The sequence below is a fragment of the Gigantopelta aegis genome, chromosome 12 (genome assembly GCF_016097555.1).
Source record: "Gigantopelta aegis isolate Gae_Host chromosome 12, Gae_host_genome, whole genome shotgun sequence".
NCBI classification, from domain to species: Eukaryota; Metazoa; Mollusca; class Gastropoda; order Neomphalida; family Peltospiridae; genus Gigantopelta; species Gigantopelta aegis.
Window position 1 is genome coordinate 20,287,555 of NC_054710.1, and position 144,179 is coordinate 20,431,733.

General features: G+C 38.7%; 3 protein-coding genes across 4 annotated transcripts in view; 1 reads left to right on the forward strand and 2 right to left on the reverse strand.

Annotated features, from left to right (window-relative positions):
• Positions 1–2,002: 2,002 nt before the first annotated feature.
• LOC121386383 (selenoprotein S-like) lies at positions 2,003–88,865 on the forward strand. Of its 2 annotated transcripts, none has more exons than XM_041517262.1 (6): positions 2,003–2,157; positions 3,020–3,154; positions 5,677–5,789; positions 9,128–9,211; positions 83,695–83,755; positions 88,477–88,865. In XM_041517262.1, exons 1-6 carry the CDS (start codon positions 2,079–2,081, stop codon positions 88,545–88,547), a joined length of 543 nt encoding a protein of 180 aa, XP_041373196.1. In that variant the 5' UTR covers positions 2,003–2,078; the 3' UTR covers positions 88,548–88,865. The 2 variants fall into 2 exon arrangements, with proteins under 2 accessions (XP_041373196.1, XP_041373195.1); XM_041517261.1 differs by lacking the exon at positions 88,477–88,865 and adding an exon at positions 88,311–88,423.
• On the reverse strand, positions 27,607–65,985 carry LOC121386384. Its single transcript, XM_041517263.1, has 2 exons — positions 65,820–65,985; positions 27,607–28,031 (listed from the first exon to the last, which is right to left on the reverse strand). The coding sequence occupies exon 2, from the start codon at positions 28,025–28,027 to the stop codon at positions 27,692–27,694; it is 336 nt and encodes a 111-aa protein (XP_041373197.1). The 5' UTR covers positions 28,028–28,031; positions 65,820–65,985; the 3' UTR covers positions 27,607–27,691.
• Positions 88,866–109,712: 20,847 nt separating the features above from the next.
• The window catches only part of LOC121386219, a 54,755-nt gene continuing 20,288 nt past the window's right edge, over positions 109,713–144,179 (reverse strand). The window contains exons 2-7 of the mRNA XM_041517051.1: positions 141,841–141,964; positions 139,142–139,250; positions 134,950–135,154; positions 134,114–134,202; positions 132,922–133,182; positions 109,713–113,656 (exon numbers count right to left, since the gene is read on the reverse strand). Coding sequence (XP_041372985.1) covers positions 111,311–113,656; positions 132,922–133,182; positions 134,114–134,202; positions 134,950–135,154; positions 139,142–139,250; positions 141,841–141,964 — 3,134 coding nt within the window. The 3' untranslated portion in view covers positions 109,713–111,310. The remainder of the gene's footprint in view (positions 113,657–132,921; positions 133,183–134,113; positions 134,203–134,949; positions 135,155–139,141; positions 139,251–141,840; positions 141,965–144,179) is intronic.

Here is a 144,179-nt window from a genome sequence, read left to right on the forward strand (position 1 = left end):
ACATACAGACATATAATATATATATATATATATATATATATGTATGTATGTATGTATGTATGTATGTATGTATGTATGTATGTATGTATGTATGTATGTATATTATATTATAAACCATCGCTACTGCTACTGGATCAAGAAAAGTGGGTCTCCTTGCGCGCGTGCGCGCGCGCGCGCACACACACACACACACACACACACACACACACACACACACACCCTGCATGCTACGCCAGTCAGGATCTGTCAGCTGGTACTAAACAGTTTTAATTGTTGCTATTATAGTGTTTCCGAATAACAGACGTTTTAATGAATATAATATCAATAGCTGTATAGTAAATGTTTCTGGTCGCCCTTGTGTTTGTATCAGCGAAATTTCCTAGTATGTATGTATATATATATATATATATATATATATATATATATATATACACGGGTATATACGGGTTCGAATATGAACCAAGTGGACCTTTTCTATTTAGTTTTTGCACCACCAGAAACTCCATATGTATAAACCTGTATGTTTTAGTTCTGAAAGCGGACCATTTGCTTCAGCCTACGCCCCTGCACACCTGCACACACACACACACACACACACACACACACACACACACACACACACACACACACAGTCACACATAGGAGTAAAGAAAATGGACCGCTTAAGACAGGTGGCTTCTGATTATAGGTAGCCACATATACAGTCTACAAAACGTTTGTTGTCGTTTCTTTCTTTCTTGTTATTTGCACTGCTAATTAATGGTTGTGTTCTTCACAGCTGAATATAAATCAACTTTCAAAATAGTATTTGAATCTACAAATGTCAAGCTTAGCCTACCCAGAGGAAATTACTTGCATTCCAGAGTCCTACTTTCTTATTTGTCACACAGAGATGTCGGGACTAAATGGGTACCAATATTCCTGGAGGTGTTAACATCGGTTATTTGCTGCACCTTGTCGCTATTGTTGAAATATCCCTTTTATATTATAGTAAACATTTACTGTGGCCACTTAATACAGGTATATATTAGCGATTTGGGATCTGATTAGGTGGCTACTGGCCGCGTTAGACAGGTGACCGCTTATTACAGGTGCATTTATATTAAACATTATTTTGGAGGGAAAAAGTGACCGATTAACGCAGATGACAGCGGATTACAGGTGGCCGCTAGGACAGGTTTGACTATATATATATATATATATATATATACATATATATATTCCTATAACTTATCCACGATATCCATGTCATAAACCCATGTGATAATTTACTTTATTAACCCGGTTAATAATGGTATGCACATTTGCAAGGTATCTAGGTTATGTGTTGCGGTAAATGAGTCATTTGCTTACAAGCCAACAAGACCCGTGTACCTGAGCGTAACGTTTTCAAAGATTTGTTTAAAATGTGTGACGTCAAACTAATCTGCGCTAATCGTGATGACGTCATATAACCGATGGCGGCGACATTAGTACTGTGATTTACTAAAAAAAAGTAATTAGAATGTTATTTTCGAAGTGTTATAGGATAAATAGAATTCGCTACTCGTGTTTTTTAATATGTAAAATATCAACCTCTTCTAGTTAATCGGTATTTGTCTCGGCAGAGCCTCGACAAATACAGATTAACATAGACTCGGTTGATATTTTCCATATTAAAAAATACTCGTGACGAATCCTCTCTCTATATATACATACATACATATATATATATATATATATATATATATATCTATATATATATATATATATATATATATATATATATATATATATATATATATATATATATATATATATATATTAAAAACAACTCGTAAGATAAATGGTATCTAACGGCCACTCATGTATTATTCTCTATTTAATATATGAACAAACCAAATAACAAGATTCGCAATATGATGTATATCCAAAAAAAACCAACCCCCAAAAACCCAACTCGGAATTATCTCCCTTGATTACTTTTTGTGTTGAAGAAACAACAAATGTTGTTTAACTTCCGCTGACGTGCACAAATTTGTTTTGGTTAGACACGTCAGATCTAAATTGGTTTTGAAAGCTCTCCAACAGCAACTAAGATGGGTGAACCCGACACAGGCAAGCCAGCAGAACCGACGAACCTAAGCCCAACACTGCTGACAACGGCATTTAATTTAGGTCTACTGTTTTGTTTTATTCTTTTAAACGAAACTGTTCCGTTGATTGAATTTGATTCTGAAGCGGTCGTGACTTCCTTATTTTAGGCCAAGAAAATGAAAGTTATAGATTTGCGTCCGAACAATTTTAAAACACATGAGGCTTTTTTTCATTATTCATTATTTTTATTGATCTGTTATTTCCATTGTAGATTCAAGTCCAAATGAGGTCTTTGACATGTTTGAAGGTGGAATATAAACTATTGAAAATTGTAAATTTCATTTTAATTGAGCTCTAACTAGCTAGCTAGGGCCTATATGATTCAGTGTCTCCTTTGGATTGGTGGATCAAGGCAACTTCATCTTCGACACCTTGGAGGTATTCTCCACACTGTATACAGCAGGGCTCATATCCACAAGCACACTACAGCTTCTCTATGTGGTCGAGGCCGTCATGATCCTTCACGATCATTAAGTGCCTTTTTTTGTGCAAATAATGAAAATATTTGTAAATAATGAACATTTTCAGCGGTACCTTTCACGGCATGCGGGCGGTGGACGCAAATCTATAACTTTCATTCTCATGGCCTTAATTTTAAGTTAAAATTAGTTAAATAACCATCAGTTCCTTCACTGGTTCGAAACGGAATGTAATTCAATGGTAGACGGCTCGCCTGATGTGTTATGGGTCGAAGGGTTGATCACCATAACTGGAAGTCCCCCCCCCCCTCTTTCTCTCTCTCTCTCTCTCTCTCTCTCTCTCTCTCTCTCTCTCTCTCTCTCTCTCTCTACAGACAAGGGACAATATTATTTTTATTATTTGTAATATTTGTGCCATAAAAGTGCATACCATAATATTCTATAACCTTTAATTATGTTTTCAGGCATTGGACTAGTTCAGTCATATGGTTGGTTTATTGTCGGTGCCTTTGTTTTGGTGTTGTATCTCCGTAACAAGTTCGGCTCTTCATTTGAAAAGTGGCAAGAAAGCCGAGAACAGCAAAACCACAAAAAATATGGTATGTTTTGGAGGTGAATCAGTATTCTCACTGGCTGACAATTAAAGTGATCAGTGTTTCTGCCAGACACACTTTTTCGGTTCTGTGCAGAGGAAACCCGCTACATTTTTCCTAATCCAGCAGACAGGAAAGCACATACCACAGCATTTTGACCAGTTGTGGTGCACTGGTTTGAACTAGTAAAAAACAAGTGTTTCATTCCGTCAACACTCAAACTGCTTCTGATTTGGTAATCAATCATTTTTGTTTCATTCCATAACAATGGTTTTTAAATCAAGTTTATTAAAGCCGTAGACCCTAGTTTCAACCCGTGAACATGGACAGTATGTTTGGTTAATCAAACACATTCAGATAAAGTTACAATAGAGTGAAATGAGGGTCTGTTCAGGCTTCTGAAAATTACGAGAATGATTGTTTTGTTTGTGTGTTGGTTGCACAAATTTAATTTTTGTGTAACCTATTTTTGTTCATGCAGAATTTGAAGCACCATTTACTTAGATATATCGGGTTACGCAACAAGGAAATGGGTTGCCAGGATAGCATGCTTCAACCATAATTGGATATGAGCTCAAAACTAACAGGCACCGAAATAAGTTGAAAATAGTCGTCAGGTTACCTGGAGGTTACCACATGTTAGAAAAGACAACAATTTCAACAACGGTAGTTTTGTTTCCGAACGTAAACCAGGCAATGCATTCCGGACTTCCGCGTTTCATTATCTTGTAAGGCAAGCAATTACAGTCATTCCGCGTTTAAGCAGCATCCACTAGATGAATTTACTTCCGCGTTTCGTTTTCTTGTACGAAATTGCATCCGATGTTTGTGCACACTTCTGCAATTGCAAAGCAATTTTGACAATCCGCATTTAAGAAGTGCCCACTAGATAAATTTACTTCCGGATTTTGTTTCTCGTACAAATATTCGCATACACCAATACAATTCCAGAACATCTGCTTTGATGACTTAAGTGATGCTGAAACTGATGACATTTCGGACTCAGACAGTGACATCTGAATTGGGTACTGTATACTAGTAATCAGTCAAGCTCAGATTTCTTACCTAGCAGTCATAATCATTATGTAATGAACTAAGTAACACTGAGTGAGAAATAACAACACATATTGTCATCAGTTTAGTTTCTTCAGTAACTCCATTATTAAATATGAGTAACCATGATAGCCCTACCTATAAAGTAGTGATCAATGAATAACAAATTTACTAGTTGTACTAATCATCCTGTACACATGTAAGGGATTGAACAGTAGTGCGAACGTGATCAACTGCACTCAAAATTTCACATTTCAAAACGATTATCTTTCATTGTTGTATGATAAAATAAGAAGAAAAAAACCCAGAAGACTTATTTTCATCAATTTATTTATTCAGTTGTTCAGTTATTAAATATGAGTCACTTACTTGTAAAGAATTACATGTAATACATTAAGAACAGTGATAAGATAAAGAATGAATCATAAATACATGTATACTACAATAATCATCTGGCACACATGTTAGGGCATTAAAAGCGGTAGTAACTGGAATTCAGTTCATATATAGTTGTGGTAACATATAGGTTACCAGGCTATATCTTGTGGTAACCTGTAAATGGGTTACCACTAATACCAGACACAATGCTTATTTCGATGCCTGAAATACAGCTGAGCTTTTTGCTTTGAGTCTAGAAAAGAGTGAATGAATGAATGGATGTTTAACGACCCCCCAGTACAAAAATACGCATCAGTTATTGGGTGTCATAAAAGGTAAGTGGGAAGAATGATGTTAACCAGTTCATATGTTAGGGTCTGATGGACTATAAGCGAGCAAATGCTGCTCTTAAAATTGACAGCCTGATATTAAGAAATAAACTAATTTATTACATAACAATGCTAATTTATATGTGTGCCACACATTTCTTGACTATATTATGCAGTCATATAAAGTTTTATTGTTATTTGTATTTATTTGTCCACACATTTTGGCATATCTTTCTGGTTCAACTCTTACTGACTTTTGTTTTCTTCATGAAGAGGGACGGGATGTAGCCCAGAAGCAAAGCGCCCACTTGGTGCATGGTCGGTCTAGGATTGATCCCCGTCAGTGGGCCCATTGGGCTATTTCTCATTCCAGCCAGTGTACCACGATTGGTATATCAAAGACTGTGGTATGTGCTATCCTGTCTGTGGAATGGTGCATGTAAACGATCCCTTGCTACTAATGGAACAAATTAAGCAGGTTTCCTCTCTAAGACTATACATCCAATAGCCAAATGATTAACAAATCAGTAATGTTGCTATAGTCCATTCCACCAGGAATACTTTTTTTATACTATGGAATTTACTACAAGGTATTGATTTCTGAGCTGATTGTTTTTTAAATTGAACACAAAAATAGTACTTTTTTGATAATTCCAAAACACTTTATTTACTTTTCTTCTTACATCAAACCAGCCTGAAATTATTTACCAAAAGCTTTTTTGTAAGAGGATGGGATGGATCTTCTCTGACTCTGTGTTTGTGTTTCAGACGTTGACCCTGACATAGCCCAGCAGCGTCTGGAGGCGATGGAGCGAGCGAGACAGCGCATGCAGGAGCAGCTGAACGCACAGGCCGAGACGTACGCAGAGAAACAGAAGCGGGTAAGCAGGCCACCCCTACAATTGGCCGTGGAAATTGCCATGCACTTTTTAATTCTACACCACACCTTTTTGCCTTGGACTATATTAAGTTGTTTTTCAATGGCATGTTTTTTTGCCGTGGACAATTGCAAGAGTTAGGTAAGCACGCTTTGAATTTGGGGATTTTGTTTAGGAACCCGTTGGAATTGTAAAATGATGTTATATAGGTATTTTGGGATTCTGTCAGTGCTTGAAATTCATTGACGATCGGCAGTTGTGCCCACAAAAAGTTTATCATTATAGGGCATTTTCTCTGTTTATGTATCTGCACTGAACTGCCATTGTAAGGTGATTTTAATTTTGATGGCTGTGTATATTTCTGGAAAAAAATCAGATACTGTATAGATCAGGGATGTGATTTTTCCGCTTTTTATCTGATTTCAGCTTTTCTTGCATAAAATAATTTTCACAAAATAGACTGAATTTAATCAGAAATGCTAAAAAATTACCGGTACCTTTATTTAGATATTGTATAGATATTTCAGCTTTTAAAAGAAATGTTCAGCTTTTATTTTAAAACACATGTAGGTATCACATCACTGATAGATATTTTAGATAGAATTAGTTACATGTGAAGGCTGCATGATGAACATCGCAGTAGCACATGTAGGTATCACATCACTGATAGATATTTTAGATGGAATTAGTTACCTGTGAAGGCTGCATGGTGAACATCGCAGTAGACACATGTAGGTATCACATCACTGATAGATATTTTAGATGGAATTAGTTACCTGTGAAGGCTGCATGGTGAACATCGCAGTAGACACATGTAGGTATCACATCACTGATAGATATTTTAGATAGAATTAGTTACATGTGAAGGCTGCATGATGAACATCGCAGTAGCACATGTAGGTATCACATCACTGATAGATATTTTAGATAGAATTAGTTACATGTGAAGGCTGCATGATGAACATCGCAGTAGCACATGTAGGTATCACATCACTGATAGATATTTTAGATGGAATTAGTTACCTGTGAAGGCTGCATGGTGAACATCGCAGTAGACACATGTAGGTATCACATCACTGATAGATATTTTAGATGGAATTAGTTACCTGTGAAGGCTGCATGGTGAACATCGCAGTAGACACATGTAGGTATCACATCACTGATAGATATTTTAGATAGAATTAGTTACATGTGAAGGCTGCATGATGAACATCGCAGTAGCACATGTAGGTATCACATCACTGATAGATATTTTAGATAGAATTAGTTACATGTGAAGGCTGCATGATGAACATCGCAGTAGACACATGTAGGTATCACATCACTGATAGATATTTTAGATAGAATTAGTTACATGTGAAGGCTGCATGATGAACATCGCAGTAGATACATGTACATTGTGTAGATAGTCCTAACAATACCGGTCTCGGTGGTGTAGTGGTTATGCCATTGGACCTCTGGCTGGTAGGTACTGGGTTCGTATCCCACCTGAGGCAATGGGGGATTTTTCATGCCAGTACCGGCTCCAACCCAGAGTGAGTGCACCGCTGAGGTCAATGGGTAAGTGTAGAGCCACATACACCCGAGTTTCACCCACTTCACGGGTACGATTATGGGTGTGTCTTCCGAGTGTATGACCCCACATGGGGGATCAGTACCTGGCATGCACTGCAGGTTCTGTGTACCCTGGGCTTGGGTGATACCGAGATAGCTCAACTGACAACAAGCGTGGAGCACGGACCTGTCAAGTAGTCCCGTACCGAAATGGAAATACTGCGGCTTCACCATTCATCTCATCATCATCCATGTTTGTAATGTCCAAAAATACAAAACATGTCTTTGTCTCTGTGTTAAATGTTAGTGGCGTTTTATAAAAAAAAGAGAGAAAAAAAAGATAGTCCTAATAATTCCAATCCAAAGCTTTCCAGGCTTAAATATTTTTAATAAAATCTTTTAAAATTTGCCATTGTAGAATTCTTGTGACTTTTTACTGTTCCAATGAATAAAAGAAATACTGAATAGATATTTTAGATGGAATTAGTTAAATATGAAGACTGATGAACATGACAATAACAAGGTTTGCACATGCTTGAAAAGGTCTTAAATTTGAAGGGTTGCCCTAAAAAGTCCCTATTTTGATGATCTAGTCCTAAAAAGCCCTATATTTTACGGGCACATTCACAAAAGACCCTAAATTGGGCCGTATAATCCCTAAAATCGATAGATATTTTCTTCTTTCGAAAACATTAAATAAATTGCCAAAAATACATCAATATCTACCGGTACTTTTATTTGTTGATCTCTGTGCTCGCTCGAATGTTGGTGTGTAAACGGTGCCAAAATTATACCAATGATTCATTTGTAAAACATCGTCAATGTTTGGTAGTGTTCGTATCTTTCAGGGAGTGCTTGATTGGTCATTCTAAAATGAAACACGTTTCTAAAATTCTAATCAAGTCTTAATCTCAGTGCAAACTAAATAAAACGGAATATTCTAAAATTATCTGAATTGAATCATGGATTCTACATATTTATTTTAATGAAAATGTGTAGGATAGTTCTCTATCAATTCCGACGGCCCGCTCGAACACTCCCATTATTTTGTCGAGTTTGAAGGTCATTGAAAATGGCAGACAGCAAAGTTTTAGTCCCTAAATTTTACTTACATTGACCCTAAAAAGCCCCTAAATTTAGGCTTGAAATTTTTGTATGAACCATGAATAGATACATCCATGCATGTGTTCCTAATAATTCCAAATCTAAAGCTTTTCAGGCTTAAATATTTTTAATAAAAACTTTAAAAATGTGCCATTGTTGAGTTCTTATGGTTTTTTACTGTTCCAGTATTGAATGTTTTCTTTCTTTGTCCTGATAATACCTGCATGTATGTTTGATCCCCAATAGACAAAGTATTTTTTTGTTCTGGCTTGTGGTTAAACATTCATTCATTTGTGGGGTGGGACGTAGTCTGGTGGTAAAGCGTTCGCTTGATTTGCAGTCGGTATAGGATCGATCCCTGTCAGTGGACCCATTGGGCTATTTCTCGTTCCAGCCAGGGTACCACAACTGGTGTAACAAAGGCTGTGGTATGTACTATACTGTCTGTGGGATGGTGCATATAAAAGATCCTTTGCTGCTAATCGAAAAGAGTAGCCCATGAAGTGGCGACAGCAGGTTTCCTCTCTCAATATCTGTGTCGTCCTCAACCATACATATCTACATGTATGTCTGATGCCATATAACTGTAAATAAAATGTGTTGTGTGTGTCGTTAAATAAAACATTTCCTTCCTTCCTTCCTTCATTTGTTCACTCTCGTGATAAACATTTTTTGTTGTCCAGAGAGAAGAAGAAAAGAGACAAGAGAAAATAGAGAACTACAACCGGCATCTCGAGGGCAAAAGCTACACGTCGAAATACAAACCAGTGAGTCATCATTAATACACTGTCAAACTCCTCTAAACCTCACACCCTCGGGACCCAGTCAAAATACCTATTTTAAGAGGTATCCAGTTTAGAGAGGTTCTCTTCTGCACAGATATTTAAAAAGGGATTATAAAAACCATCTTGTTTTGAGGGAATTCCAGTTTACAGAGGGCCCAGTTTTGAGAGGTTTCTCTGTAGATACTAGCGAAGACAGAACAAACAATCTTGCTTTGTTTCCTGTTACATGCTGAAAACAAAATCATTTTTAATACGCCCGTCTTATGATGGTATTATGGTATGGCGTTGTCTGTACGTCCGTCTGTTACTGTTTTCTTGTCCGGACCATATCTTGCATACATGATGATCAAACCTCACAACAACTTGGGATGGCGGTGTGTCGCGTACTATTACTAGGTCAATGTGACCTACCTTTCAAGGCCTACTGCACATCACAGTAAATCTTTGTCCGAACCATATCTTGCATACAGATGCATACAGGACCATCAAACCTCACATGTAGGAACAACTTGGGATGGCGATGTGTGTCGCGTTCTGTTACTACGTCACTGTGACCTACTTTTTATGGTCTACTGCACATAACAGCAAATCTTTGTCCGGACCTTATCTTGCATACAGATGCATACAGGACCATCAAACCTCACATGTAGGAACAACTTGGGATGGCGGTCTGTCGCGTTCTATTGCTAGGTCACTGTGACCTACTTTTTACAGTCTACTGCACATAATAGTAAATCCTTGTCCGGATTATCTTGCATACAGATGCATACAGTGTGTCACATACAATTACTAGATCACTGTGTTGTTAACATTACATACATAAACTGTTTCTCTGCCAATATAGATGTGTCACCAGATTACCCATGCTAAACAAAATTTCCCTTTCTAATAAAGAACAATAACATCATTAATCAAACAGCACGTACCTTCTTCAATGGATACAGTATCATCAGTAGTTGGTCCAAAACACACTGTTCATCCATCCCATTGCAAAAAATTCACATAATTAGAATTGAGTCATACCCATAAAATATTCATTAATATCTATGGTCTTCCATCAATTCCTGACTGGTTTATCATGTACCTCACTGGTACTCTTGTTTAATAGGCTAAATAGATCACCATGGCATGAAAATTATTATTTTGTATTGTTTACCGTACTTCAAAATTTAAAAAGAAAGAGAAAGATTATGGTCGGCAGGTTAAACTTGGGGTCAGTTCGGTAACCGGAAATAAACAGTGTTTAACAGTAAGTGCACTCTAGCTGTGACACGATATATAAACAGGGCAGGGCTAGATGACACTTGGGCTGTTGTAGATAACACACTCACAGATTTGGTGATCAGATATGGTGATCATTAGTTATGTTGATGTCATATTTGGGGCAAGTACTCTTTCCTGGCTATATATGTCACCTGTATTAATTGTTGGCCTAATAACTGGTTTAGCAAAGGCCATGGTTTGTGCTATCCTGCCTGTGGGAAGCGCAAATAAAAGATCCCTTGCTACCTGTTGTAAAAAAGTAGCCTATGTGGCGACAGCGGTTTTCCTCTTAAAAACAGTGTCATAATGTCCATATGTTTGACGTCCAATAGCCGATGATAAGATAAAAAATCAATGTGCTCTAGTGGCGTCGTTAAATAAAACAAACTTTTTTTTTTAGTTGTTGGCCCAAGACATAGTGCATTTTATTTCAAACATAGTACAGATGTAGAAAACCAGTGCATTTTATTTCAAACAGTACAGATGTAGATAACCAGTGCCCTTTGTTTCAAACATTTCACATGTTGTAAAGAGAAAATGCACAACAGAAAATTATGTGACATGTACCAAATACCACAACAGCTTGAGTCTACATCATAATGGGTGTAGAAAATCACCAAAGGGTTAATTAAAAGATTTAATATATATATATATATATATATACCGTATATCGCTGTGTATTAGCCTACTCTGTGGATAAGCTGACCCCTTTGTTTGCCCCTCAATATCTAATACAATAACGTTGGGATGATGTATAAGCTGACCAACTTTTACATAGTTGAAACGGGCAAAAATATAGAAATATCCGATCAAGATAATGTCAGTGAATGGCAGGAATTTATTTTCATGAACCAATCAAAGTACATGAACACTAGCTATTCTGTTCTTTTTATAAGTGGTGTATCTCTAATAAAACATAGTTTCTAATAATTTATTAGGAAATGCAGAATCAACAATGATGGTGAGTAATAATCATCAGTTCTCAGGGCCGTAGCTAGGATTTTTTGTTCAGGGGAGGGGGGGGGGGGGGCAACTGAGTAGTTAATAGTCTAAAACTCCATAAACGGTTAAGAAGAGAATTTTCTTTAAGTTTCTATAATGCTTTCTGGATTTTTTATTGGGGGGTGGACTGACCAATTATCTGCAATTGAGGACAAAATATCAGCAGTCATAAAAAGACTTAATGATCACGTGATACTTGGTGCCAAATACTGGTACTACGTGTCAGTGGTTTTGCCGATCACGTGATACTTGGTGCCAAATACTGGTACTACTTGTCACTGGTTTTGCCGATCACGTGATACTTGGTGCCAAATATTGGTACTACTTGTCACTGGTTTTGCCGATCACGTCATACTTTGTGCCAAATACTGGTACTACTTGTCACTGGTTTTGCCGATCACGTGATACTTGGTGCCAAATACTGGTACTACTTGTCAGTGGTTTTGCCGATCACGTGATACTTGGTGCCAAATACTGGTACTACTTGTCAGTGGTTTTGCCGATCACGTGATACTTGGTGCCAAATACTAGTACTACTTGTCAGTGGTTTTGCCGGAAATTGTCAACACAATAAAAACTAAATAAATTTGATTAAATTTTTTTCAAATAAAATATAACTTTTATTGTCTGTATCAAACAATCAAATGGACACTGGTATGGGATGTAACAGAGGCTTTTAAAAACACTAGTTAATTAACGCAACATAAGGTTTTGAAGCCTAGAATGACCAACACATTTTCATTTCTCACTCCAGCCAGTGCACCACGACTGGTATATCAAAGGCCGTAGTATATGCTATCCTGTCTGTGGGATGGTGCATATAAAAGATCCCTTGTTGCTAATCGAAAAGAGTAGCCCATGAAGTGGCGACAGTGGGTTTCCTTCCTCAATATCTGTGTGGTCCTTAACCATATGTCCGACGCTATATAACCGTAAATAAAATATGTTGAGTGCATCTTTAAATAAAACATTTCCTTCCTTCGTTAGTATCGTATTTCCATATACGCTGATCTTTTGTTGTATGTTCTTATGTCTTGTTGACTCCGTGTATTGGCCGACCCCTCTTGTCATGATGCTACTAGTATTTAGAGGCTTAACAAGTCGGTAATGCACAGCGATATACGATAGATTGCAGGACTCACACTGGAAATAATTTTGGTTTAGGCTAATTTAAAGAACATTTTATTAGCCAAATAGTAAATATTGTAGCCACATAGGTGAGCCATGATATTGTTATCTATACATTGTCATTGTATATAGTGATTGATACGGCTTGGAATTGATAATCAACTTCACAGGCAGATTTTGCTTCACATCATATTTTTGACAACATTTTAAATATATTTAGAATTCTTGATTTTGAAAAATTATAATGTAAATATTTTCTTTTTATCTATGTTAGTCTCAAGTGTTTGACATTGTTATTAAGAAAGTTCAACTACAATTTAATTATGAGACTATTTCAATAACTGTTTATCAATTTCTAGGATTTGCTTCCATCTTGAAATCGGAGAAGCAATTACATACATGTATGATTGCTTCCCAGTCCCGACATGAATTTCAAACCTTGAAGTTGATATACAGTGTTTTTGTGTTCTGTTTTATGGTTGACACAGTCCGACATGAATTTCAAACCTTGAAGTTGATATACAGTGTTTTTGTGTTCTGTTTTATGGTTGACACAGTCCGACATGAATTTCAAACCTTGAAGTTGATATACAGTGTTTTTGTGTTCTGTTTTGTGGTTGACACAGTCCGACATGAATTGATGTCGCAGGTTTAATAACATGGATACATTATTTAGTAATACTATTCTTAATCTTCACCAGTAAACGTGAGTGATCACTCCCACTCCATACTTGGCTGGAATGTTTTAGGAAAGCGGCATATCGATTGCTAAGCAACAAATGTTGTTAAAGGGACAGACTCTAGTTTTTAAACACTAAGGCATATTTTTCACAATTAGAGTCGTTTATGATCACTAAAACCAAACATTACTTAATATATTTCATTGTTTAGATTATCATTTCCATACAACCGAAGTGTTTCTGGTCATCCTGGTGTTTCTAATACCACAAAATGCATTTTTCATATTTTTAAAAATGCATATGTGTCTGAGAAGTAATGGTTATGGAGTCTCGTTTCAGACTATTTTTAAGAGTATTTCACCATCACCGACTCTTGTTTCACTCTGTTGTATCCACATTTGTTACAGGTTTGTAATTTAACCAAACTTAGTGTCCATTTTAACAGGTTGAAACTAGGGTCTAGCTAGGTGAATAATATAGGTTTAAGTTAGTTTAAAAACTGATGTCTGTCCCTTTAATGAATTCAATTTAAAACATCTGTGATTGCTTGCCTGGCATCAATTAAAGATGGTGATCTTCAGCTCGCCTTGATTTTGCTCATGTTGAAGACTGGATATGATGTAATGTTGATGGAGGGGATGAATTTTTGTTTCAGATTTGGGCAATTTCTGTTTTATACTGTTTTACTGACGTTTCCAGTTATTTAGCTGTGAGGTTACGCCTAGAACACATTATATCACCCTTTCACATTATATGATTGCCACTGACACAGAATTTTTTTTTTTAATACACACTGTACAATGTGACTCAAGTCGATAATGGGCGTCTTAGCTCAGAACAGGGGAAATAATAAAGCAGGTGGCGCGTCACTCGTTGGGGGTCCAACAAACTCTGACAATAGCTGTATTTTTTCATTGCTTTGTCATTCTTTGTTATACCACGATCATAACGGACCAAAACCGTATTGGCTCTGTACAGGACGTTCCTATACAGCACGATTCTGCACAGGACGGTCTATAGTATACGCTGCAGTGAATGGTTACCAGTCGTTACCAGTTGACATTTGTTTATACGTGTACTGAGATATGGGGGGGGGGGGGGGGGGGGGGGGGGTCAGTAATAATAAAGAATATATATGTATATTGTGGATAATAGTATTAAAAAAAATATATATAGTGATGACGACTCTGTACAGGACGTTCCTACACAGGGCGGTCTAGTATTTTATATACTTAGATATGGTGGAAAACACATTAACAGTAAAGGGAATAAATATATATTTTGTATATAAAGAAAATATATGTATATTTTGGATAATACTCGAAAAAAAAAGATTATATATTTAACGTGTGCATGTGCGAGTATTAAAAAATATATATAGTGATGATGGCTCTGTGCAGGACGTTCCTACACAGCACAGTTCTGAACATGACGGTCTATAGTATACACTGCAGTGAATGGTTACCAGTTGACGTTTGTCTACACGTGTACTGAGATATGTGGGGGGAAGTCAGTAATAATAAAGAAAATATATGTATATTGTGGATAATAATCAATAAAATATATATGAAAAGCCGGGATTGTTTTTATATATCGTCAACGTCCCTAACTGCGTTATGCTTCAAATTCCGTTCACTTTGTTTTCTCGTGCATGGTTCGCGCAATCAACATCTGATTTGTTGTCATCGGCATGTCGTTCATTTATAAGGTTTTTCTTCACAGTTCGGGAACATTTTTATAAACAATAAAGTTGAGAAAAGTAAGTATCTAAATACAAAACTTTACAAACCCCTAAAACCATTAATTTTACTAAGTCGTTTTTGTTTATTCCTTAAAATTACCGATATGGTGTCCACATGACTCGTAGAAATTGACTTAAAATGGAGAAAGATGAATTAACATTCGGTGCGTGTCACATGACCTCACACGTGCCAGATCAACAAGGCCAAAGAATTTAATTGTTATGATTTTTAGGACCCCTGTTGTTAGAATTTGTTTTCAATATTCGATCTGCAAAAGGTATGCATTTTTGTGCCTCTATTGTAGTGAATAGTATTCATAATCCATTCATAACAGTAGTAAATAATTTTGAGTATATAAATGTTGTTAATTTAGAATTAATTCATTAAAAAAATTATATTTTACAAACTATGCGCAGGTATGGACGTAATGCCTATCAGTATTGACATCAAGTGTGAGCGATGTGTGTTGATAAAACGGGGACCGGACCAGAACGCTTGATAAATTGAATTTTTCCTTTAAATAAATTGAATAAATTAAGTGTTCGGCAACTGTGCATAATTAAGAAACATATATTTTTTCATGTAGTTGTCTTAAAAATGGAAAATAATTAACTGCACATGTGATTTACGATACTTTTTGCAAACGCATGCGCTTGAACGCAGTTAGAAACGTCGCACTTTTTCCTGTTTACTGTAGGGTGTTTCACTTTTGTTTACTAGAATGGATTTGTTTTACATCCAAATTGTTGATTTTTTTTATGTTAAATGATTAAAATCTATTTTGTTTCACATATCGTAGCTGAAAAATGTAGAATAATATTTCCGTAAATATCGTATTCGTGTTTTTGTTGTTAGGTGAACGCAGTTTGGGACGTCGATGGTATAACGTGTGGGTGTGTAGTATTAAAAAAAAAAAATATATATATATAGTGATGACGGCTCTATACAGGACGTTCCTACACAGGGCGGTCTAGTATTTTATATACTTAGATATGGTGGACAAGACATTAACAGTAAAGGTAATAAATATATATTTTGTATAATACTCAATGCGTTCGTGTTGACACTGTATAAAAACGTGTGCATGGGTACACTTTGCCGCATAAAAACTCAACTTTGCCACCCAAATTTTTTTTATGTACTTTTCCCAGTTAGATAGACATTAAGAAAAATGCAACAAAACACATTCTGATATTTAAAATATTACTTTACTGTTAAAACAAACTGATACGTAATTTCAAGTCACTCAGTTGGTTTCGCTTATAACCTGAAGCCAGTCAGAGACAAACCAGGTTTCTGGGACCCTGTCGATCATCGCGCCATCTGGAATAGAGTTATCTCCACCTGTTTCAGCTAAGACGCTCATTGAGTTGTATCATGTTATCTACCGCTAGGCTCTAGTCTGACCACTTCTTGTCTGTATCCTATTAATAAAAGATTGCAATGCTGTGATTAAACGTTGATGTCATTGCTGTTTCAATTTAATTTGTGTGAAACAGGAAATGAACACAAAATTGCAATGGAGATAAGAAACAACTTTTCGTTTCAAGTACATGTAATAGATGTTGAATGATGACTCAGCTCTGTAGTTTATTTGCTTTCTTTGCTAATCTAAATATACTGTGAAAAAGACTCCCAACTTATACTGAGATATTTGTTAGAGCTACCAGTTTGTTGATTGATATCAGGTGTCATCAGGGTGGGTGGGTGTGGGAGTGTCAGACCTCTCCATTAAGGGGAACTATCACTCTCACTCCCCAGAGCAGTCCTTTACATTGCGACCATTTTGTAGACAGCCCAGATAGAGCTGAGGTGTGTGCCCAGGACATTGTGCATGATGAACCTTAATTGGATATAAGCACAGAAATAAGTTGAAAGAAAAGGCAGATTTTGCTGCCAAGTCTGAATGCTTTGAATTTGCCCCATGCCAGTGTTGGTGTTCCATACAGTGATTTTAAATATCATATTTACGATATATCTTTTTGATTTGGCAAGATAATTGGAATGATGCGTTATTGAACAAGCTTCTTTCTGTGAAGGCTGTCCATCTTGTTTATCCTGACTATTCTTCCAGACCATAGACATCACTAGAAGTGTGAATGTGTTCACTGAAATAAATAGATGTTTACATTCCGTGTCACACGGCAATTAATGATCTAGTGTTTCATTAAAATCATGCCGTCATTCAGATTAAATCATGCCCATTTCTCACTCAGCATGCCTCAACTGGTTTCCATTCCACCATTGTGTTAATGATCCGTGCACCAGTCTATCTTTTCTTAGTGTTCATCATGCATGAATCCAACATCCATAATTGTAATGTATTTGCTGGCTGTTAAAACAAAACATATGTACACAGTTGTAGTTTGTTTGCGTCCAAAGCAATGTTTCTGCCAGAGGGTACAGAGGTTAAAATTATGTACCCTAAAATCTTCGAAATTAATGAATATATATTTAAATATTTTGAGATGGATGATAGTAAGAGAACTGATGTTTAAAATTCAGTGTTCTCGCTGCTCCATTTAAGCAGGGCTGGCCGCCCCGCAATTTTTTGCCACCCTCCTTTCACGTTTTGCACCCCTCTTTATTTTCCTGCACCCTACTATATTTTACAGCACCTATCTCTGCTATTTCCAAATGCACACTTTTTTCAACAAAAAAATGACCCGATCAGTTTGCACACTGGACATCAAAGGCAACTAGTGGTGTTAATGTGTGTACGAAAAACCAACTGACGAAAAACTCCCAGTTGCTTACAACAGTTACCATAACATAATTTAACAGCTTCTATTTTGTCCCATACCTGTATCCATTTGTATGTTTGATACACACAATAAAAGTCATATTTTATTTGAGCAATGAAAATATTTTATTTTTTATGGATTCGTCAATCTTTGACTGAAAAAACCCCAAACTTATTTGGCACCAAATTTGTCACGTGATCAGAACGGTCATTCTGTCTTTCCACAAACTATCATCTGATATTTTGTTTCCAAATTGCAAATTTAATTGGTTGTGCCTGCTGATTTTTACTTTCTGTCATTTCTATCATTCTGTTTATTCAGCAATTCTTTGTGAAATATTATAAACTTTTCATTTTATAAAAACAACGGAAGTGATAGTGCTTATCATTATAATCATTTATCTTGGGTGCCAAATAATATATACACCGCCTTGACAAAAATGAAACTTCTTTTTATCAGCTGGCGATGTCAAAGCAATTGATTTATTTGACGAAGATGGAAATAAAATGAACAGAATTTGTTTTTATCCTACATTAGAGGATCACTTTACAATTTTTTTTATTGTTTCTCATATATCTTGAAATCTTTATTAAAATAATATTATTAAAACTTTGATCGGTCCAGCAAACCGGAACTGCCTGTGAATGTCAGACTGACAACATCTCTGGTTCAACTAACTAAAAGATGAGTCGGCTTGTATTTATTATCAACTTTTTTGTACCAAGTACTGAGAGGCAAAATGATGAGTATGTCTTTCCACAAAGTTGACCAACACTCTTTCTTTTTTTCTTCTTTTTTTTCGAGGTTTTTTTGTTTTGTTTTCAGGTTTTTTTTTAAGGGTGTGGTGCCTCGTGGCCACCTTCCTTTAATTTTCACCCAGCGAGAACACTGAAATTTGTCAAAGCACATGAAATGCAATTTCCAATTTCAAAATATTCGAACCCTTTCAAGCCCTGCTATTGCCCAGACAGTCGGGCAATGCCGTGGAGATTGCTGCAGAGTTTTTAATTCACCACGGCACATTTTTGCCTTGGGTTTATTTTTAACGGCATTGTTTTTTTTTTCCGTAGACATTTTGCAGGGGGCAATTAACACGTAATAGGGGCACACATGGTCACTTTTGTGTTTAATACGTATCTTCAAATTATTTTCTGGCAGGAAGCCTGGAAAGGGAACCAATGAATTGATCTAAAAAAAAACCCATACCAACTTAAATAACATGCTTTGAAAAAACTTTAGTTGACTGGAAATAAAAAGATTTATCATGCAACCATGCTTCCTATTGACTTTCGTTTTTGAAAAACCCAGGAGTGCTAAAAATCGCACTCCTCAAAATGCTAACAAGGGTGGTGGAAATCACACCCCTCAAAATACAGAGGAGGGAAAAATCGCACCCCTCAAAATAATCAGAATTGGAGGCAAGAGACCGAGAGGAATTGCACCCATGAACATGATTAAGTTTGAGGAGTAATTATTTCTGAATTAAATATCTTAAGAGTTAATGTTTTGTGTTTTCAAAATAAATATCCTAATTTAACTAATATGATGGTTGTTCTCAAAGATGAAGGAATGGGCCATTGCAGTCTTACACAAGAAAAAGAAACACCGTGAACACAACATTTATTGATTTCTTATGTATTATATGCATATCATGTTGCATTAAAATTCTGAATCATGATAATCTGTTGACTATTCATGAATAAAGAATTGAAACTGATTTGTTTGTGTTTATTCTGTTTTATTTAAAACAAGTGCAACAATTTTAGTCTTCATCGCAGAATGATATGATTTCTCCATGGACACAACCTGTGAACTGAATGTGAATTGACATTGTAACAAATATGGTATTGGTATTAAGAATTCTAACTGTAAAATGTCTAATAAAAATCTTACAAAAAGTAATGTCAGTAGGCCTCTTTGTAAATCATTTAAACTAAAAAGAAATTAAAAGTGTAACAACCACATAGCATAGGGTTATCACATTTATCATGATATCATGATATAATATACGTTATGTACCTGCAAATTCTCTGTTTAAAAAAAAAAATAATGTCATAACAGAGAAAATGTCAACATCTATTGTTTTCTACCCAATATATCTTACTGCAATATTTATAAATATATATATTTTAAAAAGCAGGATTAACTTTCATTATCGGTGTACTGTAGTTAACACGTCATTTATTATACTACTAACTCGAATCATAGCAACTCATAACATTTTTAAAAAAACCCCAACAAAACAACTCTAATATAAAAATTATTTTAAAATATACACGCTTTACACTCGGTAAATTCGAATTACTGAGTTAAAATTAAATCGGTGTATGTTTGTTTCAGGTGCCCGTCAACTGATCACATGTACTAGAAATCTGGCTCTACCAAGGTCAATGTCCTTGGCTTTAAATCACGTGGCAGTATCGTGAAACAGAAAGTAGAAATGTGCGAATACATCGGATTGCTATTAACAAAAACAAAACCTGCTTTACTAAATTAGTTTTTTGTTGGTGTATGCATTTACTGTGATATCAACATGTATAAACATTGTACATATCATAGAATTATTGGACAACGCACCTATTATTTTTTTCTGTACGTGCTCAAAACGACAACAGTGTAAAATAAATTTCACGAACATTACCTGCATTGTATGAAATTAAACAAAACAAAACCGACGAGATCTTAATAATAAGTGAACTCCTAGTTGATTGGCTCTTTGTAAAGATAACCAACCAATCGTGTTTCAATTTATAAAAAGTATTCTAGGAAGTTCATTGTGAACAGAATGGAATTGGTTGTGGATTGGATTCAATAAACAATTAAAATGGCAGAGTTAAAAAAAAAATACAAGCATGATTTGTTCAATTTAGGGGTGCGTTATTTCGCGCCCGTCAGATTGAGTTGACGGGGGTTCATGGATGTGATAGCGCTCGCACCCATCAAAAACGAAAGTCTGATAACCCCTAGCTACCTGATAATTCGAAGTGTTATCATATCACTAGGAAATGAGTTGTGCACATGACAGATTTTTTGCTAAATTTTCAGTTAGGTGGTTTTCTAATTTTTCAAACATCCATTTACAACAATAAATTGTTGAACTGCATAAATAATTGTAACATTTACACTTCCTGTAACATCAAATTACCTCTTACTTTTCAATTCTCCATTCGCAACTAGTCAGCATTTTGAATTAAACATTTTGAAGCAAAAAAGCAAGTCGTTTCCTACAAAGAATGTTGACATTAGAACAGCATCTGACGTCACAGTCACTACGGTATATAGCAGTCAGTGATGTAGATCTTCTTCAGATCACACATATAAACTTGAGTTTATTTTCAAAGAAAAAGGTACAAAAATTGTAATGTTGTGACACAACAGACTTCGAAATATAATCAAAGTATTTTATTTAAAATTTGGATACACATAACTTTTAGGCCATCTATGTCATTCCCAAGATGCTTTCGGGCATCTGCTATTGTCTGACATCCGGTAGTAGTTTCTACACAATAAAACTAATAATTTCTATATTGCTTTTGACTGAAACATATTACAAAAATATAACTTGAAAGGGGTTGCATGATAATAAAAAAAATAAAGTTACTACGTTTTGTTATCATGGTTATTTGGCTCGGTTCAATAACGGTGCAACAGGTTCGCTGAAGGTCGCCTGTTACCCCGTTATCTAAACCTCACCAAATAACCACAATATCAAAGCGTAGAAACGTGATATTATATATTTCTTGCATATATGTAGAATAAATCTTATTTGTTGATACGTGTATGAAAACATCTTACTGAACAGCATCTACGTTTAGTCTGTGTATTGCATTGTTGATTACTTCACCAGTACAGTTCAGCTTCGTGCAGCCGCATACCTTGGCTTATCTAGCATTTTGTCTTTACTTATCTGTTTAGTCTGTGTATTGCATTGTTGATTACTTCACCAGTACAGTTCAGCTTCGTGCAGCCGCATACCTTGGCTCATCTAGCATTTTGTCTTTACTAACCTGTTTAGTCTGTGTATTGCATTGTTGATTACTTCACCAGTACAGTTCAGCTTCGTGCAGCCGCATACCTTGGCTCATCTAGCATTTTGTCTTTACTTATCTGTTTAGTCTGTGTATTGCATTGTTGATTACTTCACCAGTACAGTTCAGCTTCGTGCAGCCGTATACCTTGGCTCATCTAGCATTTTGTCTTTACTTATCTGTTTAGTCTGTGTATTGCATTGTTGATTACTTCACCAGTACAGTTCAGCTTCGTGCAGCCGCATATACCTTGGCTCATCTAGCATTTTGTCTTTACCTATCTGTTTAGGGGCGGGACGTAGCCCAGTGGTAAAGTGCTCGCTTGATGCGTGGTCGGTTTAGGATCGATCCCTTTTGGTGGCCCCATTGAGCTATTTCTCGTTCCAACCAGTGCTCCACAACTGGTGTAACAAAGGTCATGGTATGTACTATCCTGTCTGTGGGATGGTGCATATAAAAGATCCCTTGCTGCTAATTGAAAAGAGTAGCCCATGAAGTGGCGAGAGTAAGTTTCCTTTCTATATATCTGTGTGGTCCTTAACCATATGTCTGACGCCATATAACCATAAATAAAATATGTTGAGTGCGTCATTAAATAAAACATTTCCTTCTTTCACCTATCTGTTAGAAATTTAAAAAAAAAAAATAGTTTGTTTTGTTTAACAACACCACTAGAGCACATTGATTTATTAATTATCAGCTATTGGATGTCAAACATTTGGTAATTGTGACTCGTCATCAAAGGAAACCTGCTACCACATTTTTCCTAATGCAGTAAGGGATCTTATATGCACTTACCCACAGAGAGGAAAGCACATACCACAGCCTTTGATAGTTGTGGTGCACTGGTTGGAACGAGAGAAAAACCAATCCGTTGAATGGATCCACCGAGGTGGTTTGATCCTGGGTCACAAGCATCTCAAGCGATCACTCAACAGACTGAGCTAAATCCTGCCCCTGTTAAAAATTAGTTTTATAATCTCTATAATTTAACGTTAATTAAAGACACCCTTTTATTTATGTAAGGAAGTGTTAGTACAAATGTTATATGAGTTGGTAATGGTTTAAAACTATTAATACATGTATGGTTTAATAAAAGTTTTAACATTCATTATAGAATTATATGCCAATTCATTGGTTTCCTTTTGACGCAGACAGTCTATATACAATAAAAGTGTCATGTACACAGTGTAAGCTGTAGCCCGACGCAGACAGACTATACAATAATAGTGTCATGTACACAGTGTAAGCTGTAACCCAATGCAGACAGACTATACAATAATAGTGTCAAGTAAACAGTGTAAGCTGTAACCCGACACAGACAGACTATACAATAATAGTGTCACGTACACAGTGTAAGCTGTAGCCGGACGCAGACAGACTATACAATAATAGTGTCACGTACACAGTGTAAGCTGTAACCCGACGCAGACAGACTATACAATAATAGTGTCACGTACACAGTGTAAGCTGTAGCCCGACGCAGACAGACTATACAATAATAGTGTCACGTACACAGTGTAAGCTGTAGCCCGACGCAGACAGACTATACAATAATAGTGTCACGTACACAGTGTAAGCTGTAACCCAATGCAGACAGACTATACAATAATAGTGTCAAGTAAACAGTGTAAGCTGTAACCCGACACAGACAGACTATACAATAATAGTGTCACGTACACAGTGTAAGCTGTAGCCCGACGCAGACAGACTATACAATAATAGTGTCACGTACACAGTGTAAGCTGTAGCCCGACGCAGACAGACTATACAATAATAGTGTCATGTACACAGTGTAAGCTGTAGCCCGACGCAGACAGTCTATATACAATAATAGTGTCTCGTACACAGTGTAAACTGTAACCCGACGCAGACAAATACTGTCCTTGATTCAGTTAGCATTGCTTTTTTTAAGTTTCTCTTTTCTTTTTTCTCGTTTTTTCTTGTGTGGTTGTGTATGTAGTTCAGGTGGTAGACTGCTCACCTGAGATGTGATGAGTCATATGATTGATCGCCCTTGATTAACTTGTTTTCCCATTCCAACCAGTGCATCATAGCTAGTATATCAGATGCTGTGGTATGTACTGTCTTGTCTATGGAAAAGAGCATATGAAAGATGTCTTACATTGCTACTTTTTTGGCAGGTGCATGTAGCCCTGTAGTCGGGTTTCTCTTCCTTGCACTCATTGTAGACTGGCTGTCAAATAACCATATGTTATAGACACCAAATAGCTGAAGTTTAAAATGTGCTGAGGTGTTTTTCTCTTCCTTTTTTACTCTCTGTCTTTCACCTTCTTTCTGTTTCTCTTTGTTTTCTGGCTCGGTGTGCATCTGTCCATGTATGTCTCTTTGTTTTCTGACTCGGTGTGCATCTGTCCATGTGTGTCTCTTTGTTTTCTGACTCGGTGTGCATCTGTCCATGTGTGTCTCTTTGTTTTCTTGATAGGGGTGGATGTAGCCCAATGGTAAAGTGCTCACTTGATGCATGATCGGTTTGGGATCAATCCCTGTCGGTGGGCCCATTGGGCTATTTTTCGCTTCATCCAGTGCACCACGATTGGTGTATCAAAGGCTGTGGTATGTGCTATCCTGTCTGTGGGATTGTGCATATAAAAGATCCCTTGCTGCTAATCAAAAAGAGTAGTCCATGAATTGGCAACAGCAGGTTTCCTCTCTCAGTATCTGTGTGATCCTTAACCATATGTCCGACACCATATAACCATAAATAAAATGTGTTGAGTGCACTGTTAAATAAAACATTTCCTTCCTTCCTTTCTTTCTTTCTTTCTTTCTTGATGTCTCTATTTCTGTCTCTCTGTCCTCTCTCTCTTCGTCTCTCTTCTTCTCTCTGTCCTCTCTCTCTTCTTCTCTGTCCTCTCTCTCTTCTTCTATCTTCTTCTCTCTGTCCTCTCTCTCTTCTTCTCTCTGTCCTCTCTCTCTTCGTCTCTCTTCTTCTCTCTGTCATCTCTCTCTTCTTCTCTCTGTCCTCTCTCTCTTCTTCTCTCTTCTCTCTGTCCTCTCTCTCTTCTTCTCTCTGTCCTCTCTCTCTTCGTCTCTCTTCTTCTCTCTGTCCTCTCTCTCTTCTTCTCTCTGTCCTCTCTCTTCTTCTCTCTGTCCTCTCTCTCTTCGTCTCTCTTCCTCTCTCTTCGTCTCTCTTCTTCTCTCTCTCTTCGTCTCTCTTCTTCTCTCTGTGCCTGCAGGGTTTCTAGACTTGTTACAGAATCCACCAGCCATGGGATCGGTGATTTAAAACATTTACTGTAGCCACAATTAAAAATTCACTAGCCCTACTTTACTTTAAATTAATAACATTTTAATAATTAATAGTAATGATCGGATATGTCATCTAAACAGGCAAATAGATCTTAAAAATACTAACATTGGGTGATTGGGGGGGGGGGGGGGGGGGAGAGAGAGAGGTTATTTATACTTACAAAATAGACTTACATGTAACTGCAGCATTTGACTTTTTATTCACTAGCCCAACATTGAATATCACTAGCCATGGAAATGGGGCTACCATAATCTAGAAGCTCTGCTCTGTTTCTGTCTGTCTGTCTGTCTCTCTTTCCTTCTCACTCTCTTCGCCCCCCCAACCAAGTGTTGAAATACATGTAACCATAAGTTAGACATCAGATACACATGTAATACAGTCAGTGTTGTTAAGCTACATGTATTTCTCATTCTAACCAGTGCACCATGACTGGTATATCAAAAGCTGTGGTATGTGCTATCCTGTCTGTGGGTTGGTGCATATAAAAGATCCCTTGCTACTAATGGTAAAATTAGCAGGTTTTCACTCAAGACTATATGTCAAAATTATCAACTGTTTGACTTCGAGTAGCCGATGCTTAATAAATGAATGTGTTCTGGTGGTGTCGTTAAACAAAAGAAACTTTACATCAGATACATGTACCTGCAGTTTAAAATGTCTTGAAGTGCTAGTCAGCAGACATTCCTTTCCTTTCTTGTTGACCAAGTGTTAAAATGACCATATGTTTAGCTATACCCACAAACAGCTGCAGGGATTTTTTTTTTTACAAAATCTTGATTAGCGATATTTCTCATCAACTGTAAATTGATAACAAACTACAGTTTAATGTTTTAAAATTGTGTAGCGATCTCTGAAACTTGCAAAATGAATCGCGATGCAATACTGTTCCCTGGAGCTGCTGTTTAAAATTTGCTGTTAATTGTGCCATTCATTTCCCGAGTACCAAGACACAACAGTTTTCAGATTACTAATTTTTATTATTTATTCAGTTTGATGACGCAGATATCTCAGCATATGCCGTACATTACTGCAGAATTAGATTTATTTTCTAGGAATAATCCCAGATAACAGATTTACAGTTATAACCCGAAGAGCATACTTGATGATTATAAATGGTTTTTTAATCAATTGTTACCTTTAAAGTAGACAAGAAACAAAGAGATTAAATTTTATCACAGAAGATTGTTTTAACATCTCAGTAGCTGTAACAGGATTTAAAAGTTAATTAAAAAGAAAAATTACAATATTTTTTTCCATAATGAAAGACGCTAATACAAAATCCTTTGAACTTAATTAATAAAAGCTCTTTGAGAGTAATGATCTCCTAAAATTGTTCACCCATTTCACATGACCTACTTTGAGTAATATGATTTCAGGTGATGACATGTATGCACTCCAGTACACAGAACATTTGGAGAGATTGTGGTGATTAGAGCAGATATTGATGTAATAAGTGCTTTTGTTGTTTTTCTTACTTGTACAGAAAATAGTATTAAACTAAAGGACCTTGGTGCTATATTCAGCCAACATTCTTACCATTATGTCGTTTAACAGACATTATCATCATTATAAATTAATTTCATAGTAACTTTTTGGGGATGTGATTATATATATATAATTCAGTGCTTGAGCATTAGCCTAATGGCCATTGAAGAATTAATAACTCAGGGGTATGGTAGATGGTATTTCTAGCTCAGTCGGTAATTGGATCATTTAGGGTCAAATGCCTTTCGTACAAATCTCTGACTGCATTTTTTTTTCTTGTCCCCACCAATGATCCATAACTGGTATATCTGAGGTTATGGTATGTGCTGTCCTGTCTAGGGATGTGCATAAATTATAATATAGAATATCCATTGTTGCTAATAGGAAAATGTAATGAGTTTCCTCTAAGACTAGATGTACATGTCAAAATTACCAACTGTTTGACATTCAGTAGCCGGTGATTAATTAATTTAGTGTGTTTTAGTGGTGTCGTTTTTATTTTTAATGTAAATGCACGTAATAATATTATTTAACTTACCTTTGACATCTCTCTCTCTCTCTCTCTCTCTCTCTCTCTCTCTCTCTCTCTCTCTCTCTCTCTCTCTCTCTCTCTCTCTCTCTCTCTCTCACTGTCTTTGTGTCTGTGTGTGTGTGTGTGTCTCTCTCTGCTCTCTGTATCTGTCTCTGCTCTCTCTTTCTCCCCTATTTCTTTCTCTCTCTGTCTCTCTCTCCCCTATTTCTTTCTCTTTCTGTCTCTGTCTCTCCCTCTCTTTGTCTCTCTCCCCTATTTCTCTGTCTCTATCTCTCCCCTATTTCTTTCTGTCTGTCTGTCTGTCTGTCTGTCTGTCTCTCTCTCTCTCTCTCTCTCTCTCTCTCTCTCTCTCTCTCTCTCTCTCTCTCTCTCTCTCTCTCTCTCTCTCTCTCTCTCTCTCTCTCTGTGCCTCTGCCTCTGCCTCTGCCTCATGAGTGTTAAAATAACAACTATATGTTAGACACCAAATTGCATAACATATAAATGAGAGAACATGACGGACGGTCACAGTAATTTATTGGTTCTCCGAGTCATATATCTAAAACACCCTCACTCTATGTCCAGTCTCTTTCCGCATTTCACAATCACTTTCCGTATCTCAGCAAGTTGCCGAGTCCTTCCCCGCCGTCCATATCGTCCGACATCTCCGCCGACGGGATTTCCACGTAGCCGTGGGATGGAACCCACACCCAGTTTCTGCCGTCCCGCTTTTCATACATGGCAGATTTTATAAAGGGCCCAAACTCCTTGCTGAGGGACGGTCCAAGAAACTGGTGGTTGTTAGATCTTCTGTGCAGGAGATGGTGAAGGGGAGACAATTTGTCCGTGGCAGCCTGTCTGCGTTCCCGCCCTGCCGTCGCGCATACGGCGACAATGACGCATGTCACAAGAAGCAGAATGGAGGTCGGTATGGAGGGCATCGTTCTGGAAGAAAAACAAACAAAATTAATTTAAAGTTAAAAAGTTAAAGTTTGTTTTGTTTAAATGACACCACCATGAAAGGGACGGGATGTAGCTATGTGGTAAACTCGCCTGGCTGCACAGTTCATCTGGGATTGATCTCCATTATAGTGGCCCATTGTGCTATTTCTCATTCCAGCCAGAGCACCAACACTGGTATATTAAAGGTCAGGGTATGTGTTATCCTGTCTGTAGGATGTTGCATATAAAAGTTCCCTGGCTACCAATGGATGAGTCTAATGTGTTTCCTCAAAGACAAGATGTGAAAATTATGAAATGTCTGGCATTCAATAGCCGACAATTAATATATGAAATGAATGTGCTCTAGTGGTGCCATTAAACAAAACAAACTTTTTTTTAACTCTCACTGACCACTAACAAATCACTAACATGTGACAATATGGTTTTTGTGAGATCTGTGGGCTGGAATTGACTGATTTATAGCTCACAATCAGGATCGATTAGTTTTCTTGCCCACTCAGACACAACAGAATATTTGTAAACTGAGCTTTGTCCCAAGTGTCTTGACCCATTCATAAACACTTCACCTACAAACTCATTAATCATACGCACTGAAATATAGTCCCTATTCTGCTGCAACATACATTTAAATGTAACAACTTTGGCATATATATAAACATGTTCATTTGTTAAAATATTACCGTATTAAAATGAAAAATAAAAACCCCAACAAAACACTGAAACAACATGAAATGGCAATTTGTCAAAAAAGTAATTCAACAAACATTAGTTATGATGTCGGTCATTGTAAAACATGAGTTATGACATCAGTTTTCCATACTCAGCAATTTTGGAAATCATCTAGTGTCGATGGGCCAATATTGGCCTATTTCTCATTCCAGCCAGCGCACCAGGACTAGTGTATCAAACGCCATGGTATGTGTCGCCTGGATATAATTTTCCCACATTCTCAGGTATATAGGACAGAGCTATCCCATGAATGAAAGCTGTGTAAGAAATTTCAATCTCACATGGGATATATCACAAACTTGCGTTTAACATGACATCGTTGGTAATAATTTTTTATTATATGATGTCATATTAATGCGAGGTGGTGATGTGAGATCATTGTTTTAAATGACTATTGTGTTATTAAAACCTTCATTATAAAAGCTATCTTGTCAATTTGTAGTGTTAAATTTTATTTAACACATGAAATAAACACAGCAAATACGATAGTGTAGTTCATTTATCATAAAGTGGTCAAATAAAAAGGTTACTCAGCCATCTTTGTCTGTTCATGTAAAATAATAGTCTATTTAATGAATGAATGAGAGGAAAAGACTCGAGGTTTTACTGTTTCTATCCCACCTGACCACATGATGGAGTCTTTTATTCTCAGCTCCTGCAGAAGCTCTTTACATGTACATGTAATTCTGTCCTGTGATTGGTGATAAATGTGAGTGTGTTGGTTGTAAAAAAACAGAAGAAGTTTTATCAGGGCAAAAAGTGTATGCAATTGTAATTCATCTAGTACCACTGTGTCAAGTAGCCTTGTGTTTGCAACATGTATGGAGTACCAGTAAAAAGAAGTACAGCCTACTAAACGTTTGTGCGAAACTAGGGGTGTTGTAAAAACATTTAGGCCATGAAAGGTACCATTTTCTTCAGTTAATATACTTTGAGGTAGGGGTTGTAGTACTGATATTTATGGGTCATAGTTTGGTTGATATGTTGCATATAGTGTTTTTAAACAAATGTTAACATGGTCGCCTATGGGATTTGGTATAGTACAACCTACATGTACATGTAGATCAAAAGATAGGTGGTTCCTGCTTGTACTACTACATGTACCTGTGTATTTCATTTTATTACTAACATTTATTTGCACGGACTATAGTTTTCATTGATTGTCATTAAGAATGTTTTCTCTGATATAAATGTTTGGTTGAGAAACCATCTGTCCAGGTGACTAATGTAGAAGTTCTTGTGCACAGTCTTTCTTCTTCTTCACTAAGTTGCATCCATTATTCACAATATTCTTGATAGTTGTTTTGAGTTCTCCATAATTCATTGGAGGAACATTAGTGAAGAAAAAGAAGAGTTTCCTTCTGTGTGTAAATTGGCCTAAATTGCAGGCTGTGGTTTGCTGTTTTATACCCGCCTCAGTGGTTTAGTAATTAAGCCATCAGACAAAAGACTGGTAGTTACTGGGTTCACAGCTTGGTACCGGCTCTCACCCAGAGTGACTTTAACAACTCGGTGGGTAGGTGTAAGGCTACTACACTGACTTCTCGCTCAGTAGCCACTAACAACTCAGTGTGTAGGTGTAAGACCACTACACTGACTTCTCGCTCAGTAGCCACTAACAACTCAGTAGGTAGGTGTAGGACCACTACACTGACTTCTCGCTCAGTAGCCACTAACAACTCAGTAGGTAGGTGTAGGACCACTACACTGACTTCCCGCTCAGTAGCCACTAACTCAGTGGGTATGTGTAAGACCACTACACTGACTTCTCGCTCAGTAGCCACTAACAACTCAGTGGGTAGGTGTAGGACCACTACACTGACTTCTCGCTCAGTAGCCACTAACAACTCAGTGGGTAGGTGTAAGACCTACAACTCAGTGTGTAGGTGTAAGACCACTACACTGACTTCTCGCTCAGTAGCCACTAACAACTCAGTGGGTAGGTGTAAGACCACTAGACTGACTTCTCGCTCAGTAGCCACTAACAACTCAGTGGGTAGGTGTAGGACCACTACACTGACTTCTCGCTCAGTAGCCACTAACAACTCAGTGGGTAGGTGTAAGACCACTAGACTGACTTCTCGCTCAGTAGCCACTAACAACTCAGTGGGTAGGTGTAGGACCACTACACTGACTTCTCGCTCAGTAGCCACTAACAACTCAGTGGGTAGGTGTAGGACCACTACACTGACTTCTCGCTCAGTAGCCACTAACAACTCAGTGGGTAGGTGTAAGACTACTAGACTGACTTCCCGCTCAGTAGCCACTAACAACTCAGTGGGTAGGTGTAAGACCACTAGACTGACTTCTCGCTCAGTAGCCACTAACAACTCAGTGGGTAGGTGTAGGACCACTACACTGACTTCTCGCTCAGTAGCCACTAACAACTCAGTGGGTAGGTGTAAGACCTACAACTCAGTGGGTAGGTGTAAGACCACTAGACTGACTTCTCGCTCAGTAGCCACTAACAACTCAGTGGGTAGGTGTAGGACCACTACACTGACTTCTCGCTCAGTAGCCACTAACAACTCAGTGGGTAGGTGTAGGACCACTACACTGACTTCTCGCTCAGTAGCCACTAACAACTCAGTGGGTAGGTGTAAGACCACTAGACTGACTTCCCGCTCAATAACCACTAACAACTCAGTGGGTAGGTGTAAGACCACTAGACTGACTTCTCGCTCAGTAGCCACTAACAACTCAGTGGGTAGGTGTAGGACCACTACACTGACTTCTCGCTCAGTAGCCACTAACAACTCAGTGGGTAGGTGTAGGACCACTACACTGACTTCTCGCTCAGTAGCCACTAACAACTCAGTGGGTAGGTGTAGGACCACTACACTGACTTCTCGCTCAGTAGCCACTAACAACTCAGTGGGTAGGTGTAAGACCACTACACTGACTTCTCGCTCAATAGCCACTAACAACTCAGTGGGTATGTGTAAGACCACTACACTGACTTCTCGCTCAATAGCCACTAACAACTCAGTGGGTATGTGTAAGACCACTACACTGACTTCCCGCTCAATAGCCACTAACAACTCAGTGGGTATGTGTAAGACCACTACACTGACTTCTCGCTCAATAGCCACTAACAACTCAGTGGGTATGTGTAAGACCACTACACTGACTTCTCGCTCAGTAGCCACTAACAACTCAGTGTGTAGGTGTAAGACCACTAGACTGACTTCCCGCTCAATAGCCACTAACAACTCAGTGGGTAGGTGTAAGACCACTAGACTGACTTCCCGCTCAATAGCCACTAACAACTCAGTGGGTAGGTGTAGGACCACTAGACTGACTTCCCGCTCAATAGCCACTAACAACTCAGTGGGTATGTGTAAGACCACTACACTGACTTCTCGCTCAATAGCCACTAACAACTCAGTGGGTAGGTGTAAGACCACTAGACTGACTTCCCGCTCAATAGCCACTAACAACTCAGTGGGTAGGTGTAAGACCACTAGACTGACTTCCCGCTCAATAGCCACTAACAACTCAGTGGGTAGGTGTAAGACCACTAGACTGACTTCCCGCTCAATAGCCACTAACAACTCAGTGGGTAGGTGTAAGACCACTAGACTGACTTCCCGCTCAATAGCCACTAACAACTCAGTGGGTAGGTGTAAGACCACTAGACTGACTTCCCGCTCAATAGCCACTAACAACTCAGTGTGTAGGTGTAAGACCACTAGACTGACTTCCCGCTCAATAGCCACTAACAACTCAGTGGGTAGGTGTAAGACCACTAGACTGACTTCCCGCTCAATAGCCACTAACAACTCAGTGGGTAGGTGTAAGACCACTAGACTGACTTCCCGCTCAATAGCCACTAACAACTCAGTGTGTAGGTGTAAGACCACTAGACTGACTTCCCGCTCAATAGCCACTAACAACTCAGTGGGTAGGTGTAAGACCACTAGACTGACTTCCCGCTCAATAGCCACTAACAACTCAGTGGGTAGGTGTAAGACCACTAGACTGACTTCCCGCTCAATAGCCACTAACAACTCAGTGGGTAGGTGTAAGACCACTAGACTGACTTCCCGCTCAATAGCCACTAACAACTCAGTGGGTAGGTGTAGGACCACTAGACTGACTTCCCGCTCAATAGCCACTAACAACTCAGTGGGTAGGTGTAAGACCACTAGACTGACTTCCCGCTCAATAGCCACTAACAACTCAGTGGGTAGGTGTAAGACCACTAGACTGACTTCCAGCTCAATAGCCACTAACAACTAAGCATTAACCTTCTGTCCTGGACCAACAGTACGTTATAGCTGAGGTATGTGTGCCCAGGACAGTGTGCTTGAACCTTAATTAGATAGAAGCATGAAAATAATTGTGAATGAATGAATGCAGGTTTGTTGCTGATGTCGGTTCAGACAAAACGTTTGTATCAAAAACAGACCGTAATGAACCAAAACTGAATATGATAATAAAATACAGTATGTTTTGTTGGATACTCAACTGACAAACTTAATTAATTGGGACTCTTTACTATCTGATAGGTTCTATTTTCCATAGGATTTAAAATTTCTAGCTACCGGGTAAATGTATTTGTGTGAAAAGTATGAAAATTAACTTTCAGCGAAAATAAAATATCTTACAATATAGTACGTGAATGCTTACAGAAATGTGCTTTTAAATGTTCAATGTTCTTTTTTTTTCTTTTTTTAATGTCAAAACATGGATATTGTGCAATGCATGTAGCCACAGATCACGGAAATAATCTCAACTAAGTTAAATCCAGGACTTGAATTTGAGGCTTTCATCCCTGGAGCTATATAACCAGGTTCCAAGCAAATGATATTTGAGGCTTGTTGTAAGCTGTTTGAAACTTGTCTCGATTTACATGCATTAGAAACTGTAAAGTAGGATCTATAATTCACCCAAAGCTGTTAGTAGCAGTATTTATTCATTGAAAACAACTTTAAACTTTGTCTGAGAAAAAATTATCTAATATCAAAGTGGTAAAGCACTGGCCTAATAACCCTGACACTACCATATTTGTTTTTTGGGGATAATAAACTTTCTTAAAAAAAAGAAGAAAAAAGATCCCTTGCTAATTAATAGAGTAGTCCAGGGTTAATTACATGTCCAACATCTTACACCTGTAATTACGATGTGTTGAGTGCATCGTTAAATAAACCACTTCTTTATCTGTGTTTCTACTAGCTTTTACGTGTATTTAGGTGTATGTACTGAATTACATGCCGTTTTCACTGTTCATTGAATAAATTAATAGATACATGTATGAAGGTTATCGCACTGCCTGCATGATTCAGTAGAAGTATTTAGTTGTCTCTCTTTACTTGTAACAGATGTAGAGCAGGATGTAGCCCAGTGGTAAAGCGCTCGCTTGATGCACGGTTGGTCTAGGATCGATCCCTGTCGATGGTCCCACTGGTCTATTTCACGGTTCAGCCTGTGCATCACGAATGGTATATCAAAGGCCATGGTATGTGCTATCCTGTCTGTGGGATGGTACATTATAATAGATACCTTGCTACTAATGTAAAAATATAGCAGGTTTCCTCTCTAAAACTACATGTATATGTTGAAATTACATAACTTTAACTTTAATAAGAGATGTAAACGTTATGGTACACTGCAGGTACTTGTTGCTAGTACAGTAGTAGAGGTGTTTGGGTACTTTAACTTTAATAAGAGATGTAAACGTTATGGTACACTGCAGGTACTTGTTGCTAGTACAGTAGTAGATGTGTTTGGGTACTTTAACTTTAATAAGAGGTGGTAGAGGTGTTTGGGTACTTTAACTTTAATAAGAGATGTAAACGTTATGGTACACTGCAGGTACTTGTTGCTAGTACAGTAGTAGAAGTGTTTGGGTACTTTAACTTTAATAAGAGATGTAAACATTATGGTACACTGCAGGTACTTGTTGCTAGTACAGTAGTAGAGGTGTTTGGGTACCGAGTCGCATTTAGCTCTCCTTAAATTCACTTAATAATAGATGTATCCTAATGGGCATTAGTCCGTTTGTGATGTAAAATTGTCGTGGGTTAATGTCCAGAAGATGGGAGTGTCCATGTCTTGTGGTAAATCTCCAATTTAAAACTAATTATTTGCACTTGGTGTGTAAAACATTATTAAATTTTAAACAGTTCTAAATGCTGTTTTTTTGTGGGGGTTTTCATGCATAATTTAGCATTTCATTAAGTAAGGTGACCCCTTGTGGTGAATGTGTGGGGAGAATAATCAATAAATGACATATGCTCAGTTTATTCGTAGTTTTAATTTCCTGTATGGCTGATGAAGTACGTATATACAGTGTATAATACTATGTGGAACACTGTTGAATGTTGTACAAATTAAAGGTGCACTATTTTAATTTAAGGATGGGATGCATACTTGCCAACTATTACGATTTTGGCAGAAATAATTTAATTTTTTTTTATTCCCATTCTGCCCTATGAATTGTAAAGATCGTATTCCGCTTTTCTTTTTTTTTAAATTAAAAAAAAATCGTTCAGTGTGTCCTTAAATCGGTCCTTTTAAGTGTGATCCGCTGGTAGTATGTGGGTATTACACCGGTCCCATTACATTACACTGGTCTTATTAGTGAATGACACGCATATCCATTGGTCCAATTGCACGTTGTCCAATTGTCACGGGTTCAGTCATCCAAGCCGGCAAAAAAATGGCTGACGAATCCGATTCTCCTAAACATTATTGCAAGAAATATGCAAAAGCTGATCAGAAATTAAAATCGGAATATGCTAAAACTTATCTGAACATGACAGAGAAGTCGAAGTTTGGTGATTTGTATACGTTCGGCTGCATTTGCCAGTCAGATGTCAGTGTAAGACAAGTCGGTCTCCATGCGTTCGGCTGCGTTTGCCAGTCAGATGTCAGTGTAAGACACGGCGGTCTCCATACGTTCGGCTGCGTTTGCCAGTCAAATGTCAGTGTAAGACGCGGCGGTCTCCATACGTTCGGCTGCGTTTGCCAGTCAGATGTCAGTGTAAGACGCGGCGGTCTCCATACGTTCGGCTGCGTTTGCCAGTCAGATGTCAGTGTAAGACGCGGCGGTCTCCATACGTTCGGCTGCGTTTGCCAGTCAGATGTCAGTGTAAGACGCGGCGGTCTCCATACGTTCGGCTGCGTTTGCCAGTCAGATGTCAGTGTAAGACACGGCGGTCTCCATGACACAAAAAACATATTGGATAAAAAAAACCTGATGCTACACACACTCCATTTTATGACAAGTGTCATTCCCATGAACTTCTACAGAAGTGCAAGTCTGCAACTTATAATGCAGTGTGACAGCAGTTACATACATGGCATGAGTAATAAACTAATTTGGTGCATTTAAATCACTAAAAATATATATGTATACATGTACATGTATATCTGTGAAAATATGTTTATGTATGTATACATTATGTATGAGTGTATGGATATAGATATGTATGTACATGAGTATGTTATAAACACTGTAAGTCAAGGATTGAAGGCTCCCCATCCTTGACATTGTCACATTGATCTGGGGCAATTTAAAAAAAAAAAAAAAAAATAATAATAATTGGAAAAAACAAACAATGTGTGTGACAACAACTGTCACGATTCCTCAGGTATTTGCAACTTGATCGGTCCTGTGTGCTCGACTGTTTAACAATTCACGTGACAGACGTTTAAAAACAAACATCGAACTGATTAACAGTTTTTTGTCTAGTTGTTAGTGTTTTATCGTCTGCACGTCTGCATGTGTCAGCTGGTTGGAAATGTGATGAATGATGATCATAATATGTGTACCAAAAAGCAATCGGAAGAATAAAAAATGAGAACAAAACCGCCAAAAAATAAATTAAAAGAAAAAAGAAATAAAAAAGAAATAACATTTATGGAGTCACGTGTTGGTAAATTTCTAATAGTATTTCACCATTTAACGTCACAAATTCTTGTTTCACTCTGTTGTAACTTTATTCAAATGTGTTATACAGACCTCTGTAAATAGAAAATTTGCATAAACTATTTATGGGTTACTCAAAAACAAATTCTTATAACCCATTTCGTTTTTTAGGTAATCCATCACGAACAAGTAAGTGATGTCATAAATTCAGGGCGCAAACGCAAAATGGGTTACGCAAACTATACATGTACTTACATGAGCGATGTGTGAACCAAACTATACATGTACTTACATGAGCGATGTGTGAACCAAACTATACATGTACTTACATGAGCGATGTGTGAACCAAACTATACATGTACTTACATGAGCGATGTGTGAACCAAACTATACATGTACTTACATGAGCGATGTGTGAACCAAACTATACATCTACTTACATGAGCGATGTGTGAACCAAACTGTACATGTACTTACATGAGCGATGTGTGAACCAAACTGTACATGTACTTACATGAGCGATGTGTGAACCAAACTACATGTACTTACATGAGCGATGTGTGACTATACATGTACTTACATGAGCGATGTGTGAACCAAACTATACATGTACTTACATGAGCGATGTGTGAACCAAACTATACATGTACTTACATGAGCGATGTGTGAACCAAACTATACATGTACTTACATGAGCGATGTGTGAACCAAACTATACATGTACTTACATGAGCGATGTGTGAACCAAACTATACATGTACTTACATGAGCGATGTGTGAACAAAACTATACATGTACTTACATGAGCGATGTGTGAACCAAACTATACATGTACTTACATGAGCGATGTGTGAACCAAACTATACATGTACTTACATGAGCGATGTGTGAACAAAACTATCGGTCTCGCAATTTTCAGAGACCTGTTTTAGATTAACTAAACTTAGTGTCCATTTTTACGGTTTGAAACTAGGTTCTGCGACTTTAAATGATACCACTTGAGCACATTGATCTGGTTATCACTAGCTATTGGATGTAATTCTGAAATATAGTCTAATTACTCTTAGAGAGGAAACCCCACTGTTTTCCCAAAATACAACCCACTTTCTTGTTCATATGCCCACGAACACAAATAAGTTGTACTTAACGGGTTTACAACTGCCAATTAACTGATTTCCGTGCACTCTCCAGGGAACAGATTGTCTTCAACAGTTTTAATCACCAACAGTTAGGCATCACTGGAAAACTGATTAGCTACTATAGAGACTATATGTCGGGCATTCAAATAAACTGATTAGCTACTATAGAGACTATGTCGGGCATTCAAATAAACTGATTAGCTACTATAGAGACTATGTCGGGCATTCAAATAAACTGATTAGCTACAATAGAGACTATGTCGGGCATTCAAATAAACAAAGTGTCTGGTAATTAAACTTTAGACTACTGCATTAATTTTCGACAAAAACCACGTTTAGTGGGTACAAGTTTATAATTTTTACTCACATATATTCACTTAAATGTTTTATAAATACATAAAACAAAATTCATATTTGAATCAGTAAGTATTACTTTCTTGTGGTTTTTTTCTAGTTTTTATATTTTAGATCGGTTGATGTTGATTAAAATTAGGCAAAAAATTGAAAAAGTCATGTTTACTTATGGGCATTTATGACCAGCTGTCCAGTATTTATGTCTATTATTCCCAATAACAGTGGTTTTCTGACCAGAATTTAAAAAACCGCATGCACTACGATTCATATTGCAATGATGATTTTCGTTGTTGGTAAAATGATCAAATTTATTATCAAATTAGCTGTCAAAATCAGCTGTCGATCCCTGATCATAACTCTTTGTAAAACCATTGTAAGCTGTGACATCATTATGGCGTTTTTCTTTAGTGATGACAGCCTACGATGGTTTTATGATTTCATAGCACTTGTAAAACCATCGTAAGCTGTGACGTCATTATGGCATGTTCTGTAGTGACGTCATAGCCTATGATGGTTTTACTATTTCATAGCACTTGTAAAACCATCATAGGCTATGATGTCATTGTGGCATTTTTTTCTTTAGTGACGACAGCCTACGATGGTTTTACGATTTCATAGCGCTAAGACACACGTAGCTTCTAAAATCCCTAGCTTGGTATAACCTAACTTACATTGTATAGGTTACAATCTATTTATGTGTACCTAACTTACATTGTATAGGTTACAACCTATTTATGTGTACCTAACTTACATTGTATAGGTTACAACCTATTTATGTGTACCTAACTTACATTGTACGACATATAAATGACATATATATATAGTCTTAGAAAAAACCTGCTACATTTTTCCATTAGTAGCAAGGGATCTTTTATATGCACCATCCCACAGATAGGATAGCACATACCATGGCCTTTGATATACCAGTTCGGGCATCGAAATAATCAATATATCTGGGGTAAGTTCAGTCTTTGACATATTCGCTAAACTGGTTTTTACACTGCACAGTAAACTGAATGACCACTTTGGCAACCAGTCAAAATAGTTTGCAAACATTAGTGAAAAACAGCTGGCTGAACTCGAGGTTGGCAACTCTTGTACCTGTAGGCAATTGATCAAAATTTAGGTGGTGTTATTTTAGTTTAATAAAATTTTGTGGAGAACGAAATACCATTTTCAAATTTCATGTGGTAACCTCCTTGTAACCTGAATGTCATGTCATGTCATGTCATGTCATAGGGTTTAACATGCACATTCAGAACAAGCTGTTGTAGTGCATGCCTGTCATGACCACAGGACAGGAAAAGGATTGGGGTGGGTGGGAGAGGGAACTGTTCGCGCTAGCAAGAACAAGCTGTTGTAGTGCATGCCTGTCATGACCGCAGGACAGGAAAAGGGTTGGGGTGGGTGGGAGAGGGGACTGTTCGTGCTGGCAAGAACAAGCTGTTGTAGTGCATGCCTATCATGACCGCAGGACAAGAAAAGGGTTGGGGTGGGTGGGAGAGGGGACTGTTCGTGCTGGTGCTGGCACAGTTTTCATGAAGGAATTTTTGTGCATTTTTAAACAGTTCGCCGAAAGGTAGAAAGGGGAGCTACATGTAATTTTTGAACAGTTCGCCGAAAGGTAGAAAGGGCAGCTACATGTCATTTTTAAACAGTTCGCCGAAAGGTAGAAAGGGCAGATACATTGTACATGTCATTTTTGAACAGTACGCCTAAAGGTAGAAAGGGGAGCTACATGTCATTTTTGAACAGATCGCTGAAAGGTAGAAAGGGGAGCTACATGTCATTTTTGAACAGTTCGCCGAAAGGTAGAAAGGGGAGCTACATGTCATTTTTAAACAGTTCGCCGAAAGGTAGAAAGGGGAGCTACATGTCATTTTTGAACAGTACGCCTAAAGGTAGAAAGGGCAGCTACATGTCATTTTTGAACAGTTCGCCGAAAGGTAGAAAGGGCAGATACATTGTACATGTCATTTTTGAACAGTTCGCCGAAAGGTAGAAAGGGGAGCTACATGTCATTTTTGAACAGTTCGCCGAAAGGTAGAAAGGGCAGCTACATGTCATTTTTAAACAGTTCGCCGAAAGGTAGAAAGGGCAGCTACATGTTATTTTTGAACAGTTCGCCGAAAGGTAGAAAGGGGAGCTACATGTTATTTTTAAACAGTTCGCCTAAAGGTAGAAAGGGCAGCTACATGTTATTTTTGAACAGTTCGCCGAAAGGTAGAAAGGGCAGCTACATGTTATTTTTGAACTTAGTATGCTGAGAGTAGCTCGTTATTGGAACCTAACCTGTTGATGGCCGTCATTGGGTGTCTCCCTAGGTTGCCCCGAATTGAGCTTAAAAGGGCTTTATCATTGGTGATCGTGTCAGTTCTGTCCTTAAAAGGACATGGCCGGTTGGCATGGCAACCCATGGGAGACTAATCTGAATGACCATTATAAACTTATTTTGATGCCTGCAGTTGCGTAGCTTGAAGCTCAGTCAGTTTGGGATCAATTCCCGTCAGTGGGCCCATTGGGCTATTTTTTGCTCCAGCCAGTACAACTTGACTGGTACATCAAAGGCCATGGTATGTGCTATCCTGTCTATGGGATGATGTATATAAAAGATCCCTTGCTGCTAATCGAAAAGAATAGCCCATGAAGTGGTGACAGTGGGTTTCCTCCCTCAATATCAGTGTGGTCCTTAACCATATGTCCAATTCCATATAACTGTAAATAAAATGTGTTGAGTGTGTCATTAAATAAAACATTACCTTCCTTCCTTGCGGAGTGCTGGCTGAACGAGAAATTGCCCTGTGGTCTGACCAAAAAACTGCTGTAGTCGCCAGCATGTGATGTGTCCAATTGGTGTGATGAATGTAACGCACGAGGCATGTATTGTGTAACAATGGTCTTGTTCATAACACTCAAACACACACACAAATGTCAATAAATAATTTAACTTAATGTTTGTCGAAACCAAACTGAGGTGAACAGTTATTTCAGTACAGAACTTTTATGATTTATTTATTATTTCTTTCAGAATATCTCTTTGATGTCTTTCCTAAACCAGAGTATATAAGATCAACATTATTAATGAAAACAGTTTTTATTATTTATTATTCACTTTAAAAATATCACTTTGATGTCTTACCTAAACTAAAAGTAAGATCAACATTATTAATAAAAACATTTTTTATTATTTATTTTTAAAATATCCCTTTGATGTCTTTCCTGAACTAAGTAAGATCAACATTATTAGTAAGAACGTTTTTTTTTACTATTTATTATTTATTTAACAGTTATCTTTTATTTGGAGTTACAGTTGTATGAACAGAATCAAACATGTGTAAATAGTTTGTTGATCATTCTCTGTAAAGAATCTAATTTAATTTCACAGTCTGTGTGTATACAGTCCTCATTAACTGACATATATTTTTCTAATTAATATGGCTGAAACTCACATAACACAGTGGTCCTGAATACATAATGAGGAATTGGTGCTTATTAAAATAAAGGCATGAAAACATATGTATTGGTATAACAACATGTCAGTACACTTCTGTCTTGTCCTGATGAAATGAAAAGGTGAGACAGTATAAAAGTCAAAAAGTTGATTTACTAATCATCGGCTATTAGATATCAAACATTTTGTAATTAGGATTTTCATAACTTTCAGGGCTATGGCTCTGGGTCAGCAGAACATTTCACCACATTATCTAACAAACTTCAAAAACTGCAGGAATCTGATTATTTTCTAACAAAATATCAATTATTTCATGAAATTATTTTGCCAGTTTTTTAAATTTGCAATTGGCGAATTTGGGGAGTGCCAGAGCTTGCACTGATTATTGTCTAAAGAGGAAACCCGCTATATTTTTCCATTAGTAGCAAGGGATAATTTATATGTACCATCCCACAGGATAGCACATACCACGGCCTGTGATATACTAGTCGTGGTACACTGGCTGGAACGAGAAATAGCTCAATGGGCCACTGTCGGGGATCGATCCTAGACAGTATTGCTTTTTCAACGGTGACAGTGATGGCATCAACTTGTCCAAGTTTTTGCTGTTATGTTCATTTCTGACTGCCTCCATAAGCCTTAGACCAGTGAAACTTGATCTTTTGTTGCATCTATGAATGTTTATCTCATTACATGTTTAACAAATTAAACATTATTTTTAAAAATGTTGGGGTTTTTGTTAGTTTTTTTGTATTTTTTTTTTAAACAAGTAGATTAATCCTAAATTTTAAATCACAAATCATTTTGTTAATTATGTAATCCGTTTATGATACATAAACGTGTAGGTGAGACATTTAGTGCTATTTGGAAGCCTTGTTAGACCACAGTTACTATATACAGGTACATGTATGTGTATTCATGTAGCAGATCGACCCCCGTTGGTGAACCCATTGGGCTATTTCTCCTTCCAGCCAGTGCTCCACAGTTACTATATACAGGTACATGTATGTGTATTCATGTAGCAGATCGACCCCCGTTGGTGAACCCATTGGGCTATTTCTCCTTCCAGCCAGTGCTCCACAGTTACTATATACAGGTACATGTATGTGTATTCATGTAGCAGATCGACCCCAGTTGGTGAACCCATTGGGCTATTTCTCCTTCCAGCCAGTGCTCCACAGTTGCTATATACAGGTACATGTATGTGTATTCATGTAGCAGATCGACCCCAGTTGGTGAACCCATTGGGCTATTTCTCCTTCCAGCCAGTGCTCCACAGTTACTATATACAGGTACATGTATGTGTATTCATGTAGCAGATCGACCCCAGTTGGTGAACCCATTGGGCTATTTCTCCTTCCAGCCAGTGCTCCACAGTTACTATATACAGGTACATGTATGTGTATTCATGTAGCAGATCGACCCCCGTTGGTGAACCCATTGGGCTATTTCTCCTTCCAGCCAGTGCTCCACAGTTGCTATATACAGGTACATGTATGTGTATTCATGTAGCAGATCGACCCCAGTTGGTGAACCCATTGGGCTATTTCTCCTTCCAGCCAGTGCTCCACAGTTACTATATACAGGTACATGTATGTGTATTCATGTAGCAGATCGACCCCAGTTGGTGAACCCATTAGGCTATTTCTCCTTCCAGCCAGTGCTCCACAGTTACTATATACAGGTACATGTATGTGTATTCATGTAGCAGATCGACCCCAGTTGGTGAACCCATTGGGCTATTTCTCCTTCCAGCCAGTGCTCCACAGTTACTATATACAGGTACATGTATGTGTATTCATGTAGCAGATCGACCCCCGTTGGTGAACCCATTGGGCTATTTCTCCTTCCAGCCAGTGCTCCACAGTTACTATATACAGGTACATGTATGTGTATTCATGTAGCAGATCGACCCCCGTCGGTGAACCCATTGGGCTATTTCTCCTTCCAGCCAGTGCTCCACAGTTACTATATACAGGTACATGGATGTGTATTCATGTAGCAGATCGACCCCCGTCGGTGAACCCATTGGGCTATTTCTCCTTCCAGCCAGTGCTCCACAGTTACTATATACAGGTACATGTATGTGTATTCATGTAGCAGATCGACCCCCGTTGGTGAACCCATTGGGCTATTTCTCCTTCCAGCCAGTGCTCCACAGTTGCTATATACAGGTACATGTATGTGTATTCATGTAGCAGATCGACCCCCGTTGGTGAACCCATTGGGCTATTTCTCCTTCCAGCCAGTGCTCCACAGTTACTATATACAGGTACATGTATGTGTATTCATGTAGCAGATCGACCCCTGTCGGTGAACCCATTGGGCTATTTCTCCTTCCAGCCAGTGCTCCACAGTTACTATATACAGGTACATGTATGTGTATTCATGTAGCAGATCGACCCCCGTTGGTGAACCCATTGGGCTATTTCTCCTTCCAGCCAGTGCTCCACAGTTACTATATACAGGTACATGGATGTGTATTCATGTAGCAGATCGACCCCCGTTGGTGAACCCATTGGGCTATTTCTCCTTCCAGCCAGTGCTCCACAGTTACTATATACAGGTACATGTATGTGTATTCATGTAGCAGATCGACCCCCGTCGGTGAACCCATTGGGCTATTTCTCCTTCCAGCCAGTGCTCCACAGCTGCTGTAACAAAGGCCGTGGTATTTACTATCCTATCTGTGGGATGGTGCATATAAAAAAATCCTTTGCTGCAAATTGAAAAGATTAGCCCATAAAGTGGGGACAGTGGGTTTTCTCTCAGTATCTGTTTGGTCCAAAACCATATGTCTGACACCATATAACTGTAAATAAAATGTGTTGAGTGTGTTGTGAAATAAAATATTTCTGTACCCTGGGCTCAGGTGAAGATATTGACAGTATTTTAACAATGAGTAAATTATACACTAGATTTTCACTGTATTGATATGATTGTAAACTTGATTATTGATTTAAACATTGTAAACATACATTAGTGGGTTTTATTTCTCTCCATTATTACTGCCGGCAAGTGTAATAATTTACAAATCATATACCCTAGCTGTAGAGATATTTTCACCGTTGAAGAGTTTCAAAATATTAACATTGATTTAAATGTTGTAAAGATGCATTTGTGAAGGTTTTTTCTGTACAATATACTGGTATATTGATGGAACGTATATAACAATCCACTTACCGAGTGATTATCAGCTCAATATAGAAACTCTTGAGTTGACCGTGAGCAAATGAATGTCTAGATACATTGTGTAATGAGTAACCATTAGATGTGGAACGAGTTGTTCGAGCAGTTCTTTGTCGAGAGAATGAGAACATGTGAAGACACAATCTATAGTGTGGATGATAATTATGACAATGGATTGTGTATTTAAAAAGAACAAATTAAATTCTCCAATTATTGGAGTCCAATATGAACATTTTAAAATGGCAGGGTTGAGTATTTTTTCGTTACTAAAGGGACTGTTGTGAGTGTGTTGTAAGATGTTGCATACTTAACAGAGACGTTTAATGACTAAATTCAGGCATGTGTGCAGGAATGCTAGCGGGGATCAGTCTAGACTGGCCAGTGACGTTTGTGAGGTGGTCAAGTCATGATTCACCCTGGAAAATACATCTTTGATGCACCCTCCAAACAATACTATTAGAAATATATATATAATACTTTTTTTTAGAGAAAAAACACCTTTTTGTATCTTATATTTGCTATATGAAAGACTGGTCATGTCAAAGAAAGAAAGAAATGTTTTATTTAACGACACACTCAACACATTTTATTTACAGTTATATGGCATCAGACATATGGTTAAGGACCACACAGATTTTGAGAGGAAACCCACTGTCGCCACTTTATGGGCTACTCTTTCCGATTAGCAGCAAGGGATCTTTTATTTGTGCTTCCCACAGGCAGGATAGCACAAACCATGGCCTTTGTTGAACCAGTTATGGATCACTGGTCGGTGCAAGTGGTTTACACCTACCCATTGAGTCTTGCAGAGCACTCATTCAAGGTTTGGAGTCGGTATCTGGATTAAAAATCCCATGACTTGACTGGGATCCGAACCCAGTACCTACCAGCCTGTTGACCGATGGCCTGACCACGACGCCACCGAGGCTGGTGTCAAACAAAGATGGCAAATGACTGGATAGAACATGTTTTTAGCATTGAAATGATAATAAAACAAGTAATTATTTTTAAAATACATCAAACTTATAATGCATTAAGAACAAAAAAGTACACAATATTGCATGATTGGATGTTTTATTTGTACTGTGCACAAATTATTGTTACATAAGCTGTGAAAGGCTTTAAGGGTCTGATCAAAATTTATTAGTCACGGTCGGGAGTGTTTTCGATCATGATTTTATGAACCAATCTGTTGCCTCCGTGTATAAGCCGACTCTCTTCTTTTGGAAAGTATTTCTAGACTTCAAAAGTCAGCTAATACACGGCAATATATACTACATGTATATTGAAAAAAAGGAAGAGAAAAGTTGTTTGAGCAGGGAGGGGTTTCAACCCCTAAACACTTTCTCTGCACACACACATGGAATTACATATTAAATACTTTGTTCTGTGTAAAATATCCAAGGCTATATATTAAATGTGTTTCTGGTTGTCCTAGTCTTTGTACTAGGTGTAGATCAAACATCATTTTATTTCCTAATGTTTTTTGGTTTTCGTATGTACGAAATGGTTACAAGACCAAATTGAGTTTGGGTTATGCTATGGTCACACTCTCAAGAATGGCCATCCCAGATTACTACGGATTCAATCCGGGATTATCCCTAGTAATCCATGTTGGATCCTTGATCATATATAGGTGTGGTTCCAATCCGTACTGGTTTTTTTAACGTGCTCAAAAAACTACTACGGATGGAAATCCGTTCTTATCCTTACTAATCCGTACTAATCCTTACTTATACGTACCTATCCCTACTAAACCGTTCTGACCCTTACTAATACGTAATAACCCTGCATAGAGTGCCATGCCACAGCCTCGGTGACACTATCAAGGATGAGGACGCTGGGTTAGCCACTGATACGATCTGGTATACTGAACTATACCAATCCTTAATGATCCGTAGGGACCCATAGCGACACATAGCACTCTCCGTTGTCAACTAACCCCCTATCCTTAATAATCCTTGCTTTATCCTTGCTTTCATTCGTCGTGGATCTGGCCAGACGATCCTTGACAGTGTGACCGAGGTTTTACTTATGAACATTAGAAACACAGTGCTTATATGGTTTGAAAATCGATGGTGAGCAATACATTGCATTCGTGAAATTATGTAGGAGAGCAATTGTTCTCAGTATCCAAATGGGGAAAACAATCAGCGAAGAGTTGTTTGATGTATCTATCTAAAAAGTACATGTAAGTTCACAGTAAGTTTAAGTAAATAAATTTTTTCGCTGACACGGAAATCATTTTGTGCAAGCACACACGAGCAGGAGCAATTGCTCGCGTCAAACCATAAGGACTGGAAACAAAAAAATAGCTCAAACGATCTCTTTATTGTTAAGCATTGCCTAAAGTACATGTACATGTGTTTAGCACAAAATTGATATTCATGCAGTTATGAATGTCAGGTTTTTTTAAAAAGTCATATGATATTGTTTTGATCAATCCTTTACAACAAAAGCGTGTATACAAATGGGAATGATGAAATGATTAATCCAAAGTGGAAATAAACAAGGCAGAATAGAATCTCAAATTTGCTCTGTAATTAACCTTTCGTGTTGAAAGAGTTTAAAGTTATGGTATTATTATAAAACTAGTTGTAGTTGGGGGTATTTTAAATATCTCATGTGTTTAGCATTGGGTTTTTGTTCAATTTACATTTTACAAATTCAGTCGGCCTGTAATTCTTTGTAAAATTTAATTTTCCTTGTTACTAAATGTATGTTTAATCCTCTTTGTTTTTTTCTTCTTCTTTTTTTTCTTCGTCCATAAGCCATATTACAAAGTAAAAGTTGGTATTATAAGTCTAAAAATAGATCTGTAATCGGGTAAAGTCAGCCTTAATTCTACCGGAAAATAATTTGAGAGTATATAATAAAAACCAACCAGACGATAAGTACAGGTCTATACTACATGCACATGTACCTGTGTAGGTGGTTATGGGTTTGAATGTTCGGAAATTGTACACCGCCTTTCATGTCTTTTCACAGTACTACAGCTTTAACACTCACCTGAGGTGCAATCGATCTAGGATCGATTCCCATCAGTGGGCCCATTGGGCTATTTCTCGTTCCAGCCAGAGCTCCACAACTGGTGTAACAAAGGCTGTGGTATGTACTATCCTATCTGTGGGATTGATGTATATAAAAGATCCCTTGCTGATAATTGGAAAGAGTAGTACGTGACAGCGGGTTTCCTCTCTCAATATCTGTGTGGTCCTTAACCATATGTCCGACACCATATAACCATAAGCAGTGTTTTTGCCATAAAGAATTTTTGGGTATGGCGCTACATGTATATGGACGTAAATGCAACCACAGTCAACAGGGTGTATGGGGGCTTCCCCCAGAAAGAAAATGGGTTGAGTTTAGGGTTAAAAAAATCATACAGTAATGATAAGAGAAATTAATTTTGTCAAAATGTTAACTTTAAAAAAAAAACAATCTGCAAAACATTTTGGGTATGGCGCCATACCTGTTTTACCCTCTGGCTGAAACCCTGCATGAATAAAATGTGTTGAGTGCAACATTAAATAAAACATTTCCTTCCTTCCTAATTCATGTGCTTTGACAAATTTTAAACAGCAATTTTCTACCTATAACTGATCTGTCTAAAATTATATAGACAATAACTTAGTGGGTTATTGTATTTATTACTCATAGTGTAAATAGTTTTAGAAACTTAAAACTTTAAACTTGTTACATGACACAAACTATATAATATACAAGACATGCAATGACGTCAAAAGCTATCTTTATAGGTACACAAATCAAATGTAAGCAAGAGAGGTCACATTCGTAATGAACTGATGTTTCAAGTGGAAAGTGAATGAACTACAAAGAAATTAGTTTAGAGCATGTTTAATTGTTATCAAGAACAAATTGCTTAAACGATATCAACAAAAACTGAACACTGGTGGAGCTAAATGTTTTGTAAAATATCATCAAGAGACGACAGTCAAGGAAACCGATGACGTCACCAAACTAATGTCATGACATCAGCGGGGCAAGATAGCTTCTATCTTTCCCTAGGGAAAGATAGAAAATATATTCATCTGCATCTCACTGTCCATATGGGTAATAAAAAAATATATCCAGTCATTTTTAAGATTTTAGGGTACATAATTTCACCCTCCATATAACCCACTAGCAGAAACTCTGAAAGGGTCTCACCATGATTGATTTTACGTAGTTGAACACACCTGTGTATAATAAAGTATGATTAAATACCATGTTTAATTTTCAAGCTTAGTATATAGTGCTTGTTGTACATAATTAAGTCTTGGGACTGGTTCCTCTCAGTAAACTCATGCTTTTCCCATCCCAACCAGTAACCCATGACTTATCAATAAAGAATTGAATTGAATACATGTATATCAAACTTTAAAGGGATTACATGACTGGTATGTATATATATATATATATATATATATATATATAATATACATGTGTGTGTGTGTACTTGTACATTAAAGGTATATGACTGGTATATATATATATATACATGTACATTAAAGGTATTACATGACTGGTATATATATATATATATATATGTACATGTACATTAAAGGTATTACATGACTGGTATATATATATATATGTACATGTACATTAAAGGGATTACATGACTGGTATATATATATGTACATGTACATTAAAGGGATTACATGACTGGTATATATATATATATGTATACATGTACATTAAAGGGATTACATGACTGGTATATATATATATGTACATGCACATTAAAGGGATTACATGACTGGTAGATATATATATATATATATGTACATGTACATTAAAGGGATTACATGACTGGTATATATATATGTACATGTACATTAAAGGGATTACATGACTTATTAAACATCAAAGGGATTATTCTTTGAGGACAAACCAGAATCCTGTCAACCGGCCAAGTTTCATGGTTCCAAATTCTCTACATTTTATAAATTTGACCCTTTAAACACCGGATCCTGTCAAAATTAGATAAATATTAGGTCCCCGACATGATCCGGTTGAGACAGCTAGGTTTTACAGTATATGCATACACTGACATTTTAAACAAGATATATTTGAGGTGTAATTTAAGTTGTTAAAAATGCTCCGTTAGTTGAAAACATTTGTTACAATGGCAGTGAACTCAGCACAGACCCTCCAATGACTGTCTCTTTTGTCCGAGTTGTTGCAGTGGGTCCCTACCCCCATCCGTCTCCATCTCCGTCTCTCTCTCTCTCTCTCTCTCTCTCTCTCTCTCTCTCTCTCTCTCTCTCTCTCTCTCTCTCTCTCTCTCTCTCTCTCTCTCTCTCTCTCTCTCAGGGGGTAAAATAATGGGATAAAATAATATAAAATACTACCGATGTTATAAAATATTAATAAATGATTAATACTGGTATAAGCCTGAAGGTGAGTTCTTTTAATTCCTTGGGCTAAGAGCAGGAAGGAGCCATCTGCAATTAAAAAGTATTGAAGATGGCACCATTTTTGTTCTGAAATGATGGAATTGTCCTTTAGGTACGAGCAGAAATTAGAATGATCTGTTCTGACATGGGCCTGAAGCTAAGAGTGTCAATCCTTACATTTAGGTTTTTAATCGTTGACAACATGCATTGGAAAAAGTATTGGTTGTTTTGTTGTTTAATTAACAACACCATAGTCATTGAAATAAGTCAAGATTAACTGTCATTCGGGTTACCACATTAAGAAAGTTCAGAACAGTCATTGAGGTTAGCAGGAGGTTATCACATTAAGAAAGTCGAGAACGGTTGTTCGGGTTACCAGGAGGTTACCACATTAAGAAAGTTGAGAACAGTCATTGAGGTTAGCAGGAGATTAACACATTAAGAAAGTCGAGAATGGTTATTGAGGTTACCAGGAGGTTAGCACATGTTAAGAAAGTCGAGAACAGTCATTGAGGTTAGCAGGAGGTTACCATGTGTTAAGAAAGTCGATAACAGTCATTTAGCTTACCAGGAGGTTACCATGTGTTAAGAAAGTCAAGAATGGTAATTGAGATTACCAAGTGGTTACCATGTGTTAAGAAAGTCGAGAACGGTCATTGAGGTTAGCAGGAGGTTACCACATGTTAACAAAGTCTAGAATGGTCGTTCAGGTTACCAAGTTACCACGTGTTAAGAAAGTCTAGAATGGTCATTGAGGTTAGCAGGAGGTTACCACATGTTAAGAAAGTCTAGAACGGTCATTCAGGTTACTAGGAGGTTACCATGTATTAAGAAAGTTGAGAACGGTCATTGAGGTTAGCAGGAGGTTATCACATGTTAAGAAAGTTGAGAACAGTCATTGAGGTTAGCAGGAGGTTACCACGTGTTAAGAAAGTCGAGAATGGTAATTGAGATTACTAGGAGGTTACCAATGTGTTAAGAAAGTCTAGAATGGTCATTGAGGTTACCAGGAGGTTACTACGTGTTAAGAAAGTCGAGAATGGTCATTGAGGTTACCAGGAGGTTACCAATGTGTTAAGAAAGTCTAGAATGGTCATTGAGGTTACCAGGAGGTTACTACGTGTTAAGAAAGTCGAGAATGGTACTTGTTTCTATAAAATGTTTTGAAGATAAACACCACCGCCTAAATTTGGATCAATTGTATGCTGTTTAAATATTAATTCCACAAACAAGAATCAGTAATAGTGAATGAATAACAAAGTATCGGCGTGTTCCAACCAGTGCACATCTGGTTCACGGCTGTGGTATGTGCTGTCCTGTCTGTGGGTCTAGTACATATAAAAGATCCCATGTTGCTAACTGAAAAATGTATCGGGTTTCCTCTGATGACGAGGTGTCGGAATAACCAAATGTTTGATATCCAGTAGTCGATGATTAATTAATCAATGTGCTCTAGTGGTATCATTAAACAAAACAAACATATTCTTCTGCCATTGACCCATCATTTGGTAATTCTGACAAATATAATCTGACAGGAATTAATCCCATATTTTTCCCAGTATGAAAAGGTCGTGCTTGAGTTCGTAAATTCATAATTAACATTCTCTGAGTAATTGGTTTTCTTAACAAAAGAGGCAGGTAGTAAATTGCTACCTGTACACATCGTCACTGTCTGACAGGTTGTCATGACATTTCGACCCCTGATCAAGGCTCTTTAATGAACAAAAGTCACAAATGTGATTAGTAAAGGTCTTATATGGTTATGAAGTCTGCAATATCACAAGACAATTTTCCGATGTCCATTAATCTCCAGGAAAAGTGAGTATTCACTTTCATCAAACCAATCATTCCCGTTTGAAAATAGCAGGCTAGTGAACAAATAATCTCCTCATAAGCTCCAGGTGAGTGATTACTTACACCAATCCTTCGCGTTTGAAAATATGAGGCAAGTGATGAATCACTCTCCTTATAAACTCCAGGTGAGTAATTACTTACACCAATCCTTCGCGTTTGAAAATATGAGGCAAGTGATGAATCACTCTCCTTATAAACTCCAGGTGAGTAATTACTTACACCAATCCTTCGCGTTTGAAAATATGAGGCAAGTGATGAATCACTCTCCTTATAAACTCCAGGTGAGTAATTACTTACACCAATCCTTCGCGTTTGAAAATATGAGGCAAGTGATGAATCACTCTCCTTATAAACTCCAGGTGAGTGATTACTTACACCAATCCTTCGCGTTTGAAAATATGAGGCAAGTGATGAATCACTCTCCTTATAAACTCCAGGTGAGTGATTACTTACACCAATCCTTCGCGTTTGAAAATATGAGGCGAGTGATGAATCACTCTTCTTATAAACTTCAGGTGAGTGATTACTTACACCAATCATTCTCGCTTAACAATACCAGACAAGTGAAAAATCACTCTCCTCATAAACTCCATGCAGGTGAGTGATCACTTAAACCAATCATTCTCACTTGAAAATACGAGATGAGTGATGAATAACTCTCCTTAGATAAAATAACGAGATGAGTGATGAATAACTCTCCTTAGATAAAATACGAGATGAGTGATGAATAACTCTCCTTAGATAAAATACGAGATGAGTGATGAATAACTCTCCTTAGATAAAATCTGGAGTAAAGTGCTCATATTGACAAAAAGAAGATTTGAATAGTACACATTGAACAATTTTTTTTTTTTTAAAGAATGTTTTATTTAACGACGCACTCAACACATTTTATTTACGGTTATATGGCATCAGACATATGGTTAAGGACCACACATACCACTGCCTTTGATATACCAGTCATGGTGCACTGACTGGAATGAGAAATAGCCCAATAGGCCCACCGACTGGGATCGATCCCAAACCGACCATACATCAGGTGGGCACTTTACCGCTGAGCTACGCCCCGCCCCATTGAACAATCACTGAATGAGTATAATGATGTTCAAACACTGGGGCTGGCCGGCTGGGGTTAAAGCAGCTGCTTTTCCAATAACCAGCAGGTGCGCTGTTAACATTTTCAGATTGACAATAGAAATGAGATAGAGAATAGCTAGTCAATGACGTCAGATATCTGGTTTATCCTGTGAAGGTTAAAATGGGAAATTTCTCATTCAGCTGAACACGATAAAGTCGATATCCTACGTCATTAACTAGTTATTATCTTTATCCTGAAGACCATAAAAATTAAGGGGAAAAACTATTATTTCTGTTACTTTGTATGATGACCTAGAGGTCAAATGACCGATTTTGTAAGTACGTTATTCGTGTAACGTCATATGAGTAGTAATGCTAGTATTAGCAGGATATGACTTTGCTTTATCCGTCATCCTATTCTGTCAATAGATGGTGGTTGCAGGATAAATAAAATTAAGATGCACTTGGGTGCTCAAGAACAATTGTGCACCTCACACATGAATGACTACGTAAATACCACAGACAGACAGACAGAGATAGGGAGGGAGGGAGGGGAGGGTTGGTCGAGTGCACAGACCTGACTTCTTTTAGTACATTTTAACAGACATTGCTGCATTAATACTGAGAGAGACAAGACAGACAGGAAGAGAGGGAGGGAGAGATGGGAAGGGGGGGGGGGATAGTTATTGATATAATTAAATAACATATAAATTAGCTTACGTAATGTACAGCTGTTGTAACTTGGGAATCCGTTATTAATGCTTGCGGTTATCATTATTAACGCTTGTGGTTGTATTTATTATTATTATTATTATTGTACCTAGTTCATTCAGTACTATACATGTGTACTGGAATTAGCACCAGGTAATTTCTCTCATTAAAATTACATAACCCAGATCATATAAAATTATTAACGGTATCATTTTCCATCCATGATATGTGATAGTTGAAACGTATGATTTAGATGTACTACATGAACTCCCAGGTCATTTTACAACAAGATTATTTCAACAGAAAGTAATATGTGTTGATTAGTGATAACAGAAGAAGTTTTGATTCTTTCCGTGATATCTACATCATTCAGTAAATGCATCCATGCATCCATCCATCCTTTTGTCCATCCACCCATCCATCCATTCGTTTGTTCCATCCATCTGTTCCATATCGCTAGATCTGTTCCATCCATCCATCCATTTGTTCCATCCATCATCCATTCATCCATCCATCCATCCATCTATCCATCAGTCCATTCATCCATCCATCTACTCGTCCATTTGTTCCATCCATACATCCATTCATCCTTCCATCTATCTATCCATCCATCCATCCATCTATTCATCCTTCCATCATCCATTCATCCATCAGTTCCATACCTCATTCACCCATCCATCCATCTGAATCCATCCATCCATTCATCTTCCATCCATCCATCCATCCATTCATCCATCTGTTCCATACTTTATTCATCCATCTATCCATCCATCAATCTGTCCATCCATATCTGTTACATCCATCCATTAGCCAATGATTAATAAATCAATGTGCTCTAGTGGTGTCGTTAGATAAAATAACATACAGTAGATACATGTTGGACTCAGTCTGATATGTAATTTACACTCGGTATACCGATCATCATGGTCTGTAGTTCATTTGCTTGAAAAAGGAACTAATGAATTGGCATGTAATTCTGTAAAAGTTAAGATTGTTTTGTTTAATGACACTACTAGAGCATATTGATTAATTAATCACCGGCTATTAGATGTCAAACATTTGATAATTCTGACATGTATAGTAATCAGAGGAAACCCACTACATGTTTCTAGGATCACTTTCCCACAGACAGGAAAGCAAATACCACAGCCTTTGACCAGTTGTGGTGCACTGGTTGGTTTGAGAAAAACTCAATCCGTTTAATCATCCACCGAGGTGGTTCGATCCTATGACACAAGCACTTCAGGCGAGCACTCAATCGACTGTCGAGCTAAATCTCACCCCTGTAAATCTATGATGAATAATGGAAAAACTTATATGAAAACATATTAACTTTTAAATCCATACCAACTCCCATAATATTTTTTTACATGTCAGTAAAACACTGGGTTTTTTTTTTTGGGGGGGGGGTTGGGGGAGGTTAATGTTGTGTTGTTTAAATCACCAAATTACCATCAGATTGTTATAGATTAAATTAATCTTTTAATATAGGGGTGAAGACAAAATGCTGGAACAGCCAAGGTGTGCAAACACAGATACTAAATGTAGAATTGTGTGTACTTGACCTGGTTGTGCCATCAGTCGACTTCATACCTGTATCAAAAAGATATATATTTAACCTATGGAATTTAATGGCAATTTTCTTGTTCCAGCCAGTGCATCACGACTTGTATATCAAAGGCCATGGTATGTGCTATCCTGTCTATGGGATGGTGCATATAACAGATCCCTTGCTGCTAATTGAAAAGAATAGCCTATGAAGTGGCAACAGTGGGTTTCCTCTCTCAATATATGTGTGGTCCTTAACCATATGTCTGACGCCATATAACCATAATTAAGATGTGTTGAGTGCGTCATTAAATAAAAACATTTCCTTCCTTAATTCGTTATGTAGTTACATGTTATACATGCCAATTCATTGGTTCCCTTTTGATGCAAACAGACTATAACATGTATTTTAAAAATTCATTACAAATAACATTGTTCACCACAGTGCTCGAAATAGCAGTCTGTGCAATGTGAAAAGCTGTCCGTTTTTAGACCTAACAGGTAATATAGAAATTCCCCTGTTAAAACCACCAACGAAAATGGCAGATCATTTCACAAAAGACAGATGTTTATATGCTTATCTCATCTGCTATTTAGTTGACCATTCTGTTTGGGCCTCGAGGCTCAAACTCGATCCGGACCGAGTACCTGACACATACACTAGATGATAGTGAGATTAAAGAATGAAGTAAAATAGCATTATACATCTTAATTCCAGCTCTGAACCTGGCTGCCAAACCATGCCATTGTATTGCATTCGACACATTCCACTTTTGTTTCCCTTACATGTCTCCTAGCCCTATAGTGTAACTGGAGACAAGCATATGACAAAATGACATTAATTTTATTATTATTAAATGAGAGTGCTCTTCTTTGCACGGGTACTCGAGTCCTGTGAACGGACTTAAGTCTTGCTAGACTCGGCCCTTGCATTAGTACTCATGGAGACCAGAGCTGTAATGATACAGGAGGTCGCGATATGATATGTATCTCGATACTTGGGTCGTAATACAATATGTATCGCGATACTTAACTTTTCATATCAATCATCGATAATTAAACTGTTTAGTTCAAGATTATGAAACATGATAACCTGAATCAAAATTTAAAACATGACACAAGCTGTATTACAGGATTTATATTGTCACCTGACAATAAAATGAAATTAAAATGTTTCAAAATACAAATGGGGAGTCTTGAGAAAAAATAAACATAACATACTTGTTCAATGCAGTTCAATAGAATTTCAGGTTTTTCTTGAGAAAAATCAACTTGTTATTATGTTTAGGTTTAAGTGCAGACCTCTGGGCAGTTACAACATCCCCTGCTGTACAGATTTTTTTTTTTAGATAGTACAGAGGTAGAAGGGAACACACATATATTTTGGCAACTGTATGAATATATCGTTATATCGTGATACAGCTGTCCTTAATCGGTGTATCGTATTGTGGTCCTCGTATCACGATATGATACTGTATCACCGTATCATTACAGCTCTAGTGGAGACCCTAGAATCTGTTGTGTTTTAATTCCATAATGCTTTCAAATCATTCTCAGAATACCTAATTCTCCATACACCATCTCACACTCTCCCTTCATCCTACCTCCACACACCATCTCACACTCTCCCTTCATCCCACCTCCACACACCATCTCACACCCCCTTCATCCCACCTCCACACACCATCTCACACTCTCCCTTCATTCCACCTCCACACACCATCTCACACTCTCCCTTCATCCCACCTCCACACACCATCTCACACTCTCCCTTCATCCCACCTCCACACACCATCTCACACTCTCCCTTCATCCCATCTCCACATGCCATCTCAAACTCTCCCTTCATCTCATCTTGTCTTATCTCCAGTAATCATATGTCAGACACCACATAACTGTAAATAAAATGTGTTGAGTGCATCGTTAAATAAAACATTTCATTCCTTCCTTCTTTCTAGCAGGTGATAGTTTTTCTTAGCTGGTCATGTTTTTGTATTTTTTAACCTGCTATGTTAAACAAATAATGGCAGGCAATATTTTATTTCCTATTTCAAGCCGGCCTGTACTAAGATACATTTTACAAACACAATACAAATGGATTGGCCCTTAGCAGAATTGGTGCTGTCACTTGTGATAGCAAAGCCAGAGAAGTTCTGTATGCAAATATTAATCCATTTTCATCTTCCATAATCCATCTTTTTTGTCCTTCATTTCATATTCCGAAGGTCACAGTGTCACGGCAAATAATTTAAAAGCTACTTATTAGTAGAATATCGATTCAGTGAAAATTAGTGCATTAGCTGTTTTATTTTCCCTGAGTTTTGAGTGTTTTAGTAAATACTGGTTTATACACATACTGCATGTACTTTGTTTAGAAATAATGATAAAGCAATTGTTGCAGTGTTGGTTGGTAATGATTGACAGTTATTTGTAGTTTGATATTTGATGAGTTTTTAAAACCTTTTAGTAAATACTGGTTTATACACATACTGCATGTACTTTGTTTAGAAATAATGATGAAACAATTGTTACAGCGTTGGTTGGAAATGATTGACAGCTATTGACAGTTTGATATGTCGCTAGCCATGAGTGTTTTGGTAAATATTCATTAACAAACTATGTGTGCTTATCTTGGAAATTCCGATTCAGCAATTGTTCCCGTATTCCTCATGAAGATTTTTGCATTAAGTGAAGTACATTGTAGGTAAGTAGCATTTACTGACCTCTGGTGACATTTGAAGATAATAACTTGCTGATCTGTCCTAAAGAAATTCACTCACGTTTACATATTAAAATGTTTCTATAGTAGCCAGGGTTTGTAGCGGTCTTTAAATTCACTCACACTCACGTTTACATATTAAAATGTTTCTATAGTAGCCAGGGTTTGTAGCAGTCTTTAAATTCACTCACACTCACGTTTATAGTAGCATATTAAAATGTTTCTATAAAATGTTTCTATAGTAGCCAGGGTTTGTAGCGGTCTTTAAATTCACTCACACTCACGTTTACATATTAAAATGTTTCTATAGTAGCCAGGGTTTGTAGCGGTCTTTAAATTCACTCACACTCACGTTTACATATTAAAATGTTTCTATAGTAGCCAGGGTTTGTAGCGGTCTTTAAATTCACTCACACTCACGTTTACATATTAAAATGTTTCTATAGTAGCCAGGGTTTGTAGCGGTCTTTAAATTCACTCACACTCACGTTTACATATTAAAATGTTTCTATAGTAGCCAGGGTTTGTAGCGGTCTTTAAATTCCTTGAAAGTCTTTGAATTTGAAAAAAATATTTTTAAGTCTTTCAAAGTCTTTGAATTGTAATTTAAAGTCTTTAAACGTCTTTAAATTTTCACAAATTATAGACAAAGCAATAATGATATCTTTTACAGCTGCATGCACTTGATATTTTCCAGTTACAAGGTTTAATCTGTCATGATGCATGTAAAAAAGCCCAATTGTTTTGCCATATGGACAGCAATGTAAACGAACTAATTTGGTATTTTTATTACATATATTTTTTTATCATGCCTGATGACGATGAAATTCAGATAAGTAGTATTAACGGTGCAGTTACTGTTTTAAGATTTACTTTTAATCTGTTTTCAGTTCACAAAGTATATTTTATTTTTAACAATCAGGAAAAAATACATCTTGAAAAAAAAAATCAATATAACCCATGGCAAAAAAAATGCCGCAGAGAATGAAGAACTCTGCACCAATCTCCATGGCATTGCTAATTGACACGGGCAATTGCAGGGTTTGGGTTAGTGTGAATTAGAAACATAAGTTATAGTTAGCATTACATATGTGTATTCATGTATTCAGTTCAGCTAGTGACAAATACGAATGCAATTACGATATAGATTGCTGTTCAGTGCACCGAATATTTGAGTATATTGTTACACCCCTAGATAGCACATACCACAGACTTTGATATACCAATCGTGGTGCACAGGCTGAAATGACAAATAGCCCAATGGGCCCACCACAAGCACTTTACCACATTGATTAATTAATCTTCGGCTATTGGATGTCAAACATTTGGTCATTTTGGACACAATCTTAGAGGAAACCCACTACTTTCCATTAGCAGTAAAGAATCTTTAATATGCACCATCCCACAGACAGGATAGCACATACCACACCCTTTGATATACCAGTTGTGGTGCTCTGGCTGAGCGAGAAATAGCCCAATGGACCCACTGATGGGATCGATCCCAGACTGACCACTGGCCTACATCCCGCACCCTTGATGTTATTAAAAAGGTTATTTTCTATCGGTGTTTGTCTGTGTGATGGTAATATGTCATTTATTAGATTACCCTCAAGCCACTTCCAAAGCCAAGTTTCATTTCATTGTTATGATTGCAGTTTAAAAAGTTGTTTTGCAGATAGTCAAAATGAGTAGGTGCAGATTCTGCAGGTCTTTTAACAGCTAACAATGCAATATAGGGTTCCACCTTAGTGGCAGCCCGGGGTGTTTTGGTTACTGATTTGTTGCTCGGGCTACCAGACGTCTAATCCCGGTAGTTCGTCGGGCTACTAGATTTATTGGCGCATCCAGTTACTCCACAATTAACAAGACGCTTAAACACATAAAACTCCCACCTAATCGCCTGATGTCCATTCGATCTAGGATCGATTCCCATCGGTGGGCCCATTGGGCTATTTCTCGTTCCAGCCAGTGCTCCACAACTGGTGTAACAAAGGCTGTGCATATAAAAGATCCCTTGCTGCTAATCGAAAAGAGTAGGCCATGAAGCGGCCACAGCGGTTTTCTCTCAGTATCCATGTAGTCCTTAACCATATGTCAGACCCCATATATAACCCTAAATAAAATGTGTTGAGTGTGTTGTTGAATAAAACACTTCCTTTCTTTCCCAGCATAAAACAACATCTTTAAATATAAAAAAAATATTTAGCTTTTTTCTCTGTAAAGGTTTTAATTTATTAAAATTATTGGGCGACCAATTTTTACTGAATGCTACCAGATTTTATAACTTGTAAATGTCAAGGCCTACAATATATTCTGAGAGCACAAAATCGATTTATAGATCTTTTCTAGCATCTAGAACAGACCCCAACACCCAACATATGTTACTACTACTACTACTACTACTATATTATTACTGCTACTACTTCAACAATGTGTATTATTACTACTACTACTACTACTACTACAACTATTACTATTACTACTACATTATTACTGCTACTACTCCAACAATGTGTATTATTACTACTACTACTACTACTACAACTATTACTACTATTGGTATTACTACTAAGTACTACTATTACAACTACTACTATGTTACTACCTCTGTTATTATTACTGCTACTGCTACTCTCCCTTATATATTTTTTTGACTTAAATTTCAAAATTGCCCCGGTAATTAATCTGTCCCAGGTCAAGTGACTGGCTATCGAGACAGGACCGGGGATAGACATGCTCGAAACCTTAGTGGTATATGAGCATGTTAAAATGATCCGCTCCGCTACTGCTACTGCTATTACCACCTCTACGACTGATATTAAAACAGAACCTTAGTGGTATATGATCATGTTAAAATTATCCGCTCCGCTACTGCTACTGCTATTACCACCTCTACGACTGATATTAAAAGAGAACCTTAGTGGTATATGAGCATGTTAAAATGATCCGCTCCGCTACTGCTACTGCTATTACCACCTCTACGACTGATATTAAAATAGAACTTTAGTGGTATATGAGCATGTTAAAATGATCCGCTCCGCTACTGCTACTGCTATTACCACCTCTACGACTGATATTAAAATAGAACTTTAGTGGTATATGAGCATGTTAAAATGATCCGCTCCGCTACTGCTACTGCTATTACCACCTCTACGACTGATATTAAAATAGAACCTTAGTGGTATATGAGCATGTTAAAATGATCCGCTCCGCTACTGCTACTGCTATTACCACCTCTACGACTGATATTAAAATAGAACCTTAGTGGTATATGAGCATGTTAAAATGATCCGCTCCGCTACTGCTACTGCTATTACCACCTCTACGACTGATATTAAAATAGAACCTTAGTGGTATATGAGCATGTTAAAATGATCCGCTCCGCTACTGCTACTGCTATTACCACCTCTACGACTGATATTAAAAGAGAACCTTAGTGGTATATGAGCATGTTAAAATGATCCGCTCCGCTACTCCTACTGCTATTACCACCTCTACGACTGATATTAAAATAGAACTTTAGTGGTATATGAGCATGTTAAAATGATCCGCTCCGCTACTGCTACTGCTATTACCACCTCTACGACTGATATTAAAATAGAACTTTAGTGGTATATGATCATGTTAAAATGATCCGCTCCGCTACTGCTACTGCTATTACCACCTCTACGACTGATATTAAAATAGAACTTTAGTGGTATATGAGCATGTTAAAATGATCCGCTCCACTACTGCTACTGCTATTACCACCTCTACGACTGATATTAAAATAGAACTTTAGTGGTATATGAGCATGTTAAAATGATCCGCTCCGCTACTGCTACTGCTATTACCACCTCTACGACTGATATTAAAATAGAACTTTAGTGGTATATGATCATGTTAAAATGATCCGCTCCGCCACTCCTACTGCTATTACCACCTCTACGACTGATATTAAAATAGAACTTTAGTGGTATATGAGCATGTTAAAATGATCCGCTCCGCTACTGCTACTGCTATTACCACCTCTACGACTGATATTAAAATAGAACTTTAGTGGTATATGATCATGTTAAAATGATCCGCTCCGCTACTGCTACTGCTATTACCACCTCTACGACTGATATTAAAATAGAACTTTAGTGGTATATGAGCATGTTAAAATGATCCGCTCCGCTACTGCTACTGCTATTACCACCTCTACGACTGATATTAAAATAGAACTTTAGTGGTATATGATCATGTTAAAATGATCCGCTCCGCCACTCCTACTGCTATTACCACCTCTACGACTGATATTAAAATAGAACTTTAGTGGTATATGATCATGTTAAAATGATCCGCTCCGCTACTGCTACTGCTATTACCACCTCTACGACTGATATTAAAATAGAACTTTAGTGGTATATGAGCATGTTAAAATGATCCGCTCCGCTACTGCTACTGCTATTACCACCTCTACGACTGATATTAAAATAGAACTTTAGTGGTATATGAGCATGTTAAAATGATCCGCTCCGCTACTGCTACTGCTATTACCACCTCTACGACTGATATTAAAATAGAACTTTAGTGGTATATGAGCATGTTAAAATGATCCGCTCCGCTACTGCTACTGCTATTACCACCTCTACGACTGATATTAAAATAGAACTTTAGTGGTATATGAGCATGTTAAAATGATCCGCTCCGCTACTGCTACTGCTATTACCACCTCTACGACTGATATTAAAATAGAACCTTAGTGGTATATGAGCATGTTAAAATGATCCGCTCCGCTACTGCTACTGCTATTACCACCTCTACGACTGATATTAAAATAGAACTTTAGTGGTATATGAGCATGTTAAAATGATCCGCTCCGCTACTGCTACTGCTATTACCACCTCTACGACTGATATTAAAATAGAACTTTAGTGGTATATGAGCATGTTAAAATGATCCGCTCCGCTACTGCTACTGCTATTACCACCTCTACGACTGATATTAAAATAGAACTTTAGTGGTATATGAGCATGTTAAAATGATCCGCTCCGCTACTGCTACTGCTATTACCACCTCTACGACTGATATTAAAATAGAACTTTAGTGGTATATGATCATGTTAAAATGATCCGCTCCGCTACTGCTACTGCTATTACCACCTCTACGACTGATATTAAAATAGAACTTTAGTGGTATATGAGCATGTTAAAATGATCCGCTCCGCTACTGCTACTGCTATTACCACCTCTACGACTGATATTAAAATAGAACTTTAGTGGTATATGAGCATGTTAAAATGATCCGCTCCGCTACTGCTACTGCTATTACCACCTCTACGACTGATATTAAAATAGAACTTTAGTGGTATATGAGCATGTTAAAATGATCCGCTCCGCTACTGCTACTGCTATTACCACCTCTACGACTGATATTAAAATAGAACTTTAGTGGTATATGATCATGTTAAAATGATCCGCTCCGCTACTGCTACTGCTATTACCACCTCTACGACTGATATTAAAATAGAACTTTAGTGGTATATGAGCATGTTAAAATGATCCGCTCCGCTACTGCTACTGCTATTACCACCTCTACGACTGATATTAAAATAGAACTTTAGTGGTATATGATTATGTTAAAATGATCCGCTCCGCCACTGCTACTGCTATTACCACCTCTACGACTGATATTAAAATAGAACTTTAGTGGTATATGATCATGTTAAAATGATCCGCTCCGCCACTCCTACTGCTATTACCACCTCTACGACTGATATTAAAATAGAACTTTAGTGGTATATGATCATGTTAAAATGATCCGCTCCGCTACTGCTACTGCTATTACCACCTCTACGACTGATATTAAAATAGAACTTTAGTGGTATATGATCATGTTAAAATGATCCGCTCCGCCACTCCTACTGCTATTACCACCTCTACGACTGATATTAAAATAGAACTTTAGTGGTATATGATCATGTTAAAATGATCCGCTCCGCTACTGCTACTGCTATGACCACCTCTACGACTGATATTAAAATAGAACTTTAGTGGTATATGAGCATGTTAAAATGATCCGCTCCGCTACTGCTACTGCTATTACCACCTCTACGACTGATATTAAAATAGAACTTTAGTGGTATATGATCATGTTAAAATGATCCGCTCCGCCACTCCTACTGCTATTACCACCTCTACGACTGATATTAAAATAGAACTTTAGTGGTATATGAGCATGTTAAAATGATCCGCTCCGCTACTGCTACTGCTATTACCACCTCTACGACTGATATTAAAATAGAACTTTAGTGGTATATGAGCATGTTAAAATGATCCGCTCCGCTACTGCTACTGCTATTACCACCTCTACGACTGATATTAAAATAGAACTTTAGTGGTATATGAGCATGTTAAAATGATCCGCTCCGCTACTGCTACTGCTATGACCACCTCTACGACTGATATTAAAATAGAACTTTAGTGGTATATGAGCATGTTAAAATGATCCGCTCCGCTACTGCTACTGCTATGACCACCTCTACGACTGATATTAAAATAGAACTTTAGTGGTATATGAGCATGTTAAAATGATCCGCTCCGCTACTGCTACTGCTATTACCACCTCTACGACTGATATTAAAATAGAACTTTAGTGGTATATGAGCATGTTAAAATGATCCGCTCCGCTACTGCTACTGCTATTACCACCTCTACGACTGATATTAAAATAGAACTTTAGTGGTATATGAGCATGTTAAAATGATCCGCTCCGCTACTGCTACTGCTATTACCACCTCTACGACTGATATTAAAAGAGAACCTTAGTGGTATATGAGCATGTTAAAATGATCCGCTCCGCTACTGCTACTGCTATTACCACCTCTACGACTGATATTAAAATAGAACTTTAGTGGTATATGAGCATGTTAAAATGATCCGCTCCGCTACTGCTACTGCTATTACCACCTCTACGACTGATATTAAAATAGAACTTTAATGGTATATGATCATGTTAAAATGATCCGCTCCGCCACTCCTACTGCTATGACCACCTCTACGACTGATATAGAACTTTACTACGATCACTGCAGCTTTTACATACATGGATGGGTGGGACATAGCCTGGTGGTAAAATGTGCAGTTAGTCTAGGATCGATTCTCATCAATGGGCCTATTGGGCTATTTCCTTATTCCAGCCATGCAGTGCATCACGACTGGTATATCAAAGTTCACTGGTATGTGCTATCCTGTCTGTGGTATGGTGCATATAAAAGATCCCTTGCTACTAATGAAAAATGTAGCAGGTTTCATCTTTAAGACTGTATATCAGAATTACCAAATGTTTGACATCCAACAGCCGATGATTAATAAATCAATGTGCTCTAGAGGTTGTGTTAAACAAAACAAATTTCTTTGTGTTTTTTTACAACTTTTACCACTTATATTGCTGTCAAACTAAAACTACAACTTTTACCACTTATATTGCTGTCAAACTAAAACTACAAGTGCTGCAACAACTAACCCTGCTACATACGGAAACATTTCGTAAAACAAATAACACAAGGAAAAGAAAGAAGAATGAAAAAACTTACATAAAAAATATGTGTAGTCCTACAGCTAAAATGTACATTAAAAAGTGTATATTTAAAATTAAAAACATTAATTAAAAATACTCCTACAGGTACTGTTGCAGTCACAATTAATGTACATTAAAAAGTATATATATAATTTTTTAAAATTCAAAAATAGTCCTACCTTTGTGTGCAAACGGAAATGTTTTGTTTTTTCCAGAAAGTCTTCTTTTCACTTAGTTTTTTTTTGTGTTCACTGTTTCTGTGTCTTTGTGTTGCGACGTTCACACGATGTTGCTAGGTCGTGTTTTGCAGCAGTTGTGTTAAAGCCCCACCTCACACACTGACTGAATGGGAAAATCTTATACCATCATCCTTGTTCTTGATTGGTCGAAACCCTCCACCCACCTTGCCCCCCACATCTGTGAGAGTGGAGCCAATCAGAGGATTGAATGACACAATCTGTTGTCGCATTGCTCCGCCCTCCAAGAATGTTGTAGATTAATGTGCCGATATTGACGACAGATTGGTGTCGTCAGTTGTTAAACCTTCAAGTTTCACTACTCCTCACTGTCTCTTGTTAATCAATTTCCTTTGATTATACAGAAAGCATTTTTATTCCTGTCTTCCCATGTTTAGAATAAAGGTGAATACGAGTTTACTTAAAATAATATTAAGATGTTACAGGGTCATTTGCAAATGTTAATATATATTTATTAAATCAGCTAAATAAAGCTTTCGGTTTCCATATTTATCAGAGTGACAGATATTTCAAACAGACCACAGTGTGTACAATGTCATGGTCTTGTTATACTCATAACCTTTACATAATTGTCAACTATATTACCAATATTATGTTGCTGTCAGAAGAAAAAAGGGGAGGGTGATCAGTTGCTCCCTTAACTTAGATTATGGGCAGCCATTTAAAATATAAGTATTTTTACCATAATGAGCATTGATATTTAATCCTTTTGTAGTACCTTTGTGTTGTTTAATTCACGTGCTAAAGGAGCTAAAATTGAAATAGTTTCAGGGGAGTAATAGGGAGCCATAGTGATACATGTACATGTAGCTCCGCTTAGAAAGTTAAAAATTAGTCACTTTTGTTTAACGACACCACTAGAGCATATTGATTTTATTAATCATAAGCTATTGGATGTCAAACATTTGGTATTTTGACATATACAGTGAAACTCCTCTAAACCGGACACCCTCGTGACCAAGTAAAATGTCCGGATTTAAGAGGTATCCGATTTACAGACGTTAAGTTCTGTACTGATTTTTTAAAAAGGACTGAAAAATGTCTGGTTTTTAGGGTATTTTGGTTTATAGAGGGTCCAGTATTGAGAGGTTTCACTGTAGTATTAGAGAGGAAACCCGCTACATTTTTTCATTAGTAGCAAGGGATCTTTTAATTATATGGACCATCCCACAGAAAGGATAGCACATATACCACAGCCTTTGAAATATTGGTGGTGATGCACTGGCTGGAACAAGAAACAGCTCTATGGGTCCACCAACGGGGATCAATCCTAGACCGACCAGGCATCGATAGACGATCATGTTACTGCTAAGCTACATCCTGCCCCTCCCCCTGGGCTACATCCTGCCCCACCCCCTTATAAGGCAAAGTATTTTGGGATTCCATCTCATAATCTTAGACTTCTAACCAAAAATCTTATATATTATCTTTCACCTTCTTGTGGGTAAGTTCATTGTGAGGGACATTCACACTGGACGACTAAAATACTAAATAGTGAAAAAAGTAAATAGAAATCAGTTAAGTTAATAATGGCTTCATTTAACAATTAGTTTTATATTAGGCCTCTTAAAAATGTATTTGTCTTGACAGAAATTGTGTCCAGTTCTACGACTTCAAAACATCAGGTGTGTACTCTTGTGGATCCCTGTTTTCATGCTATTATTGGCACATGTGTTCGTTTGTCTATATTTTTTAGATCTACATGTACATGTATTGGGTTTTTTAATCCTCATTTAAAAAACCCCACCTAATTGTTGTCCGAATTAGCAATTGCCTGTTTTTGTCTCACATGTACCTGCCATGTAACGTACAATATACACATGTACAATTAATGCTTAAACATCTGTGTTTTAGAAAAACAGGCTATCAATATATGGCTATCAGAAGTACCAGTGCTAAATGCCTATAGGGCCTGAGTAGGACCAGGGTGGGACCAGGGTGGGACCAGGGTGGTGTATTTGTATGATTGCAAAAAACCTAATAGGAATACATGTATACTTGGGTCCTAATTCACTAAACACTCTCAACTTTGTGATCTCGCAGTGCAGTACTAAAAGACTTGCAAAGAGGATGCTTTGTTGTCTAACAGAGCCTAAGAGACGTTTGTGAATTAGGCCCCCCCAAACAAAAATTGCAAGCTTAATAAATAGCTGGTAACAAACCTTGCGGCAAGGTAGTAACTACCGCGTTTCGAGCTAGTATTTGGAACCTTTTTACAACCTTGCGACGAGCTTCTTGCAAGCTTGCGACGAGCTTCTTGCAAGCTTGCGACGAGCTTCTTGCAACCTTGCGACGAGCTTCCTGCAAGCTTATTCAGTTTAAGCTAGTATTTGGAACCTTTTTACAACCTTGCCGCAAGCTTGCGACGAGCTTCCCGCAAGCTTGCAACGAGCTTGCTGCAACGTTGCGACGAGCTTCCCGCAAGCTTATTCAGTTTAAGCTAGTATTTGGAACCTTTTTACAACCTTGCCGCAAGCTTGCGACGAGCTTCCTGCAAGCTTGCGATGAGCTTCCCGCAAGCTTGTTCAGTTTAAGCTAGTATTTGGAACCTTTTTACAACCTTGCTGCAAGCTTGCTACGAGCTTCCTGCATGCTTGCGACGAGCTTCCCGCAAGCTTGCGACGAGCTACCCGCACGCTTGCCACGAGCTTCCTGCAAGCTTGCGACGATCTACCTACAAGCTTGCATCAGTGGCAGCCATCTTGCATCTTGTATAATTCTTTAAAAAAACAACAATGGTTTTAAAGTGAAAAACATGAACAGTTAAAACAAAAAATAAGGTGCTACATGTTGTCAGATACTTAGGCTACAAAATTAGTTTACCTGTCTGATAGACATGTTCCATTTATGTGGGATAGTCTTGACTAAACTAATATGCTAAAAAGCTCCTGGTCCTATATTCTTCTTCTTCTTCTTCTTGTTTTAGGTTATATTCCTCCACTATCTGGAGATCCACACTGTGGTGTAAAGTCATTTGTTTGTTTCTTCTTGTTTTCTTTTTTCTCCTGTTCCACCAAGCAGGATTCAACCAAACTTGGTCCAAATGATCCTCTTATAGATCTGACCAAGTGTTGTTATTTTTCAGGCCAATAAAAATTCCAAGATGGCCGCCCTGGCCTCTGAATAACTGAGACATTTTTAACTTTTACTCAAGTTCCACCATTCAAATTTAAACCATATGTATTCCTAATGATCCTCTCATGGCCCTAACCAAGTTTGTTATTTTTCGGTCAGATTTAAAATCAAGATAGCTGCCCTGCATGGCCTCTGATTGACAGAGACATTTTTTTGCTTCTTTTCAAGGTCCACCAGGCAGGTTTCAATCAAACTTAGTCCAAATGATTCTCTCATGACTTACTAAGTGTTGTTATTTTTGTGGCTGATTCAAAATCCAAGATGGCCACCCTGGCCTCTGATTGGCTCAGACATTTTCAACATCTTCTCAGATTCCACCAGGTTAATTTCAACCAAACATGGCCCATGTCATCCTCTCATGGCCATGCATATGTTATTATTTTTGGGGCCAATTGAAAATCCAATTATTACAAGATGATTCTGTTTGTTTTAACCATATTGTTTTATCATTCGTATGTATTAATATTAATTTTGTTTTAATTATTATTGTAAATACTATCTAAATCTGTAACATGTATGTTTGGTTGTTTAGCCACTGTTCCCACTGAATTTGATAAATCATATGAGAAGTTATGAATTAAAAAAACAACAACATGAAAATGATTTGGACTTAGCTTTTTCTCCACAAGTGTAGACATGCTTTCACAGTTGAAGATACACATGCAGCAAGCTTACAAAAATTAAAACATGCTTGCAGGAAGCTTACAAAAATTAAAACATGCTTGCAGGAAGCTTACAAAAATTAAAACATGCTTGCAGCAAGCTTACAAAAATTAAAACATGCTTGCAGCAAGCTTACAAAAATTAAAACATGCTTGCAGGAAGCTTACAAAAATTAAAACATGCTTGCAGCAAGCTTACAAAAATTAAAACATGCTTGCAGGAAGCTTACAAAAATTAAAACATGCTTGCAGGAAGCTTACACAGTTGAGATATGCATGCAGCAAGCTTCAAAATGAAAACATGCTTGCGGGAAGCTTGCACAGTTGAAGATATGCTTGCAGCAAGCTAGCAAAAATGAAAACATGCTTGCGGGAAGCTTGCACAGTTGGAGATATGCATGCAGCAAGCTTGCGCATACTTTCACAAATGAAAACATGCATGCGGCAAGCTTGCAGAAATACTGACTACTGCCTGTTTCCTAAAACGTTGACTGCCTATCTTTGTCAGTAGCTTGCATTAACTATATATATAACATCCTTACCTCCACCCTCAGTTTAATATATTGTAGACTCCTTTGGGGACAGTCTGAATTTTTCAAAATCACTTTGTACAGTCTTGATGTATATCTTACAAAAGTTTTGATCAGACAATACCTTCTCAGTGTTTATTACAAATTCTTTGATTGCGAATGTTTAGAATGTTGTTAACCGTGTAATGTATGTTAACAGAAATCTCACATTGAATTCCCTGGTTTCCACTCCTACATGAAGATTTTATTTAGTAGACTAGACAGACAGACTGCTTATAGTAAAGGTCATAACTTCCATTACAGAACATATACATGTACACATGCATGTCATCATCAATACAATAAAGATCTTTATTATATAACATTTAGTGAAATTTCTTAAAATATCAGTGAAATAAAAGTGTTATCAGTCACTGTAAGAAAGCCGGAACTATTTTGCTGCTGGCATTTTAAAAATAAAGGTAAATTGCCAAAGTTATACAATAAATAAAATTGTTCGTGTTTTTTGTCAAATATGATTTATATCTCATCTCGTGAAGTTTACAGTCATATCACACTCATTGCGCAAGCATGACTCATGAGATATGATTTCAAACTTCACTCAATGAGATATAAATCATATTTGACAAAAAACATGAAATAGCCTCTATGTATCTCTTTACCTATAATCCGTACCATCCTGCTACAACAACATGTTTTGTAAATATTTTTAGTTTGGTTTGACGTAATAAAAAAAGTAAGTGTTTTGGAAATAACAAAAAAAAACCCAACTATTATTGGGTGCAATTTATAGAAAACAGTCTGCTCAGAAATAAATAACTAGTAGTAAATTCCATAGTATGAAAAAGGATGTTTCCCATGAGGTGGACTATAAATTATTCCACACTGAGACAGGTTCAGGTAAATGTCCTTTCAGGGTATTTAAACACAAGTTTATTAATTCTGTTTGAACATATTGACAACAATGTTTAGTGTGACAGACGAATATGACAGATATACAAAAATGGCGTATATGTGTCACATACAAATGTACACACTTTGTACATTGCTAATAAAGTCATGTAAGAAAGGCCATCCAAAAGTGATAAAAGTTAAATATTTCTAAGCACTTTTCTCTGTAGTACCAAATAGTCATGAATATTGGCAAGTAACATACACAAGACTAATTTGCTGTGGGTGCCATTCTAACAATTATGTCAGTTGAAATGACATCCGACCTCTATGAATGTAACATTCGTCATGGTGCAATTGTTAAGCAGGGTTTTTTCTGATGACGACGTGTCATATATAATTACCAAATGTTTGACATCCAATAGCCGACGATTAATTAATCAATGTGTGTCGTTAAACAAAAGAAACGTTTTTTTAAATAGACTGGATTTGATAAAAAAAAATCAGACCTTGACATTAAAACAAAATTGATGTGAGTGATTAATTGCTCCCCTAAGTGAAAGTATAGGGAGCCAGTTAAGACATTAGCATGTTGAGATTTTGACGCACCAAGTGTCATTTGGCAAGATTAGAACCTATACTGCACTGATTCATAAGTAATTTACAGCCTGCAACATTAACCACTCATGTTCTGGGCGTTCTAGGAAGATGGAAGCCAAAGTAACCATACATGTACCTGTAGTTAACAATGTGTGTATATAGTCAAACATTTGGTTTCAAACTAATGTAACAGTTTGGTATTAATATCCAGCAATTTTTAAAATTGCAATGGGGTTATTGATGCACCCGTGGACTAATAGTCAGAAACGTCGACCCAGTAAATATATAATATTTAAAAACACCAAATGTAAATTGGTAGGAATGAATGAATGTTTAACGACGCCCTAGCATTAAAAATACATCGGCTAATTCAGGCTTTCTGTCACAGGGTAAAATGGGTATGGCGCCATACCCAAATGTATTTCCAGATTTTATGTTTTTAAGTTAACCTTTTGACAAAATTAATAACTCTTATCATTACTGTATGATTTTCTTAACCCTAACCCTTACCCTAAAATTAACCCATTTTCTTTCTGTCGATTGTGGTTGCATGCATTCAGTACACACATTGTAAATACTGTAGATTCTGCAATTAATGCATCCTTAAACTAATGCGACTAACGGTGGGCAGACTAACTAAAATGTGACATGAAATTAATGCGAGTGGCCTCCCTTTGAAATATTAACAACACACGTCTGTGTACTCTTCCCTTAAATCAGCTGTTTTCAATGAGATCAACTCACCAATAGATCAGCGTACACATCAATTAATCTGCTTAGTCCTGGATGTTTTTGGTGAGATCAATTCAAAGCATAGTTTTGCAGCAATCATGTACATAATATGTATAGTTACCTACATCTGGCTAAACATTACTTAGCATGCATGTACCATTACAACTGAATCTTCCTTATCTGTGAATGGCAGTTTGAAAGTCATAATAAAAGAACAATTCACCCAAGTGGTACATGCCAACAAATTTGCAGCGAACTTGAACAGTAAAAATAAAGAAACAGTCAACCTCAGGATTAGTGTGTTAAAACTCATTCAGGTGTGATGGATTGTGTCGGCTTTTGACAGGGTGGCCAAAGACCCTGTGATCATCACATGTGGCTGGCATACGGCTGGACTATAGGAAAAATAGTCTGTCTCCTCTGCAATGATTATAACTAAATAAAATGTGTTGAGTACGTCGTTAAATCAAACATTTCCTTCCTTCCTTCCTCTACGATGAATTGTTTTCCAGTTATGTTTTATAAATATGTTACAATTTTAATCTTTGTTTTTGTTTTAATAATGTGGGATACATAGACAAAACCTAGAAATAACTGCATCATATTATTAATGCGAATAACACAAACTCGTATTTTTCGCATTAATATTAGGATCGCATTAATTTCAAGATCTACAGTATTCAATTCCATAGTGTCATACCCAAAAATTTCTTTCTGACACAAACACTGGCTATATTGGGTGTTAAACTATGGTAACAATTGATAGAAAAGAAAGAAAGGAATTTTTTATTTAACAACGCACTCAACACATTTTATTTAGTTATATGGTGTCAGACATATGGTAAAGGACCACACAGATATTGAGAGAGGAAACTCGCTGTTGCCACTTCATGGGATACTTTTTTCGATTAGCAGCAAGGGATCTTTTATATACACCATCCCACAACAGACAGGGTAGTACATACCACAGCCTTTGATATACCAGTCATGGTACACTAGTGGCTGGAACGAGAAATATATAGCCCAATGGGCTCACCAACAGAGATTGACCCCACACCGATTGTGCATCAAGCGAGTGTTGTCCCACTGGGCTACATCCCGCCCCCAGTTGGTAGGATACCTTATAATAAATTCACATTCTCTACTGAGCTAAAACTGCCTCTCTTTGATCTAGTCCTAGGGGAGTTATGAGAAGCAAGAGTAATCCTCTCCTTAAATGGTGAGGTTTGTGAAACTAGGAAATAGATTACCTTTAGTTTTTAATACGGCATACAGTTTTCACTTTTTCAAAGATCACTTCAACTGAATAAGGATCACATACCTCAGTGAAGAAATTAATATGGCAGGCAACCTTTTCGTAACATTTCTCAGCATGTTGAAGACTGGAAGTCTTACATGGTTAACCAGAGCACTTATTTAGATTCACTTTTATATATTATTTATCTTTATTTCTTTCTACAGCAGACTTGAAGTTTTGTGAATAATTAATCTTTTCTAATTGGGTACCTCGATCATGCCTTCGGTGAAGAAATTCACTGCCTGGGCAACCTTTTCGTGAAATTGCCTGGTACAAGACTGAAAGGTCGCCACGGTTAACAAGTTCGTTGAATTACATTCACATTTATTTATTATTTATCTTTATTTGTGTTTCACAGCACACAACTATTCCACACTTGAAGTTTGTGAATAATGAATTGTTTCTAATTAAGTCTTATATCCCACCTTAAATTATTGTGTGTGTCTCTGTGCTGAGTTTTTAGTGTTTGTTTCTAGCAAACAAGTTTAGAAACATCATCATTAATATGTATGCACATGCAATGTCGTAATGGAACATGGCTCTGTGGTTACATTGTACGGTTTCATATTAATGTATACACATGCAACATGTCGTAATGGAACATGGCTCTGTGGTTACATTGTACGGTTTCATATTAATGTATACACATGCAACATGTCGTAATGGAACATGGCTCTGTGGTTACATTGCACAGCTTCATGCAACATGTAATGGAACATGGCTCTGTGGTTACATTGCACGGCTTCATGCAACATGTAATGGAACATGGCTCTGTGGTTACATTGCACGGCTTCATGCAACATGTAATGGAACATGGCTCTGTGGTTACATTGCATGGCTTCATGCAACATGTCGTAATGGAACATGGCTCTGTGGTTACATTGCACTGCTTCATGCAACATGTAATGGAACATGGCTCTGTGGTTACATTGCACGGCTTCATGCAACATGTCTTAATGGAACATGGCTCTGTGGTTACATTGCACAGCTTCATGCAACATGTCGTAATGGAACATGGCTCTGTGGTTACATTGCACAGCTTCATGCAACATGTTGTAATGGAACACCTGACAAATTAACCTATAAGTCACCAACCCCCAGATTGAATTTCCTATCAAGAGCCAAGTGCTGAGTTCAGTGAGACCAAGCAGAAAAAACGTCCGCCAGACTGGTTTAATTATGCGCTTCATGTTAAAAAGAATTACCACTTCGGAAACCAGTCAAAATAGTAAGCAAACATTAGCAAGAAAACGGCTGGCTGAACTTAGGGCTGGTGTATAGCTAGAGATGCTGACAGGTTAGCGTTGAGTTTAGCACCTATTAACAGTTTACAGTAATCTAGAACTGTGTACACACCGAGTATAATCTTCAGGATTGATACTGTAAGTCATTGTGACTATAAGTGAAGTACGACATAAGCATAACGTTATTGGTTTGGCTGTAAAGATACTTGATTCAGCTTCAGGATTGATACTGTAAGTCATTGTGACTATAAGTGAAGTACGACATAAGCATAACGTTATTGGTTTGGCTGTAAAGATACTTGATTCAGCTTCAGGATTGATACTGTAAGTCATTGTGACTATAAGTGAAGTATGACATAAGCATAACGTTATTGGTTTGGCTTTAAAGGTACTTGATTCAGCTTCAGGATTGATACTGTAAGTCATTGTGACTATAAGTGAAGTACGACATAAGCATAACGTTATTGGTTTGGCTTTAAAGGTACTTGATTCAGCTTCAGGATTGATACTGTAAGTCATTGTGACTATAAGTGAAGTATGACATAAGCATAACGTTATTGGTTTGGCTGTAAAGATACTTGATTCACTGATCAATGAACCTCTTTTAGGGTGAAGTGCTCGCTTGATGCGCGGTCGGTCTGGGATCGATCCCCATCGGTGGGCACATTGGGCTATTTCTCATTCCAGCCAGTGCACCATGACTGGTATATCAAAGGCTGTGATATGTGTTATCCTGTCTGTGAGATGGTGCATATAAAAGATCCCTGGCTGCATTAGGCAAAATGTAGCTGAGTTTGGAGGAAGGAGTTGATGCTAGTGTATGGTACTAAATGATGTCAGAAGTGGGGGAAGGGAACTTAAATTATGATGGAGGTGGGGGAAGTGAACGTATCTATAATAAACGATAATGAGTGTGGGGGGAGTGAACTGATGAGGCTGTGGGAGGGATATCTATAGCTCTGGTAAAGCTTTAGGGGAGAAAAGAAGGTTATAGATCACACACACATATATATATATATTAATGAATTGATGGATAATGTAATATGACATTAATGACTGGTATTCATGGAAACATGGCCAGTTATCATCAGTAATCAAGTTGAATTTATAATCGAAAAGTTCAACCCCCCCATATCAAGGTCAGTATCTGGTGTGTCCACCATTGGCCCGTGAGCATGCGTGAAGACGACGGGGAAAGGATTGGCACAAACATCTCAAATAAACCACAGGAATGTTCCTCTACTCCACCTGCAACACCTGTGCAAGCTCAGCGACGTTACGTGGTGGTGGCTGGCAGTGATGTACACGACGTCCTAACTTATCCCACATGTGTTCATTTGGGTTCAAATCCGGTGAAACGGCGTGCCAGTTCATAACGGTGATACCGGCTTGTTGCAGGAATGCCTGGGTAATTCTTGCAGTATGTGGATGGGCATTGTCTTATTGAAACAGAAGGGGACCTCTTGGTCTTCGGTGACGGCGCAAAAGTGGCTGGAGAACTGGTCTTAGAATAAGGGCATCGTGGACAATGATGAGATCACTCCTGAAATCACAGTTGATTGCCTCCCATACCATCAGACAACCGCCGCCAAACCGATCACGTTCCCTCACACATCCATCAGCGTACCGTTCATGGAGTCTCCTGTACACACATGCTCTTCCATCAGCAAAGGAGACAGAGAAACGGGACTCATCTGAGAAAACAATGCTCCGGTAAAAGGCTGGTGGATGATTATCATTCTGGAGAGCAAACTGTAATCTCGCATCACAATGTCGCAGTGTCATGATGTTACCGTTGTACGGGCGTCTGCATCTGAGTCCAGCTGGTCTGAGTCAACGGATGACCGTCATCGGATGGATAAGCCTTCCATGACGTCATATCATGTTGCTTGCTGTCATCGTCACAGTTCTGAACCGGTCACGGAGGTGGTGTCGTCGAATCTGCCGATCTTGGCATGGGGTCGTAACAGGACGTTGACCAGGTCGAGGTCGATCATAGACACTCCTGGTCTGTTGATGACGTTCATCAAGTCGTCCAATAGTTGATGGATGGACTCTGAAGGTCCTAGCAACTTGGCTTTGCGAAGTTCCCCCTTGAACCATGCCCAACGCTTGCTCCCTTTGTTCTTCTCTGAGTCATGGCATTCTTAATGTGACGAGGAATATGACACTGAATCGTGACTTTTATGTGTCCACATACTGGCATTTCACGTGCATTGCATGCAGCATGATTAAGCATGTAGTGAATGCATATCACACCATTTTGTGTGTTTCTGCTATTGTATGTGTAACGAGAACAAAACCAGGATTAAAACCCAGACAAAAGTACCAATCAATGGCTTCCTCTCATAAATTGTTATTTTAAGTCCAATAAATATATTTTTCATTAATCACAACAAAATATTGAAAAATATCTGTTTTGCGTTTTCATTGTGTGTCAGTATATATTTGTCTTCAGCTAGAAGACACTGTATGTATTACAATACTTTATTGCAAGGCAACCAGTTTGCATTTCTCCTAAAACTTTCCACAGTAGTGATCACTCACCTTTCTTGGTAAACACTGGAATAAAGTTTGTTTTGTTTAACAACACCACTAGAGCACATTGATTTTATTAATCATTGGCTATTGGATGTCAAACATTTGGTCATTTTGACACAGTCATAGTGAGGAAACCCACTACAGTTTTCAACTAGTAGCAAGGAATGTTTTATGTGCACCATCCCACAGACAGGATAGCACATACCACGGCCTTTGATATACCAGTCATGGTGCACTGGCTGGAAAAGACTGGAATGGGTTCACAACTTCACACACACACACACACACACACACACACACGAGTGCGCACACACACACACACCCACCAATGCATGCGTGCACACGCACGTGCGCGCGCGCACACACCCACCCACCCACGCACGTACGTACACGCACGCACACACACACGCATGCACACGTACGCACGCACATACATGCACACACACTCGTACACATACATGCACACACACGCATACACATACGCACGCACATACATGCACACACACACGCGCGCACGCACACACACATACTCGTACACACACACACACACACACATACATACTCACACACACACAACACACACATACATACTCACACACTCGCACACACACACACACACATGCACTCACACATGCACTCACACACAAGCATGCACACACACACACACACATACATACACACACACACACACACATGCACTCATACACACACACACTCCCACACACACATACACACACTCGGACACACCCACACACACATATACCACAAAAGCTTGGTTTCAACAAGTACGCATGTTGCACTGATGAAATTCCAATTTGTATCCCATGCATGTGCACGAGTGTGAACATTATAGTGACAGTGAGAACAAAATCATTGAGGGTAATGAAAAAAATAAGCATATCATTTTCATCTGAACAATATGTCACAGTTAATTGCTTTTCTTCTCATGCAAAGGAGAATACATATAAAAAAAGATATTTTGACGTCAGTAATGTAGCTTAATATTTGGTTAATATCACCATTTCCTCTAAAAACAGATACTAAACGGTGGCTGTAATGTGGGAGCTGGTTGACTGTCGGTCATTTTATCTTGTTACTGAGTGATTTGACAAACTGGTAATAACCATATACGTTTCGCTTCATTATCAACCGCGTCACACGAACCGCCGTGCCGAAAGCTCTTCCATTAAAACACATCGTAAAGTGATCCATTTGAACTGCGCATCCAACTTGTGTATCTCCCTGCCTCTGCCATGCGAAGAGTTCCTTAAGGGTACACAATTATGATCAAAGGCAATATCATTTCCATCTAATAACCGAAATGAATGGCTTTTCTCCTAATAGCCGATGAGCAGTCGTTAATGCGACGTTGATGCATTAGATTGCGAACTGAAGATGTATGCATATGTGTAGGTTACGCGCTCTCGGTTATAGATAGCTAAACACATTTACTAATCATGCTTTGATTACACACTTTAATTAAATAAAAAGTATATACATGTAGGGGTTTTTGTTTTTTGGGTTTGTTTTTTTTTCTAAAAATTATTTCATTAGATATTTTAATTAAATATTTTTTTCCACGAAAGGGAGAGAATTGTTGCACCAAATTTTGCTGTTTTTATTTTGAAGAATCACCTATTGTATACACATTTTACACATATGTGGCTCAGTTTTCACATCTCTCATTTTTATTAAACAATTGCAATATGCTTATGATATGATGGTAGGGTGGGGGGGTGTATAACTGCCTGCCCAGGGCTAGCACAAATCCTCAAATTCGGGTAATAAACGACAGAGATATTGGGGAAAAATTAGCTTGCCTGAAACCTTTTCACCATGGATGTATTTCCATCATAATTCTACCTACAATATTAGTTGTATTTTTAATTCATGTAAAAATGCACAGTGATTCATTTGCCACTGTTATCGTACTGGTATATTTAGCTGTTTGGCAGTAATGATGAATTAAATGTAAATAAATGTTATCCAGATTCGGATATTTTCGTTTAATTTGGGTAAAAACAAGTCTGCCCCCACCCTACCAAAATGGGAGCCTGTACGTCTATGTTCAGTTGCTATAATGGTTATTAATTTGCTGTGGCTTTTGTTAAACACTGATGTCAAGAACTGTCTTGCATGGAACATTTTGTTCAATATTACATCACTATTCACTACTCAATTTCAGAGATCGCTACACAATTTTAAAACAAACAGTATTTGGGGGCAGAATCTAATCATCATGCATCTAGCTCAGTTGGTAGATCTCTACACAATTTTAAAACATTAAACAGTATTTGGGGGAAGAATCGAATCATCATGCATCTAGCTCAGTTGGTAGATCTCTACACAATTTTAAAACATTAAACAGTATTTGGGGGAAGAATCGAATCATCATGCATCTAGCTCAGTTGGTAGATCTCTACACAATTTTAAAACATTAAAGAGTATTTGGGGGCAGAATCTAATCGTCATGCATCTAGCTCAGTTGGTAGATCACTACACAATTTTAAAACATTAAAGAGTATTTGGGGGCAGAATCTAATCATTATGCATCTAGCTCAGTTGGTAGATCTCTACACAATTTTAAAACATTAAACAGTTAAAACCTATTTACGGCCCCTGTGTTTATATCTAACTTACGCATCATAGATCAGTCAGTTTAAAGTTAACCAGTACATAACAGATCAATCAGTTTCAGTCATACGGTTTTTTTTCATTGGATGGTATGGCTATCACGACCGGGTCATCATCTAGAAGCAGCCAGTCATATGTCTTTAAATTGTTATTACACGTATATGTGTTATTGGTGTGTGTTATCATAAATAGCTAATGGTGTTAATTCTCTCCAATAGGAGGATAAGAAAATCATATGAAGACATATCTAAGAAACGTGACAGACACTGAGTGATTAGGGGAGTGATTAATTGCTCCCCTAACTTGATTATGGGGTCCCATGTAGATACAATGGAAATTCACATGCTAGGGGGAGTTAAAGATTGCTCTCCCGGAACTAGTCTCAGGGGAGTGAAGAGTGATAGCTCCCCTTAAATGGGGAGGTCTGATGTGGGAGATTGTTTTTATGGCAATTTGGAAAAACTTTACCTATAAAACATGCTATTGTTTTCATATATATTTGTGATAATCATATGAAGACTGTGCACCCTTAAGAAACATTACATATTATGTGAAATATATTACATGTGTGTGTGATTGTTTTTAGGGTCATTGGTGAACTAATCATATCAAGACTTTCCGCCTTTAAAAAACATTACCTATAAAACAAGCTATTGTTTTCATATACAGATTGTATATATTTGTGATAATCATATCAGGTTTGTGCACTCTTAAGAAACATTACATATTATATAAAATATGTCACATGTGTGCTGATTGTTTTCATGGGCATTGGTAAAATAATCATATTAACACTTTGTGCCTTTAAAAAAACATTACCTGTAAAACAAGCTACTGTTTTCATATACATGTATATTTGTGATAATCATATCAGGTTTATAAATCTTTAAAAAAAAAAACATTACCTATAAAACATACAACTGTTTTCATATATATTTGTGATAATCATATCAGGTTATCCGGTATCTTCCCAATCGATCTCATTGCGTTATCGTTAGATCAGTCATGACAATTGATCCCGCAAGCTGAAACCATTTACTAACAGATAATATCTACCTACCACTGGTCAATTACGATCATTAATCCACCTGACTGCACCTGCGAACCACCAAGACTCGGTCAACTATAGACATATTTGTTATAATATACAGGGGTGGGACGGACACGTATGTGTTATAATATACAGGGGGCAGGATGGACACGTATGTGTTATAATATACAGGGGGCGGGACGGACACGTATGTGTTATAATATACAGGGGGCGGGATGGACACGTATGTGTTATAATATGCAGGGGGCAGGACGGACACGTATGTGTTATAATATACTGGGGGTGGGACGGACACGTATGTGTTATAATATACATGGGTGTGACGTACACGTACATTTGTATGTGTTATAATATACTGGGGGCGGAACGGACACGTATGTGTTATAATATACAGGGGGCGGGACGGACATGTATGTGTTATAATATACTGGGGCGGAACGGACACGTATGTGTTATAATATACAGGGGGCGGGACGGACATGTATATGTTATAATATACAGGGGGTGGGACGGACACGTATGTGTTATAATATACTGGGGGTGGGACGGACACGTATGTGTTATAATATACAGGGCGCGGGACGGACACGTATGTGTTATAATATACAGGGGGTGGGACGGACACGTATGTGTTATAATATACTGGGGCGAGACGGACACGTATGTGTTATAATATACAGGGGTGGGACGGACACGTATGTGTTATAATATACAAGGGGCGGGACGGACACGTATGTGTTATAATATACAGGGGACGGGACGGACACGTATGTGTTATAATACACAGGGGGCGGGACGGACACGTATGTGTTATAATATACAGGGGGTGGGACGGACACGTATGTGTTATAATATACAGGGGGCGGGATGGACACGTATGTGTTATAATATACAGGGGTGGGACGGACACGTATGTGTTATAATATACAGGGGGCGGGACGGACACGAATGTGTTATAATATACAGGGCGCGGGACGGACACGTATGTGTTATAATATACAGGGGGCGGGACGGACACGTATGTGTTATAATATACATGGGGCGGGACGGACACGTATGTGTTATAATATACTGGGGGCGAGACGGACACGTATGTGTTATAATATACAGGGGTGTGATGGACACGTATTGGGCTTTGCAGGGATTGCCTCTCTATGACTATAATATTGACATCCAATAGCCAATAAATCAACGTGCTTTAGTGATGTTAAACAAAACAAACTTTAACTTTACTACTAATGGAAAAATGTGGCAGCTTTCCTTTTTAAGACTATATGTCAAAATGACCAGATGTTTGACATCACATAGGGGATGATGAATAAATGTGGCGGGTTTCCTTTTTAAGACTATATGTCAAAATGACCAGATGTTTGACATCACATAGTGGATGATGAATAAATCAATGTGCTCTAGTGGTGGTGTTAAAATAAACACTAAACTTTTTCCTCCTTATGTATGGTAAGGTTTAAAGTTTTGTTTTGTTTAACGACACCACTAGATCACATTGATTTATTAATCATCACCTATTGGATGTCAAACATTGGGCAATTTTGAATTATAGTCACATACATATAGAGACGAAACCTACTTTTTTCGATTAGTAGCAAGGGATCTTTTATATGCACCATCCCAGACAGGATAACACATGCCATGACCCTTGCTATACCAGCTGTGGTGCACTGGCTGGAACGAGAAAAAGCCCAATGGACAATCAGTCTAGGATCATTTCCCATCAGTGGCTCATTGGTTAGTTGTTCCAGCCAGTGCACTGTGACTGGTATATCAAAGGCTGTGGTATGTGTTATCTTGCCTGTGGGATGGTGCATATAACAGATTCCTTGCTGCTAATTGAAAAGTGTCGCACATGGTGTGGTGGAAGCAGGTTTCCTCTCTCATTATATATGGTCCTTAACCAAATGTCTGAGAGCATATTAACGTAAATAAAAAATATGTTTAGTGCATTGTTAAATAAATAAACAAAATTCTTTCCTTCATTTATTCTTTCATCAAGGGGAATTATTTACATATATTTATATAAGTACATGTGTATTTATTAATTTTTTACCGGCCTCGGTGGTGTCGTGGTTAGGCCATCGGTCTACAGGCTGGTAGGTACTGGGTTTGGATCTCAGTCGACGCATGGGATTTTTAATCCAGACACCGACTCCAAACCCTGAGTGAGTGCTCCGCAAGGCTCAATGGATAAGTGTAAACCACTTGCACTGACCAGTGATCTATAACTGGTTAACAAAGGCCATGGTTTGTGCTGTCCTGCCTGTGGGAAGCCCAATAAAAAATCCCTTGTTGCCTGTCATAAAAGGGTAGCCTATGTGGCGACAGCGGATTTCCTCTAAAAAACAGTGTCAGAATGACCATATGTTTGATGTCCAATAGCCCATGATAAGATAAAAAATGTGCTCTAGTGGCGTCGTTAAATAAAACAAACTTTACTTTATTCATTTTTATTTTTACTTTTTCAGAAAGAGGAAGGAGCCTCAACTCCATTGAAGCCTAAACCGAAGAAACCTCTACGGCAAAGTGGTAAGATTTCACTACTTCACTGAATGTCTTTGAAAGGGGGGGGGGGGGGGGGGGGGGGACATAGCCCAGTGGGAAAGTTCTCAATTGATGTGTGGTTGGACTAGGATCAATTCCCATCAGTGGATCCATTGGGCTATTTCTCATTCCAGTGTAACAAGGAAAGAAGGCAGGAACTGTTTTATTTAACGACACACTCAAGATATTTTATTTACGGTTATATGGCGTTGGACATATGGTTAAGGACCACGCAGATATTGAGAGAGGAAACCGTCTGTCGCCACTGCATGGGCTACTCTTTTTGATTAGCAGCAAGGGATCTTTTATATGCACCATCCCACAGACAGGATAGCACATTCTAAAGCCTTTGATATACGAGCCATGGTGCACTGGCTGGAACGAGAAATAGCCCAGTGGGCCCACCGACGGCAATCGATCCCAAACCGACCGCACATCAAGTGAGCGCTTTACCACTGGGCTATGTCTCGCCCCTCCAGTGTAACAAAGGTTGTGTTACGTACTATCATGTCAAAGTAGCCCATTGTGTGGCTATAGCCAGTTTCCTTGTGTGATCCTTAATCATACATTTGTATGTGAACCTTAATTAAAATGTGTTGAATGCATCATTAAGTAAAACATTCCTTCCTTCCTTGTTAGGGGCGGGACATAGTTCAGTGGTACAGCGCTCATCTGCTCGATTGGTGGGCCCATTGAGCTGTTTCTCGTTCCAACCAGTGCTCTACAACTGGTGTAATAAAGGCCATGGTATGTACTATCCTGTCTGTGGGATGGTGCATATAAAAGATCCCTTGCTGCTAATCGAAAAGAGTAGCCCATGAAGTGGCGACAGCAGGTTTCCTCACTCAACATCTGTGTGGTCTTTAACCATATGTTAGACGCCATATAACCATAAATAAAATGTGTTGAGTGCATCATTAAATAAAACATTTCCTTCCTTCCTTGTTTTTTTGTTTGTGTTTTTTATCCAAAGTGCTGCCCCTTTTCCCTTCTCTCCTTTGAATTTCGTCTCATTTCTTCCCTATCTGGCAGCTCCTCTGTCTTTCCACATCCCAGTCCTTGTCTCTCCAGTTTGGCCAGGGTCGGTGGTAGAGCAGTCACCTGAGGGGTGATGGGTCGCAGGATTGATCACTTTCAGTGGACCGGTACATCAAAGGCTCTGGTATGTACTGTCATGTCTGGGAAAGTGCATCTAAAATATCCCTTGCCAGGCAATGAATTTAAAGATGTTTATAAAAGGATTCTACCAAATTCTTGGATTGGCAAAAGCTCAAGCTCCTGTGTGCTACTTTGTTACGAGTAATACAAGTCGCCAATCTAATTAAAATTAGCTCCACTATTACATGTGGATCTAACACCAGCCAGTTGGGAGCTCATGTCCATCAATCAAAACCTTACTTGCAGAATCCTGCCAGTGATTTAAAAATAATTTGAAAACATTCCGAATTATCCTGATGGTATACGACATATTTCGTGTGAATTACGAATGCCTTAAAACATGTTTTATTTTATAAAATAAATAATTTGTAATGTAAAACTGAAGACTGATTTAGTTGGGTTTTTTTATAAATAAATAAATAATTTTTAATGTAAAATTGAAGACTGATAACCCACCCCGTACATATTGGTATGGTTCGCTGTACTGCGGCCACTAAAATAGACTCGCCCGATATTTTTAGAATTTGTATGCTCCCAAATAACGTTATAAAAGGCGAAGTGTGATTGGTCAATATTTAAATTATTATTTACAGACGAAATGTTACCTGGACATTGGGGACTAGGCAGTGTTGTTAGTTTTAAATCACTGGCAGGATTCTGCAAGTAAGGTTTTGATTGGTGAACATGAGCTCCAACTGGCTGGTGTTAGATCCACATGTAATAGTGGAGCTAATTTTAATTAGATTGTACAAGTCGCCAAAATAACACTAAATACATGTAGCCTTAGTTTTAAAATGTGCTGATGTGTTGATAAATATTCCTTTTGTACAGTCTGCTAGTCATAAAGGGTAGCTTAACATAACCATATATATAGTTTAGTTATAGTGTTAGTTTAAAATGTGCTAAAGTATCATGAAACATTCCTTTCCAAATAGTTATAGTTTAAAATGTGCAGCTTGGTTACGTAATACCCCCACGCGACGGTGGTAGTCCTGCGTCCCAATACACACCCAGACGAGGTGTGGAGGCCATGTGGAGAGTGGTTACGTAATACCTCCGCGCGACCATGGTATTTCTAGCGAACTGGCGACTGTCGGTCTGGCCATCTAAGAAAATATACCGTCCCTGGGAGTTGTGGAAATATCACATGATAGGTGAGGTACCGCGTTGTGCCCCCAGGCGATATTCTTGTCTCCGGACTAGTCTGAGATTTTTTGAATAAATAGATAGGATTTTAGATATATCGGGTAGAAACATTGGAAGTATCCAGGGGAACGGACGTGGTCCAACTGAACGAAATATATTAGTTCAGACCGGACTTGGTAAATATATATTTCTGCTCTGTTGTGTAACCTTGATATGATTGATGTGACTTTAAATAATTATAATACTGTATTATACCAATATTATTTAGACAGTGTCTCCGGTAATCTGACGAAGTAAATTGTAGGCTTCACTGTTCTAAAATATTAAAGCTTAGCCAGTCATCCTAGAGGACCTAGGTAAACTGTAGGTTATTGTCTTTATTGTGATAGGTACCAGTATTAATTCTGTATTATAAGGTTACTGAATGAGTATTTAAAGGTTAATTAAAAATTAACCAGTTAGGAATAGAGTTGTAATTCCTTTATTAATTAAGTTCCCCTGGCAGCGTTTCTCAATAATCGCACGTGTGTGTGTTGTATCACGGTGAAGTGATCAGAATATTGTGTAAACTAGACACCTAGTGATTAACTAATTAAGTGATTAGCTCTGGGTTGTTATTATATTGTTGTTGTTAATTAACTACTGCGACAAGTACATTTGTCAGTGTTAGAGTTAATACAGATTCCAAAGTGTATTGTGTTTTGTTGTGTTTTCTAGTGAACTAAACGTGCTACATATATATATTTATATCAGATCTATCTCTGATTACTCCTAGAGCCGGGCCACTCGGGTAGTAGCCTGCCCGATACAGAGAGATCTAATAGATATACAGTTAGGAGAGATATTTGGATAATCGTGTTGAAAAACTAACATTCCTTTCCTTTCCAAATACATGTATCTGTAGTTTAAAACGTGCTGAGGTGTTGAAAAACTAACATTCCTTTCCTTTGCAAATCCATGTATCTGTAGTTTAAAACGTGCTGAGGTGTTGAAACACTAACATTCCTTTCCTTTGCAAATCCATGTATCTGTAGTTTAAAACGTGCTGAGGTGTTGAAAAACTAACATTCCTTTCCTTTGCAAATCCATGTATCTGTAGTTTGAAACGTGCTGAGGTGTTGAAAAACTAACATTCCTTTCCTTTCCAAATGCATGTATCTGTAGTTTAAAACGTGCTGAGGTGTTGAAACAGTAACATTCCTTTCCTTTCCAAATGCAAGTATCTGTAGTTTCACTCCGTTGTAACTTTATTCAGATGTCTTACAGACTGTTGTTTCACTCCGTTGTAACTTTATTCAGATGTCTTACACACTCTTGTTTCACTCCGTTGTAACTTTATTCAGATGTCTTACACACTCTTGTTTCACTCCGTTGTAACTTTATTCAGATGTCTTACACACTCTTGTTTCACTCCGTTGTAACTTTATTCAGATGTCTTACACGATTGTACATTAATTAAATGTAAGTGTTCATGGGGTGGGGGGGGGGGGGGGGTGTAGACAGTGGTAAAGCCACATACAAATAGGCTAGTCCTACTAATTAATACAGCATCAAGTCATCTTTTATGGGCACTGTTCTATAAGCAGACAGTACAGATATATCAGGGCAGTTAATCCTGTGATGTGTAACACCTAGGGGCAGGATGTAGCCCAGTGGTAAAGCACTCGCTTGATAGGCAGTCGGTCTGGGATTGATCCCTGTCGGTGGACTCTTTGAGCTATTTCTCATTCCAGCCAGTGCTCCATGACTGGTATATCAAAGGATATGGTATGTGCTATTCTGTTTGTGGGAGGATACATATAAAAGATCCCTTTTAATGGAAAAAAAGCCGATGAGTAGTAAATCAATGTGCTCTTGTGATGTTGTTAAACAAACCAAACTTTAACTTTATAGTGTCCATTTTCACAGGTAGAAACTAGGGTCTGCACCATAAGTGTATGAGATGGGGCGGGGGGGGGGGGGGGGGGGGACTGCCCCCCTAGTGCTGGAGAAAAACCTTTTTACTATGTATTTCCATCATTCTACCCACAAAATTAGATGTAATCCATGTAAAAATGTGTAGTGATTCGTTTGCAACCCTATATAGCTGTTTGGTGGTAATGCTAATGTTAATAAATGTTCAGATTGTGGCATTTTCGTTTAATTTGGGCAAAATCCAGCCTATAAAAATGTGAGCCTGTATGCCTTTGGTCTGCACCTTTCAAGACACTTAACTTCTCTTCTGTTTGTGTTTCAGATTACAATCCTCTGATGGGTGAGAGTTCGACCTTTGGTCTGCACCTTTCAAGAGACTTAACTTCTCTTCTGTTTGTGTTTCAGATTACAATCCTCTGATGGGTGAGAGTTCGACCTTTGGTCTGCACCTTTCAAGAGACTTAACTTCTCTTCTGTTTGTGTTTTAGATTACAATCCTCTGATGGGTGAGAGTTCGACCTTTCGGGCTCCCAGACGATCCGGATTTCAGGGCGGATGAGGTTAATCCCAGTGTACACTGCTTCACCCGACTTGTTATGTAACCTGGTCACAGGACAGTCTGGGTTTGATGGTGTGCACACTCTACCTGGTACAAAGAAATCATATAGCAGTTTGTGTTTGACCGATTGTAGTGTATTGTTCACTTTTGACAGTTTAATGTCGGCCCCAAAACTAGTCCAGCTTCCTCACCTCACCTGATGTGCGGTCGATCTAGGATCGATGCCCGTCCGTGGGCCCATGGACTATTTCTCATTCCAGCCAGTGCATCACAACTGGCATTTCAAAGGCCGTGATATGTGCTGTCTTGTCTCTGGAATGTTGCATCCTTACTACTAATAAAAAAATGCTGCAGGTTTTCTCTCTAAGACTATATGTCAAATTGATCAAATGTTTGACATCCAAAAGCCGATGATTAATAAATCAAGTTCTCTAGTGATGTCGTTAAACAAAACCAACTTTATACCTTGTCCCAGCAAAAGTTTAAGGTGTTTTGTTTCAATAACTCCAGTTTGACTTGATGTTTTAAAACCAGGACAAGTGTTTTGTTTCAATAACTCCAGTTTGACTTGATGTTTTAAAACCAGGACAAGTGTTTTGTTTCAATAACTCCAGTTTGACTTGATGTTTTAAAATCAGGACAAGTGTTTTGGAAACAACATAAATGAGCAGTTTAGAAAACCTATTGATAAAGATTTAAATAAAACGCAATATGTGTCCACAATGAAGAATGTTGACTGCTCATGCAGTTTAAAATAGTTTCTTCATTAAACAAACATTCCTTTCCTTTCCAGATAGTCAAAGTTTTAAAACCCTACCAAACTACATTTGATTAGTGTTTTTTACTCCCTCTTCACTAGCTGTAGATCAGTTTTTTGTATGTATGTAAGATTTAAAATAAATAAATAAATAAATAAATTAATTAATAGTTTTATTGATATCTTGTCCAATTTGCCCCCCAAAATAACACTTAATAAACATTATTTTTAAATGGGTAATTTTTATTTTCAAAACAGTTTTCCTTGTCTTGGAAATGATTCAGATATCTGTATTTTCATTTCATTTGTACTTATTTCTGTGCTTATATCCAGTTAAAGTTCAAGCACGCTGTCTTGGGCACACACTTGAGCTTTCTGGGCTGTCTGTCCAGTACAGTGGGTTAGAGGTTAGTGAGACAAAAGTCAGTGTAGTGGTCTTATACCTACCCACAGAATCATTAAAACTCACTCTGGGTGCGAACCCAGTATCTACCAGTGTTAAGTCTGATGGCTTGACCACTACATTACCACCGAGGCTGAGCATTCTACATGATAATCAACATCATCATCACCATTGTCATTGTCATTAGCAAGAGCGAAATGAAGAATGGCCCCATATCACTTTACACAGACCCGAGTCGCTGGTTCGTCCGTGCCAGCATTTGTCATTGCTTCATTTCCTCCAACTTCAGTTCACAGATTAGTTCTTCTCGCTGATTAATTGCGTTTGTGCGAGAGGTCCACGAATTTGACAGATTAACGCCAATTAGTAAACTCGGGCACCGTTACATAACACAACTGGCAACCAGCGTCATTATGGAATAGACATGGGGCATTACCTGGTTTGCCACTGTGCCCTTCCTATGTTTGCCACTGTGCCCTTCCTATGTTTGCCACTGTGCCCTTCCCGTGTTTGCCACTGTGCCCTTCCCGTGTTTGTTTGCCACTGTGCCCTTCCCGTGTTTGCCACGGTGCCCTTCCCGTGTTTGCCACTGTGCCGTTCCCGTGTTTGCCACTGTGCCGTTCCCGTGTTTGCCACTGTGCCGTTCCCATGTTTGCCACTGTGCCCTTCCCATGTTTGCCGCTGTGTCCTTCCCGTGTTTGTTTGCCACTGTGCCATTCCCGTGTTTGCCACGGTGCCCTTCCCGTGTTTGCCACGGTGCCCTTCCTGTGTTTGTTTGCCACTGTGCCCTTCCCAGGTTTTAATTTTTTTTTTTAGATAGATGACAGTAAAATAATTGCTGTTAAAATTTTGTCAACAAAGCACATGGAGTGCAGCGTCCAATTTCGAAACATTTGAAACCCACCTATAGTCCTTCCCACAGGGAACGCCTTTTTCATACTATGGAATTTACTACAAGTTATTTATTTCTGAGCCGATTGTTTTCTAAATTACTCACACACAAAAAAGAAGTTATTTCCAAAACACTTTCACTTTTCTTCTTACGTCAAACCAAACTGAAATTATTTTCCCCCAAAACCCACTCGTTTTTGTAGGAGGTTAGGACGGACTATAGTAGGGGCACTTGTGGTCTGTTTTGTTTTTATTACATACACTCAAATTATTTCCTGGCAGAAAACCTGAAGGGGTGGAGAGGGGTTGGGGTGGGGTGGCAGCGATGACGGTATCATTGCTCGGCAGACGTCAGTATTCCGTAAACGTGGTCATTGATAGGCAAATTTGAAAAGCGCTCGTTTAGTCTGTTGCCATATGATACCCACCAAACTGGATAGGTTTTCAGTAGTGGCGAAACGTTATGTTCCAAAAATAAGATTTTGTTTGAAGAAGAATATTACTCCTATTATCTGTCTTATGTGTCCGTCAATGGTGTCATGGAAGTGGGTCGGGTCTGCTTGAATGCTGAACTCAAGTTTTTGTCATTTGGACTCTTGCTGCTAATGGAAAATATGGGGCGTATGAGACAGGGGAAGGGGTCAGCTGCTCCCCTAGTGCTGGAGCAAAACCTCAAATTCGTGCAGAAATGATACAGATATTCGGGCAAAATGTTCTAACCTGATACCTTTTTACCATGTATTTCCATCATTATACCCTCAAAATTAGTTGCAATCCATGTAAAAATGCGTAGTGATTCGTTTACAATCCTATATATGTGTTTGGTAGTAATGCTAATATGATTAAATGTTGTTAACCATATTCACGCATTTTCATTTAATTCGGGCCAGCCTGCCCCCCCCCCCCCCCCCCCCCTCCCCACAAAACTGGGAGCCAGTACGCCCATGAGTGGGGGTTACTCTCTAAGACACTGTATCAACATACCAAATGGTTGACATCCAATAGCCATGATTCATAAATCAATGTGATCTAGTGGTGTCATTAAACAAAACAAACTTTAATTTAATATGTAACTAAAGACATTCAAAAGTCTCCGTTAGTATCCAGGTGCTTCGTAATTTCAGTCCATTAAGTTTGTGTTTGCGACTAGCAGTTATTCCGGCCGTCCGTTTACACGTGTCAGACATCTATTCCATGCACAAAGTGACATCATTATGGACAATATGAAATGAAATGTGTGAACTTCAAACTACATGTATATCTGTTGTACTGTTAATAGTCGTGTGCACTGTGGTTTAGTCGAAATAATAACTTATATATTACGGATTTGTTTGATTTCTTTGTACCAGAATTTTCTTATACAGCCATCTTGGATAGGTGTCGTCAGGTAGCAAACTATGATGTATATATTAATTGTTTCTTTATCCAGTTATATTTGATCATTTATTTATTTTTATATACCGTACATCAAATTTCACTCGTATAAAAATACGTTATATAACCTATGTATATAAATATAGTGTACCAAAGCAGAAAGTTCCCTTTTAACGTTTTAGTTGCACCATCAAATATTTATGGAGTAAAAGTTTTAGTCACTGCTCCGATTGATAGTAATGTATTAGCTCGAGTCGCGTCTAGCCCTCCACTTATTGATATGTTGACAGTGGAGGGCTAGAGATCTACAGTGTGGTAAATTAATTATGGTGTGTTACATCGAAATTGGACATGTCTCTGACATCAAATCTTAGAACTTTATTTAACATAAGATTAAATTCCCGTCTGAAATCACTTGGAGGTGGGGGTGAAAAATTCTCAGTAACGCAAACAAAAACTGATTTCAAGAGATTTACATAATTTTTACATCATGTTTTGACGACTTGCATCATATTTTGCTACTGTTGTGGGTCACTTCCGGACTTCACCGATATTCACCGAGTCGAATGACATTGGTTCTGAAAAGAGCTTTCACTCACAGAACCAGTCGATAAGGCTGTAATTTAATGTGTAGTATATTTTGTACATAATTTAATTGTAATATTGATTGTATTGCTCGTGAATAATATATATATATCATATATATATATATATATATATATATATATATATATATATATATATATATATATATATATATATATATATATATCTAGTGACTCTCTTAAACACTTTTTGTTTCTATTTCTGACGTGTTCAAGATGATGAGCGCTCGTGAACAAATTGACTGGTATGATATTTATTTAACGTTAGGTTAAAGAATCAGTGTTGATGAATGACAGCAAGCGCTCGGACTCCTAAACACGCATCGTATTTGTTAATTATGCATTGTGAAATAATTGTATATGGTGTATTTATATCACTTTATATCAATTTTATGCTGTTTTATCAAAATGTTGTCAAAAAAAATGTTTTATAATAAAATCTAATAAATGAATAGACTTCTATTATTTATTTTTGGCAGTGGTTTATGTCTTTTATTCTCTCACTTTTTTCTGTGCTTCCCTTCCGTTCTGTCCCGGGTCGGGCCCCTGGCTATCCAGGGCCGGGACGGACATGCTCGAAACCTTCGTCTCTCTGTCTCTCTCCATCCCTGTCTCTGTCTGTCTCTGTCTGTCTGTCTGTCTGTCTGTCTGTCTCTCTCTCTCTCTCTCTCTCTCTCTCTCTCTCTCTCTCTCTCTCTCTCTCTCTCTCTCTCTCTCTCTCTCTCTCTCTCTCTCCTCTCTCTCCTCTTTCCCTCCTCTCTCTCTCTCTCTCTCTCTCTCTCTCTCTCTCTCTCTCTCTCTCTCTCTCTCTCTCTCTCTCTCTCTCCTTTCCTCCTCTCTCTCTTCCTCCTCTCTCTCTCTCTCTCTCTCTCTCTCTCTCTCTCTCTCTCTCTCTCTCTCTCTCTCTCTCTTTTTCTCTCTCGCAAGTTTATACGAATGAAATTGCATGTATTATAAATTCTCACACACATCATATGGTCCATTTTTTATCTGCATGTGCATACATGTATAAAATCTTCTGTCCATTATTTCACCCTGGGGCGCAGAATGTTTAATGTATTCTCATATCGGGCCTAGAGCAGCCGTAAACAGTTATTAATATTGATAATGTTATACCAGCCGCAAGGTGTTGTTCTGAGCTGTGTGGGCCTCCATCAAATACATGATTGTTTTGTAATTGTATTTGTTCCTAGAAGCATCATGTGCTATTTTAAATTCGTATTTGTACCATTTTTAAACTTAATGGGTTTGTTCATGGTCATCATTTGGCATAGTATATTATATAGTCGGTGTCCCTAATTTCGAAATGCTTGAAACTCCGTGAGGGTTTTTTCTCGCACGGTATTAAACTTCGTGCAATCTGTATCGTCAGGTGCGGATCGGGGGGGGGGGGGTGTTCCGAAGATCTGGACCTAACTGATTATTATTATTATTATTTTAAAATGGTCAAATCCGAAAGCGCAAAACATTATCTTTTTTCTTTCTCTATTTGTTTTCGTATACTAGTATTAGTAGACTTGAATACAGACAGACACCCCTGTAGAACAAATACTGGATCACTAACTGACCACATTGTCTTTGATTTGTCAGGGTTTTTTGTGTTATCAATTAAGAAGTGTTTCCATCAACATCAATAAAGTTCTTGAAAACTAAAAAAATAAGTTAGTTAACGGGACTACCCCCCCCCCCCCCCCCCCCCCAAAAAAATAAACACATCCTGCTTCTTCCTGTTTTTAAAAACACTATCTTACACTAACATGCCATTCGACGTTAACCAAGGTATAAGCGTACGAGACGGGGGCGGGAGAAAAACCTCAAATTCGGGTAAAAATTACAGATATTCGGGCAAAATGTGCAAACCTGAGACCTTTTTACCATATATTTCCACCATTCTACCCTCAAAATTAGTTATAATCCATGTAAAAATGCGTAGTGATTCGTTTGCAACACTATATACCTGTTTGGTAGTAATGTTAATATGAATAAATGTTGTTATCCAGATTCGGGCATTTTCGTTTAATTCGGTAAAAAGCCAGCCTGCCCCCGCCCTACCAAAATGGGAGACTTCGTGCAATCTGTACGACCGGTCTATCAAAGGCCCTGTGTGACCAGAATAAAGCTAATATCTTAAGACAGTGACCAGTTATTTTATTTATTCTGCAGTCCACATAAAACGAAAAATTAATGAAATGAATAGTTTTATTTCACAACTTTTCCGTTTTCCAGAGTATGTCTGCATGTTTTGTCGCGTACAATATACTCCAAAATAAAAGAGTTCTTAAATAACAATTTATTTCACATGCAAATCGATTTTTAAAAATAAAAACAATCACCTGAAAATAAAAGATTAAGTACCCTTGACCAATAGAACATTACTTTGTTTATCATAACTAGTGCAAAAATAGTTCCGTCAGGATATTTACTCCTCAAAAAAGTAGGGGAACCTGAAATATTAATGTTAATATCAACTATTAGACCGAACATGCGTTTTGACCACAGACATCCTAGTAAAGAACGTTCAGGTCTATTTATCAACACACAGAAACACATTCCATAGTTTGCACATGCATCACGCAGTTGCCCCGTACACATGCGTGGGGTCTCGTTCTCGATTTTGACAATTTCCAGGAAGGTTCATTAATCACCGTGGAACATTATTTTTGTCAGTCTTTTTCATTCTGTTGATCATACAGTTGTTATTGTTTTGTTTTTAGTCATTTTTATTGTTTGAATTTGCGATTTACTGATACAAAAAAGTCAACTTTCAAATTTCACTTCTGACCCCAATCGTCTTTCAATATCTTTGGTTGTCATAAACCTACTGAACTACCGGTTGTAATCTTTGCTCAATTAATTCACTATCATCATATAACCATTCCCCAAAGCTAATATACCGTACAATTTTGGCAATTGTAAATTCTTATTGGAGTTGCCCTACTGTTTTTGAAGAGGATAGAATAGTGATTGCAGGATAAACAGTATTATTCCAGACGCGGAGCGGGACACAGCCCAGTGGTAAAGCGCTCACTTAATGCGAGGTCGGTATATTTCTCGTTCCAGCCAATACACCACGACTGGTATATCAAAGGCCGTGGTATGTGACGTCCTATCTTGGATGGTGCATATAAAAGATCACTTGCTACTAATGGAAAAATGTAGTGGGTTTCTTCTCTAAGACTATATGTTAAAATGATCAAATTGTTGACATTCAGTAGCCGATGATTAATAAAGCAATGTGCTCTAGTGGTGTCGTTAAACAAAACAAACTTTGTTTTTATGCCAAACGCGTGTACAGGGTGTTGAAACTTGCCTGCTCAATCAAATTTTCTTTTTTCTCAATATATTTTCCAGAGGAGCATTATAAAGTTCGGTCGCCACAGTTTGGCTGTTGGAAATACAAAAATGGTACGTACGAAATTAATTTAGACAATAATTGATACTAAGATACTACAATATAATTCTTACACATAGTCATCAGACGAAACCCGCTACATTTTCTGAATGCAGCAAGGAATCTTTTATATGCACTTTCCCACAGACAGAAAAGCACATATCACGGCGTTTGACCAGCGATGGTGCACTGGTTAAAACGATAAAAATAAATAAAATAAAAAACCAACCCCAATCAATTGAATGGACTCACCGAGGTGGTTCGGTCCTGCGACGCAAACACTTGAGGCCAGCACTCGACCGACTGAGCTCAATCCCGCCGCTTGTTACAATAAAGACAAAATACAAACACTTGAAGCCAACACTCGACCGACTGAGCTCAATCCCCCCGCTTGTTACAATAAAGACAAAATACAAACACTTGAGGCCAGCACTCCACCGACTGAGCTCAATCCCCCCCGCTTGTTACAATAAAGACAAAATACAAACACTTGAGGCCAGCACTCCACCGACTGAGCTCAATCCCCCCGCTTGTTACAATAAAGACAAAATACAAACACTTGAGGCCAGCACTCCACCGACTGAGCTCAATCCCGCCGCTTGTTACAATAAAGACAAAATACAAACACTTGAGGCCAGCACTCCACCGACTGAGCTCAATCCCACCGCTTGTTACAATAAAGACAAAATACAAACACTTGAGGCCAGCACTCCACCGACTGAGCTCAATCCCCCCGCTTGTTACAATAAAGACAAAATACAAACACTTGAGGCCAGCACTCCACCGACTGAGCTCAATCCCGCCCCTTGTTACAATAAAGACAAAATACAAACACTTGAGACCGGCACTCCACCGACTGAGCTCAATCCCACCGCTAGCTACAATAAAGACAAAATACAAACACTTGAGGCCGGCACTCCACCGACTGAGCTCAATCCCGCCCCTTGTTACAATAAAGACAAAATACAAACACTTGAGGCCAGCACTCCACCGACTGAGCTCAATCCCACCGCTTGCTACAATAAAGACAAAATACAAACACTTGAGGCCAGCACTCCACCGACTGAGCTCAATCCCCCCCCCCCCCAAAAAAAAATACAAACACTTGAGGCCAGCACTCCACCGACTGAGCTCAATCCCACCGCTTGTTACAATAAAGACAAAATACAAACACACTTGAGGCCGGCACTCCACCGACTGAGCTCAATCCCACCGCTTGTTACAATAAAGACAAAATACAAACACTTGAGGCCGGCACTCCACCGACTGAGCTCAATCCCACCGCTTGTTACAATAAAGACAAAATACAAACACTTGAGGCCGGCACTCCACCGACTGAGCTCAATCCCACCGCTTGTTACAATAAAGACAAAATACAAACACTTGAGGCCGGCACTCCACCGACTGAGCTCAATCCCGCCCCTAGTTACAATAAAGACAAAATACAAACACTTGAGGCCGGCACTCCACCGACTGAGCTCAATCCCGCCCCTTGCTACAATAAAGACAAAATACAAACACTTGAGGCCAGCACTCGGCCGACTGAGCTCAATCCCGCACCTTGTTACAATAAAGACAAAATACAATATTGTACTGTATAACCAGCCTCGGTGGTGTATTGGTTAAGACATGCTGGTAGGTACAGGGTTCGCAGCTCGGTACCAGTTCCCACCCAGAGCGAGTTTTAACGACTCAATGGGCAGGTGTAAAACCACTATACCCTCTTTTCTCTCACTAACCACTAATAAATTAACAACCAACCCACTGTCCTGGACAGACAGCCCAGATAGCTGAGGTGTGTGCCCAGGACAACGTGCTTGAACCTTAATTGGATATAAGCACTAAAATGAAATGAATGTACTGTATGCTCGAGTCCGCAACCTACGTCACGAAGGTGGGTCTAATACCCGAATAAAAAAATAATTTACGTCAATAATATACACTGGTGATGAATATTTACTTTATTCTTTGTTATCAAGAAAATTACAAAATACATTAAATACAGCGTATGATTAGATTTGTCCGCGTGTTAAAAAGTTATCATTAAATGTCACATTATTTTACAAGACGTCGAATTAATTCGGTAAATCTGCAGCGAGTGTAGCTTACACCATCTACCAGGGGCGAGACGTAGCCCAGTAGTAAAGCGCACACCTGGTGCGCAGTCGCTTTCGGATCGATCCCCGTCAGTGAGCCCATTGGGCTATTTCTCGCTCCAGCCAGCGCACCACGACTGGTACATCAAAGACCGTGGCATGTGATATCCTGTCTATGGGATGGTGCATATAAGAGATGCCTTGCTGCTAATCGAAAAGCGTAGCCTATGAAGTGGCGACAGCGGGTTTCCTCTCTCAATATCTGTGTGATCATTAACCATATGTCCGACTCCATATAACCGTAAATAAAAATGTGTTGAGTACGTCGTTAAATAAAACATCTCCTTCCATCTTCCACCTACACCTACCATTTCGAAATATTAAATAGAAGTATGTTCAAATACTGTTATGTTCTTACCTTCGGTTTTGTGTTGTTGTTGGGTTGTTGTTGTTTTGTTGTTGTTTATTTTGGGGGGAGGGGGGGGGGGGGGGTGTGGGTATTTGGTGGTGTTTTATTTTGGGGTTGTTTTTAAAATTTATTTTAGGGGTGGAATTTAGCTCAGTCGGTTGAGTGTTTGCTTGAGATGCTTGCGTCGTAGGATTGAACCAAATCGATGGATCCATTCAACTGATTGGTTTTTCTCGTTCCAACCCGTGCACAACCGGTCAAAGGCCGTGGTATATGCTTTCCTGTCTGTGGGAAAATGCACATAAGAGTTACCTCGGTGGTGTAGTGGTAATTCCATCGGACGTAACGCTGGTAGGTATCGTGTTCGCATCCCGGTACCGGCTTCCACCTAGAGAGAGTTTTACATCTTAGTTGATAGCTACACGGACACAAACACACACACACACACACACACACACACACACACACAGAGAGAGAGAGAGAGAGAGAGAGAGAGAGAGAGAGAGAGAGAGAGGAGAGAGAGAGAGAGAGAGAGAGAGAGAGAGAGAGAGAGAGAGACAGACAGACAGACAGACAGACATGAAGGTACAGTTAATTAACACCAAAACTAATGCGTTGCAGGATCAAACCACCTCTGTGGATCCATTTTTTTCTCGTTGCAACCAGTGCACCACAACTAGTCAAAGGCCGTGGCATGTGCATTCCTGTCTGTGGGAAAGTGCATATAAAAAATTTCTTGCTGTATTATGAAATTTTTTGCGGGTTTCCTCTGATGACTACGAGTCAGAATAATGATCAAATATGAAATTATCTAATAGCCGATGATTAATTAAACAATGTGTTCTGGTGATGTCGTTAAACAAAACAAACAAACAAACCTAAACTAAAAATGTCGAAGCGAACATGATTTTGCATAGGAGTACGAGATAGGATGGGGGGGGGGGGGGGGGGGGGGGGGGGGGGGGGGGGGTGGGGGGGGGGGGGGTGGGGGGGGGGGGGGGGGGGGGGGGGGGGGGGGGGGGGCAACCTGCCCGCCTGCAAAAATAATACAGATATTCGGGCAACATGTGCTAACCTGAGATCTTTTTACCATGTATTTACTATACATCATTCTACTCTCAAAATTAGTTGTAATCCATGTAAATGCGTAGTGATTCGTTTGCAACCCTATATGGTAGTACTAAACCAAATAACTTTTGAGAAGTTAACACTACCAGTCCTGTGATTGGTAATAAATGTGAGTGTGTTGGGTGTTAAAAAAATAGTTTCAGCTGGGCCAAAAAATGTATGCAATTTTATTTCATCTAGTGCTTCAAATATGTGAGGGGTATCTGCAAATTACCCATATAACAAACGTGTTTCTCTGTCCGCTGTCGGTAATCGATCCTGTTTACCGTGGCATTTAGAAAGACCGACATCATCAATACCCCTGTGATGTGTTTGTGTACACGTGTGTTTTACGTTAAGTAAAAGTAAACAAATACTTCGATAACTCGCCCACGACTAGCGATTATATAAGGAGAACATATGTAGACGTGTCAACCACTCAGTTTACTCACGTGATCATGTCCATCTGCTAACTCGCATCACGTGACCATCTTTCATCGACTGAGGCGAATCCGTGTTGATTGACAGCGCGAGCGCAGCTGTGGGTATCTCACCGAAATGAAATCAGATTTGGACTAATTCAGTATTTTAATCTTAATTATCTTCATAATCCGATACGCAGTTGATTTGACGATATTTTATTGATTCGTGAAAGTCCGCAGACTTTGTTTTCGCAGTCTTTTTTCAGCATACGTAGCCTACTGGCGCGTTTAGTAAAAGTGCGTTTACACGTTAACGTAGCCTACTGGCGCGTTTAGTAAAAGTTCGACACACGTTAACGTAGCCTACTGGCGAGTTTAGTGAAAGTGCGTTACACGTTAATGTAGCCTACTGGCGCGTTTAGTGAAAGTGCGTCACACGTTAATGTAGCCTACTGGCGCATTTAGTGAAAGTTCGTCACACGTTAACGTAGCCTACTGGCGCTTTTAGTGAAAGTTCGACACACGTTAACGTAGCCTACTGGCGCGTTTAGTGAAAGTGCGTCACACGTTAAGGTAGCCTACTGACGCGTTTAGTGAAAGTGCGTCACACGTTAACGTAGCCGACTGGCGCGTTTAGTGAAAGTGCGTCACACGTTAACGTAGCCTACTGGCGCGTTTAGTGAAAGTGCGTCACACGTTAACGTAGCCTACTGGCGCGTTTAGTGAAAGTTCGACACACGTTAACATAGCCTACTGGCGAGTTTAGTGAAAGTGTGTCACACGTTAAGGTAGCCTACTGACGCGTTTAGTCAAAGTGCGTCACACGTTAACGTAGCCGACTGGCGCATTTAGTGAAAGTGCGTCACACGTTAACGTAGCCTACTGGCGCGTTTAGTGAAAGTGCGCCACACGTTAACGTAGCCTACTGGCGCATTTAGTGAAAGTGCGTTAACGTGCGTAGATCGAGTGTTCTCTATCCTTATCATGTTTATATGTCTCATAACAGGATATGCCTACATGCGTGTGTATATATATATATCGAAACCTCTCAAAATGGAACCCTCTGTAAACAGGAACTCCCTCTTAACAGGACGTTTTTCGCGTCCCCTTTTTAGATATTTGTACAGAAGAGACCCTCTCTAAACCGGATGATACCTCTTAAAACCGGACTTTCTACTTGGTCCGAGGGTGTCCAGTTTAAAGGAATTTCATACTAGTAATTAGAGGTTATATATAATTAGAGGTTATTACTAGAGTATGTTTCAGTATCGTCAACAGGCGCGTACCTGCCTGTACGCAAGTACGCGCGTCCACATCATTAAACCCCCCCCCCCCCCCCCCCCCCCCCATTCTTAAAAAAAAACCCAACGGAAAAACCGTGCGCGGGAGAGAAAAGGAGAGGGATAACCAAATTGTAGAATAATGGCACATTGTCATGTTCACACACATGCACTATAGACTAGACTGTCTCACTCTGACGTCATCGAATACAACATGACGCTAGGGTGCATTACTTATGTTATTAACTTGGCTCTACGATGCCATTTACGTTTTTTTATGCTCAGCGGAGTTGAATAAGAAAAATGGTTTTTAACCAAGAGCCCTGAGACAAAATATACCAATGACCATGTCGATGTGTTATGGTGTTCTACTATATTTATGTAGGTCTAAGGACTAAAATCTCAACTCTCCTATTTACCAGTACATTAATGATCCACTAAATAGACATACAACGTAGATCTATATGCATATGCAGTTGCTGACAAGGCACAGGTTTTGATTGATTGAGTTGGGTTTAACGCCATTTTTCAACAGTATTTCAGTTATATATGGCAGTCAGTTAACCTAAGTGTTTCTGGCAACCCCCAGTACTAACCAGTTATTTGCAAGTAAAGGCACAAGTAAAGGCACAGGTAGATCTACATCAGCTAAAGATATTTTAAAGTGAGATGCAACTCAGACGATGCACTGATGCTATCTATAGTTCAGACATTTTATAAATTGCCGCATTAAAAATTGCGATTTCCAAGTTTATTTAAAGGTGTAAAATTAGTTCTCAAAGTCGCCAGAGTATACCATATGACGTCTAGGTTTCAAAACAATTTAGGGGGGGGGGGGATGCCCCCAGACCCCCCTACAACACTCGCACCTTCGGTGATCGACTGTAAATTTGGAATCCACATAAAAAATGGCTGGGTACGCGCCTGGTCAATATCATATATTAGGAATAAAAATAGTATTATACTAGCCTCTGGGGAGCATAATGGTAATGCATTATGTTTATTCCTAATATATGATATTGACGGTACCGAAACACGAGGGTAATAATCTCTTTATCATATAATCTCAAGCTATACACAACGTATTTTTGTAAACTGTATATAAACTGTAACTATAATTTCAGTAAGCCGTCGGTGGATATTCAAATGATGTATGTATTTGTGACACGGTGTCGTTCTGAATGGGAACCACGTCGGATTACACAGAGAGGTCATCTTCCATTGACATCCATTTGGCTGTAGTATCGGTCCGAACAGCTGGTTCAGGAACTCATTCACAACCACCGGCTCTTCCGCTATACACCCATGTCCCAAAACGTCAATGCACAATATTATTAAATAACATGGGCAAAGTCTGACCCAGAAGGCTTACCACTAAAAAAGACAAATTGTTTTAATTCTTCCCCAGTTACTAGAAGTGAACCACAACATATGTCACAATTAGGAACTATATAGTGGACCGTCATCAATGAACTCTCACCCGGAAGTCATCTGTGTAGTGAGACCTTTTTTTTAGAACACTAGACAACTTTCATATTTTTATTTGACGACTGTTGATGCATATATCAATTTTGGAGTGTCGCCGTAGTACGTTTGCTTAATATTTAATGTCCAGGGCCGTACCCTGATCAAATTCCGGGGGGGGGGGGGGGGGGGCACTACTTTTTATAAACAAATGAAAAACTATACAAATTAAACCCCGAGATGTGTATGCTATTTTCTGGAGTACAAAAAAAAAAAAAAAAAAAAAAAAAGTGAGATTTTCAGGTGCGCAACTACCCCCCCTGCCCCCCCCCCCCGGGAGGGTACGGCCCTGATGTCAATAAACCTAGTGCCGTAACCTCAATTAATTCACATCTAATTTGCAAAATTATCAAATTCTTAAAGTATGTGATCTGAAAAATATCTTAAACTTTGTTTACACTGAATATGCTAGCTATTATATGATAAATAAATAAATAAATAATTAATTAAATATTCTCTCTTCCTTCCGTTAGTAACTACCCCTCCAGGCACGTGTGTGGGGATTTTAGCAGTTGGGGTGGGGGGGGGGGGGGGGGGGGGCGAAGTTTATAGGGGTTCGAGACAAGCTCCTAAGGAAAAAAAATTTTTGGCTTATGTATGGAGGAGTTTTGACCCACAAAAGCCACCCACCCTCTACACCCGCGCTTGCCCTCATTACTGATTAACAGCTTGGAAAGTATTTTTATTCTGCAATCACTGTATGTATTGTTGATATGGTGACAAGATTAATTTCTTTATTTCCGGTCACTGACCGAAAGTTTAGCTTTCTGGAATGGAACTACTTTTACTTTTACTCTTTTACTTGTACTCAGTGAGTGATCACTGAAGGAATATTATGTCGAAACTTACTCATTCTTTGCTTTCCAGTTGATGGTTTTCATTTTAAAAAACTCTTTTGAAAATAATTTCTACTTAAAAAAAACTGTTTTGAAGATGTTTATTTAAAAAATATGAAATAAATTGTTTTAAGAACTATTTTGTTTGGTGTATAGATATTGTAGGCGACATTGAATAAGTCGTGTTGAAAAAAAAAGTGTTTTGTTTAACGACACCACTAGAGCACACTGACTTATTGATAATCCGCTATTGGTTGTCAAACATTTGGTAATTTTGACATATAGTCTTAGAGAGGAAACCCACTACCTTTTTTCCATTAGTAGCCAGGAATCTTTTATATGCACCATCCCACAGACAAGACAGCACATAGCATGGTCTTTGATATACCAGTCGTGGTGCACTGGCTGGAACGAGAAATAGCCCAATGGGTCCACCGACGAAGATCAATCCTAGACCGGCCTCGCATCAAGCGAGCGCTTTACCACTGGGCTGCGTCCCGCCCACGTCGTGTTGACGTACTACGGTAAAGTTGAGAATTAAAACTGTTCATTTAATTTATTTTTCGTTTTATGTGGATTTTAGGATAAATAAAATAACTGATTACGGTCTTAAGATATCGGCTTTATCCTTCTGTGGTCGAATGGCGCCATTCGCCGTTCTAAACGTCACACGATAAGGCCAATATCTTAAGACAGTAACCAGGTATTCTCTATATACCAGGATTATAATAGTTTGCACCTGATATTATACGAGTATTACCTATATATCATAAAAAGTTCAAGTATGTGGGTCGAATGCAGTACAAATATCGATAGAACAACACTTAAATAATAAGTTGTAAATGTAATCAGTATAGTTTGAGGGGGAGAGGTGTCTGTGTGTGTGTGTGTATGTGTGTGTGATTGTGTGTGTATGTGTGTGTGTGTGTGTGTGTGTGTGTGTGTGTCTGTGTGTGTGTGTGTGTATGTGTGTGTGTGTGTGGGTGTGTGTATGTATGTGTGTGTATGTATGTGTGTGTATCTGTGTGTGTATGTGTGTGTGTGTATGTATGCGTGTATGTATGTGTATGTATGTGTATGTATGTATGTGTGTGTGTGTGTGTGTATGTATGTGTGTGTATGTAAGTGTGTGTATGTGTGTGTGTGTATGTGTGTGTGTGTGTGTGTGTGTGTGATAACAGACACTAAAACAAAAAGAAAAAGAATTTTGTTTTGTTTAACAACACCATTAGAGCACATTGATATATTAATCATCGTCTATTTACGGTTATATGGCGTCGGACATATGGTTAAGGACCACACATATATTGAGGGAGGAAACCCGCTGTCGCCACTTTATAGGCTACTCCTTTTGATTAGCAGCATGGGACTTTTATATGCACTATCCCACACAGGATAGTACATACCACGGCCTTTGATATACCCTAAAACAAAGAGGAACACAAATACTTTTAGTAACAAAATGTTCTATAAAAGTAGCTAAACAAAATTTCATAAGAATTAATATATACATACATATATATATATATATATATATATACATACATACATTATATATATATATATATATATATATATATATATATATATATATACTGCCAATTTGAATATTTGTTTTATTATGCCGTGTTCAATACCATGTACATACAATATATTACAAACAGTCTGTATTTGTGCAACTGTGCTTAGCCTTAAAGTTTAAACACGTTATTATTTTATTTTATTTCAAATATTTTGAAAATTTGAGAATAACGTGAAAAATCTGCAATTATTCTAGACCTAAGAACGGAAACCAAAATACCCCCATGGTTTTGATTTAAATAATGTGCCATAGGAAACAACAAACTATTTACTATTTGATAACTGAAATCGAACATTACTTAAGATTGTATTGCTTAAGAATCCATTTCTGTACATTCGAAGTATTGTTGGTCACCCTGGTGTTTATTATACCACGAAATGCATTTTTCGTAATTTGAAGTGCCCTTTAAAAGAGAGAGAGAGAGAGAGAGAGAGAGAGAGAGAGAGAGAGAGAGAGAGAGAGAGAGAGAGAGAGAGAGAGAGAGAGAGAGTTTAATTTGTTTAACGACACCACCGGAGCACATTGATAAATTAATCATCGGCTATTGGATGTCAAACATTTGGTAATTCTTACACGTGATCAGAGGAAACCCGCTACGTTTTTTTTTTTTTTAATGCAGCAAGGGATGTTTTACACTGGCGTAGGAAGCGGGGTAGCATGTGCCCCCTCTCTTTGTAGCAGCAGCGATGGTTTTTATATATTTATATATGTATTTATATACATTTGTGTGTCCCCACTTTTTGGCACCTTCATAGACCCGTGTTTTATATGCGCTATCACACAGCATATACCACGGCCTTTGAAATAAGAGAAAGAACCAAATGGGCCCACTGACAGGGATCGATCCCAAACCGACCGCGCATCAAGCCAACGTTTTACCACTGGGCTACGTCCCGTCCCTTGCTCTTTTTAACGCCATTAAAAGAACACCAAATATTCACAATATACACATCGCAAACCGGTATGGCGCCATACCCAACATTTCTTGCAGATTATTATTATTATTTTTTTAAGTTAACCTTTTGACAGCATTAATTAGTCTTTATCATTACTGTATGATTTTCTTAACCCTGACCCTAAACGTAACCCATTTTCATTCTGGCTGAGGTCTCCCATACCCCTTATTAACTGCGGTTGCATTCAATTCCATAGCGCTATACCAAAAATTTCTTTCTGACAAAAACACTGATCTTGGATCATCTCAGAATTGATTTACAACATATGTTGACGACGATATTGAAGATGAGCATGCCCATGAACCTTTTACAGATCTTGTTCCTTTTGGGAGTTCGGCACATTTGCCTTTCGCAACTCAAACTTACCTTTTTAGAATTTTGTAACCCTTCACTTAAGGTTATACATCGCCATTAACTCCATGCAGTTAAATACAATTTCTATGTCAGAAGATATTCTGTGAAAAATACCACACTATCAACACGTTGACAGACACCACGACCGAATACCGCCTCGTGTTGCTGTTATACAAGTGGCACTATACCACTTGCACAGTTGTAATCAGTTAGTACTACATATAAAAAGTAACTTCAAACCAATGGGGTATTTAAATACTACAGAGGTCAACCTACGTGTAATCATCAAAAAGAAGAAGAAGAAGAAATAAAGAAATGTTTTATTTAACGATGCACTCAACACATTTTTATTTACGGTTATATGGCGTCAGACATATGGTTAAGGACCACACAGATTTTGAGAGGAAACCCGCTGTCGCCACTACATTAGCAGCAAGGGATCTTTTATTTGCGCTTCCCACAAGCAGGATAGAACAAACCATGGCCTTTGTTGAACCAGTTATGGATCACTGGTCGGTGCAAGTGGTTTACACCTACCCATTGAGCCTTGCGGAGCACTCACTCAGGTTTTGGAGTCGGTATCTGGATTAAAAATCCCATGCCTCGACTAGGATCCGAACCCAGTACCTACCAGCCTGTAGACCGATGGCCTAACCACGACGCCGGTAATCATGAAAGAATGATTTCAAAAAGCATATCGGAATTTTGTTACATTTTTGTTTTATGAGGAACCATTTCCTAAACCAGACTATATTAAGCTGCTACAATAAGTAACGACATGTCCTGTCCTGGACGGAGGAGCCGGCACCTGAGCCCACGACAGGCGTGCTCTACAACAGCTTGCTCTGAATGTGCACGTAAAGCCCGCAGATATGACGTGAAATATGACACGACAAATGGCGGTGTGTTGCCGTTACAGAATCGGGGAGCCTCCCCGGAACTACACATGCATTGCATAAGAAAACAAAAGGAAACTTTCAGAATGGTGTTTTACTGTAATTTGAATACTAACAAAATCATAAATATGTATACACAATTTCTTTCCTTATATACAGTGGTAATCCTATTATGTTTAACAAAGTGCATAATTACTATCTGCATACTATATATTATTAACACATGAAACATTAGTTTGATTGCTGGTCTCCAGGTATTTTTATACCCTTCTAAATCATACGGAGTCCGGTAAAAAGTCCCCTCAGTTTTAAGGGATGTGTGGTTGAGAGAAGTTATTTTCTTGACCGATATTTATAAAGGGACCGTGAAAAACACCCACTTTTGATGGAATTCCCGTTTTGAAGTTTCACGTGCATCAACATATTAAGTCACAGTAACGACGCCACTAGAGCACATTGATTTTTTTATCTTATTATCGGCTATTGGACGTCAAACATATGGTCATTCTGGGTGGGTTTTTTTAGAGGAAACCCGCTGTCGCCACATAGGCTACTCTTTTACGACAGGCAGCAAGGGCTTTTTTATTTGCGCTTCCCACAGGCAAGATAGCACAAACCATGGCCTTTGCTGAACCAGTTATGGATCACTGGTCGGTGCAAGTGGTTTACACCTACCCATTGTGCCTTGCGGAGCACTCACTCAGGGTTTGGAGTCGGTATCTGGATTAAAAATCCCATGCCTCGAATGGGATCCGAACCCAGTACCTACCGGCCTGTAGACCGATAGCCTAACCACGACGCCACCGAGGCCGGTTAAGTCACAGTAACAAGCACAATGTTAATATTAACGCAGCAATCTCAACAATAGTTTTCTATTGTCAGACTTGTAGGAACGATTTCTGGAGGGGGAGGGGCAATGTCTAGTGGAGCGGGAGGCACAAGCCAAAAGTTTACCTTTATTTATACAGAGGATAAAAAACCCGTACATTTTTGTTCTCAAGTGCGGGGTGGGGGGTGGGGGTGGGGGGGGGGGGGGGCAGGCAAATTCCCACCCTGGTACCTACAGGCATGGGCCCATATTTTCGAAGCCATCTTAATGCTACGAAATCGTAAAACTATCGTAGGTTGTGACTTCACTACATGACACGCCATAGTGACGCCATAGCGTACGATAGTTTTACGATTTCGTAGGCTAAGATTGCTTCAAAAATATGGGCCTCGATTGTTTTTCGTTTAGGAAGCAAGACATGTTTTAGTTACTGATGTATTCAACACATTTTCATGTGTGGTTATATGGTCAAGGACGACCCAGATAATGAGAGAATATCCACTGCCGCCAATCAATAGGCTACTTTTTTCGATTGCCAGCAAGGAATCTTTTATATGCACCATCCCACAGCCTTTGTTGTAACAGTTGTGGAGCACTGACTGGACTGAGGAACAGCCCAATGGGCCCACCGACAGGGATCGATCACACATCACGGGAGCACTTTACCACTGGGCTACTTTCTGCTCCCATTTATCTTTTTAACAGATCATTCTCGCACATCTGTGTCACTGCCTTGGTATGACAAACATTTTCTTGCACACCTGTTGGTGAGAACATCACGTGTAATCAGGCGCGTATGTGGGGGTCGAACCCAACCCTTCGAGCAAATTTTCATTTTTGTCAAAGCATTTTCCGGGAAAGCATGTCTCGACAATCCCTATAAACTTCGCTCGCCAGTCAGTCTACCACACAAAATATCTCCTGCACACGCACCTGTTAATTGTGATATCACACAGCAATAACACACCCATGTGAGCTATCAATTTAAATCAGCCTTTGGCTGATTTTGTTTAGTCAATGGGCAAAATGACTTATAAATGATTAGATAATGAAAATATACTCGAGACTTCTGCTGAAATAATTCAAAAATATACTGGAGATTGCAGCTTTAATGGTTTTCATTACTCCTACTAACCTACATGATATGATCATATAACTTAAGCCGGGCACACATCTTTGCGATTCCGTCGAACGACTACTGTCGGGTGTTAGTGGCGATAAAACGGAAGCCGCTAGAATCAGCTCTCGTTTCTGACGGCTGACATGTTCTTGGCACATTTGCTCTTTTTAAAATTAATTTTCCTGGATTAACATCAAATGACATACTTGATCAACTACACATTAATAACAAAGTCTTTAACAAATCCAAAGTCGCACCTGTGTATATGACACAGAGCAAGAGACATTCAAACAAAGTCTTGACATCAACTACAAAATCAAGTCAACACGTACGTTTCTAGTATATACATGTATATATAGAAAAAAAGAAGACAAAATATTTTCAAGGAACCATCGCATGATGACCCCCTCCCCCTCCCACCTGATGCCGGTTACTTACAACCCATTTCATTGGTCAGTTTTATACTGGCTGTGGTTGTTTTCCAGATATATAAAAGGGCACATGAATGCACACACAGCAAAGCACGCACACATGTAAACAACCGGTGGTCGAACAAACCTGAAACATTGTCACTCAAATATATTAGTAACAGTCATTATTTACAACTGTGTACAATATCAAATGCAATGCCAAATAACAGCAAGTAATAACTGTGGACATTAATCTGGATGAAGTGTGAAATGTGGGGGTTTTGGAGTCCTTATATTATTCACTACCCCGAGTACCCCGTCGTTCGAGAACTAGACGGACATTTTTGGACGGTTATGAAAGTGATCATAGACCATTTTTTTCCATTTCATTTCAACTTATTTTTGTGCTTATATCCGATTAAGGTTCAAGCACGATGTCCTGGGTACACACCTCAGCTATCTGGGCTTACACATACCCATTGTGCCCTTAAGAACTCGCTTTGGGTTGGAGCCGGTACTGGACTGCGAACCCTGTACCTACCAGCCTGTAGTCCGATGGCTTAACCACTGCGCCACCGAGGCCTGTTGATCATAGATCACAACCGTTAAATGTCCGCAAAGCTCTCGAAATTGTCTGTTTAAAGGAGAAGGTTGTTGGCTTAAAGGTGAAGGTTGTCTGCTAATTAATCACGTACGATACTCCATCACAGATATATGTATATTCACGTTGCCTTCACATAACGAATTTGGTGTAAACATCCAACCTCTTGTTCTTGATTCCAGAATCAGCGAAAACCACGATCGGATGTGAAATATAATATCTCCACTAACATTTATCTGAACTTTCTCCTTGACCTTGTACAATCTGCAGTCTACGTTTTCACTAATAGTAAAAGCATACCTGGGTTGAAGGGCGTTAACTTTGACGGTAAAGGTCACCGACTTCAAGACAAATTATTCTGAACGCGAAGAACGCTAACTTCAAGGTTAATGGAGATCACCGATTTGAAGTGAAGGTTACGCAGTTGAAGGTAAAGGTCACCAAACAGATTCTGATGTGAAAAACCAAGGGTAGGCTTCCAGTCTGTAGGAGGATGCAAATGTAGATTGTTATTTTTTTGGTCCTACTCTATATAAATAAAGATAAGAATATGACTTGAGCCCCCCCCCCCCCCCACCCCGTACACTAGAGACTGTGCCCCCTCTACTAGAGAATGTGCCCCCTCGACTAGATTGTTATCCCCATTCCACTCCAGATACTGTTCCTATGGGCCTCAGAACTTGAAGGTTATAAAAGGTTAAACAAAAGAAAAAGAGTTTGTTTTGTTTAACAACACCACTAGAGCACATTAATTTGTTAATCATCAGCTATTGGATGTCAAACATTTGGTCATTTTGACAAATAGTCTTAGAGAGGAAACCCACTACATTTTTTCATTAGTAGGAAGGGATCTTTTATATGCACCATCCCACAGACAAAATAGCACATACTACGGCCTTTGATATACTAAAAGGTTAAGGTTATTGACTTGATTGTGGGATGGAAGTTGAAGATGGTTGTTTTACAGGTGATGGTGATGGCTGCTGACTTAAAGGTGAAGGTTGTTGACTTGAAGGTGAAGGTTGCTGGCTTAAAGGTGAAGGTTGCCGGCTTGAAGGTGAAGGTTGCCGGCTTGAAGGTGAAGGTTGCTGGCTTGATGAAGGTGGTCGACTTGAGGGTGAAGGCTGTTGGCTTAAAGGTGAAGGTTGTCTGATTAAAGGTGAAGGTTGTTGGCTTAAAGGTGAAGGTTGTCTGGTTAAGGGTGAAGGAAGTATATAATTTAATGCCGAAAGTTGCTGCTTTATGCAGGGGTACTCTGTCGCGGTTTTCGTCTTATTCTGATGAACATTAGAAGGTGCTGGAGATGAACTTCGGTTGCTAGGAGACGAACTTCGGTTGCTAGGAGACGAGGCTTGAACAGCAGCAGCAGCTGCGAGAACGCTGACCGGTGACGATGACTCTCTGTACAGCTCCAACATCACCTCTTTGTCCATGCTGGACGTCGGGTGAGATGGCAGGGGAGACGACTCTTCCCTCTCTACCTCCATGTCACTTGCAGCTTTTGCCATCGCTTGTGGCTGTCTCGGTGTGAGAACAAACAACTGTGTGCCACCAGAATGCTGACCTACAGAAGCAGGGGCTACAGAACTAGGTGGAAAGTCTTTGACAATCTTTTCCATATTAGGAATTGGATTAGCCACAGGGGTTGCTTTAGGAATCTCGGAGTTATGTCCCTTGGAGGGTAAAGATTTAAGTACTTTTTTCCGTAACATCTGCTTCATCACCTGCATACTGTCCGATCGCTTTAAGACACGCAGGTCTTGTGCAGTTGTTGAACCAACATCGTCCTGTACAACGGCATATGTATCAGTAACACTGGTTTGCTGTGGACTGGCAACTTGCGGTCTTTTCTGAATGATCTCTCCGACATCAGCTTGACTAAGACCTTGTTGTTGATTGGCTACCACTATGTGAGCTCGCTCCTCATTGGCCTCCACTATGATTAGCCTCCGAGAACTGGATGCTCCACTCGCATCTCTCTGTGTCTCCGACACAACACTGGAAACACTTAGTGCTGAACCTACAGAATGTGAAGAAACAACTGCTGTTGACGAGGATTTTGAAACATCACCCGTCGAACACACCGACAACGACACTGGAATGCTTGATTGCTGTGAGAACACCTGTGGCAGAGGTGGCTGGAATTGTTGATGGTTTTGGAATTTCTGAGGATGATGCGAGGTGGAACTGGACTCTGTTGACTGTGAACCTGCCGGTCTTGAAGACTCTGTGGTACTGGAATGTGACGGCGACTGAGACTTTCTGCCTTGCATAAGAGTCTGGAAGCCGACTGGGTCCTGGAGTTGGATCATCCTCAGGATCTGGTGAATGTTTTCCATGTTAATAGGAAATGGAATTTTAGTCACAGCTGAGCCAGGGCCTACACCAGGTGTACTAGATGCTACACCAGGACCCATATCAGGTGTACTAGATGCTATACCCGGTGTACTAGATGTTATATCTGGTGTACTAGATGCTATACCAGAAACTACACCAGGTGTACTAGATGCTACACCAAGTGTACTAGATGCTATACCTGGTGTACTAGATGCTATACCTGGTGTACCAGAAGCTATACCAGGTGTACCGGGAGCTATACGAGGTGTACTATGGCCTGTACCTACAACAGTATCAGCTGTACCAGGAGCTGGAACAGAAGGAATATTGTGTGTTTTCTCACCGGATTCCACTACCATAACCTCGTCGTCAATCTCAACACAAGCTAACTCAGCTTCTAGTCTAGGTTCTGAATGAGTTGCAGTCTGACCTTGACGATGACCTTCAGGCCGGACCTGAGGTCTTGGAATGGACTCGTCTATCTCCATATCCTCATGACCTTGACCTCTTGGTGCAGACGTTAATCCAGCTGATGAGTTAGAACTTTGTGCTTGTCGACTGGCAACTGCATGACCTTGACCTTGACCTTGAACAAACGCTTTCTCTGAGATGGAGATCATCTCCCTTGCATTGGATCTCCACTCCATCTCACTGGTTGGTGGAGTGCACGAGTCTCTATTAACCTGGTTGTTTCTCTGGGTAACTGAGGCCTTCGTTGGTGAGTCTCTGTCGTTAATATCTTTTTGTTTATCAGACGAGTATTTCGGAAAGTCAGTTTCTTTGTTTGTTCTTCGAGTGACAGACAGGTCTTTTGGCGAGTCCTGGTCTTCGGTGCATTTTCTCGAGGTTGCCGGGTTTCTCAGTGGAATAGGGTGCTTCCACATCCGCCCTGCCTTGAATGCCGGGTCAGGAAGCAATACACAGTCAACCTGCAAACAGAAATCAAACAGCAATTTCAAACAACCTATAACACAGCAGGGCTTAGAATAGGAAGTAAAATATTGTCTACTGTTACATGTATCTATTCCAAAAAAATCTCAATCCAGCCCCCAAAATTATTGTTTAACGACCATGCATCAGGCAAACACTTGACCACTGGATTGTGTCTAAATCTGATAAATATTAGGTCCCAGGTGTGATCCGGTTTAGATAGGTTAGATGGGTGTCACTGTAGTAGATAGGTTAGATGGGTGTCACTGTAGTAGATAGGTTAGATGGGTGTCACTGTAGTAGATAGGTTAGATGGGTGTCACTGTAGTAGATAGGTTAGATGGGTGTCACTGTAGTAGATAGGTTAGATGGGAGTCACTGTAGTAGATAGGTTAGATGGGTATCACTGTAGTAGATAGGTTAGATGGGAGTCACTGTAGTAGATAGGTTAGATGGGTGTCACTGTAGTAGATAGGTTAGATGGGTGTCACTGTAGTAGATAGGTTAGATGGGAGTCACTGTAGTAGATAGGTTAGATGGGTGTCACTGTAGTAGATAGGTTAGATGGTAGTAGATAGGTTAGATGGGCGTCACTGTAGTAGATAGGTTAGATGGGCGTCACTGTAGTAGATAGGTTAGATGGGCGTCACTGTAGTAGATAGGTTAGATGGGTGTCACTGTAGTAGATAGGTTAGATGGGAGTCACTGTAGTAGATAGGTTAGATGGTAGTAGATAGGTTAGATGGGTGTCACTGTAGTAGATAGGTTAGATGGGAGTCACTGTAGTAGATAGGTTAGATGGGTGTCACTGTAGTAGATAGGTTAGATGGGTGTCACTGTAGTAGATAGGTTAGATGGGTGTCACTAGTAGATAGGTTAGATGGTAGTAGATAGGTTAGATGGGTGTCACTGTAGTAGATAGGTTAGATGGGTGTCACTGTAGTAGATAGGTTAGATGGGTATCACTGTAGTAGATAGGTGAGATGGGAGTCACTGTAGTAGATAGGTTAGATGGGTGTCAATGTAGTAGATAGGTTAGATGGGTGTCACTGTAGTAGATAGGTGAGATGGGTGTCACCGTAGTAGATAGGTTAGATGGGAGTCACTGTAGTAGATAGGTGAGATGGGTGTCACTGTAGTAGATAGGTTAGATGGGTGTCACTGTAAGATGGGTGTCACTGTAGTAGATAGGTTAGATGGGTGTCACTGTAGTAGATAGGTTAGATGGGTGTCACTGTAGTAGATAGGTGAGATGGGTGTCACTGTAGTAGATAGGTTAGATGGGTGTCACTGTAGTAGATAGGTTAGATGGGTGTCACTGTAGTAGATAGGTTAGATGGTAGTAGATAGGTTAGATGGGTGTCACTGTAGTAGATAGGTTAGATGGGTGTCACTGTAGTAGATAGGTTAGATGGGTGTCACTGTAGTAGATAGGTTAGATGGGTGTCACTGTAGTAGATAGGTTAGATGGGTGTCACTGTAGTAGATAGGTGAGATGGGTGTCACTGTAGTAGATAGGTTAGATGGTAGTAGATAGGTTAGATGGGTGTCACTGTAGTAGATAGGTTAGATGGGTGTCACTGTAGTAGATAGGTTAGATGGGTGTCACTGTAGTAGATAGGTTAGATGGGAGTCACTGTAGTAGATAGGTTAGATGGGTGTCACTGTAGTAGATAGGTGAGATGGGTGTCACTGTAGTAGATAGGTTAGATGGGTGTCACTGTAGTAGATAGGTTAGATGGGTGTCACTGTAGTAGATAGGTTAGATGGGTGTCACTGTAGTCACATTTTAACATTAATCCCATCTCGGGACGTATCCCAGTGGTAAAGTGCTCGCTTGATGCGCGATCATTGTGGGATCGATCCCTGTCAGTGGGCCCATTGGACTATTTCTCATTCCAGCCAGTTCACCATGACTGATATATCAAAGACTGTGGTATGTGCTATCCTGTCTGTGAGATGGTGCAAATAAAAGATCTCTTGCTACAAATGTAGCGGGTTTAATTCCTCTCTAAGACTATATGCCAAAATTATCAAATGTTTGACATCCAAAAAAGAAAGAAATGATTTATTTAACACATTTTATTTACGGTTATATGATGTCAGACATATGGTTAAGGAACAAACAGATTTTGAGAGGAAACCCGTTGTCGCCACTTCATGGGCTACTCTTTCCGATTAGCAGAAAGGGATCTTTTATTTGCACTTCCCACAGGCAGGATAGCACAAACCATGGCCTTTGTTGAACCAGTTATGGATCACTGGTCGGTGCAAGTGGTTTACACCTACCCATTGAGCCTTGTGGAGCACTCACTCAGGGTTTGGAGTTGGTATCTGGATTAAAAATCCCATGCCTCGACTGGGATCCGAACCCAGTATCTACCAGCCTGTTGACCGATGGCCTAACCACGACACCACCGAGGCCGGTAAACCGATGATTAATAAATCAATGTGCTAAACAAAACAAGCTTTTTTTAAATCCCATCTAGTGATGACATTTCTACCTATTTGTGTACCAGGTTACCAACACTGGTCTGCTAAGTTACTTTGTTGAAGGTATCCTAGCAGACAGTAACTTACACGTACAGCTTGTAATCAGTTTCTTAAATGCCTATTGTATGGCCTTGCCAGTGTGACCTATATTACCACTCAGGCTTTTGTTTTAGGTTTCGGGATATACTTAACCTACTTTGTGGTACAGTATAGTCCAACACATTCATTATTATGGTGGTTTAAGTTAAAGTTTGTTTTAGGTTTCGGGATATACTTAACCTACTTTGTGGTACAATATAGTCCAACACATTCAGTATTATGGTGGTTTAAGTTAAAGTTTGTTTTAGGTTTCGGGATATACTTAACCTACTTTGTGGTACAATATAGTCCAACACATTCAGTATTATGGGGGTTTAAGTTAAAGTTTGTTTTCTTTAAAAGATCCCTTGCTACTAATGGCCCAGTGATAAAGCACTCGCTTGATGCACAGTTGGTTTGGGATCGATCCCTGTCGGTGGGCCCATTGGGCTATTTCCTATTCCAGCCAATGCACCACGGCTGGTATATCAAAGGTTGTGGTATGTGCTATCCTGTCTGTGCGATGGTGCATATAAAAGATCCCTTGCTGCTAACCAAAAAGAGCCCATGAAGTGGCGACAACAGATTTCCTCTCTGAGTATCTGTGTGGTCCTTAACCATATGTCCGATGCCATATAACTGTAAATAAAATGTGTTGAGTGCATCGTTAAATAAAAAAACATTTCCCTTTTCCTTCCTCTCTAAGACTGTATGTGAAAATTACCCAATGTTTGACATCCAATAGCCGATGATTAATAAATCAATATGCTCTAGTGGTGTCATTAAACAAAACAAACATACACTACCAGAATCAATCATTTGTGTGAAATTCAGATACCTGGGTCCAAACTGTCTTAACACTACAATATTGTCCAAATTGTTGTATGCCCTGGCATGTGTTGTAGTGACATCATAGCCTACGACACTTTTGTGATGTCATAGTGCTAAGATATCTGTGCACAACTGAAATAGTGGCTTGCGAACACCGAAAAGCAGTCCATTTTGTACAGAGCTCAAACTTAACGATAGCAATTACCGTTTGTTGCTGTATGACCTGTCGTAAGTCGGGGGCTTCACTGATGGCAGGTTTTTTTCGATGGATACAGATTATTGCCGTTGGTTAAAGGGACTATTTCTGGTTTTCACATTTGTTACTAAAGTTAAAATTGCCATAGGCAGGCTCAAAATTGCTGTCTGTGAGCATTTTGCCATATGACAAAAACATTTTAATACAGTCAAACCTGTCTTAAGCGGTCACACAATGGAGTAGATAAAAGTGGCCATGTAAGACAGGTGGCCACTGATTACAGGTTGCCACATATATAGCACTGTCTTTAAAACATTTGTTGCTCTTTCTTGTTTTACTGTCTGTACTGCTAATCAACGGATGTGTGCTTCACAGTGGACTATAAATCAACTTTTGGCATGTGATCTCCTTCAGAAATAAAAAAAAAGAAACAAAGAAATGTTTTATTTAACGACGCACTCAACACATTTTATTTACGGTTATATGGCGTCAGACATATGATTACGGACCACACAGATTTTGAGAGAAAACCCGCTGTTGCCACTACATGGGCTACTCTTTCCGATTAGCAGCAAGGGATCTTTTATTTGCGCTTCCCACAGGCAGGATAACACAAACAATGGCCTTTGTTGAACCAGTTATGGATCACTGGTCGGTGCAAGTGGTTTACACCTACCCAGTGTATCTGGATTAAAAATCCCATGCCTCGACTGGGATCCGAATCCAGTACCTACCAGCCTGTAGACCGATTGCCTAACCATGATGCCACCGAGGCCGGTCCTTCATAAATAATGCAAAAGGAATGTATTAAATTAACCGTTCTCAACAAGTTTGTTTTCTCTTTCCATTTAATTATTTAATTCCTACTTCATGCGGTGTATTGTCAAGTGAATCTACAAATGTCAAGCGTAGCCTGCCCAAAGGCAATTAGATGCATGCCATAGTAATACTTTCTTAATTGACACACAGTCGAGATGTCGAGACTGAATGGGTACTAGTATTCCTGAAAGTGTGAAGATTGGCTACTTCCTGTGCCTTATCGCTGCTGTTAAAATATCACTTTTATATAATAGCAAACATTTACCGTGGCCGCTTAATACAGGTATTTTAGCGATTTGGGATCCATTTTGAGTGGCCACTGGCCACGTTAGACAGGTGGCCGCTTATTACAGGTGCATTTACATTATAAATTGTTTGGGAGGGAAAGAAGTGGCCACTTAAGGCAGGTGACCACTGATTACAGGTGGCCGCTAGAACAGTTTTGACTGTATTGCCATATGGGTAACCAATTCTGAAGTTCAAGTCTAGTTTTCGACAGAGCAGGTGAAATAGATTTTCACCCAAACATTGGAGGTTATTTTGAAAGAGATAGATGTAGATGTAGATGTAGAGATAGATGTAGATGTAGAGACAGATGTACATGTAAATGTACATGTAGATGTAGATGTACATGTAGATGTACATGTACATGTAGATGTACATGTAGATGTACATGTAGATGTAGATGTACATGTACATGTAGATGTAGATGTACATGTAGATGTAGATGTAGATGTAGATGTACATGTAGATGTAGATGTAGATGTAGATGTAGATGTACATGTAGATGTACATGTAGATGTAGATGTACATGTAGATGTACATGTAGATGTAGATGTACATGTAGATGTACATGTAGATGTAGATGTAGATGTAGATGTAGATGTACATGTAGATGTAGATGTAGATGTACATGTAGATGTAGATGTAGATGTACATGTAGATGTAGATGTAGATGTACATGTAGATGTAGATGTACATGTAGATGTAGATGTAGATGTAGATGTAGATGTAGATGTACTTATGATTATCCCATCTGCTGTTTAAGCTCAAGATTCTCTTATATTTTAATTCCTTAAAGGCACATATCCTAGTTTCAGCCCGTAAACATGGACACTAAGTTTAGTTAATCTACAAACCTGCAACACACATGTGGATGGGGTTATAACATGGACACTAAGTTTAGTTAATCTACAAACCTGCAACACACATGTGGATGGGGTTATAACATGGACACTAAGTTTAGTTAATCTACAAACCTGCAACACACATGTGGATGGGGTTATAACATGGACACTAAGTTTAGTTAATCTACAAACCTGCAACACACATGTGGATGGGGTTATAACATGGACACTAAGTTTAGTTAATCTACAAACCTGCAACACACATGTGGATAGGGTTATAACATGGACACTAAGTTTAGTTAATCTACAAACTTGCAACACACATTTGGATAGGGTTGTAACATAGAGAAGTTAAAGTCTGTGATGTTTAAAACAAGGAAATTGTGTCACTATTACTAGCCATTACTTATTAGACGAACATGCGTTTTTATAAACTAGGGTCTGTCCCTTTTAACTTTAATGCTCTGAAAGTTTGTTAAAAGACACCACTAGAGCACATTGATTTATTAATCATTGGCTATTGGATGTCAAACATTTGGTAATTTTGACATATAGTCTTAGAGAGGAAACTCGCTTCATTTTTCATTAGTAGCAAGGGATTTTTATATGCACCATCCCACAGACAGGATAGCACATACCACAGCCTTTGATATACCAGTCATGGTGCACTGGCTGGAAAAGACTGGAATGGGTTCACAACTTCACACACACACACACACGAGTGCGCACGCACACACACACCCACCAATGCACGCGTGCACACGCACGTGCGTGCGCGCACACACCCACCCACCCACGCACACATGCACACGCACACACACATACGTACGCACGCACATACATGCACACACACACTCGTACGCATGCACGCACATACATGCTGGAACGAGAAATAGCCCAATGAACCCACCAATGGGGATCAATCCCAGACCGATCGCGCATCAAGCAAGCACTTTACCACTGGGCTCCGTCCCACCCTCGATCGGACTAGTGCACCACAACTGGTCAATTAAAGGCCATGGTATGTGCTATCCTGTCTGTGGTAAAGTGCATATAAAAGATCCCTTGCTGCATTAGGAAAAATGTAGCAGGTTTCATCTTATGACAATGTGTCAGAATTAACAAATGTTTGACATCCAACATCCAGTTAATTAATCAATGTGCTCTAGTGGTGTTGTTAAACAAACAAACAAAACTTGTCAAAATATGAGATGAACCGAATGATGTCCTGCTGAGAGAGAATATGGTTTGGGATGGTGTGTGAAAAACTAGGACATCCACCAAATGATGTCCTGCTGAGAGAGAATATGGTTTGGGATGGTGTGTGAAAAACTAGGACATCCACCAAATGATGTCCTGCTGAGAGAGAATATGGTTTGGGATGGTGTGTGAAAAACTAGGACATCCACCAAATGATGTCCTGCTGAGAGAGAATATGGTTTGGGATGGTGTGTGAAAAACTAGGACATCCACCAAATGATGTCCTGCTGAGAGAGAATATGGTTTGGGATGGTGTGTGAAAAACTAGGACATCCACCAAATGATGTCCTGCTGAGAGAGAATATGGTTTGGGATGGTGTGTGAAAAACTAGGACATCTCACTTTACACCATTACAGTTGGCAGGATGTAGCCCAGTGGTAAAGTGTTTGCCTGATGCGTGATCACGCTTTAGAATTAAAAATTCAGGACCCTGAATATTGGCCAGTTTTGACAAGATTAAGGTTTTTTTAGGGTCCGGTTTAGAAGACAGGTCTGTGTATTAATCAGTCTCCTGCATGTGTATACTGCCTAATAGTTTAGAAGACAGGTCTGTGTATTAATCAGTCTCCTGCATGTGTATACTGCCTAATAGTTTAGAAGACAGGTCTGTGTATTAATCAGTCTCCTGCATGTGTATACTGCCTAATAGTTTAGAAGACAGGTCTGTGTATTAATCAGTCTCCTGCATGTGTATACTGCCTAATAGTGCAATCTACCAGAGCTTCCAGATGTTTACAACATCTACTAGCCATGGGTGATTTAAAACATATAGCCACAATAAAAAAAGTCACTGGCCCTACTTTACTTTAAGTTAATACAATTTTACTAACTAATAGTACTAATCAAATATGTTACCCAAAGAGGGAGATGGACATTAAAAAGACTAACATTGAGGTTTGGGGGTGGGGACAAGATATTCAAATTTACAAAATACGACTTAAATACAGCATTTGATAACTTTTTTTCACTAGCTGTCGGGCATGGTGATAGTAGTTATTTACTAGCCCAGCACTGAATATCACTAGCCATGAGAGTGGGGCTACCATATAACCTAGAAGCCCTGAATCTACTTAAAAGTGTAGTCCTGGAATATTGGCCTCATAGTTCACATAGTGGACGACAAGACAGCCTAATGGACAGTCAATATATCAGCTAACAGTATAAAACACAACACTGTTCTAGGGCTTCCACGAATACAAAATATTGGACTTGAGTACTCGAGGGTGAAACTCAACCCAGACACGAGTTACCCGACACTTACACTAGATGATGATGAGACTAAGGAATAAGTAAAATAGAATTACGCATCTTAATTCCAACGCTGAACATGGATGCCAAATCATGTCATTGTGATATGCTCAGTGTTGCGATGGACGGACGGATGGACAGACACATGGTCATATAATTATTGTGTAACTTATATCGCTGATTATTTACTGCTGAAATTACTGTCCTACATTGTCCATTTATTTAATTGTATCATTGTATTCCATCTTGTATGGGTACTCGAGTCCTGTGAACAGACTTGAGTGTTGCTAGACTCGACCCGTGTACGAGTACTCGAGTCCTGTGAACAGACTTGAGTCTCGCTAGACTCGACCCGTGTACGAGTACTCGAGTCCTGTGAACAGACTTGAGTCTCGCTAGACTCGACCCGTGTACGAGTACTCGAGTACTGTGAACAGACTTGAGTCTCGCTAGACTCGACCCGTGTACGAGTACTCGAGTCCTGTGAACAGACTTGAGTCTCGCTAGACTCGACCCGTGTACGAGTACTCGAGTACTGTGAACAGACTTGAGTCTCGCTAGACTCGACCCGTGTACGAGTACTCGAGTACTGTGAACAGACTTGAGTCTCGCTAGACTCGACCCGTGTACGAGTACTCGAGTCCTGTGAACAGACTTGAGTCTCGCTAGACTCGACCCGTGTACGAGTACTCGAGTCCTGTGAACAGACTTGAGTATTGCTAGACTCGACCCGTGTACGAGTACTCGAGTCCTGTGAACAGACTTGAGTATTGCCAGACTCGACCCGTGTACGAGTACTCGAGTCCTGTGAACAGACTTGAGTCTCGCCAGACTCGACCCGTGTACGAGTACTCGAGTCCTGTGAACAGACTTGAGTGTGGCTAGACTCGACCCGTGTACGAGTACTCGAGTCCTGTGAACAGACTTGAGTCTTGCCAGACTCGACCCGTGTACGAGTACTCGAGTACTCATGGAGACCCTACACTGTTCTCACCACAATGATTTATACTGATAGTTACTTGTTATCACTTATTTTAATAAACATAGGTGAAAGGACCCATGTGGTGTAGATTTAATAGTGTGTATTTTAGTCTTGTGTCAAAAAAAAAAAAGTTATGGTTAAATGGCGTCAGACATATGGTTAAGAACCACACAGATACTGAGAGAGGAAACCCGCTGTTGCCACTTCATGGGCAACTCTTTTCGATTAGCAGCAAGGGATCTTTTATATGCACCATCCCACAGACAGGGTAGTACATACCATGGCCTGTGATATACCAGTCGTGGTGCACTGGCTTGAACGAGAAATAGCCCAATGGGCCCACTGACGGGGATCGATCCCAGACTGACCGCACATCGAGCAAGCGCTGTACCACTGGGCTACGTCCCACCCTTAGTCTTGTGTAAGTGGAACTTTAAAAATCCTAAGTGGCATTCCAGAACCCAGAATAATGTTTGAAATACTCAAATATCAGCCATCAATAAAGCAGTTCTCTGTGAATAATATCAAGCATAAAGGCAACTTACACATGACAGTATTAGTACTAAAGTTTGTTTTGTTTAACAACACCACTAGAGCACACTGATTAATTAATCATCGACTATTGGACGTCAAAAGTTTGGTAATTCTGACATGTAGTCATCAGAGGAAACCCGCTACATTTTTCCTAATGCAGCAAGGGATCTTTTATATGCACTTTGCCACAGACAGGAAAGCACATATCATGGTTGGAATGACAAAACCACCAATCAGGTGAATAGATCTACCGAGGTGGTTCGATCCTGCGACACAAGCACCTCAAGCGAGTACTCAACCGACTGATCTAAATCTCACCCCATATACCAAATAGCATTTCACAGTGTCAAAGTTTAAAAAGCCAAAACATTAAATAGTTCTCTGTGAATAATATCAAGCATAAAGACAACTTACACATGACAGTATTAGTACTATAGTTCTCTGTGAATAATACCAAGCATAAAGACAACTTACACATGACAGTATTAGTACTATAGTTCTCTGTGAATAATATCAAGCATAAAGACAACTTACACATGACAGTATTAGTACTATAGTTTGTTTTGTTTAACAACACCACTAGAGCACACTGATTAATTGGACGTCAAACATTTGTTAATTCTGACTCATAGTCATCAGAGGAAACCCGCCACATATTTCCTAATACAGCAAGGGATCTTTTATATGCACTTTCCCACAGACAGGAAAGCACATACCATGGCCTTTGACCAGTTGTGGTGCACTGGTTGGAATGACAAAACCCCCAGTCAGGTGAATGGATCTACCAAGGTGGTTCGATCCTGCGACACAAGCACCTCAAGCAAGTACTCAACCGACTGATCTAAATCCCTCCCCATATACCAAATAGCATTTCACAGTGTCAAAGTTTAAAAAGCCAAAACTGAATACTGCCGACTGCCTTTGGTGAGATATATATATAAATGATTTGTGTTTTGTTATTCTTCTTTTATCCAGTAAATTTACGTAATTTAATTTAACTATTACCAGTATCAGTGTATCAATTATATATGAAAAATCTTTATGCTGAACTGTGATAGTTTGTATAGGTGGGACTTTAAAAATAGCCACTAATAAACTGGCTGTAATCGGTCAAGAGCAATATCCTGTTACATAAATAAAGATTCAGGTGTTCTATAGTATGTTAAATGTTGATTAATAGAAAGGATGTGTATGTAGCAGCTGGGTGCACAGTTATGTATATTACTGATGTCGTCTATTCAGTTTGGTCGGTGGGCCCACTGGGCTATTTTTCGCTCCATCCAGTGCACCACGACTGGTATATCAAAGGCTATGGTATGTGCCATCATGTCTGCGGGATGGTGCATATAAAAGATCCCTTGCTGCTAATCGAAAAGAGTAGCCCATGAAGTGCGACAGCAGGTTTCCTCTTGGGCTACTCTTTTCGATTAGCAGCAAGGGATCTTTTATATGCACCAACATACAGACAGGATAGTACATACCACAGCCTTTGTTACACCAGTTGTGGAGCACTGGTTGGAACGAGAAATAGTCCAATGAGCCCACCGACGAAATTGATCCTAGATCGATCGCGCATCAGGCGCACAGATAACGAGTGAGGAAACTCACCGCCACCACACAATGTGCTAATCTTTCTGATTAGGTCAGGTCAGGTCAGGTCAGGTCATAGGGCTTAACGTGCACATTCAGAGCAAGCTGTTGTAGCACATGCCCGTCATGGATGCAGGTGTCATCCTGGGCTGGCTCCTCTGTCCAGGACAGGAAAGGGTTGGGGATGGGTGGGAGAGGGGACCGCTGGCACTGGCAGGTGCAAAAGAGCACCAGCAGCTCGACTGGGGGGGGGGGGGGGGGGGGGGGGTCGGTAACAGGTGGGGACTCTTTCTGATTAGCAGCAAGGTGTCTTTTATACGCAGCATTCCATAGACAGGATAGTACACACCACAGCCTTTGTTCTACTAGTTGTGGAGCACTGGCTGGGACATGAAATAGCCCAATGGGCCCATCAATGGAGCTGACTACCAATGAAAGTTAGTTTCACTGGAGCACATTAATTTATTAATCATCGGCTACTGGATCTCAAACATTTAGCTTTTATCCTATAGACAGGACTGCTCATACCAGACTTTGATACACCAGTCGTGGTGCACTGGCTGAAATGACAAATAGCCCAATGGGCCCACCGACAGGGATCGATGTTAGACTGACCGCACACCGACAGGGATCGATGTTAGACTGACCGCACACCGACAGGGATCGATGTTAGACTGACCGCACATCGACAGGGACCGATGTTAGACTGACCGCACACCGACAGGGACCGATGTTAGACTAACCGCACACCGACAGGGATCGATGTTAGACTGACCGCGCACCGACAGGGATCGATGTTAGACTGACCGCACACCGACAGGGATCGATGTTAGACTGACGGCACACCGACAGGGATCGATGTTAGACTGACCGCACACCGACAGGGATCGATGTTAGACTGACGGCACACCGACAGGGATCGATGTTAGACTGACCGCACACCGACAGGGATCGATGTTAGACTGACCGCACACCGACAGGGATCGATGTTAGACTGACGGCACACCGACAGGGATCGATGTTAGACTGACCGCACACCGACAGGGATCGATGTTAGACTGACTGACGGCACACCGACAGGGATCGATGTTAGACTGACCGCACACCGACAGGGATCGATGTTAGACTGACCGCACACCGACAGGGATCGATGTTAGACTGACGGCACACCGACAGGGATCGATGTTAGACTGACGGCACACCGACAGGGATCGATGTTAGACTGACGGCACACCGACAGGGATCGATGTTAGACTGACGGCACACCGACAGGGATCGATGTTAGACTGACCGCACACCGACAGGGATCGATGTTAGACTGACCGCACACCGACAGGGATCGATGTTAGACTGACCGCACACCGACAGGGATCGATGTTAGACTGACGGCACACCGACTGGGACCGATGTTAGACTGACGGCACACCGACAGGGATCGATGTTAGACTGACCGCACACCGACAGGGATCGATGTTAGACTGACCGCACACCGACAGGGATCGATGTTAGACTGACCGCACACCGACAGGGATCGATGTTAGACTGACCGCACACCAGGCGAGTGCTTTACCACTGGGCTACATATAAGTCCTGCTCCTTAGTAATAACAGAAGGTATTTTACTCGCACCATGAAACGCTGGTCGCAGTGACCTAATAGCAGTACACAACACACTGCCATCCCAAGCTTTAATGATCCAATAGGAACTGATAAGGAAGATTCCATGTCAAATCAACAAGTATTTGAGGTCGCCCACACACTTTAGTCTCAGATTCACTTGAAATTTGTACCAAACATGCCTCAGTTATCCACATGAACAAATCTCAAGTCTGAGTTCTGTATTTCAAATAGTTTTGAAGTAATGGACATTTTCCTAACTATGGTAAAAGTTAAATTTAGCTGAAAAATGGCCACTGTAATTTTCCTGCTATATTTCAAGACCTATTATCTCAGGACATAATGGCCTTAGAGCCCTAAAATTTTGCATGGTCACTAAGGAGGTTCTAAACGACTGATTTATGGCATCAGACTGAATGACTGGATACAAATGAAAAATGTTGAAAATGCAAGTTTATTTCACGAGCACCCATTTTCCACTCTAAAACAATGTCGTACATTCACTGCACACATATAACATTTTTTGTCTATAAAGTCCACCCCAATCACTGTATTACTGTAAAGTTTTACATCTATGTGCTGTTTATTTATGGAATAACACCCTTTCAAATTCAGAAAAATGTCACTTGGGGAACATTTTCAATGACAAAAAACCTCAAATTTCAAAAATCCTGAAATTGAGCTCAATTTATAGCTAATGTGATGTAGTTTGTGTATGCCAAAATTCATTATCCATATAGAAGCCCTTGTTGGGAAATTTATCTTTCAATTATGCACAGGCTGGTAGGTACTGGGTTCGGATCCCAGTCGAGGCATGGGTTTTTTAATCCAGATACCGACTCCAAACCCTGAGTGAGTGTATGGCTCAATGGGTAGGTGTAAACCACTTGCACCGACCAGTGATCCATAACTGGTTCAACAAAGGCCATGGTTTGTGCTATCCTGCCTGTGGGAAGCACAAATAAAAGATCCCTTGCTGCCTGTCGTAAAAAGAGTAGCGGGTTTCCTCTCCAAATCTGTGTGGTCCTTAACCATATGTCTGATGCCATATAACCGTAAAATAAAATGTGTTGAGTGCGTCATTAAATAAAAAAATTCTTTCTTTCTTTCAATTATGCATGACTTCAGCATATGCAAAGGATTTCTGAGGATATAACCAGTTACATTGTTAATATATTTTCTCATTATAAAACAGCAGCATTTCAGTCATTTTGCTACTTATATAGATTTAAGATTAGTAACTGTTTACAGGATGAAATATTTTCTTCAGTAACCCCAAATTCGGCCTGTACAAGGAGTTCCTTTAATGTACAGTAAAGCTTTACTGTACATTAAAGGAACTCCTTGTACAGGCCGAATTTGGGGTTACTGTATAGCAAAACATCCCATCCAAAGTTGTACTTGCATGATATTGCTTTCAATCCTATATGAATTGATAATTTTGAAACATATGGTGCGGACAAAAAACATTAACAGACTGACAGACATATGGATGTACAGTTAATGCTATATCATAAATACGACCTAACAAAATGGGCATATTAAAAAGCATTGAATGTGTTATTAAATAAAACATTTTTTTCTTTCTTTCTTAGAACTGCAAGTGTGGAAATGTCATGTGGACATAATTGTAATTAATGTTCAAATACTACTAACTTCTTCGAGATAACCACACAACTGTGATATTTCACTGATTCACTAATTAATGTTCAAATACTACTAACTTCTTCAAGATAAACCACACAACTGTGATATTTCACTGATTCACTAATTAATGTTCAAATACTACTAACTTCTTCAAGATAAACCACACAACTGTGATATTTCACTGATTCACTAATTAATGTTCAAATACTACTAACTTCTTCAAGATAAACCACACAACTGTGATATTTCACTGATTCACTAATTAATGTTCAAATACTACTAACTTCTTCGAGATAACCACACAACTGTGATATTTCACTGATTCACTAATTAATGTTCAAATACTACTAACTTCTTCGAGATAACCACACAACTGTGATATTTCACTGATTCACTAATTAATGTTCAAATACTACTAACTTCTTCGAGATAACCACACAACTGTGATATTTCACTGATTCACTAATTAATGTTCAAATACTACTAACTTCTTCGAGACAACCACAAATGAATGTTCAAATACTACTAACTTCTTCGAGATAAACCACACAACTGTGATATTTCACTGATTCACTAATTAATGTTCAAATACTACTAACTTCTTCGAGATAACCACACAACTGTGATATTTCACTGATTCACTAATTAATGTTCAAATACTACTAACTTCTTCGAGACAACCACACAACTGTGATATTTCACTGATTCACTAATTAATGTTCAAATACTACTAACTTCTTCGAGATAACCACACAACTGTGATATTTCACTGATTCACTAATTAATGTTCAAATACTGCTAACTTCTTCGAGATAACCACACAACTGTGATATTTCACTGATTTACTAATTAATGTTCAAATACTACTAACTTCTTCGAGACAACCACAAATGAATGTTCAAATACTACTAACTTCTTCGAGACAACCACACAACTGTGATATTTCACTGATTCACTAATTAATGTTCAAATACTACTAACTTCTTCGAGATAAACCACAGAACTGTGATATTTCACCGATTCACTAATTAATGTTCAAATACTACTAACTTCTTCGAGACAACCACACAACTGTGATATTTCACTGATTCACTAATTAATGTTCAAATACTACTAACTTCTTCGAGATAACCACACAACTGTGATATTTCACTGATTCACTAATTAATGTTCAAATACTACTAACTTCTTCGAGATAACCACACAACTGTGATATTTCACTGATTCACTAATTAATGTTCAAATACTACTAACTTCTTCAAGATAAACCACACAACTGTGATATTTCACTGATTCACTAATTAATGTTCAAATACTACTAACTTCTTTGAGATAACCACACAACTGTGATATTTCACTGATTCACTAATTAATGTTCAAATACTACTAACTTCTTCGAGATAAACCACAGAACTGTGATATTTCACTGATACACTAATTAATGTTCAAATACTACTAACTTCTTCGAGATAAACCACAGAACTGTGATATTTCACTGATTCACTAGGAAAGGAAATGGAAATGGTTTATTTAACATAGCACTTAACACATTTTATTTTATGGCTATATATGGTTATGGACCAGACATATTGAGGGAGAAAACAAGTTGTCGGCACTTCACGGGCTACTCTTTTTGATTAGCAGCAAGGGATCTTTTATATGCACCATCCCATAGACAGGATAGCACATACCATGGCCTTTGATGTACCAGTCATGGTGCACTGGCTGGAGAGAGAAATCACATGACTAGATACACAGGTATATGATGACAGGGCTGTGATACCCATATAAAAAATAACAAAAGTTTGTTTTGTTTAACAACACCACTGGAGCACATTGATTAATTAATCATGAGCTATTGGATGTGAAACATTTGGTAATTCTGACATGTAGTCATCAGAGGAAACCCGCTAAATGTTTCCATATGTAACAAGGGCTATTTTATATGCACTTTCCCACAGACAGGAAAGCACATACCACAGCCTTTGTCCAGTTGTGGTGTATTGGTTGGAATGAAAAAAACCCCAATCAGCTGAATGGATCCACTGAGGTGATTTGATCCTGTAACACAAGCACCTCAAGCGAGCACTCAACCGATTGAGCTAAATCCCGACCCTTGACACCCATATAAAAATAGTAATTTCATTTTCATTTCAACTTATTAAAGGAGAGGACAATTAAGGCATTTGGCCTGGTATGCATATTCAACGATATATAATGCACATTATTGCTTAATATCAACACGTATAATCGTATAGTTAATTAATAAAATGGTTAAATGTGACGACTGTTATATATAACGGGCGCAGCCATTTTGTACCATTTCAGTGAGTACGCCCTCTGGCGAGCTGGTGGTTATGTAATACTTAACGCGTCACGTCAGGAATGAGCCTTAGAACTAGAGAAACACAATCTACCTGGTTTTTGCGGGATGATAAATAGTCATACATTGCAATGTTCTGTAATAATACACATCCCAGTAAGCCAGCAGTAAGTATATCCAGCACTATATATATTAGTTTTCAATACAAAATAAAATACCATTGTCAAAGACACAACAAGTCGAAACAATTAACAATGTTTTGCCCATGCATTAACCTACGTACTGAAATGATACACGGAGTGTTTTCTTAGTTAATTGGTCTATGCTATTAGTTGCTTCTACCTTTGATTCCTGATTGGCAGGTGTGTATTTGATTGGTAACCAGACGAGCCAATTAATTGACGCTGTCTAGACACAAAAATACATACCGGTATTGTGGAATATTACCTGTTGCCCCTAAAATTGTAATGGACATGGTTTATTACTGTAAATAGTTCTGTAAAACTATTGATTAAGTAGACTTTTCCATCTAAAACCACAGAACTGACCAATTACGTAGTCCCAAATAAAATAAAATTATCACTTGGGTATCATGGGTTGTCAATAGGCGTAATAGTGTACATTTTTCCTTTTGGATTATTAAAGAGAGAAAAACACTATAACCCCATTTTGTTCTGTTAATGCAACTTGAAATATATTTAGTTAAATTGTTTATTATATTATTACGTCATTTATGCTGTTTTACAAGTCAGGTTGATCAAAGAGAAGCGCTGTGTCGAAAATTACTGCTTTTGTTTACACTGTACATACATGAGATGGTCAGGAGCTAACGTCACTTCGCCCCAAGCTATCCCACCGGACGTCACAAAAACGAAACAAAATGGCTGCCCCCAGTTAGCAGGAATAATCATGATTTTTTATTAACTCTAAAATTACGCATTTTTCATTTGCTAAAGTGTCAGTGTGTGTTGGTGGTCCGGGTATGTATCTTTAAAGGGACATTCCTGAGTTTGCTGCAAGATGTTATCGACTAACGGAGACTTTATTACGAATGTAACTGCATATCAAATATATTTTTCTGCATAATATTAGTGGCTGTATATTAAACGTGTTTCTGATCGTTCTAATATTAGGTAAAATTTCATTTTATTTCATAAAATCTAGTTTTTTTGTACATACAAAATTATTTGAAGACAAAATCTAGTTTGGGTTTCTTACAGATATTAAGACGACAAGAAACACACTGAATATACAGACACTGATATTCTAAACAAGAAAATATATTTAATATGTAAGTTTAATCGTAAAAATATTTGATTAGTCGGAAACATCTTACAATGCAGCAAAGTCAGGAATGTCCTTTTAATGTGCTTATATCCAATTAAGATTCAAGAACACTGTCCTGGGCACACACCTCAGCTATCTGGGCTGTCTATCCAGGATAGTGGGTTATTTGTTAGTAGTTAGTGAGAGAACACTGTCCTGGGCACACACCTCAGCTATCTGGACTGTCTGTCCAGGATAGTGGGTTATTTGTTAGTAGTTAGTGAGAGAGAAGTTGGTGTAGTGGCCTCCGAACTCTGTACCTACCAGCCTGATGTTCGATGGTTTAACGACGATGCCACCGAGGCCGGTTATAAAAACAGAAGCTCCTGTCTTGGACACATCTGGTTATGTGATTGAGGGGTGACTGGGGGGGGGGGGGGGGGGGGGGGAGAGAGAAGCAGAGGAAGGCAGGCAATGAAATGATATCGGAGGAAAAAACCCAAAGAAAAAAAGAGGAATCATTTTGAGAGTACAACTCAAGCAACACAACTACCAGGCCCAACTGATATTTGTATCTCCTAAGTTTAAGGGCCATAACTTTGTGAAAAATGGGTAAATAGTCATGAAAGTCAAACTTGATCTGTATCAGTACACTACATGATAAAACTATACACACAATTTCAGCTCCGTATCTTGAGGCACTGCAAAAAAACAAAGTGAACAACTAAATGTGGGATGGATGGATGGATGGATGGATGGATGGATGGATGGATGGACGGATGGATGGAGGGATGGATGGATGGATGGATGGATGGATGGACGGAAACAAGAAAAGACAGTTTGTTTGTTTGTTTTGTTTATCGACACCATTAGAGCATATTGATTTATTAATCATCAAATACTGGATGTCTAACATTTGCTAATTTTGACATATAATCTTAGAGAGGAAACCCGCTATATTTTTCCATTAGTAGCAAGGAATGTTTTATATGCACCATCCCACAGACATGATAGCACATACCAAAGCCTTCGATATACCAGTCGTGGTGCACTGCCTGGAACAAAAAAAATAATGTAAAAAAATGCATACGGTTTCCTCTAAGACATGTATGTCAAATTACCACTTTTTTTTACATCCAATAGCTGATGATTAATAAAACAATGTGCTCTAGCAGTGTCGTTAAACAAAACAAAGTGTAAATTTAAAAAAAAAGAAAAGAAAAAGAAGACACATTCAAAATGTCTGCTCTCACCTCCCGACTGGCAGACTCGTTCTGGTTGAGTGGTTCTCGGATGGGCGAGGGGGAATTACTCCGACTGTCCCCGTCGTCCAGTGCGGCGCTCAGCTTTTTTGACATGGTTGTCAGGTTCCGCGCCTGACTGGACATCACCGCGGTGATTCCTGCGTAGTTTGGCAGCGCCGGGTTCGCGCCTCGCTGGAGGAACAGTTCGGCAATGTCGAGTTGGTTGTTCTCGGCCGCGTGGAACAGAGCCGTGCGACCACTCTTACCATCCTAATAACAAGAAATAGATAAATAGATACAGAGAGAGAGAGACAGAGACAGAGACAGAGACAGAGAGAGAGAGAGAGAGAGAGAGAGAGAGAGAGAGAGAGAGAGAGACAGACAGAAAAGATAGACAGAGACAGAAAAGATAGACAGAGACAGAAAAGAGAGAGAAAGAGAGAGAGAGACAGACAGAGACAGAGATTTGTATTAATTATACTAGTGGGCTTTTTTATGTTAATATTAAATTAAAACTATAATTCAGACAGTTATTTGATATGGCTACATAAAATTTAAGTTACATGTAAGTGTTCTTTTCAACAGTAAGGATATTAGAGTATTTAAAAGAAAATATATATTAAAACTTGTTTTATTTCTCCAAACTCTAAAAATCTTTTAATATAGTGAACCTTCTCTAAACCAGACACCCATAGGATGAAGTAAAAAGTCGAGATTTAATTTGTATCTTGATGAGGGAGGCTATTTAAAAATGAAGAGGAAATTCCAGTTTACAGAGAGTCCAGTTTTGAGGTGTTTCACTGTATATAGTCAAGATGATTAAGGCCCAGTTTACATTAACACGATTCAGTGCGTTTCACTGTATATAGTCAAGATGATTAAGGCCCAGTTTACATTAACACGATTCAGTGCGTTTCACTGTATATAGTCAAGATGATTAAGGCCCAGTTTACATTAACACGATTCAGTGTGTTTCCACATTCGCATTCTCATAAGCAGATTCCTATACAAAATTTAATATCATCAAAGTAAACTTTTAAATTGCTAGTAACCACTGAGTTATGACATCATTACACTGAAAATGCGTGGACGGAAAAATCTCTCACAGATCACCTCCCCCCTCCCATATGCTAAATGCTTGCATTAATAGAAAGTGATCCTAACACTATTTAGGTTTACTAGACTGTGTAAACCTACTTACCGGCAGGTCGACGTTGGCGCCATTTTCCAGCAACAGACGAACCATCTCGACGTCTCGATTCTCCACCGCCGTGTGCAGAGGGGTCAGACCTGTCAGTGCAATGGCATTCACATTACTGTCATATTACTGCTAACATTACTGTCAAATTACTGCTAACATTACTGTCACATTACTGCTAACATTACTGTCATATTACTGCTAACATTACTGTCACATTACTGCTAACATTACTGTCATTATTGCTCACATATTTACTGTCTTATTACGGCTCACATAATTAGTCATATTACTGCTTACATAATTACTGTCCATATAATTAGTCATATCACTGCTAACATTACTGTCATATTACTGCTCATATTAGTCATGTTACTCTTATATTACTGCTAACATTACTGTCACATTACTCCTAACATTACTGTCATTATTGCTCACATTACTGTTAAACTACTGCTAAAATTAGTCATATTACTGTTAACATGACTGTCACATTACTGTTAACATGATTGTCACATTACTGTTCACATGGCTTGTCATATTACTGTTATATTACTGGTAACATGACTGTCATAACTGAGGACTGACAACCAGAACTAGTGATGTCTAATCTCTTCACTTTGTTTTAATAGCTGCTTTTTTTTGGAGGGGGGGGGGGGGGGGGGGAAGAGGGGTGAATGAATGGGTACATACCAGGATACAAATAATGCAGCAGGATTCCATTTGCTTGTAAATATCTAACTGGTAACCATGAACATCAAGTTACGATATTTTCTCACTTTGGGTCCTCATCACAATCTACAGAATGAGAGAAGAAACCTGACCGCACTTGTACGTACCATCAAAGTTGCGCGTGTTAAGATCCATTTTCACGCTGCCACTGAACTGACAGAGACAGCTGAGGCATTGTTTGAGCCGGTGCTTCACGGCCAGATGGAGGGATGTACAGCCCGTCTTGTCCACCAAGTTCACATCTGCTCCAGCCTCCAGCAGAGACTGGACTGCCCACACCAGGTCCAGTTTCACGGCCAGGTGGAGGGGAGTCTGTATGGGGGGAAATAACAATAATAAAAATAAATAAATAAATCAGTGTAACTTGTGCAGGTTTTCTGCCAGAGGGTACAGGAGTCTGTAGTGACCAAAACTAATTTAATAATATTATTTTTTTAATTAAAAGAAATAAATTTAGTGTAACCCTGGCAAATGTTTTGCCACATGGTACAAAGGGTAGAATTACGTACCCTATCCAGTTTCAATAAGTGTAGATGAAAAAAAGAAGAAATGTTTTATTTAACGACGCACTCAACACATTTTATTTACGGTTATATGGCATTAGACTTTGAGAGGAAACCCGCTGTTGCCACTACGTGGGCTACTCATTCCGATTAGCAGCAAGGGATCTTTTATTTGTGCTTCCCACAGGCAAGATAGCACAAACCATGGCCTTTGTTAAACCCGTTATGGATCACTGGTCGGTGCAAGTGGTTTACACCAACCCATTGAGCCTTGCGGAACACTCACTCTGGGTTTGGAGTCGGTATCTGGATTAAAAATCCCATGCCTCGACTGGGATCCGAACCCAGTACCTACCAGCCTGTAGACCGATGGCCTTACCACGATGCCACCGATGCCGGTCAAGTGTAGAGGAGTCTGTGTGGTCAACAACAAATATAATAATAATAACGATAATAAAAAATGTAAATTAATGTTGCGCAGGGTAAGTTCACTAAAATGCATGCTACACTGGAGTCTGTATGGTCTTCTGCTTTTTTTTATGTTAGTTTTTTTGTTTTAGTGTAACTTGGGCAGGCTTTCTCTCAGAGGGTACAGAGGGTAGAACTACATACCCTATTTAGTTTTACTGCAAAGTGTAAATAAAAAAAACTGTGTAGCTTGAGCAAGATTTCTGCCAGAGAGTACAGAGGGTAGAATTGTGTTTTATTACCTACGAGGTACAGCATAACGAGGGTCATATTTATCGTACGATTTCCCTTGTATGTCATAACTAAATCGTATGTCCTCCTGACATTGTCGTTTAACGATTGGCTGTTGTAAGTGTACATTTCTTTCTGATTGGCTGACACGACATTCCACAGATACTACTTTCTTCATTAATACATTTTTATTTCGAGTGTAAGCTGACCACATGCCGTAATGACAAATACGTGTTTTTAATTAATTTAATAAAACACTTAATTATGAATATAATGTTCACAACTGTTAGAAATCTATACTAAGGTCGACGAGTCACTTTTCGCACCCTTGTTTTGGCTTCATACATAATAAATGTAGCATATCTTACCGTAATTTCACTTGAAAGCCATATTTAGTAAAAGGTACAATGTTTTAATCACAAGATTTTCTTCAAACACATTCAGGTGCATTACCGTATTTGACCGGAAATAAACCCATGTCTTTGAATAAGCCCCCCTCCGTTTTGATAGCATTTAAGAAATTAGGCCCTCATTCGTAAATAAGCCCACCCCCAACTTCGTCACCTTATAAATAACATGAAATTGCAAGTTTGCTCAAAGCTCATTTAAAAGGTCATACCTCCTGCAGATAATTAAACACAAATGTAACACAATATTTTACCACCAGTGAGATTTAGGTCTAACAATAACAGTGTGTAACATTGTTTTCAATTTAATGCCTGCAGTATTTCTCTGAAGTATCCAAGCCAAGTATGAACTAAAAACCAGTGTCTATTTTTACCACCACACTGGGTCCGCTGTTAATGCTAATTAAGCAAATACCTTATTCTGATTGGCTAAGAACAATGACCTTAGATTGACAATTCTTTGTAGTGTAAGCTAGCTGCCTGTTTCAGAAATGTGTGTATAGGCTATTGAGTTTGTTGTTAATTGCTGTTGTTTTAAGTCTTCTCAGCATTAAATTTTGGATGTAAATAAACAGCACTGGTAAGTAATTGTAACATAGAAGGTGTGTTTCTGATAATTAGATACTAGTAAAAAAAAAACCAATTTAATTAATAAACAATTATTATTTATTAATAACAAATGGAACACTAATTAATAGATGTGCTACTGAACGTTTTTTGTTTTCTTCCTAGTTCATTTAAATATTGTTATTTATTTTAATTATTATTATTAAAAAAAATTTCAACAAAACTGGCCCCTTGTCTGGGAATAAGCCCACCCCATGCCAAGCTCACAATGAGTTGTTTTGGCCCCCTGGGCTTATTTCCGGTCAAATACGGTAATAATGTTAAAAAGAAAACAAATTCAATAGCAATTTTGCACTGGAATTTTTCCAGCATTCTTAAAACGAAACGTCATAATTTATAGTTATTGTAAGGAGATGAAAAGTGACATCATTGGAATACTGACGTCATTCAAATTCAAAACTAATTATTTCAATTACTGTGTATTTGTTTGCTTTTTAGTATACACATGCTTTACAATTTACAGCTGTTGATACATATGTACTCTTTACTTATGGGCGTATAAATATCACGTAACTTTAGAACAGGTTGTGATTTGGTTTTCAAGACAACAATGAACAAACATTACTCCTCCGTTAAGGAAATGTTAGTTTGTAAACAATGACTAGAATGTTTATTTATCAAGACAGTTCTATGGTAATAAACAGAATATTACATTCGTGTCCATGACAGACGATGTTTACAACACTCGTGCCTAAATTTATTTAGGCTTTCGCTCGATAATATGATAATTTAGGCACTCGTGTCGTAAACATCGTCTGTCATGGACACTCATATAATATCCTCTATTTACTGGCAGGTGTCTGTAGGCGCAAATACAAAATTAATTAATTAGTGTAATCCTGGCAGGTTTTGTGACAGAAAGTACAGAGACTAGAATTTTGTTTTAATAAAATTGTAAAATTAATGTAATGTGGGGTCAGTTCACTATAATGAGTGCTACACTGGAGTCTGTATGGGCGAAAACAAAATAATAAAATAAATAAATAAAAAATAAATAAATAGGAGGGTATAGAGGGTAGAATTATGTACCCTATTCAGTTTTACTGCTAGGTGTAGGGGAGTCTGTATTGGGGGGTGGGGGGTGGGGGGTAAATTAAATTAGAATAACCAGGGCAGGGTTTCTACAAAGGGAAGAATTACGCACCCTAAAATCCTGGAAATTAATGGACATATATTTACTTTTATCATTTTTAGATAGACAATAGCAAGAGAAGTGCTGTTCAAAATTTGTCAAAGCACATGAAATACAGTGTCCAATTTCAAAACCCCCAAACCCATAACCACACCTAGTAGGGGCACAATTATGGCCTGTTTTGTTGTTATTATAAACCCGCAAATTATATTCTGGCAGAAAGTCTGCTGGGGCAAGTTCAGCCAAATGTTTTCAATACTGTAATGTTTTAAATAGCTGCCCACTATCTAAGTTAGGAGGGGTGGGGGTTGGGGGGCGGGACACAGCCCAGTGGTAAAGCACTCACTTGATGCACATTGATTTTTTTAATCATCGGCTATTCGATGTCAAACATTTGGTAATTTTGACATAGTCTTAGAGAGGAAACCTGCTACATTTTTCCATTAGTAGCAAGGGATCTTTTATATGCACCATCCCACAGACAGGATGGCACATACCAGGACAGCACATATGACAACCTTTGATATACCAGTATATATATTGGATGGGATGAGAAACAGAAGTAAATCAAAGAATAGGTTCACCAATGTGGATATGTGTTTCTAAGTCAGGGGAAGTAACTGTGTTACCTCATAAACACATTTATCAGAATTATCTCCCTTTACCAGAAATTTACAACAAAGAAATAATCGAAAAAAAAAGGAAACAAATATTTTGTGCATTAAGGCCATAATAAAATAAATCTTCCTTTTTTCCTCTGCCTTCCCAGAGGATAAAAGTCATGCAAAAGATATTTTTTATCCCTTACACCATTTGTGTGGGTCCTTCAAACATACATGTACGTGATACTTGATGAAAATATTAAATAAAACAGGAAAATCTAGTGTTTTATTGATTATGGCGTAATATTGTTGTTGTAATAAACGTGCACCTGTTTGTCCTTGTTGAACTTGTCGACCGTTTTGCGCGCGATCCTCATCAACTTGATGAACTTCTCCACCAGAGGCCGGTGCTCATGAACCACGGCCAGATGTAGAGGACTGAAAAGACAATGACACAATACTCAGAGAAAGATTATAAAACTCCATCATATGTGGCCATGTAGGATAGAACAAGTACACCGGAGGGGCTGGACATTTCAACCTGGGATGAGGCTTGCTGAGTCCGATGGTGGAAACTTTCACCACCGAGGGTATGCTTTTTCTATCCCACATGACTGCATATGATGGAGTCTTTTTATTTCATTAATTTGATATATAAACCATTATTTTACACGAACAGACAAAGATGGCTGAACGAGTAACTTTTTATTTGACCATTTTATCATAAATAAACTACACTATCATATTTGCCATATTTGTTTCCTATGTTGAATAAAATTTAACACTACAAATTAACAAGATAGCTTTTGTAATGAAGGTTTTAATAACAAAATATTAATTTAAAACTCTGTCTAATGACCTGTGTAAAATAAAATTTAACACTATAAAATTTAAATTTCCGTTACATTCATTACAACTTAACGTCATCCCATTGATCCAGCCGTAGCAACATGAGTTTGTTAATTTCTCGATAAACATAAATGAACGTTGTCAGGGAACGTCATACGATGTCACTTTATAGTGGTAGTTTGTCTTACTGAGCATTATTGTTTAAGAACCAAAACTTAATTCAAAATAAAATATGAACCTTTAGTGTTATTATTAGTAAGTATGTTTCAAAATTTAATTATAAGTATTGTCTGTTATTTCTTTTACGTTCATCTGGGTATGAACAAAATAAATCATCAGCAAACTTATGTGAGAACGGCTTTGCCAATTTACAGTTTGCGGATGATTTTTTTTGTTCATACCCCAATGAACGTAAAAGAAATAACAGACAATCCTTAATTAACAAGATAGCTTTTATTAACAAGGATTTAATAACAAAATATTAAATTAAAACTATATCTAATGACCTCATGTCACATTAATATGACGTCATATATTACCAACGACATGCAAGCATATGATATCCCATGTAAGATAGAAATTTCTTACATAGCTTTCTTTCATGGGATAGCTCTGTCCCATATACCTGAGGGAACATTTGCTGTTGTAGATCAAATTTCAGTCGATTTAGCAGCATAATACAGGGTTTGAAACTCGCCAAAAAATATGGTTGCCCCCAAAATAATAATGCATGTTGGCAAATTATGGTAAGCGAACCGCGAGCAAGATTTCAATTTACAAATATTAATAGTGGCTCATGTATTGTAGCTCTAAAGATGATAATATTAACAGTGGCTCATGTGTTGTAGCTCTAAAGATGATAATATTAACAGTGGCTCATGTGTTGTAGCTCTAAAGATGATAATATTAACAGTGGCCCATGTGTTGTAGCTCTAAAGATGATAATATTAACAGTGGCCCATGTGTTGTAGCTCTAAAGATGATAATATTAACAGTGGCTCATGTATTGTAGCTCTAAAGATGATAATATTAACAGTGGCCCATGTGTTGTAGCTCTAAAGATGATAATATTAACAGTGGCTCATGTATTGTAGCTCTAAAGATGATAATATTATTTGGGCGACTAACACCATTATTTTGTAATTTTTAAGTTGCCCAAACGGGACATTGGTTACATTTGGCGACATGGCCACAGGACATTTCCAGCGCTGATAATATCTGTACAAATATGTTCACCTTTTTTTCCTTCTTTTTTAATGTAGGCTTTTAAGGGGTACATATATTTACTGAGAGAAAGAAACATTTGGTAATTTTGAATATATATAGTCTTAGAGAGGAAACCCGCTACATTTTTCAATTAGTAGCAAGGAATCTTTTACATGCACCATCTCACAGACAGAATAGCACATACAATGTACTATGACTGTTGATATACCAAGCATGGTGCACTGGCTGGAACAAGAAATAGCCAAATGGGCCTACAGAAGGGGATCGACCCCAGACTGACCGCGCATCGAGCGAATGTTTTACCACTGGGCTACGTCCCGTCCTCCGACAGAAAACTAATACATATATTGCACCTTTCAATATAGCAACTCCAAACACTATTCATGTGCCTATATCCAATGAAGGGGCTATATTTTGTTCCACCCAGTGCACCACGACTGGTATATCAAAGGCCGTGGTAGGTGCTATCCTGACTATGAGATGATGCATATAAATGATCCCTTGCTACTAATGGAAAAATGTATATATGTCAAAATAATAAAATGTCTGACATCCAATATCGATGATTAATAAATCAATGTGCTCTAGTGGTGTCATTAAACAAAACGGTTCAGGTACGTTAATTTTTTTCATTTCATTTCAACTTATTTTCGTGTTTATATCTAATTAAAGTTCAAGCATGCTGTCCTGGGCACACGCACCTCAGCTATCTGGGCTGTCTGTCCGTCCTGAACAGTAGGTTAGTTGTTAGTGGTTTGTGAGAGAGAAGAGGGTGTAGTGGTCTTACACCTACCCACTGAGTTGTCAAAACTCGCTCTGGGTGGGAGCCGGTACCAGGCTGCGAACCCAGTACCTACCAGCCTTATGTCCGATGGCGTAACCACAACATCACTGGTGCGGTACGTTCATCCCTCGTTACTTCATAAAGGTGAGACAATCTACAGTAACTTACAGGTCACCATCTTCATCAGGGGAGATAACTGCATTGATTTCCCTCCACAGCTGTTGCTGAGTTGCGGCAGGAAGGTGTTCCGGGAACGCTGAAACTCGCTGGTCAGTTGTACTTGATGGAGAATCTGAAAAAGAGAAAGAATCAACATGAAAATACTCTAGTGTACAGTCGTGACATGATGAAGTTGACTAACCACCATTCGTTGTTTGGTTTATCCAGGTCAAGGAAGTAGGAAATAAGGAAGGAAGAAAATGTTTTATTTAACGACGCACTCAACACATTTTATTTACGGTTATATGGCGTCAGATATATGGTTAAGGACCACACAGATATTGAGGTAGAAAACCTGCTGTCGCCACTTCATGGGCTACTCTTTTTGATTAGCAGCGAGGGATCTTTTATATGCACCATTCCACAGACAGGATAGCACATACCACAACCTTTGATATACCAGTCGTGGTGCACTGGCTGTGACGAGAAATAGCCCAATGGGCCCACCGACAGGGATCGATCCCAGACCGACCGCACATTGAGCAAGCGCTGTACCACGTCCTGCCCCCTGCACAATACAGAGTCAAATGGACATTTTTCAAAATAGTGGTTGATTCTATGAATATCTATGTAGTGCCTCAAAATAGTGGTTGATTCTATGAATATCTATGTAGTGCCTCAAAATAGTGGTTGATTCTATGAATATCTATGTAGTGCCTCAAAATAGTGGTTGATTCTATGAATATCTATGTAGTGCCTCAAAACAGTGGTTGATTCTATGAATATCTATGTAGTGCCTCACAACAGTGGTTGATTCTATGAATATCTATGTAGTGCCTCATCTATAGGAAAACAGCTACTCCCAAGGAGATCCTTTACTGGAGATTTTATACCTCTTGCACTGCCAAAAGAACAAGGACTACCACTCCCAAACAAATTTTTGACAAATGGTGTTTGACAAATTTTCTAAAAAGCCACATTTTTAAAAGCACTAATCCATTGATCTAGTAGACCTGTTACTAGCCCAACGTGAACAAAAGAACCAGCGAGGTACACGATACACTCTTCAAAAGTTAGTGACCTACTTATGGTATGCAACACACTGCCATCCAAAGTTGAACATCCATGGAAGGTTTGATGATCCTATTTGAATAAATAAGGAAGATATAGCCTGGAAATGAAAAGTTTATAGATGGACATACAGATGGATGGACACACAGATGGACAGACAATGCCATACCATAATACGACCCCTCAATAAAAAGTAGTAGCCTCAAGCACCAGGGTTAGCATATTTGTTGCATTCTGTCTAAAAACAAGAAATAATAAACATTCATGTATAATACAAGACGAAAATAATCTCGTCTACATTTAACCATTGTTTATTACAAAACATCTAAAACAAGAAATACTAAATACATTACATATACAGTGGACTCTCGTCTAAACCGGATTCACTTCGTACTGTCCAAATAGTCCGGTTTACATAGAGGACCGTTTAGACAGAGTTCATCCAGATCAAGTTATGGTTCATGAATGATCGACAACTTGCAATTAAAAATGACATACATGTATACTTAAAGGGACACTCCTGAGGCTTTTTAACGATTGTAATTACATATCAAATATATTTCTTCTGCATAAAACATTAGTCGATGCATATTAAACATGTTTCTGGTTGTTCTAATATTTGTACTAGGTTAAATTTCATTTTATTTCCAAAATCATTATTTATTCGTACGTACAAAATTATTTGAATATAAAATCCAGATCTAACGGCCTACCGCAATAAAAGTAAACTTCACACCAGTGTGATTACATTTTGTATTTGATCTTGCGACAGCGTCCTGATTACTAGGCAAGTGACGATCATTGTTCAACTAATAAGCAGCCCGTCGTTCAGTCAAATCCCAATCCGGTGTAGACAGAGGTAATTAATGCATGAATGGTTCTTTTGTTCTTGATTTTTGATCCGGAGTCCGGAGTAGACAGAGTACAGATTAGGCAGATATTTATACCTAAGAGATAAATGGTAGCTGGATGGGGCTTTAGAAATGGACTGTTTTTCGTAGAGATCCGGATTATACAGAATCTGGTTTAGACAGAGTCAATGTTCAGTACAGTATGTCACACAACAACAACCTCATCTAACCACCCACAGCTGGTTTAGTAAAGTCGTTGGTAACCCTACTTCATCCATTAAAGGCGTTTGTAGGAGATATCACTGGCATTATAATTATAATTGGCGATATCTCCTGTGATATTCTGCTAGGATATATCGCTTATTTTGTTACATCACTGTGTATGTTTCAGCGCTAAACTTATCATTAGTGACGTCATGCCACTGT

Excerpts from the sequence above, each read along its gene's own strand:
- LOC121386383 (XM_041517261.1), top strand. The coding sequence starts at position 2,079 with ATGGGTGAACCCGACACAGGCAAGCCAGCAGAACCGACGAACCTAAGC. Across the intron at positions 2,158-3,019 it reads GACAACGGCATTTAATTTAG|GCATTGGACTAGTTCAGTCA; the intron begins GTCTACTGTTTT and ends TTATGTTTTCAG. Across the intron at positions 9,212-83,694 it reads ACACGTCGAAATACAAACCA|AAAGAGGAAGGAGCCTCAAC; the intron begins GTGAGTCATCAT and ends TTACTTTTTCAG.
- LOC121386384 (XM_041517263.1), bottom strand. The coding sequence starts at position 28,027 with ATGCCCTCCATACCGACCTCCATTCTGCTTCTTGTGACATGCGTCATT.